This window comes from Serinus canaria, chromosome 4 (genome assembly GCF_022539315.1).
Source record: "Serinus canaria isolate serCan28SL12 chromosome 4, serCan2020, whole genome shotgun sequence".
Lineage (NCBI taxonomy): Eukaryota > Metazoa > Chordata > Aves > Passeriformes > Fringillidae > Serinus > Serinus canaria.
In genome coordinates, this window is record NC_066317.1 from 61,778,721 (window position 1) to 61,912,227 (window position 133,507).

Here is a 133,507-nt window from a genome sequence, read left to right on the forward strand (position 1 = left end):
TTCAAATGACAGACAAGATAGAACCACATATTCCAAAATGACTCAGGAATACATACATACACTGTAATAATGAGACAAAAAGAAGCTTAAAATCCTAAAATTTATGTGCAGAGCTGCACAAGATTTGGGGAAGGCTGACGGACTTCTTTCTGCATCATCAGTTTCCTGCATTCCAAAGCCCGCTTCAACTGCTCTTCAATGCAATGTATAGTGCAATGCTTTTGGCCACTTCTGCAATTCAGTCTTATAGCAACAGCTTCTAAGTTAGTAATACTGAAAATCTCTAACTTAGGAAAAATGTGAAAGAGAAAACACAAGACTTTTATATTACTTACAAGGCAAAAATTACAGTCCAGTAAAAATCCTCCACAGCACACTGTTTTCACAAATCTCATTATAATTTAGGCAATCCATTGGTTCTTATAAGTACACCAAAGCTGGATTAAATACTGTGCATTTTCATAGCATCACGGAGTTTTTTTCCTTAATACAGCTTGACTTAATCCCCTCCCAAAACTGCCTGTTGACCACTGCACCCTTTGGCTGCCTCCCTGGGAGGACACACTGAGGAAGGAGGTTGGCACCATCAGGACCAAGAGCTGCACTCTGAGCACACACCACCGAGCTCAGAGCCATTCCCACACTTCACCACGGAGAACAACCTGTGAAAAACGCCAATCACTTCTTTTTAAATTTTTAAAAGTTTAATAGTAAAAAATTGGTTTTAATAATAGTAATATAATTAGAGCAATAAAAATTTGAACAATTGAGATTAGGACAATATGAGACAATAAGAACAAATTTGGTACCTTTTCTACCTGCTTTTAAGGATAAACCCTTAAAAGCAGTCGCCTGTTGCATATTCATACACCTCACACATGATGCATAAAGTCCATTCAAACACAGGATTCTGTCTGGTCAGTGTCAGCTTCTTCCTCTTAATCCTAACAGCGTCTTCAGAAATGAGCGAGGCAGGAAGAAGTTCGTTTCTTCTGATAATGGGGCAATAAATTCTTTTTCTCTGAAAGATTTAGGTGTCCTGTGACTGCTATCTCGCTGCGAGTCCTTTCTTTAAAAAAGTATTTTACATAGCATAGTTTCTATTTTAACATTATAACCTAAAACTATATTTAACATGCTACTTAAGAAAATTAATACAGCATAACTTTCTGACATAACACATATAATATTCATTTTAATATTTGCGGAAAGCAGTGTTGGGGGGGGGAAACTACTAATAAAACGTGCCATACTCAGCATATTTTGTGAAGCAAGCACTGAGGACAATGACACGAAGAGAAACAGCTCAAAGCCAGCTGCCCTCAGGCTCCCCAGACCCAAAGCACACTCTGGATTTCCGGCCTTGCCCCCGCTCTGCCAGCCCCGACCGCCCGTTCCCAGCCGGGGGCGGGACGCTCCTCCCGCACGGCATCTCGGGAGTTGTAGTTCTCCGCGCGGCGCGACATGGCGGCTGTGCGGGCGCTGCCGGCCCTCGCCGCCGCGCTGCTCCTGGCTGCCGCCGGCCAGGCCAGCAAGTACTCGCGGGAGGCCAACGAGGGGCTGGCGGCCGCCGACGGCAAGCGGCGGGAGTCCGCGGAGTTCCGGGTGGTGAGGCTGAACCAGATCTGGGAGAAGGCGCAGCGGGTGAGTGGGGCGGCGCGGGGCGATGGCGGTGCTCGGAGGGGGCTCCGAGGTCGGGCCCGGCCGCTTCAGCCACTCATTCCCCGTCAGGGAGATGGGGAGGAGCGGGCACCTGTGTGTGAGGAGAGGCCGAGGCTGTCTGGCCCCGGCTCGGGGCTGCGGTGTTTTTGTTCTGTTCTCGGGCACGGCTGTCCCCGACCGTCAAGCAGCGAGCGCTGCGCTCTGCCCCGCGGCGGGCGGCTGTGCCGGCGGCGGGCAGCGGCCTTGTCCCGGGATAGGGGATGTGTGTCCGAGCCCTGGGAGGTGTTCGCCTGCCCGTGGTTAATGCAGCAGCTAAACCGCATGCCCAGGCAGTGGGAGAGGGAGGGAAGCCCCCGTGGTGCCGGGTATGATGTGCGCTTGGTTCCAGAGCTCGCTGGTTGAAAGAGCCGTGCTGTTCAGGACTGTGATGCTCTCAGCTGTCCAAAGGGGTGGCCTCGGTTCCTGCCCGGCTCAGGGCAGAAGTTCACTGCAGGAGAAGAGGAAACCTCCACCCTGGTGGTTGTGTCGCCTGCATTCATGTCAAGTGATGTAGACAAATGCAAGAGGACCAGCAAATGGGTTTCACCATTCCCACATGAGAGCCTTAATTTTGACAGTGAGTCAAAACAGTACTTGAGTTTCTCTCACAGTGGACTACAAAAAATGTTTAATTAAAGTGAAAACACAGTCAAATTATTTCATTACAGTGGAAGTATTTACTTAGAACTAAAAAGAACAGCTAGAGTGGGAGAAGAATGCACTGCCGATATCCCTTGAATATTGTGGAATATTCACTGGAATTAGGGTGATGACTGGCAAAGGTTCAGTTCTTTCTGGCAACAAAATATAGTTAACATTAATTTTGGATCTTCTATATTCTAAATAGCCTGAGCTATTGAATTGGAGGTGGGCATCCTCAGATTCAGCCAAAAACTACAACCCTGCCATAGTGCTGCCTCCCAGTGTGCTAAAGGAAGGTATCAAAATTACTCCTTTCCTCAATGGGAGAAGGATAGAGTGGGGCATAAGAAAGTGTGTTAATGAAACTTCAGCTGTTGAATTGACAGCTGAAAAAGAAACAACACTGAGACTAGAAGTAATCTGTAATGTCAGTTACCTCTCACCTTTCCAATTACAGTCTTTTCTCATGTTTATACCTGGCTCTTCTGGAATTAAAATTTGAGGTGCTTAACATCATCTATATTAAGATGTTAAAATATAAAATGGATTAACTCTGTCAGTAAGGAACTAAGGCTTAGTAAATTCTATATGTGTGAGCTGGATTTTAGAGATGCAAAACCTACTTGAACTAAATTTGCCACCATCTGAATTTCACTTTTGAGTACAACTGTCACCCAGCATGTGTTTTATAAAGTGATTTTTCAGTATGTCTGGGCAATATATGAAATAAGAGGAAAACTATGCCTGTGTGGTACATTTGCTTTGAAATACTTCTATGTGTCATTGCAAAACTCTTCATTCCTTTATTTTGGTAGTGATAGAGAAACTACTGAAAACAGGGAACTTCTTTGTTTTGACATAAAGTCAGATACTGCAATTTAGCATTGCAACACACAGCTGGAGGAGCAGTCCTTAAAAAAGCCCTAAAATGTTACTTAGTAGGACCAGGAGCTGGCAAGCCAGACTTTCTTCTTGTTTCCCCGAGGGTGAGGGGCAGGATCTTTCTCCAGAATCTCTTTTCATAAATAGTAAATTTGTAGTAAAGAGCTCTTTCCTCTTGGAGACAAGAGTGTAGGTAAGGATGTTGCAGCCAGCCCAAGAGCAAATGATGTAATTGTTGCAATGTTCAAGTTTCCAGCACTCATTCCCAGAATTGCCAGGTACCTGTCTTGGATGTTAATGTCCAGGCAGCATAAGGAATGAGGAATAAGGAATGAGTTTAAGGAGCTTGTTGCTCGGTTGTTTAATCATTAAACTTAACTTTTCACCTCTGCTTCTAGTTAATTATTCCAGCATGTGAGTGATGTTAGTAAGTGATGAGGAGTCTTACCACTAACATTTTTTACCTGGTGTACTCAGGGTCCAACAGGGTATAACCTTAAAGGAAGTAGTTCTTGAACTGAATACTTTAAATTAACTTAAGTATTCACTCTGTGTTACATTAATGGGACAGGCAAGGGACTTCCAAAAGGTTTCAAAGGATTTATAATGCTTACAAGGACAGTTACTTTAGTTTCCTACTAAATTATAATGAGAATCAGAAAAATATTGCTCTAATTGGGAGAAATTTGAATAGAATCCTGTTTTCTCTTAAGAAATAGTGGGCTTAATGTAGTTCCTTAGTATTTATTAAGACTTTACCATGTTTGATTGATGATGTCTCCAGACTTTATGTTTAGAAGTTCTGATATTCTTATCTATAACTTCTAGGAAGCTGTACATGTTTATGGGATTGCACTGACTGCAGAGGGGCTCTAACATAAACTGCACTGTGTAATCTTTTATACAGTAGTGTGTTTCTGATGACAAGGTCAGATATGAAAGATTTTATTTTATTATATTTGCAGTACTTAGGAGCTAAATTTCTTCTTATCTAATTATGCATGGCTATTTATTCCTGTATTTCCTCAGCCCAACTACATATGATGTCCATGCTACCTGAATGCTGACTGATATTAGAGTAACTAAATAACTACCAAGATGTTTGGCCATTCCCTTCACAATTTTTAGCAAACCTTTCACTCAGTCTTGGAGCTTCAGGACACAATTCTTGCTGAGGAAAATGATTCTTGGTGCCACTGCAGCAGTGACATTTGGGCTGTCCAGGTCATCCTGCACCAGAAAAGTAAAGAAGTACATGATTAAGGTTTTTCTTTTACTCAGCACATACTCAGAACCATAAATAAAGTGGTTCCTTCTAAGTGCTTTGTTTCTGTAAAGCAGTTCACCAAAAGCAGATGGTTAAGAAGACACCAGGGACACTCCTTTGCTTTAGTATTAGAGGGATCAGAAGTTTTAATGTGTTTTATAAGTATTATATTTACCTGTGATTCTAACTACTCTAGATTTTAGTAATTTCAGTAAGCCAAGTGCAAAATGCAGAGAAAAAAAATAGTTTAAAAATCAAAATAATTGTATGCAGTGGCACAAGATTAATTAATAGGATGGCCTATGATGGAAACATAAACAATAATGTGGATAGTTTCCTGAATTCTTGTCAATAGGAAGTGCATTAGCTTAAAGTAATTACACTTTTCCTTGTTACTCTAAAATAACCTACTGACATACAAAGGCACGGCTGAATCTTTTCAGTATCGTTCAGATGTTTAAAAGCAATACTGAGTTCTGAGTCTGTGTTTATTAAACATACTCCTTTCTCACTGAAATTATGAGAATTTTTATAATCTGTAAGTGGGTTTAATGATAAAATAGATAAACTTGTGCTAGGACTGACGAGCCCAGGTGGTTTCCAGCTGGATCTGAGCTCCCAGGAGCTGGGCACGCAGTAGTTGGAGGGGTTTTATCTCCTCTCTTCTCTGGGCTTCTCCTCACCTCACCATCTGAGAGGTAGACAGGTTGACCACGTAGACACAAAAAAAAAAGTGGTTCTGAAGTATTAAGATGGTTTGCTACATTTATTTGTTTTAAATTGAATAACTAAGGTGGCTAAAATCTGGGAGTTCAGGATCAACTCACAGCAGTGCTGCTTAGCCAACCGCATATTGGTAACTGTTCCTATTTTCTCTGTAGCTCACAAAATTTCAAGCTAACCTAGCATTCATTTAAACCAATTTTTTTTTCTATCTACAGCCTTAGTGTTTAACCTCTTTTTTTTCTACTATGTTAGACAGGAATACCTCTAGGTTTTGTATGTTTTAATGCACATAAACTATGTTCAGAAATTATCCGAGAAATATTTTTTCATTTTAATCATAGTAAAATTTGCTGATGAAGTGGCTCTTTGACCTGCAAGGCCATCCTCAGTGACCTGGAAGACTGAAAAATTGTACTAACCAATAAAGTTTTTCAACTCACTATAACTGTATGGTTGGAAGATGATCCACAAGAAAGCATGTGTTGCTTGAGAAGAACTGCTGTACCGTACTGGTTATTATGTATCTGTACTACCTGAGGTAGCTCTGAAGTAAAAGGGGACTCCACATAACTAAAAACAAACCTTTCTGTGTTCTCGTTAGCTCCATCTTTCTGCTGTGAAACTGGCAGAGTTGCATAGTGATCTAAAACTACAAGAAAAGGATGAGCTGAGCTGGAAAAAACTGAAGGCTGAAGGGCTGGATGAAGATGGAGAAAAGGAAGCCAAGCTCAGACGCAACTTAAATGGTAAGGGCTGTCTTGGAAAGGAGGAGTTTTAAACTTTGCATCACACACACACATGGTTAGACACTTGTGTTTAAACTATTAAATAACAGATTGTCTTTCTGGACACTGAGCACACAAGTGGGGAGTGTTAGGCTCCTGCAGTGGGGAGCTGCAGGAGCCTAACAGAGTCCTTTGCTCCCAATAATTTCAGAAGACGTCATTGAACCTGGGACCACTGTGTCTTGAGTTGTTAGTTTTTCCTCCATGAGCTGCAAAGTCCAGCTCTGCAAGTCACAGATGTAGCCCATCTCTCACCTTCCATACATCCAGAGTTGGTTCTCATGTTTCTGTATCTTCTATTTCTTTGCAGTCATTATGACTAAATATGGAATGAATGGAAAGAAGGACTCTCAGCTAGTTGATACCAACTATATTAAAGATGGCACAGAAAGTGACACACTAGATGATCCAAGACTGGAAAAGTTATGGAGCAAGGTGAGTAAAATTTCTAGGAACTGGAGTGTAGGAAATCAGTATTTCTTCACTGAACTCTTAGCTGTGTCTTCTGAGAGCACTCAGACTTGGAAATTAATGGCTTTACTACTCTTTTGTTAAGTACTGACCAAGCTGCCTTGCTCTCTAGCTCCATCTTTGTGCCCTGAGAGAAGCCCACCTGCATCCAGACCATCCAGCTGTGGCAGGTTGTCTTTGGCAAATAAAACACCCACATTAATCTGAAGGGTGGAGCCTGGGTTCCCTGAGGTCAGACAGAGTATTTCCTCACATTTCCCTGAACTCATGGCTTCCTATAGTGTGGCTGTCACACTGTGTATAGTATATCTATGGGGTTTTTTTCCAGTTTCTTCCTGTTGTTTGTGGATGTTTTTAAAAAGATGCATTTAAAATAGAACCATTTTGTAGACTGTCTAAAATGAAATCTAAAGAATTCTCCCATGAGTCTAGTGCAGTGATAGTAAAGCAGAAAAAAAGATTTGCTGGGTTACTGTAGCTAGGTACAGCTTTGGCAAGGAACATGTTGTCCTGTGCTTTGGGGAACAATAAAGTGCAATAGGAGAAATATTCCCTAAGCAAAAAAAAATTGGGTCTGGATAGGTTTCAAAACCATTCACTTTTGATTAGGCATTGCAGCAAGTATCCCACCAGATTTGTGGGTAGTGCCCCAAGTGTGTGAGCAGTACTTCTTTAATGGTTAGAGGGCAAGTGCACAGCAGTGATAAAATCTTCACATGCCAGTAGAGTAAGATGCAGTAAAGACTGTGTTTAATATCAGGCTGCATCCCTCATGCAAATGGTTCCTTTACAGTTGTCTGTGGAGCTCCATGGCCCTTATTTCTGTATTAAATTCTTTCCCATGGAATAGAAATGCCAGACACTTTTCCCTGGGTAATCCATAGCAAGTCCAGCTTTATAAGTCTAAAGCAAACTTCTTTTGACATGATTAAAGGCATCTTATCCATCAACATCTAAATCCTGACCACATACGAATATTAAGAGAATTAAAACAAAAGGTCTAAAGAAAAGCTGCACTTAATAATTTTCTACATGTGGTGAGAAGTGGGAAGACATTTTGGCAGTTGAGGGCACTTAGAGCACTTGGCATGGAAAGCGTAATGAGCTCATGTTTCTTTCAGGCCAAGACCTCTGGGAAGTTCTCTGATGAGGAGCTGGATAAGCTTTGGCGAGAATTTAAGCATCACAAAGAAAAGATTCGTGAATACAATATTCTGCTGGAGACTGTGAGCAGAACAGAAGGTGCCTGAACATTTATTTCTCCGACGTTTCAAGATCAGTACATCTCTTTTCTCTGCCCATTGTTTCCATCACTTCCAAATTTCTTTGAAACTCCTCACATTTCTGTCAGAACCACTTGCAGATGCTGGTATTTTCAGATACTTCCTGGGTTTAGTTCTTCATTAGCTGCCAAAATTCTTGCCAACTAATGAAACTGTTGCCATTTCAGTTTTCTGATTCTGCCTTCATTTCATGCAGGGAAAATGTCATCAGATTAGCAATGATGGCCATTGTAGCTTACAGGAAATTACACAGCAAGCATAAATCCACTGCTGCAAAATGCAGTTCAAAAGTCTGCAGAAAATACATGTTTTATCTCACCAGCTTTATTTGCACTCAGCTTAAATCCTAAGAACTTAGCATTTTTTATTCACCTCAGATTTGGAGGATTACTGGAGTTTTTGAGCTATCAAGCCTTGGCCCACAATCAATAATACTTACTGTTCTTCAGCAGATATCCACAAGAATGTTATCAATCCATCTGAGGAGAACCTGGTGAAAGAGGAAATCTTGCACAACAAACACAGAGAGCTCAAGGAGAAGTTAAGGAGCATCAATCAGGGGTTTGAACGTTTGCGTAAAGTCAGTCACCAGGGATATGACACAACCAGTGGTATGATACAGCAGGGTTTGTGCTTCTTTGGGATTCATTTCATTTTTAAAAAGTTAAAATCAGTGAGCAAGTCTCAGTGTCACAGTGCATCATGTACCACAGTTGGCTGAAGAGATAGAGCCAGCCAGTCCTGTTTAGAACCAAACACTGGAAGCCTAATGAAAGGATACAGTCAGTGTGTTAAGAGGATAATTCTGTCTTCTATGCCCCCATGAGAAGGGATATTGCCCCAGGAGGGCAAGTAAATGAGACAACATGCAGGACAAGCAATGCCTTTATCCAGTTCCTCAGATTTGGGTTTTTTTGCTTTTGAAAACCTACTTGTTTTACCTAGTACTAGTATCTAGTTTTATCCAGTACTTGGATACTTCTCCCTTTTCATCTGAATAGATCTATTAGAAATGCAGTGCTTAATAACTATATGTATGTAAGAAAGCAAATCTTCATCTTTTATAGAAGTTGGGCAGTAAAAGCATTGCATCCAGATTTTCATTTCATTATGTGTGTTTGTTTAGAATTTGAAGAACCAAGAGTGATTGATTTGTGGGACATGGCCAAATCAGCTAATTTCACTGAGAAAGAACTTGAATCTTTTCGAGTAAGTAGAATTCCTGTGACCTCTCTTGCAAAAAGATATTTTGCCACATAAAGAAATCACCTTTCCAGACACCATAAAAAAGTCAGGCTGCCTTTTTAATACTTCAAATTTATAGTCATGTGTGTAACTAATCATATGCTGGTTCTGTTACAATCAGCAGAATGAAAATTCTGAATCCTCTCAAAACAACTGTTGCATATTTTGAATCTTTGAAAGATCAGGTCCTTCTTCTTTGTTGCCAAGGCACCAGATTTACCCCCCTTACCCAATGTGTTAATTATGTCCTTGGGAAGCACTAATCTGTATACCCAGCAATTTCTCTCTCATGCCCATCTCTTGTACTGTTAACTTCACATGTTGGAGCTGTGTTGAGCTGAGATAAAACTATTGTGATAAAGACTGCTTTTCAATGAAATAATATAGAAATTCATTCCTGGGCAGTTCATACCACTTTTATTCAATTCAAGTTGTATAAAGAAAAGATTATTTTTTTAATCTGACTCTGCCTGTTTATCAGATTTTAAAAACTGACTTTTCTAAAAATTTGTCTCTCTCCCCTCTTTCTGCTGTTCCTCTGCCTAAATTTTTGCTTGGTGCTCACTGCTCTCATCTTTTAGCACCTCACAGCCACCCACGGTCTCCTTTTGAGGACTCTGCAGTGGGTCGTTTTCAGCACTGCTTTAAAAATCAGCAGTCTGGTGGTGATGATAATGGATTGTCCAGACATTTTTAAGAAGCAGGGAACTGAAAAAGCTTTCTATGCCTGACTTAGTAAAGTATCATTAGGAGTGTCTTGGCAAGAGAAAGGAAGGCTTGGAAAGAAACTCCTCTGAAGCTGTGTGTTTGTTATCTTAGGAGGAGCTGAAACATTTCGAAGCAAAAATTGAAAAGCACCATCATTACCAGAAACAATTAGAGATTTCACACCAGAAACTGAAGCATGTAGAGGAAACTGGAGACAAGGATCATCTGAACAGAAACAAAGAGAAATATGCCATGCTGCAAGAAAAGACAAAAGAGCTAGGATATAAGGTCTGTATAAATCCAGTGTTACATACAGGTTGAAAGTTTAACTCAGTAGCAGAGGGGAAGTAGATCATCCAGTGCAGATTTTCCTGCAAGCTGAATGACTTCCAGAAGGGGAGTTCAAGACACATCTGTTCTCCATGTTCAGTACAGCAGACACATTATTGTTCTTATAGACCTAAAAAGGCCTGAAATCTTCCTGCTCTCTGCTCTTTCTGTTGTTAGAAATACTCCATGCAAAATATGAATATGTTACTATATTGATAATTTATTGTCTTCCTGAAATTTGTTTTGTGTGTTTTGTTTTCTTGATAGGTAAAGAAGCACTTGCAAGACTTATCTAGCAGAATCTCTCAAGGTCTTCAACACAATGAACTATAAGAATTTGTTCTATTTCATGGGATCAGTCTGTTAACACAAAGCAGTTAATGTGGTTTTTTGAACAGGGCTTACCAAGGAGTTCTCCTGAAATAGTAAGGATTGAACAGATGTGTCCTGTAAGAATTTTTTTTTGTCTACTTAATTACAAATTTTGTATTTGCACTGTGAAATTAAATGATTAAGTATTTAGGTTGCCATCTTGGATCATAAAAATCTTATTTCTGAATCAAGTAGCAGCCTTTGAAATAATCAGTTGTCAAAAGGAAAAAATATGCAAACTCTCAAAGGATTCCTGCTAGTAAAAAAATACTAATCTTATAGTCAGGTAAGATATTCTGGTCAATGAAAGCAAACACTGAGGTACAGGAAGGTTAAACAGAGGCCAGAAAAGTCTTCATTTCAATCCTTGGCCTATTATATTTCCTGCTTAAGGTTACAAAAATATTTTTACAGACTTTGAGCAGTGGCTCAGAGCTGCACTGCTGCACTGTATATGAGTCTTTCATGTGAGAGGGGGAGGAAGAGTAACGAGGGAACAAGTACTGAGGTCAATTTGCACAGTTTAGTTATTGACTAACATGTGTGTGTACAATTATCTTGTTCACGGTTGCTTTGGTTTTGCTACACTTCGTCATTAAAAAATCAAAACAAGATACTGTTGTTTTTTTTTTTTTTTCACCTTCCCTTTCATATAGTGAGAAGTAACCAGAACTGTTTTTTGAGCATGTTGCTAATTCCTGTAATGTTCATTCACACATTGGTTTTAAGAGAGGAGGGGTAGTTTTTCACCACAAGGATGTGTTTCTATGTTCTGAATTGGCAGAAAGATTTCTAAAGCAGCTTATCTCTGAGTGTATATTCCAGTGCAATCTCCAGTAAAGATTACTATCACTTCTCCTTTCAAGACCTGATTTTTCTGGGTAGAACTTTGGTACACATCAGGCACCTGGGTTGAAATTGTCTATAATAACAATGCTGACCCTTTATTTCAAATGAAAGTTTCAAATGGAACTGTTCCAGGAACAAGGCCAAGGTGCAGTGTGGGTGAATCATTACAGCTGCTGGGTTGAGGAGCTCTGTCCCTCACAGATGGCAGTGCTGAGGTGTGCTGGATCAGGCAGCTGTCCTCAAGCCTTGTCCTCAAGCCTTGCTCTCCCTGCCTGTTCCATGAGAAATACTGAAGAGACCCATTCAGTCAGAATAGGCCACTCATCCTGGGTCATCATGGCTTAAAAGTACCATGGCTCTTTACTTAAAAACTGTATCTTCCTGTGAACCAAAACTGGTAGCAGTCTTACTTTGAGATTTTCTTTGAAGATAGAATCTTTTTCTTTTTTTGCTTTTTTAATTTAAGCTAAGAGTTATTTATCTTGCAGAGAATCGTTGTCCATCACAATAAGAAGCCACCACTAATATTAGCAGTCTCCTTAGATACAGCTCTGTTCATGTAGTTTGTGGTATACCTTTGGTTGGTAAGCTAAATAAAGTAAATCCAGAAATAGCTACAAGCCATTTATGAGAAAAATGCTTTGTTTTTTTTTTTCAAATGCTTCACACTTATTTTTTTTCCCAGACTATGGCTTTAAGGGTTGTTCAGCTTCTGTATCAGAGCAGTAGCTGTATTATCTTACATGTTTGTCTACATCAATTCCCTGTGAGAGCAGAACAGAAATGCAATATATATTATGTTTGAAAGCAGAGACGTCACTGTGTCCTTCAATTTCCCCTTTGTTAGGGTGAGAACTAAACCTGTGAGCTGCAGGTGAGTTTGGTGGCTGTAGCCTGGGTGTGGGGGTCCCACAGCAAGGCCCCTGGGTGAAGAATTTGGACACATGCAGTAAATGCACATGCAGAGGAGAGGAGCTACACAAAGCACTGAGGCACTGCTGCTGGGCAGTCCTGGCAGGGTGGAGGGGAATGGAGCAGCTTTCACAGAGCACAGAGTTCAGATCCTGCTGCTGAGGGAGGTGTGCTGCCCACGGGAAAGCAGCATATCCCAGCCTGCACTGAAGGCAGGCACAGCAGCTCTGTGCTCCACACAGGAGGGCACAGCACAAAGCTGGGTTTCATTCCAGTGTCTACCTGAAGTAGAATATGCTTATCCAAGAATTTCTGAGGAAGTCTGGAGCAGCAGAAGATGCTGTATTCATGGAATGAATAACCAGGGTCTGATCAGTTACTGAACAAGTGCAGAGGTGCTGCAGCAGAGGCTTTAAAGAGGCAATGGCTGAAGCAGGAATGGCTCTGCTGTGTCTTTATCTACCACACCATGACAGTAATTGGGCTCAAAGGCCAGGTGGGCTCAAGCAGAGAGAATGCTCGGCCAATGCTGCAAAGTACAAGAGGCTGACAAAATACTTACATGTCACAGTAATATAAAACTGGGAACAAGTCTCAGCTCATCAGAGGCAAAGGTTGGAGAGTGGGGTCAGCAGAGTCACCTCACTTCAGTTGCAAAGCAGAGCTGTTAATGAGTCATCAGGCCCAAAGACTGGGCACACAAACCTGGACGAGAGCAAAATAAAAAGGCTGTTGCTGCCCTTGCACCCAGCTTCCCCCTGTGGCTGAGTTAGAGTACAACAGCGTAAGGGAAAGCATGAGCAATAGTCTGTTCCTGTCAAGGCTCCTCAGGGCTTTCCCTGCCTTTTAAGATTTGGGACAGGCGAGGGGGGTGTAAAGTCTGATTCCACTCTAGTTTCTGTGGTGTGCACCTCACACACATCAATGTATTGTATTTGCAGGAACCCCCGAGGCAGGGAGAAATGATGAATCTGACTCCATGTTCTCAGAAGGCTAATTTATTACTTTATAGTACTACATTATATTAAAGAATACTATACTAAAGAGTACAGAAAGGATATTTACTGAATGCTGAAAAGATAATAATGAAAATTCGTGACTCTTTCCAGAGTCCTGGCACAGTTTGGCACTGATTGGCCAAAGAGTGAAAACAACTCACACCAGAATGCAATGGAACAATCACCTGTGGGTAAACAATCTCCAAACACATTCCACATGAGAAAAACACAGGGGAAGCAAATTAGATAAGAATTGTTTTCTTTTTCCCTGAGGTCTTTCACCTTCCCAGGAGAAAAATCCTGGGCAAAAGGATTTTTTCCGAGAATGTGAATGCTACAATGTATCTACAATTCAGTTCATTGTTGCTGTTTTAATCCTCCAAAGACTGTTCATATGGTCAAAATAACAAGTGTGGGTAGTGTTTGAGATATTAAAGATTAAAAAATAACTTGAGTCATCACTCCTGTTTCTGTGAATAGCAGCAAAAATTCAGAGCCAAGAAAAAGGGTATAAATGAGATATACCTACAGTCCTGTACCCTGTAAGAGGTGAATAATGGAGTTCACAGGTCACATGGAATAGGCATCTGAAAACCAAAGAACGAGCACTTTTATACATTGGTTGAATCTTCTGGTCCTTAATAGATTCTGCTCTGAAAAGAACCTCAATTTAAGTAAACATGTCAGTGACTTCATGTAGGACAGATTTTATTTGTTAAAAAGGGGGTGGAAAGGTGAGGGAAATAAATACATAAGGCATTAAATGCAACAAAAATAACCAAGCCTTTCTTTAAAAAAAGCACATCCTACATGTTGATAGAGCAGCTAAGATGGCATCATTCTACCAAGACAAATAAGGAACAGCACTGTAGCAGATTTATTGCTGCAATAATTTCCCCTCTCCCCTCCCATGGGATCCTGACGAATGATAGATCTGGCAATAGCAGGAATATTTAAATTCACCAAGTAGAGATCATTTACATTTTGTCAGGTGAAGTGGCATCTCCTTTTCAGATCCTGTTTCTGCAGGTGGGGATCCCTGTGCTCAGGAGCTGGTAGGAGCAGGATCCTTGCCTGGGCTCTCCTGCTTGCTGTGTGTCCAGCTCTCCCTGTGGGGTTCCCTCAAGCCAGACTTAATGCAGAATAAGGTAAAAAGCAAGAGACAGAGGAACCACCTTAGCTTCCAGAAGTGCTGCCTCAACAGCTGATCTTGGCTGAGCATTTACCAGTAAGTACTACACAGGAAGTTCTAAAATATATCTTAAATATTTTTTTTCATTCCATAGCATTTAATGAGAATAGAATAAAGTAATTTAAGTCAATAAATAGAATAAATTGTTGCTTTTAATACAAACAGACCTACCTTTGTAACTGGGAGCTGGGTGCTGCATTTTCTGGATTCATTATGTTCTTTAACAAAGTGCTGCTAAATCCCAGAACCAACATTTCCAAATAGGTCAAACACTTAACATGTATTTCATTCTATTCACCTAGCACCTATTGGGAAGCAGGATATTCATATACAAAAAAAAGATTGCATGGAATTCTTTCACTAGTATCTACAGGCATTAAATGGAAGTATTCATAAAATCTGTCCAGTAGAGCCAAAATAAATTCATAAGCTTTCCTCCACAGTAAATTTTTCAGGTTGAGCCATATTTGGTACAGCAACAATTGCAACCCAAGTGCTTTTACCTATTGCCTTTAAAGCACTTTCATATCCAAATGTTCAAGTGTTATCCCACCACTCAACAAAAGAGCACTCTCCTAAATCAGAAGCAGTACACAGATATTAATGCTTAATATGTGAACTTTGTTCCTTCACTGATGCATTAATTTATCACAAAAGCTGTCCATTTTAATAAAAATAACCAATTCAGTCTCCAAGTTTGCCTCTCAATAACAGATCTATTGTAATTTAAAACTGCCAGTTTCTATAGGCAAAGTGAGTGTTGAATCACTTTGAAATAAACCTCCTACTAACATAAAATGCTGTTTAATGTTCTACAGTTGTAATTTTCCAAGTACTTTAAAGAGAGAAGGGAACTACACTATTTTAAGAATAAGCACACTGAGAACTGGAAACTCCCATATGAAAACCAATAATTTACAATACCTGGCATTGGGTCCTTTAGTCCAACTTCAAAATTCAAATTTCAGTTTCTAATTCAAGAAGACATCAGAACCAAAACCATTAATTAAATGGTCCTTCAGTGGGGAAAGAGTCCATTTTCCAACCATTTCAGATCCAAGTTCTGGGTCTCACGTTTATGTCTGGGATGGATATGTCTTAAACAATGTTTGCATTAGCCTCAGTTTGCTGGTGTCACTTAAAGCCTTGCCACCAATCAGGCCTTGCACAAATTGACCCTCATTCTTTACAGAACTGCAAAACAAAGTTTTTATTCATGATTATTAATTCAGGATGAGAACATGATTTTCCAGAGATGTTCTTAGCAATTGTTTTTCTTCTCATTTTGATGCCACATGTACAAACAGCTGTACTAGAACTTTTGAAAGACCAAAATAGCCAATGTAACCAAATAGGACAGTCAGAATTCCAGATCAAAGTGCTGCCACAGTATGTGTCTGGGATTCAGAAGGAACAGGAGTGACCCTGTTCAGCCACAATCATACCATGAAAAAAACATTAATTTTCATCAGCTCCTGTCAACCTAGGATCAGAGCAACTCACCTGTTCAGCTTTGACCACTTAGAGCAGAGACAGAGCAGGGTGCAGTTAGTTTGGCATCTTCACATGGGCACTGTTGCTGCTTGGCCATCAGGTTTCTGTTATCCAGTTCTGTCTCTCCCTGCAGTGCTCAGGGCAAGCTCTATGCTGACAGACAGAGGGACAGGGCTCCCATCACAGGCCATGCTGCAGATGTGGCCAGCTGCAGGCTGCAACTGGTACTTTGACAATTCCCCACACAGCACCAGCAATGAGAGGCTCTAAGCTTGTTAAATGTTCCCAGGTATTTGCTGTCTGCAGAGCTCCAAAGCAGCACACCCAGGGCTGTCACTGCAGGAGAGGCATTCCACAGCTCTCACTTTGGTCACTTCTGATCACTTGTGGTCATACTGTCATAGTTCTGTGATTCACCATAGAAAGCACAGAGACACCAAATCCAAGATCAGGTCCTGGGCTTTCAGCAGACCTGATCCATCTCTACCAAACACCCCAGCCACTGTAAATGACACAGTGCAGCTGAACTCAGAGTTAGGGGCACCCTCCTTTCAGGTTACAGTGCTCTCTGTTTCACAGCACTTGGCTCTTCACACACACACATCTTGTGCTGCCCTCCTGCCAGTGCTGGCAAAGGACAGCTGCTGCTTTCTGGTTCTCTGCTGACACCTACCTACTTCATCAAGTTCCCAGGAAGATACTTTCCCGTGCTTCCCAACTGGTGTCCAGTACTGCTGGCTGTTGGCAATAAAAGGAGCAGCCAAAGGCAGGCCATGGGGTACATCCTCCAAATGTGGCGGAGACACAGGGGAAGATGGATCTGAGTGATTCATTACATAATAAAACTCCAGTATCCAAAGAGCAGGCTCCTTTCTGAACATCTAATCAGCTCTTTTTTTCTGTATATGGGCTATCCATAAATTGCCAGCTCAGCCCACAGATGAGTAAAATTTAACTTATACAATAGCAAATGCTAGGGGTTTTTTATTTATTTATTTTTCTTTTTAAGGATTTCACAACCATATAATGTAGAGAAAAATTACTGTCATGCTAAATCTGCTTTCTGATCCCACCCCCCCCTACTGCATATTCCTCAAATAAGTTGACACGTATTATTTCAGTAAAATGGTGATGTTACATACGCCTCTGTGTACACAGTGGGATAATAAATTTGAATTATTTCTAGATGCCCTGATGCAGGCGAGCATTTGAAAGTATATAAGTTTTAAAGTTCACTCACCCTCAAGTTTTACTAAATTCAAAGTTCACATGTCAGCTGCGCTTTCCTAAACCTGTTCACAGGCTTACAAAGCTATTTCTTGTATCAGAATCCAGGTCAAGATTACATGTACTTTCCTGTCATTTATATCCCAGCCTTTCAGAGAAAATTGATAGCTGATTTCTCAATAACCAACTGATATCACTCAGAGTGAGGCTACTCTGAAGCCTGTCATCTTTGGGATGGGATGGGAGGGGACGGGATAGAATAGAATAGAATAGAATAGAATAGAATAGAATAGAATAGAATAGAATAGAATAGAATAGAATAGAATAGAATAGAATAGAATAGAATAGAATAGAATAGAATATTTTAATTGGGAAGACACAGTGTCAACTAACTAATCCCCCAGCCTGACCAGTTCAGGGCTGACCAAAAGTTAAAGCCTGTTATTAAGGGTATTTTCCAAATGCCTCTTAAGAACCACCAGGCCTAGGAAAAGAATCACCTCTCTGGGAAGCCTGTTGCAATGTTTGACCAGCCTCTTGGTAAATAAATGATTCCCAAAGTCCAATCTAAACCTTCTGTGGTGCAGTTTTGAACCATTCCTGCCCTTCCTATCACTGGATAACCAGCAAGAAGAGCTCAGCACCTTCTCTGCTTCCCCTTAGGAAGCTGCAGAGAGCAATGAGGTCACCCCTCAGCCTCTTTGCTCCAAACAACACAAACCCAGAGCCCTCAGCCTCCCCTCAGAGCACTCCCATCCCTTTCACCAGCTTTTTTGTTCTCTGGACACATTCAGGGACCTCCCCTTGCTTCTTAAATTGAGAGGCCAAGCACTGCACACATCACTCAAGATAAGGCTGTACCAAAGCTGAACACACATTCACCTTTTTTACCCAGCTGTCTGAGCTGTGTTTGGTGCAGATCTGCTCCTTAGAAAAATTCCTGTTAATTACTTTTAACTCTCCCAGGCTTACTCTGCTTTGCTTGTTCCAATTGCTGTATGAGATTAACATTTCCTTTCAACTTGGATTGTAGAACATTGTTTGTATGACTGGTCAAATGAGAGCTGAGGATTTGCCCAAAGAAAAGGTGAAATAAAAATGTAACAGCATTGTCATCTTAAAAAAAATCCCCATAATTCAGTAACTCATAAAATACTGTGTCTTCTTCTTGTGGTTATTGTACCAAGTATGTGTCCCATTCCAGACAAACTAGAAGAGAAACTTACCAAGGGCTTCGTGTTTCAACATCTCACAAAAAATGCAATCACTCATAATTCAAATTCAAATACAGTTTTCCAAGCTACACTAATTAAAACTGTTTGATTTACAGCAGAGAGGAAAAATGAGGATTTTTTCCAAGCTGTTTGCTGAAAACAACACTCAGGACAGATTTTCACAAACATGCCTAAAGACACCTACTGGCATTTTCCACAACTAGGTGCCAGAGTGCTATTAAAGCCCAGACAATTTCCCAACAAGGTTGGGAAATTAAATCCCTCCAAACTCCAGCCCTCCATCTTGCAGCCCGTTACCTTGGAGAAAATTCCATCACCCAAATATTTGCACGTAAAACTGTTCCACAGCAGCTTATGAACCATGCCATAGCCCCACTGAAGCAGCAGGTACATTTGGCAGTAGGTCTGTCAGGCAGAAAGAGGTACACACACAGCACATCAATGCTTATGCCCAAACCTGCACTTGATGAGAGCATTTTCTTATCACCAAGAGCACTTCTGCCACATTAAAGTCCTACAAGAACACCTTTCAGAAGTACAGCCACATCACATGGTCTTGTTCTTCTGGTAATTAATACGTTGTATTCCTGGTAAAAACAGGAGGAGATCTGACTCTGAAAGAATGCTAAATTAAAAATGAGCAAATCCTTCTTTTTATCATCAGAAGTTACAAGTTGCATTTATTTCCAAAAGCATGAGGGAGTCAGTTTTTTGTTGGTTTTTTTTTTGGGGGGGGGTTGGCTTTTTTTGGCAGATTGTTGTTGTTTTGGGTTTTTTGCAAAGAGCTCTGTATCTGGACTCATCCCATAGAAATCACAAATTGTATTTTAGATCATGCACATGTTTTTTATGCAAGGTGTGTGAACAAGCACAAGCCTGCTAATAGGACTATGGTCTGATTTCCATTGCCCTGGTTCACTAATGGAAATTGAAAGCACATGATTTTATTTATTTAGGAAAAAAGGTTTCCATTTCTGTGAGCTCCTGTTGTTCCAATGAGAAAGCTCTAGTTCCTTCAACAAAAATATCATGCCTGTAACTTGACAGGGAGGTACAACCTGCAGGTACTACTGAAACAAAAACCAATCATTTTTTAACAGATGCAACTGTATGGCTTGGCCTCCTGCTTCAGCTCCTAATACAATTCAGTGCATGACAATATAAAGTGAATTTAAAAAGTAAGTGAAAGTCATCTATTTGTCCCATTCTAGTGAAGTAAAAATAATTTAAAAGAAACAGAAATTACTATGACATACACAAACACATGCGCACAGAAAACCATGTGCAGGCACAGATTCACAGCCCTGCTCAACCTGAAAAAAAACATTTTTTAAAACTGTGATTCCTTTATGAGGCCAGCAGCAATCTCATGACCTTTACTATTGTGTCAAATCCTTACCCATGCTACAAGTCCCAGATTTAATGCAAGTAACATTCAGAAAGGCAGCCTTTGTAGAGACCTTAGGTAATATATTTTCTTGGTAAACTGATTTTTGCAATAAAAATGTTGTAGTTTCATTACATATTGTCATGGAAGACACTACATTTAAATGCATCAGTCAAGGTGTGCTCATCCTAAATATGAAGAGATTTAACCTTGCAAGTCCTCCAGTGGAGGATCCTTGACTGAAGAAGTCAGATAAACCTGGCCCCAAGAAGCCCGGGCTATTCCAGTTGTACTGAAATTTAAAAAGCAGATCACCACTGTACACTTGTCAAAGAAGAATCTTTTAAACTTAGAATCTCATAAGAAAGATCTCTTTTCCCTTCAGAAATATGCTAGGTGGATCAACAGAAAAAATACATCTGAACACAGGGCAGATAAGAATGGAAATTGTCAACTCTCAAACAATGGGGGTTTTTTATTTGAGAGATTTCTGGTATTTTACATTACTATTGAGGCTACATTCAAATAAATTTGTAGGTTAAATTCTGCCTCAGAAACAAAACCCCACCTCTCATTTTAAGTCACTTAGTAAAACCCTCACTGGCACAAAACTTCCACCCACCAATATCAATTATAATCATACATAGAAAACAGAATTTGGCTGTAACATTGGATCTTAAGAGGACACAAATGAAAAATCATAATACCCAAGATGTCACTCCTGGCAACTTCTGGAAGCCAAAGCTGATATTTTATCAGAAAAAAAAATTTCTTTCCTTCTTAAGTACATTTCTTTGTTAGTCTAACATCACTGCTATACATTTTATATAACATTTTATTTAAATAACATTTTATGTGAGGACAAATAAAAATATTTACATAGACAACATGGGAAATTAAGTTTTGAATCATAAAATCTCACTGTACAAAAGCAAGATATGGCAGCTTCATGGGTAAACCTATTTTACAAGATAACATCCTGTTGTGCCTCAAGGCTGTAGCATCTCTGGAGATATCATCCTCTTACACAGAGCTGGTTTTATGCTACTTAGGGACAGCAGAAAATTGTTTAATAAAGTTTTAGACTTAAGGTGGATGCTGGTTTTACATTAGGCATAGTTTTTATGACATTAAAGACTCAATTTTGAAAAGCAACTCTTTCTTTTGAATACCTTGGTTTTAAAATATGCTGTGGAAGAAAACTGAGACCTGATTTTCAAAGTGATACATATGTTCAGCTCCAGGAAAATTGCTAAGAATTACAGGTACTCAGCAACTACAAAATCAAACTCATGGTTTGACATAGGCTTTTTTAAGAACAGAAACACCCAAATTCCCCTTCACATTACTGTGGTTCATAGACAAAATTAAATTGGTTGTGGGCTCTTGTCTGTTTGCAGGCACATGTGCATCCCTGACACTCCAGCTTTTACATCTGAGCAACTTTAGCCAAAGCTGCAGGACTTGGTGAGGTATAAAACTGAATTATCCATAGGTATAGTTGAGCATGTCCATGAATAAGCACATGAATTGAACAAAACTGTACCTGCAAAAAGAGCAGGCACTGAATTTTCTTGCTTTTGTAAGAGTCCATTAATATATTAATAGAGGTTTTACATATTTTATACACTCAGATATATACATATATTTTATCAGTAATGTGTGCTTACATACAGACATATGCAAACATATGTGTACACTTACCACACACACTCACATTCCCTTATCTACACACATTCAAGTTCTTTATTTTCAAAGAAAATGCCACCTTTTAATAAACACTGAAATTGGTTCCAGGTTCTCCATCATTTTAGAATTATAGAAAAAGGTAACTTACATCTGTCATTGCATATGACAAAAAATCTGGACTTTACAACCAAATTAAAATAAAAGGAAAGACCAAACACACCCCTCGTGCTACCAGCTTTCCAATCAGGAATCAAGATATTGGAATGAATCTGGTATAACTGCAAGGAGCAATGGCAGCCATTTGTGTGAGTGCTTTTTTACAACAAACGTGAATCTTTTGGAAGATGAATTAGTATGGATTTGTGGTGAGCACAAAGCTCTTTCCTGGACAGGTCACTGCTGAGCTCCCTTCTTCTTCTGCTCCAGCTCCTGCAGGCGCTCCTGGCGGCCCTGCGCGTGCTGCGTCCCCACCTTGTGCGCCGTCTCGGTGGCTGCAATGTCAATCTGGGCATACCGGGACGATCCGCTCCCTGAAACACCACATGGAACCCTGTAAAAGGCTGCATCCCTCACACATTCCTGAGCAAAAAAGCTGCTGTGACACTTCCTCCATAGATTTCCTGGATTGTCTTTGTCCAGTCTCAGAGAAAGCTGTGTAAAGGGAGTAAGGTGATAACCACCACTAAAAGAAAACACCTTGAAAGCTTTGTTATCTACATATTCCAGTGGTCTGGTTTTCCTCAAATAAGGAAATGAACCACTTGCATTTCTGCCCCAGGTGTGAACCTCCAGCTCTATTACTCCCAGTCAATGACAAAAATTAACTTGGCCTTCCCACTTTTGGGAGGCTTCCTCACCAAGCTACCAATCAGGAAATCAACCCTTGCTATTTGAACAGAAAACTCTTGTGGCAGCTGGCACTGTTCTTTGTCTGGATTAGGCACCCTGTGGATGCTTACCAGAGCAACCACCTTCAGCCTCACACAGAATGACACTTCAGCTCATTTTTTTTGGCAATAGTGGAGACAAATTAGGTAAAGTAAAATACTTAAGTATTAAGTATTAAGAGTTAAGCAGTAAAATACTTCTATAAGGCTAAAGGCTGGGAAAATTTTAATATGAAAAAAAATATTTATGATTATTACAGGCACTTTTAAAGTTACACAATTTGAGATTGGGAGGGTAGTTGACATTTAGGAAAATTTATAGCATTTAACTCTTCATTTTAATGCCTTGGTTCATTGTCTTTAAGAGAAAATATTGCTTTTACATTTCAACACAATGCTGTAGAGAGAACTACATGAAGGTCTGGGAGAAGCTTAGAATTACATAATGAAAAACCTAAAAACATTTTTAAAAAGCAAAAAGCATGGGAGAAGTGCTAGCATTTCAAAGTTAATAAAATTGCTGAAATTAGAAGTATAAAAATTAAAGTCTTCATAGCTGAGAAGTATAGAAGGAAAACCTATCAATATTAAATGCAAGGAATTAAATGCCAGATTCTGATGAAAGTCTTGCTGTAGCAAGGACTGCATCTCTAAATGACAACACATGGCAGATCTATTGCATGTTTATGTGCTAAATGCCCTAGTTTAGCATTAGAAGTAAAATATCCAATCAAAACAAAATAATTAGGAAAAAAAAACAAAACAAAAACATAAAAAATGAAATCCTTTGCATTCTCTCAGTAGCACTTTCACATGCCCACATGGAGAGCAGATAGAAGAACATTGTGTTCTGTTCTGAATCATTTGGTGCATGGCTCCAGAGCCAGTGTCTTCAGGAGCAAGCCCTGTACACCCACAGCCCTGTTTCTGAAGCCAAGAATGAAAAATGAGGTAAGTGTAGTCCTAATATGCAATGAAAATCTTGAGAACACAAGCAAATTACTGTCTTTCAAACTCCAGAGTTTGAAATGTTCACTTTAGAAGGAGTGCATATACAATCACCTGTCAAAGGGATGCAACATCTTATAGAACTTCATTACTCAAAAAATCTTTTCCAAGAAGAGATGCCAATTAAAAAAACTGCCTCAGAAACATAAAAGGGTTCAACTCCTCAGCTAGCAGGAGCCTGTGGGTAGATCATGGAATCAGTAAAGTTGGAAAAGACCTCCAAACCATTGAGTCCAAGCTTTAACAGAGCACCACTATCAACTAAGCCACAGCACTGAGTGCCACATCAAGCTGTTTCTTGAACAGTTGCAGGAATGATGACTCCATCACTTGGATGGGAAGCGTGTTCCAATGCTTGATCATCCTGCCAGTGAAAAAAATTCTTCCTAGTGTCCAACCTGAATCTCCCCTTCGGCAGCTTGAGGCTGTGTCCTGTCCTGTCACTGTTTCCTGAGAGAAGAGGCCAACCCCCACTTGACTACAGCCTCCTTTCAGGTAGTTGTAGGAGGATTAAGGTCCCCCTGAGCCTCCTTTTCTGTAGGCTGAACACCCCCAGCTCCCCCATCTGCTCTCTATATGAAAGCATGGTTCCACATACCCCAGACATTCTGCATATTCTTTGCTGTTTAAAAGTACCAAGACTTCCTTACCTCTTATGCTTGTGCTAGATTCTTGAAGCTCCAGCTCCATGTAGTGAAGCTGTTTTTTGGAAGTAGGGCTGACAGGAATATTAACATAGGTGGCTGTCTCACTGTGGGGTCGATCTGGTGTAGGGACATCAGCTGAATAACCTACAGCCCCTTCTGAAATAAATAACAAGTCACAACAGGCACTGTGTGCAATGACCAATGTTCATACAGACACAAACATTGGGCAGCAATAACTCTGCTGGCCAAACAGGACATTCCTCAGTGGTAGATGGGACATGAGAATACTGCAGCTTCTACTTTAAATATCCTGAGACACTGATCAAGTCAGGATCTATGCAGGAGGCCACAGACCACAGACAGACCACAGACCCACAGGGTCTTGCTGTGTTGAGGCAGAAGGCAAACTCTGCAGATATTTCTAACAGCAGCACTACCTTAGCTTAGTAGAGGTTTGTATGGAGTAATTTGTTCTAGGAAGATGTGAACTACTATATCATCTGCAAGACAGAAAGCAAAATCAGTAGAGGTTCTTAAAGCCTGTCCCAAAAACAGGGACTGAAGAACTTTCAAGCAAAGGGAGGGCAATCTTGAGGAGACAACCTTGACAGCTTCCCCCTGCAGAATTGAAAAAGATAGGAATGATGCCAAGTGAGGAAAACAAAGTATTAAAGGGCTTTCACTGCAGGAAAAAATAGTGTGAAAACCCTTCTAAACAGTAAAAATCACAAGAACTTGAGAGGAAATCCCAGAGTTTTCTAGAACTTTCTAAAAAAGACACAGACCAAGACCTACTAAGAAACAGTTCCTATGAAACAATTTTGACTTAAAACCGTTTTTTGCCTACTAGTTTAATTCTCAATACCTCATCTAGCCCTGCTTTCACTTATTTTAATCTTGTCTGCCTGTTCAGTCCAGTTGGAGTCCTTAGCCTTAAAGACCTTCTACTCCTAAATCTGTTTGAGACAGAGGAGTGCAGAGGGAAAACAGTATCACTTTGAGGTTCTCCTTTTTCATGAAGTTCTCCTTTTAAGCCCTTCCTTGTCCCCACTAAGAACTCATATCAAATCTTTCTTGTCCAAACTGCTACTTTTCCTTTTTGCCCATTTAGACCCTATTGAGATTTGAATAGAGAGGCAGTAGGGTATCAAGGCATTTTAGAGCATAGGGAAAAATGACTTCTTATATCCAGAAAACAGCAGCAGTAGTTAACATTGAGGGAAGCTTTTTCATCTTTTTGGAAGTATTATGAGTAGCAGAAATAGCTTATACAATGTTAGGCAACAGTATGGATATGTTCCAGTGAAATGGAATCTCCCCAGGCTTAAGCTGTTTAAATCAGTCTACTGTACAGTCCAAATACTGGAAAGACTGGAAATTTGGCCAATTTTCTCACAGATTTTCATTAAAAAACATAGGAAAATTCAAAAAGTATACAAGTATTTCTCTGTCAGTCAGACTTCAAGTTGTGTTGCAAAGCAAGATGTTAAGAACAAAATGACAAAATCAATGCAGAACCGAATGCAAAAGGAATTTTTATATTTTCATCAAATATCATTCTCAGAAATTATTTTCAATTATTGAATCCAAAGTATTGCAAAGGAATTTGGCCTGATTGAGCAAGAAGGAACTCAGAAAAATCGTAAAAAAAACCTGCATCACAAAATGTTAGAAGTTGCAAGTGACAATCTTAAGTACAGTCACGAACAGTCCTGAAGGAAAAGAACATTTTTGAAGTCTTTCTGTATGCTGTTAAAGTGTTGTAACAGAAGTGTTAAGTGAAGCATCCTCAAAGTTAGTAGCATGAAAACTAGCAAGATCCCCTATAGAACTGAGCAGTTAACAGGTTTAAGGAAGCTAAACTTTATATCTGATGCAAACAAGCCAAGGGATTTTCCTGAGAGCTAAAAAACTACACACGGAGAATTGGCAGGGCTTTGTAAAAGAAAAACAAAAGAAACACACAGAAAAAAAAATTGGCAATAGTCAAATATTCTTCTCAAAGAAGGAAGGAGAAAGAAAAAACAAAACAAAACAAACAAAAAACCACACAAAACCCCCCAAAACAAACAAACAAAAAAACCACAAACAGTTGAGCAAACTGAAATGGAAGGAAAGGAAAAGCCTTCTGTAGTTTAGGCAGTGCTGTCTCATTTGTAAATATAGGAATACTTGGTTTTCATTTTTCCTTAAAAAACCCAACCAAACCAAAAAAAAAACCTTATTAGGCACTGAAAACCGGCTTTTATTTGTTTGAAGAGAAGAGTTTAGTTAAAAAGCACTGTGAAATGTTCCAACTAAAGAAAGCATGGTGCACAGAGCGAGCCATGGACTGTGCTTGCAGCAGTCCCTTCTGGGTGGACAGGAGATGTTTCCAAGAGGGGGCAGAGGGCCAGTATTTGAGAACATTGTGAAAGGAGGATTTGAGAGAAGAACAGACCACAATGCATGGTTAAAAATTCTGAAAGAATTGCTAGAATATCATGATTGCTTGAAGAGAAAGGAGGAAACTGTAGGAATCAGAAAAGATAGTCAAGCAAGTAACAGGAGAAGACTAAAAGTGAAAATTTAGTGGCCCTCAACTGAGGGGAAAAGGAGGCAAAAGACTATAATTGGGGAGGAAAGGAAAAAGTTATATTTGAAACTGGTGTCACTGTCTTTCAGCAAGTGTTAGTTATTCATATTTTCTCCATATAAGCACTATTCTCATAAATTAACAACAAATTACACAGAAAGAAAACCAGCACTATAACTCCATCCCAAAGATAAGTGTGTGTGTGAGTATGCATGTGAAGCTGACATGTTCAAAGGGCAACACTTTAAAAATTACACTTAGAAGAGATCTCAACAATAAAAATAATTAAAAAAAAAAAAAAAGAACAAGAAAAAGAAACAAGAGGTGTTAGTGACCTCTGACACAAAAATCTGTACTCACCAAGTTCCTCAGAACTAGTTGGAGTTCCAGGTTCTGAAGTAAGTGTTAGCATCTCATACCCACCTTTAGGACCTAGAATACAGGAACATTATTAATGGCTTTGGATTTAGGAATTTGTGCAATATAATCAAAGCTTATGGTTTTCTGGTTTTGACCTGCAACCTTTTAAACTAAATCTCACAGAATAACCTCAGAAAGCATAAACAGTGGCTAGAGCTGACTTTTCTGTGATGGTGATGTCAGCATTTCCTTATGAGTGTAACACCAAGGAAATAAAATTTAGGACACTTTTACAACTATTCACACTGAGGGCCACTGAAGTCAACAGCAGTGCACTTTGCTGTACAGCAGTGTGGGAGCAGAGCTGTCTTGCATGCATGAATCAGGGAGCAATGCGTGGGTGATCTTGGGAGCATCTGGAAGACTCTTGTTAAAATTCCACCTCCAGCATGATGGATAACTTCTTGAATTCTGAAAAACCATCAAAAATGCTTAAGCTAGCCCTTACAAAGACAGCATTGCTTTCCAAGTGCAAATCACCATCTTTACAAAGAAGCCAGGCTGCACAACATCATCAGTGTTTCCTGAGCATGAAGCTGAAAAGTGATGCCCATGTTTCTTCACAATCTCAGACTCCACCCCAGTTAAAACCAGGCAAGCAAAAATGCTGTGTCCATAGAATGAACATATTGCAATTAATTTTGAATGACAAACACACATAATCTATCTGCTGGCAGTGTTTTTATTCTCCATTATCATAAAGAAGTATATTTAAATGTGGTGGGTGGTTTTTGCCAGCATATCATTGTTAGAGTACGGGACTTCTCATGACCTAAGGTGAATTTTTTTGGTGGTTGCCTTTGTTAAAGTGATGGCAGCATTTCACTGCTGTGAATAAGATTACTGCTTATACTCTGTCAGTTATCTCATCTGTCACTGCCTCATCTAAACTTATCCCATCTGTCAATGCCTTTCTGACAAAAACTCCTCAAAGCAAAAAACCCAAAGAAATACGTAAGCCTTAAAATAGGGAATCAAATCATGCATTACCTTTAATATTTTCTGGAGTTCAAAATAATCTAAGTTTAAATTAGTTTCAATTTACATGCACACAAACCTCATAGTTACTTTTACTTACCAGCTTGGAGACTGTGCCCTCTATGCAATTTCAAAGACCCAGAAGCTGCCATGACAGAAGCACCACCTGTTTTCAAAGATAGAGTTTAACATTAAATCTAAATACCTGTTTCATTTTAGTAAATGTTTCTGAAACATCTAGAAAAAAATAAACCACACAGAATTGCAAGTCATTGTTCTTCGTTTAGCCAATTTTAAAAAAATTTTACTAAATTCTTTATCCTGAGTTTGTGGCATTAAAATCTAATTTTGTTGTTTTCTTTCTTTAGAAAGAAAGGATGCTTTCTATAAAACCTAAGGATGCTGTGCCTCCCTCTTTGTGGTGAGTACTACCTTCCTCACTGGGAAAGCTGTCTTGAGCTAAGTAAAATGGCAATGAGAACTGAGTTGGGAGATGCCTTTGCAGTCCATAAAGTAGCTTTAGCAACAACAAAGCTTAAAGTGCTCATTAAAATCTGGTCAGAGTGGATCCAAAACCTAAGTGCACTGTGACCTCTGGCTGGGTTTCGGGGTATCCCCAGCTGACTGTGGCTGCTCCGGACAGCGCAGCCTTTGTTCAGCACTGCCTGCCCGGGCTTCCAGGCAGCTCCCTGACACAGGCTGCCTTAGCAAGCTCAGCTCTTTGTGGCTATCAGCTCATCTTGTGATTTCAGCTCCTGAGCCTGCTAAATGCCTTGGGCAGACACAGGGAGAGAGAGGAGCAGGCTGTGTGAGGTTCCACAGGATTGGCTTTATTGGTCTTCAGCGAAGGTTCTCAGGGACAGCGTCTTCTGCCGAGCTGGGCAAAAGTAACTCTTTATATAGGGTACTTTATATAGGGTATATAGGGTGCAGGAGTTTTAGGAATTGTCCAATAGTAAGGGTCAAAAGGGAAGTCACCTGTAGTCTTACAGAGAGATAAGCAAGGGTCTGGAGGCGGGAGAGGGACTTCTTAGGCGCAGCCATCATGACTCGGCCTTTCCTGTCTAAGGGCGCTGAGCGCCAGGGAGGCCTTGCAGGCCTTGCAGGCCCTGTGCCTGCTACATGAGGGAATGAGAAAACTGCCCCGCTTCAGCGCTCCACCAGCCGTGTTTAGACACGGGTACAGCAGGCCAGAGGCAAGGGAACACAAGGGATCTGGTCCATGGGGATTGAATCCAGGTTCTTGTGAAACACCCTCCCAGTGTTCCAGCCACGGCCACCCCAGATGGCACAGCCAGCCTCCCTTTCCCGGCCCGAGTCTGGCCGGCAGGAAGGGGAAATCTGAGGAAACAAAAGCCATCGACTCAGAAAGCTGCAGGGTGGTCGCCCTGCAGGGTGGCTTGGCTGCACACACAAATCCTTCTTTAAGCAGCAAGCTCATCCCCACTGCTGGCTGTGGGATTCCCTCACCCCATCCACCCTGAGCCTCTGCTCTCTGCTGTGTCACTGTGGCCACCGAGCAGAGCTGAGTGGCATTTCCCTCCTGGCAGGAGCCATTGTGGGGGAATTGCCTGTGCAGGAGACGGAGCTGAGCAGGGAGCGGGTGGGAGGCGGTGGGGATGAGTAACCCTGCCCTGCTGCCATGTGCTGCAGCCTGCTGGGGCTCACATTTAAAATTAACACTTTTCTAAGCTGATGAATAGTCTCTGAGCAGGTGAGACACTGCTCTGCGAATTGTTTTTAAAATAGCGTCCAAAAATTACCTCGGCTCTTATGCAACATGAAGAAATTCTGTAAGGTAAATATTCTGAAATAACTAACAAAGCTGCACAGGCTGGGAATCTAAAGAAAATGGCAATTTCTTTTTTTTTTCCTCCTGTATAAAGTATACATACAATTTCAATTCTCAATCTAAACTTGTAAAATTAATCCTAGTTTTATAAAATAAATCTAAAAAGCCACTCATTATTTCACTTACTAAGGACAATGGATTAAAACAATAGTAAAAACCTATTTCAAAAGGGCATAACTAAAGTAAAGCTTTTAGTTGTTGTCTTTATGTACATGAAAGAATATATAGGGTAATCCAAGGCTACAAAATTCAATTTTAAAGTATACCATACTTAAAATTTGATTTTGTATTTTAAAAATGAGGTCAGATAGTAGAACCTTTACATATTATAGAACTCTGATGAGAACTTAACAACTAAAAATGTTATTTGGAATTTTGTTTTTACCAAGACTGCTGATAAAAATAAATGCAAAAATAGGACAGCCCTAGGCTAGTTGATTTACTCATATTTCCACTTTAACTCATCTTCCTTTTTCTCATATCAGTGCATCCTCTCTCTGCATTGAAAACGTCAGAACATGTTTTATGAAGCCAAAAGCCTCCCCTTACTTTGAAGAGAGATTAGAGCCTTATGCTAATTTCAGCATCCTCACAAAACAAGTGTGGGGTTGGGTTTTTTATTCCCTCAAAAACTTAATGCAACTAAGCAGAAATTATTCCAGAGGCATTGTGGATTCTTAAGCAACATTTTTAGGATCTGTGAAGAACACCCAGGACAGGAAAGGAGATTTAAAACAATAAAATATTCCAATCCATTTATGGTCAAGTTTAAATTTTCCCATTCAGAGCTTATTTGAAAGAACCATGTTAATGTTTCAGGATTTGACCTGTTACATTTTCCTCATTTTCAAATCTGGCAACTAACAAATATTTACATAGTCAAATCTCTCAGGGAATTTTTTTGATGCTTTGAACTTCCTCATATAAACACATGTCAACAGAGATCAACGTAGATATTTTCTCCCTTCTTCTTTTCAGCTACTGAATAAACTGGTTTGTTTCTTATTCATGAATTCTAGGCTAACAGTTGCAGGAATGGAAAAAGCAAGTTAGCAAGATAAATTTCTTAGCAAAAAAGTGTTCAGCAGGAGACAGATGCTCCCTTCCGTTATTCTCATTTTACAAGGGATTGTTAAGAATATTTTTTTAAAGTTTCCCTGCCTTCTAGGTCTGTGTGGCTGACTCGCTCAAATCTTTCTCAGAACTGAATATCTCATCCAGAGAGTTACTTCTGTTCTACTTTCCTCCTTTTGTTCTACTTTCCTTCCTCTGTTAGAGGAAGAAGGTATTCAAAATGTGACAAAATTAAAATAATTTGCAGGATATTTTGAATTCTGACATTTGATTAGACTCAAAAGTTTAACATACCTCAGTGAAGACAACAACTGTTTGAAATATTTTTCTAGCTTTATAGTTAATAATTCATGCTCATTCTTCAAAAATAAGGACAGTTTACAGCACATGTGCTACTAGAAAGAGTCATGAAAAAAATAACGAGGGAAGATGGAATATAAACTATAAACTGAGCCCAGACAGTTTACACTTTCAAATCTTCTGGCCTATCATTGCATGACCAATGAGGAGACACACACAGCCCTGCACTGCCTTTACCAAGTGATCACTTCTCACTGCCCAGCCTCTTCGAGGGGTAGGACACCAACTCTTCAGGTCTGGGCTTTTAAATTTCCTGACAAGGATTCAGAGCAGAAGAAAACACCACATTCTGTGATAAAACCCTGCTTCCTGTTGAATTAAAACTAGCTTTATTACAAAGAACTTTGACCCACTCACCCAAGCAACATTCCCATCTCCTCCTCTGAAAACAGATCCCTTGCTTAAAAGAGCATCCAAAGGCTAAAGCAACTGATTGGCAGGAGGAGCCCTGCAGGAGCACCAGGAGGTTGTTTCATGTAAATGTAACAGGAGACTTCCTGCTCCTGTGTATTTGCCCTATAAAACCTCCCTGTTCGTTCTCTTCGATTTTCAGAGTAATTTCATATATTTTCTGCTATACAAATGGCATTACCTGCAAGACATAAAAGCTGATGGGGATATTTAAAAATGCTTACTTGCTCTATAGATTTCTTCATTACAGAAATGCCTCTTGTCTCTCTGACAACTTTAAAAGTGGTAGAATCTCTCAAAATTAGAAATGCATTCAAGCAATTCAAATATTGCTCCACAAAGATGTCTATTTAGTCTGTGCAAAAAATAACAGAGGATCTAACTACCTCTAAGCAATTATTCATCTTTCCATGCTGTGGGCCATTCCAGCCCAGCCACCTATCCTTAAAAATGCAAAAGTGTTAAGCTAGAATTATTACCATTTTCCTGTGCCTGGAAATTCAGTTTCTGGGGTTTTTTTGAAAAATATACCTTCAAAGATGTTTTACATACATTTAGTTCAAAAATCTTGATACACGTGAGGCTCAGGATCTCCTGGCCAGGGATGAAGGTCAGACACAAAATCAAAAAATTTCTTTTACATTTGAAATAATCACTATATGTGCAAACAAGGTCCTCACCTTTGTGGTCTTTAAGGCTGGGATATGTAATTTCCCCAGATTTCAGTGTTAGAGAAGGTGTGGGGAAGCAAATCACAAATAAATAAAGGACAGGACTAGAGGGTTACTGAGGCATGGACTCAAGACCTTCTGTGAGCCCCAGTACAGAGAACAGGATCTGCTGGATCTGCTCAGCCCAGAGGATGAAGCAGCAGCATTGGGATCATTCTCTGACATGGTTTCCCCATAGTTTTCTTTTCCCCCTGGAAATTCTCTTAATTCAGTCACCAAGGCAAATGTTTAGTTTGTAAATGCAATATGTATTTTAGTAAGCTTGCTTTTTCTGAGCTCCTGTATTTCTTCCTCTGCAGAATTATTTTGAGTGGACTTGTAGAATAAAGCAGGACCAAGAAAGAGCATGCCACATTATGGCAGGGTTTCATTAATCAGTTTCTCATTAGAATGATGTTTGTCTATTACAGTGCTTAGCCCTATAAAGAATGACATGACATATCTAAGGTGGACACTGTTCAACACACAGCCCTTCCCTGGCTCAATAAAAATATCAGAGTGTATGGTCTGATATTTTTATATGGCCTTCATACATCTCGGAGCTGACAGCACAAATCCTTAAAAAAAGTGAGAATTGTAAATTGTTTTCAATCTCAGCAATAATAACTACCACAGTATGGCCCAGATTCTTCTTTCTCATTGCTCTGAATTAATTCCTTAAAAGCTGACTCCTAAGCTTGGAATAAAAGTATCATGCTGCATAAATGTGCAAGAAAAATATTTTAAAATGCACAAAAAAGCACCTAATTTTCCATCAGAAAAGATAAGCTGTCAGACAGCTGACTTTGTTTTCAGCACCTGTTATATACTTAATTTCATTCTTTCTTCTTGTCTGCCTGCCTTGAGTCCCTATCTACCTAAGAAACAATTAATAGAGATACAGTGCTCATAGTCAGCATTCAGGTGATATTTTAGCTGAATTCCAATCCACAGCATTGTTTAATGTTTATTCCCTAATTCATCCCCTCAGAACATTTCCCATCAAGCATAGTGTAGGTTTGGTATTGCAAGTAAAGAGGCTGTCAGAGAGCAAGAGTGTCTGCTGCAATGACAGTGAACTTGCTCCTGTGGAATAAGGGGGGAAATGGAAAAGAAGAGAGATAATTTACAAGTCAAAAAGCAAAACTGAAAGTGCACTGCTTCCCTGGGAGCAGATTTGTTACTTGTCCATTCAACTACTGGCTTTTGCACAGCCAGAGCCCCTGGCACAGGGGTGCAGGGGGATCAGACCTCCCTCTAGGGAAGTTTAATTTGAGTGTTGAAATACTCAGGGCTGGGCCAGGCCCATGGGAATGCCCAGGCAAGCAGCTCCCCTGTGGGAATTGGGAAAGGATCAAAGTTTCTGAAATATAGTGCATAGAGCTGGCATGAAATGCCTTCTCCAGGGACTGCAGTGTCCCTAAGCACTTCTGCAAGCTATTCCAGCTCCCAGCCTCCCTTCTCTAAATAGGAGTCTTGGGATTCAGTCTGCTCAGCTCATTTGGAAGGGGTTGGCAGCTAAGGACAGAAATAGTGGCATTTCCCTAAGGACAAAAATAGTGACATTTCCCCTCCACACTAAACAGCCTCATGGTTTAAACATCATTCATAATAGAAGATTGCTGTGACAGACTTCTACTCAACTGAGAAAATACAAATATTTTGAAGGAAATAATTCACCCCTATGAGTAAGAGCTGGGGAGGTTCTTATCTAAGGTGTTGCAATGGAATAGAAAGGAGAACAAGAATAAAAGAGGCCTAAATTTCAATGAGAAATAGCAGAACTGCTAGGAAATACATTGTAAATGTATTCTCACTGCAGAACTAAACAAACATCTGTCAGACATACACAGAAGAACATCCAAACCTCAGGGCAGAGACTCTAACAAGACAACTGCTTCAGTCCTATTTTTCCTACAGTGCTTTGGTTTATAGTACCAGAAAGATAGTGAAGATGATGGCAAGCTCTTCAGCTCACCATTCTGTGAAGGAATGAATGTGCAGTCTCTTGTTTTACCTCCCAACACTGAATGTGGATCTTATTCACAACCCCTTAACTCAAAGCACATAAACAGCTCCTGAGTAAAAGCCCTACATAAATATCTCTGAAATTGCAACCACCAGATCAAGCTGCAGGATTTCTTTAGCAGTGATGAGAGTCTCTGCACAGGTCCCATGAGAACTGCTCACACAAAATGTACCAAACTGAGGTGTCTCCAGAATCCAGCAGTCCCAGGAAATCTGAGTCATATTTTTGAACCTCTATCCTGTCATGGTATTTTGAGGTCCATCATAACTATAAATGCAGTCTATTGTACTCAAGAGCACACATTCACACATCATACAACTCCAAAGAATCCCTTACCTTTATCTGTAGTACAAAGCTATGATAACAGTGGGAACATTTTCCTCCTACAAACTCAAGTAATCTAATTCAGTCTCTCTTTCTAATCAATATTTACAAAGTTATTTATAACAAAGGCAACCAAATTATTTAAACCTGAATTAAATGATTCACCCCAACTTGTTTTTTTCCATCTAATAATGCAACTTAGAATTGTTGCCATATTTAGAACACTTTTCTCTTTGCCATTAGAATGAAACACAATTCCCTGAAGTTGCTGAGTCTGTTGCTCAGCATATCTAACTGAAAGGAGAAAGAGAATACCCACATTCCCTACCAATAAATTGAAAAATACACAAACAATTGATTTGTGACTGTTTAATTCCATGTCTTGATACAGGACCAAGACATTCAAGAGCAAAAATATTGCATTGAAGATGTGGGCACCTGTAGCTCAGGAAGGAATGGGTTTGCATTCTACAGTGTATTTAAATGAAAATATGATTAAAAAAAAATATATTTGTGAGTAAGCAAACTGCTACACTAGGAAATGTTATATCTGGGCATTGGTCATTGCCATCCATGCTAGCAGAGGTATCTTACCATGTATATGCACAAGACAGGTTTTAAAAGTAGCTACCTCAAATTAGTGTGACTATTTAATTCTCAACAATGGATAATAATCTCTCATAATAGAGAACCACAGACAAGTTCTAATGCAGTTCCTTTAGTGCAACAGAACAGTGTGAATGACTGCTCAGCAACTTCTGAGCAGTCATTCAAACTTTAATCTAATACATTAGATTAAATATTCAAATGCTACAGAATTATTTTGAAAGCTTTGCAATGCTGAGTTTAATTATACTTAAAATTTCACACATATAAAAGATAAAGCTTTGATACAAAATAATATTAAGAATAAGAATAATATAATGAAATATATAAGGATAATAAAAATGCAATGAGACACAGAAAACTGCAGCTCCTTTGGTATTCTGAAAAATAGTTTTAGCATTGAAAAATAAAATTGTGCTGGTATATTAGGATATTTGAGAGGTGAAACCCCATAAACAAAATTTCACTCACTGGCTTTAGATGCTGCATTTGTCTTAAACATTTATATTTTTCCTGCAAGAGTTATTTTCATAAACTATTTTTTTCCAGTGTACCAGACAATAAAATGCACCTGCTCAAACCTTTTCAGTTTTGTATCTTCTTTTTCTGTCGATATAAAAATCTGTCCTGTATTTCTGCAGTTCCAATTTGCTTCATGATAGGTTTTATCAAAACTGCTAACTCCCTCACATGCATGAGTAGTCTGAGATTAAGATTTTTGTCAGATGTTGTTTGCATCCAAAATTACCTTGATGCTGAAATTAATACAGAAATAACATTCTGCCCACCACATGCAGCAGAAGTTTCCCTGTATTTACACATACTTGAATCATAAGTGTTCTGGTTTCCTAGCTTTGAGTGGAGGATTAGAAACTTGAGTACCAGAGGGAAAGATAAAATTAATGATCCAATTTGGGCTTCTACTTACACCTCTATAAATCAAGAGTAATTCCACTGACTTGAGTGGAATAACTAGCAACAAGATCTGCTAAATGCTTCTGGATTTTCTCCTGCTAAGCCAGACAAAGGAAGGAGTTACTTTTAACCTTCTCCAGAGACTCTTTCTGATCCCGAGTATCTCACTGGATTTGTTCACACAAAAATCCATCAGTCACACTGCTTTATGTATTGGCCAAGGTTTTTTAATGTAGTAAAGAAACCCAAGCACAAAGAGCTGTTCCATGTCTATTGGAGGTGGGAATCCTATGAAATTTAATGGATCTGAGGAATTATCAGGTAAACTATTTAAGGAATGGAAAGACATTTAAGATACTAACCAAATTCTTTGCACAGATCTCTCCAAGGTCTAAGAAGGAGAGAGACCACACAAAACTAAATGCTTATGAAATGTTTTCTTTGAAGTAAAATGATAATTCAGAGGTGCCAATAATGATAATTCAGACCAGTTTGGCTGCATTAGTCAGGGAACTCAGGTGACCAACACATTCTGCTGATAGAGAGGTTTACACTGAAAGGATGGTCAGTGCCTCTGCATAAATATTCCAGGCCAGACACTCACTGTCCTCTCATTAGTGATTTTGTTGGTCGATCAATAGTTTCACTGACATGAGAGAAGCATCTCCCAGTTGCTTCTAGTGAAGATTCATTCCTGTGATTTGGTGTTATTTAGGAAACTGGCTGTACACACTGAACATATAAATCATGTTTGCCTTTGGTGCTAATATAGCCTAAAAAGAAATAATTCTTGTTGTTGTTTGAACATGTAAGTAGAAAAGGCACTAAACAGCTTTCCTTAAGACTTTAACTTTGAACCTCTTCAGATTAACAAAAGAAAGGGGGAAACAAATATATAAATCTTTTCAACCAAGGTTATTACAGATTACAATGTATTTCATAACTGCAAGTCATGGATTACAGCAGAAAAAACAGCCACAAAGAGGATGCCTCTCAATATAGTATTTAGTTCTGCTTCCGTATGTCTTTTGTTTCTCTTATCACAATTTGAGACAAAAACAACATTGTTAAATAAAGTAAATAAGTAAATGGCTCCTACCTGATATAGCTGGTAAGACTCCAGACTGTAATACTGCTGTTCCCTAAAGAAAACAGAAAATTTTAGAATGAAAAATCTGTACAAGTAGAAACTTGATAAAATATAGAAGGTATATAGAAGGAAGCAAGGAAATCAGAAATGTGGCCAAGATTTCATTTGTGAAAGACAAAAAAACATCTTACAGCATTTCAGAAAATTTTAGATTATACTTGACAAAGACGCAAAAATGCCAACAGGAGTTTGATGTGTGAAATTACAACAGATATGGGACACAGTTAAAGTATCATTAAAGTTATAAGAAAGACACCAAATAACTACAAGAATCAGCTTTGATTAGCTAAAGAAATGAGCCTGAGATAGCCTTTGAATATTTAATTGCGATAAGAAATAAAATAAAAGCAGTGTTTTGTTATTAAGTGATTTTTTCAGTCTCTAAGAATGTCTTCATTTCCTTTTTCAGTGCATCATATTCTATTATTTCTGCAACTCTGAGGCCTCCTGCTGCAATCCTCTGTAAGGCAGAGGCTTCACTAACAGTGGCAACAGCAAAGGCAACTCAGCAGAAAGAACAATAGAGAGATGTAAAAGCTACCTTTTATAATTCTGCAAAACACAGCAAAACATGCTTTTGCCTGTAGGAGAACCTTTTAAAATTACTATGGCATCATGTACAAATGTAAGTGCTTGGTTTTCAAATGCAGAACATAATGCAGGTCTGAGCCCAGGCTGTGATTACATCAAAGGAGAAAAGGGGTAAGTGACCTCACTCAAATCATATGCTTTTGTCACACCTGCTATGATACCCAGACAAAAACATGATTACCATGCCTTATAGTATTACTCATAAATATAAGTTAAATATCCTCATGTAAACATATAATCTTTGTCTGTGGCCCAGGAGCTGAGTGCTGGGGTGGCTGATGCCTGGCTCCAGCCACCCCAGCAGCACAGCAGCCTCAGTAAGCAGATATGCACAGTCTGTGTGTCACACACCAGAGGCTGCATGGCCAGGGCTATTTTAGCTCTGGTACTGATCTAGCTGCTGTCAGATGACATTCATTTTTTATGTTCTGCTTCCAAATATCTTGGGTAGAGTTCAATGACTGATGTTAGGAGAACCCAGTGGTTTGATATGCTGGGTCATTATTCATAGATTAGCTTGATTTCCCTAAAGAGCTGAATAGAACTTAAGCCTGGCATTTCTTTCTGTGGGTACAAATAACCACCATGGCACTTAATCCCTTTCACAATCAAAATGGGATTTTCTTTTCCCCCTTCTGTGTATATTTGGAATATCTTTGCCTTTCTCTCATCATTTTTTTTCAAGTTTCATTTTATTATATTCAAACTTTCACTCACTTTAAATTTCATTAAATATGTGATTGATCACACCAGTTCTCTTGAAAAAAAAAAAAAAATCAGCAGTTAAAAGTACTGTCCCATAGGAAGAGGAGCAGGCCTTCCCATCTCTATACAACTTTTCAGTGATTACATACCTCATCCTGCTCTGGTGCTGCTTATGGGAGTTTTAGTCTTTGGATCCAAGACCAGCCCAAAAATTCCAGATCATCTAATATAACCTCCACAACATGGAACAAAGATATGTACTGCACAGTTTCCTGGCCATAGAAGAAGTTTTGCCAGAGTCATACTGACAAAAAGTACCAGAACAGCTTTGCAAGCTCTGTGGCATAAAAAGGAGCCAGAAGCTTGCAAGTTAAAGCAAAATAAGGACAAAAAAAACCAAACAAGAAAAACAAAACAAACAAAAAATTGTCTTAAAACTAATTCTTCCCATTATTGGCTATGATGGACAGCCAATCAATATTAACCAAGCATTTTCACAGAGCCAAAATATTTTTTGTTTCCTATTTTGCCTCCTAAAAAGGAGTAACCTACACTTCCAAGAAAAAGCTCTTTAGGTTTGACCGCTGAGCAGGGCTCCATCATCATCACTGGCAAGAGGAATGAAATGCCAGTCACCTGATAACTGTGCCAACATTTCAGACACACCTCATCAGCCACAGCTTATGTAATTCCCTCTGTGTATCTTTAGAAATAAAGCTTTTCTTTCAGCTCATCTAAGTTTGGCAGCTTTTTATAGCTCCATTATTCTGCGCCTACTGAGAGTCAGAGTTCTCAGCACAGGGAAGATGAACCTCTGGGAGCAGGTCCAGAGCATGGACAGAAAATGATGGGAGGGCTGGAGCACCTCTCCTTTCAGGAAAGGCTAAGAAAGTTGGGCTTGTCCAGCCTGGAAAAGAGAAGGCTCCAGGGAGACCTTGGAGCAGCCCTTCAGTACTTACAGTATAAGAAAGATAGGGACAGACTTTTTAGCAGACTGTGTTGTGATAGGAAAAAGGGTTTTAAAATAAAAGAGGATAGATTTAGACTGGGTGGTGAAACACTTGCACAGGTCACCCAGAGAAGTGAATTGTCCCATCCCTGAAAACATTAAAGATTAGGCTGGATGGGGCTCTGAGGAACCTGACCTAGTGGAAAGTGCTCCTACTCACTGCAGAGGGGTTAAACTAGGTGACCTTTGAAGGCCCCTTCCAGCACAAAATAGTCTGTGCTTTTTAGGTCTCTCTCGCTTTAGTCTAAGCACGTGTATGAAGTTTTGCCCCAATCTGAGTCCTCAAACTTGAAGAAGAAAGGCTCAACATAAATGAGAGGCTCTCAGATTTGTCTTGTTATGAAAAAGGACTTTGTACTTGACAGTAATAGAAGCAAGTATTTGTTTTGTGAGATTTTTATTCTGCACATTCCAGAAATGCACTCATAAACAAAGGCTTGATTGCAACATTGGTCAAATGTTTCATTTCTGCAGAGGAGATGATCTAGATTGTTTTTTTTCCTCTCTCTCCCTTTATGTTAAAGCTATTATGTGTTAACAAGGCTATGCAAAATATTCAGTTTTCCAAGAGGAAACCATGAAAATCATGACTCAAAATCCCTGAGTCCCTGAACACTGTGAGCAGACTTCTCCAACAATGAACAAACACTCTCCTGCTTGCTGTGTAGCTGGTGGCACATCATCACAACCCTCTGACTGCTTCACATTGTTTGTGTGCAGAGGGAGGCAGCAGATTACAGTCACATAATATGGTTTATTACAATAAACCTGAACCATCAGGAACTTCACAAAGGAGCAAAGGGTTCAATGAGAGATCCTGAATGAAGATTTTGAAATCAGTGTCACAAAGAAAACTTTAAAGTGCTTTTAGAGAATGGAAGAGAAAAAGTATGGTAAAGTTCTGCAAAGCTCAGATATTTCAGCAAAAAGGAACCAGTCCCTAATGAAACTGACAGTTATAGTACTTTTCTTGTAAGGATTAAAGACTGTGATTTATTCTATTATTCTAAATCAGAATAAAGTTTAAAGCCTGAATGCTTAGGCTGCCATGAGAAAAACAAAGTTCCCAGGAAAGGTCAATAAATACAGGCACACGGAGCAACCTTTAAAGGTCATCTGCCTTGATGGGCTGCTTCACCACTTCACCCAGCAGCTTATCAGGTTTAGAACAAAAGATAAAAAATTTTTAAACTCTATGATCCTTCCTAACAACTCCAAATCAAACAAACTCCAGCCCATGGCATGTTTCATTGGTTCAGGGCTCCAATTTCAGCCACAAACTCCTGATTACTCAGCTTCATCTGTCACAGGCCCACTGCCAACTACAGAAAGATTGCTGAAGTCAGTTTAGAAACATCTCCACTTGCTCAGCCAAGCCCAAACATCAGCTATTTTATGAGGCATGAAGCTGGGAATTTCAGTACCACTGGCAAGCTGTGGGCTGTGTCACATTAAAATATACCCCTGTATAAAATATACCCCTGTTAAAACATACCCCTGCATATTTTATATATAATATACATATATTATTACATATATAATATATCTATTATATATGTATGAGCTCTGCTCATCTACAAGGTACAGACCTTGTTTAAAAAACAGGAGGTGAGAAACAACCAAAAGTATTGTTTAATTCTAGTCCAGATTTGTGTCTATCTTCTCATGTTTTTTAAAGAGGCCTCTGCAGTTGTGATTTTTTATGCTTCTGTTGAGAGATGTCTCCTACTCCCTGCTCTGGGCTTCCCAGCTGCCTGCAGCCAGCAGCCTCTTGTCACACAACCCAGACCACAACCATTAAGATCAGAACGTGATCATTACCTCCAAAAATGGCACAACTTGCCTAGAGCATACTCTGAAGCTGTCCACTCATGGGAGAGAAAGAGAAGCTGGGCTGAGTTCCCTACCACAAAAGCCAGTAGCTGGATCCCTCTGCCAGGCAGCAGAAATTCACATGGCAGAGTCTCAGTTGCAACACTGAAGGGTCAAATTTCAAACTCAGCTACTGATAATATATGAGCCCACAGGGAAACTGACACAGCAACGAGGCACATGATTTGCTCTTGTCTTTTGCTTTTCAAAACCAGACCTAGAATTACTGCACACTGGACAGTCACACTTGGAGTGTGCTGAACAACTGCACTGTAATGCAATTACATGGTCACATATCAGTTTTTCCATGGGACATCTGTTTCCTTCACTGCATGAGAGAGACACACGTGTGGCTACAATCAAGATGGCATGAGCAACAGTAAATCTGTCAATTCCTCAACACTGAGGAGCTTAACTTTCCAACCTAAACAACATCCTTTTAACATCACACACATATCTCTTTATGCACAGAAGTATTCTAGAGGAAGCAGCTATGCAATACCATCCAAGGCATATAAAATACCTGGTGTAAACACATCAGTGATGTTTGTGTCTGTCTCCAGGCATTGCTACAAGCCAAGCTTGCATATTTGCTAGACAAAAATATAAGTCAGGAGAATGTACAGCTGGCCCAAAGCAGTAGCACTCACCCCAGGTCGATAGTAAAGTCTGAAGGCACACAATAGCAAACCCTCCTAAACCATCCTAACAGCAATATCAGCTATCTTGTGATTACAGAGACATGTCCAAAACTCCAAGTTATAACACATAAATAAAATAAAGACACTCTGCCACCTCTGTCAAACTGAGGGTTTGGGTTTGACTTACCATTTCTAACTAATTTCATAAGGTTTGAGTTGCTCGTGGTTTCTCAAAGATTGGTATGATGGCTCCAGGTCAAACAAAATTATTTAATACTTCTGTGAATTTGAGGGTCTCTCCTCTTTAACCACAGGTAAAATTCAGAAGCACTGTTTCTACAGGTAGAAGCACTTCATTATTTCATAGAGATTTTGCAGGGATAAATATAGAGACAATCTGCAGAGAGAGAGGCTGCAGTAGCAAACCCTCTAGGGAGAGCTGTATAAGAAACTCAAATGGAAAGATGGACACTAATGATTATGAATATTGCTGAAGGGATGAGCTCATCTAAGATTCTGAAGAGACCTCACAGGACAAGGACAATGAAGTACAGTCAGAGAACACTTCACCCCTGGTTCATGATACAGGAGGACTTTTCACAGCAGGAGCCAGGACTAGGCTGAAGAATTCCACCAGCCAGAGGAAATGACTACACCAGACATAGCAAATTGCCTCTGAAACCAGTTTTAATCCAATGTATTTGATAAACACAGGCAGAATGTTGGAGGAGTTAGAAGACTGGAACTAAAAACAATTATTCATGAAAAAGAAAAACACCAAATATAAATGTCACAGGATATATTCTTCAAACTTAGCAGTGGGGTCACAGCATCTCCTGATTTCAGAGCACAGAACCCTGAACAAATACACCTGTGAATTGATGCTAGGTACATAATGCAGTGCATGAACCTCAGCCTTCACTGCCTCATCTTTCACCAGGTATCCCATAATAACCATTCAGGGCATGAATGACTCCTTACACAGTAGCCATTAAAATAAACCACACTCAGCTCTGAAGTAATAAATCCTTTCTCGTCAACTATGAGATCGAAGAACAAAGCAAATACCCCAATATAATTTGAAGTTCAGTATTCCATATATTCTTAGGGCCAAAATAAAGACAACCATTTCTTCCAGGTAATTAGAATCATCTACACTGTTCCCCCCAACTCCTCAAGTGAGCTGTCCTGATATATAGTAGCAGATGATGTTCTGCAGTTTTATGAAAAAGAACAATTTTTAATTTAAGCATTAAGACACACAGCAGATTTTCCAATTCAAAATAGAGTTGTCAGCTTTTTAGAGATGTTTTCATAGAAACATTACATTCCCTTTTCTCTTTCCCAGAGCATTGCTCAGCTCAGCTCTTCTGAGGCAGAGAAGAAACTCCTGCTGCAATGCCAATGCACAAGAGACCAAACAGCCTTTTCCAGACTGTTCCATGTCCAGCAGGGCACCCACAGCACTGCTTTAGCCAGCCCCATTTCCACAGGGTCACAGCAAACATTCTATCTTTGGCCATGCAATGAGAGAGGATGCATTTCTCTTTTAGAAGTTGCAAGGAAGAGATGCTTGGGAACAATAAAAAATCAACATTAATAGGTTATACATTTTTATTGTTATAGAAAGACAGTAAAATGACAGGCATTTGTGCCTGCAGCTGTATTTCACCATGAAAGAATATTTTAAATTTAATTCAGTGGCAACTGAAGGAAAAAAAAAAACTTTCCTATTTATGTTTAAAAAATACAATTTTTTTAGAGACAGTGGTACTTCTAAAGTCTTGTCAAGTGCAATGGAAACAAAGTAACGTACACAAAGTCAGAGGCTTCAATTCCATGTATTCTGGTTTATGTTTTATATATCCTGAATTCCAACAGGGGGTAGTATTACACTTCTGCAAGAACATTTGTTATTTAGAATACACTCAGTTTCCCCACATCAGATAATTTGAGCTTCCTTGTACAACAGATCTGTTAATTTCCACTCTTTCTGCACCCAAGGAAACCACAGAAGGTAGAGACTCCAGCAAAACTCCCCTAACACAGAAAGTGAGGCTCAGATGGGCCCAAGCAGGTATGAAAACCAGATCTGACTCTACAAATAATCAGTGTGTGCCTCTCAGCTCATTCTTCTTGCTCAGCACATATCACAAGCAGGAGAGGCAAGGGACTCACAGATGGGATGCAACCCCTCACATGATCCACTCCCTTTGCATTTTGAAGTTCACAAGACTGACTGTGCCCCCACTGAGCACCTCAGTTCTGCAGAAACACCTGTGACCCCCTGGCCAGTGGGAAGTACTGCTGTACATTTTCTCAAAACAGCACAGCTCAATAGAAACCACACAGCTCTGAGTCAGAGCTTTAACCCATTTCAAGACAGTCAAAGTCAGTACAAAAGTACTGTGGAGCAGGAGGCTTGGAGAGGTTGAAAATAAACAAGGAAGACATCACTAACATATGGACCTGTGGACACACATGCTCACAAAGGGATTCAGGTGGCCTTGCTCTTGTGGTCAGCAAATCAGCAATTCAGGAAAATTTGCATACAAAAGTGCATGAAGTTTAGCTTTACCCGAGTTTTCTGCTTACAACAAGATTTAAAATCCAAGTCAGCTACTAATGAAGAAAAGGGATCCCTTTTTGCAAATAAAGAGTTCAACTACTACTCTACAGCTGCAGTGACAGCAAGTAGAGAAGGACTCAAAGGAAAACATTTCAAAAGTTGGCAAAGTGAAATCTCAGATCTTAGAGACAAATTAAACCTGCCCCTGTGGGCTCTTAGAGATGGAGAAAGTTTATATTAAGCTTTAATTACCATTTTGAAACTTTCACCTGGGGAAAGCCCTAAGAAAAGTCTTTTTTTTCCTCTATTTCCCCAAAGACTGTTGTTCCAGTGTGAGCTTATCTTCTGCTGGCACTAAAAATACACTTGTGCCTGTCTTGTAGCTGATGGAGCTATGCCAATTTACATTAGACTAGTTACTTGATTCCTTCCTTCCAGCCCATTCCACAGAAAGACACAGAGAAAAGAATCCTTGTTATAACCTGTGCATCCTGTTCCACAAAGAGAGAACTAGAGTGGGCTTAATTATGGGCCTATGAAGAACAAAAATGAAAGCCTTGCAATATGAACTTCACATTCATTTTCCTCCTTTTTCAACCTCACATTTAGAGCTATAGTTAGTCAACTTCTTCCAGAAAAAAATATTAACAAGATAATCAGTGATCATCAGTACAAAGAAATGGATGGAAGGAGAAGGACAAATAAGGGAGGAAAAGCTCAAAATAGTAAAATTAAGACAAGTGTTTTTCTTTCTCCCCAGCCCATCACTAAAATTATGGTTTGTCAAAAGTAATGAAACTATAATTAAGCTGCACAGCTTCAAAGGATACAGATACTTAACCATCCATGGGGGCTGCTCCCAGGCTTCTTCTACATCAGAGAGCAGTGCAATAAATAATTAGGCACAATTATATCTGTAGTTTTTTCCAAAGTTTCCTATAGTAGTTATCCCTATAGCACGTGTGTTCTGCTTGACTTTGTGTCTCCAGGAATGAGATGAATCAGCAAACTTCATCTGGAAATGTTTTCCTTGTGTTACAGGGGATTCAAGTATACATTTACCAGCCCTGATATAGCCCACTTAGCACTTCTCTGTCCTTCTAATAAACCAGATCTGGAAAAGGTTTATATTTCCTTAATATTTTCCAGGCTCAAATTTCTAGTACATCCAGAATTGCTTCCAATCAGCATTGAATTAGCAGAGGATTCCACAGAATCCAGACTACTGCAGAGGATGTGGCTAGGGGAGAGGGAACACAGCCAGAGTTCATGTCCCACTGATTCCCAGCTGTTGAAACAGTCATTTTAGTTGATTGACAGCTGGCTGCTGCATTTTATCCTGCAAATAACCCTTTATCCTCATGTGACAAGACTTAGGAGCACAAAGTCAACTTTAGAGCCCCTTTTCCATCTACACTTTGCACTCGAGTGGGATTGAACTTGTACAATGAAAATCCCCAGGTCTGTTTTCTTTCATCTGCCCTGTTTTTGGAAGAAAAACCATGGAAAGGCATGGAAGATAACTCCAAGGAGGAAACACAAGCAGAGCTTGCATGCAGAAGCCCTATATAGGACTAGTATTCACTCACACATCCTGGCTTTCATTTATCATATTAATCACATTTATTTTGACCTTAACATCTTCGTCCTACCCGAGGAAGTTCATCTAACTTTGACACACATACACAAATTTTTCATTGTTATATTGATGCATCAAATTTCCCTGGAGCTGAACCAAAGAGGACAGAAAAATAACAGTAGCTCCACATTACATTTTCCCCTACACTCCTGTCCTGCACTCACAGGTTGAATTACTGGCTGAAGTAAGAGAGTTTTTCAAGGCACAAAATGTTGTTACACTAGCAGGGATGGCCAGAATGCAAGGAAGCACTTCCCTCTGCAGTGTCATTTAGGAGTGGAACTGAAAAGCTTGTGTGCAACTGGTAAAAGTAGGTTTTTTCACACTTTAAAAAAGATTTACTCAGTTGGTCAGGTGAAGTAACTGAGGTTTCACTGTGTTCACCTTGGTTCTTACCCAAAGTTCCTACCTTTCAAAGTTAAGTTTAGCCAGAACCATGGGAACTCAGTTTGGTTAATTGGCTACCAAAAACACTGCTCTAGAAGTTCCCTGCAGTCATCTGCTCTCACACCTCCTACTGGGAAAGAGCTCAGTTTTCCCTAATCCCTGTTTGTGCAAAATAGCTTTTGATCTAATAGAGAAATTGGGGGGAAAAAAGTCATTGCATCCAAAGAAATTTGCAAAATTACATTTTGTGCAACATGCCACTCCATAAGGATTTTTTAAAAGAATACATTGAGAAAACATAATACCAGTATAGTTTTTCCCTCCCTCTGTTGTTGCAACTTGGCTTGAAGTTCAGGCATATCCTCAAGCATGTTCTTAATACCTTGCAACTTTCTGAATGTTAAAAAATTGCTCAGCCCTCAGGCTAATCCCTTTCTTAGAAAGAACTGATCTTCAACTGCCATGTCCTCAGTCTCAGATTTTCTAAATCAATTGAGTCTAAGACTCCCATATTCATAACTTTTTTCTGGTCACTGCAGTTCTTGAAAGACACCATTCTTCAAGTTCAATTTCACACACAAAAACAATCTCGAAATAACTTATGCAGTGTCACTGCTTTGTGGTCTTTCATTAAATAGAAAATGGCTTTCAACTGTTTGATGAAGTTACAAAAATTATTGATAGACTTGCCACATTTAAAACAAAAATTGTGGAGCAGCTGCTTCATCCTGGCAAGTTGGTTTTTTCCTTTAGTGACTCTTATTAATGACTTCCTTTTCTGTCCAGAGTTCTCTAAAAAGGCAAACAAATTTTATCTCTCTCTCACTGCCACGTGGACAACATTGCATTTAATATAATCTTTAGCACTTGGACAGAATTTTCAAGATCCCAATTCCTGTAGAAATACCATCCCATCAGACAACAGCCCTGGGAAAGAAATACAGATATCACAGACAGAGTGAGGTAAGCTGGTCACAAGAACACCCTACAGAAAATCCCTGCATCACTCCAAATCTCAAGCTGCTTACCTCTCTTTATAAAGTGAGGCAGTGCCCAAAACACAACTCTGCCATCACAAACTCCTGCCAGCAGTCTGTCTGTTACAGACAAGCAGCTTTATACCATGGTGGGCAGGTTTGTCAGATGCACTCAACACTAAGCCAAGCAGAGCAAGAACGCCAGATTGCAGTATGGATTCTTTCTGTATTCCCTTAGGTCCAGAGCAGTCAATTCCACTCTTCTACTGTGGGACAGGGTTTGAAATCTGCCTGTTTTAAATATCAAAAGTTCATCTTATTTAACTCATATGCAGCCTCAATCTTTAATGAAGTAAATATTTTAGCTACACTGATTTCAGTGGTCTTGCTTCTAGAGTGTCAAAGGAAAGGAGCTGAAGTCTGCACAAGACTTCTGCTCTACTCAGAGGAACATTTTGGTCAGAACTGTACAATTACATGAGGGGTAAATTTGACAGTATTATCTTCCTTATGGGCTTCTAAAGAATTCCCTCTCCTTTCTCCTCTAGATAAGTTCCCTGGCATTTCAGCAGAAGCATTCAGAACTCTGCATAATAAAGCAATAAATAAAATCTCATGGAACTTTAAAAACAGCCCAGCCTGAAAACTAGTAGACATTTTTGTACCAGAATAGCTTATGCACATTTACTATCTTCTTTGCCTATGGGAAGCATTCATTCAGTTCTGAACATATATATTTCAGTGATTCATTTCTCAAATTGGTTTCAGTATAATGAAACATGGAGCAGGTTCAATGGAGTAGGTAATAAACTATTTTCTATTCAGCAGATTTGTTGCCACATATTTTCCAAAAATTGCATTACCCATAGGAAAATGTTGTTACCATATTATTACATTTCACAAACATAATAGCTGGAAAAATTATTTGTTCTTTATGACTAAAGTAATGTAACTTGGAACAGGGTTGAATATGACAAACAGTAAGGATTTGCCTACACCACAACACAACCAACACCTTCAGATATAATCTGATTACAAGTAATTACAACTCACTGTAACTCTGCTGACATGTTATCAGCCAGACTGAAAGTACTCCCAAGGATATCTTGAATAAGTATATTGGGAATCTTGAATTACCAAAACTAATTCCACTCCTATGTTTTGTCCTCGGTCGTGGACAAGCTTAAGCACAATTTGTATGATGATGCTGGAACACATTTCACCCTTCTAATTTACATACTTCCAGTTTTAAGTGGCTCTGTCAAAAAAGGTTGGTTGGAAAGGTCACACCCCTACTGAGCATCTATTTTCAGTTCTCTCATCTACTCACAGGGAGCTGCTGTCAGCCCTCCAGACATCCCATTTAAGTGATTGCTATCCTACTGACACTCGCCAGTTCCTTCTGAGCCATGCAATTACTTTGATATCACTGACTGTTAATTAAAACAAAATATTTCCTGCATAGTCTTTTTAATGCACAACCTTAAAAACAGAATGTTGGCAGACATTACAAACATTTTTCAGAAATGCAAGTCAAGGAATTGAGGTTTTTTTGAAAGTAACTTTGTTTATGATCTTCCAGAAGGAGATAAACCATATGGAAATCAAACTTGGGAATGTTAATCCAGGGCTGCTACTGGAGTTATTCACTTCCCTGAGTTCAGCTCCATGTAATCTATGCCTTCCTTACAACTATGCTATTCCTCTCTTTCCTTCCCCTGCAGGTGAATTTTACTTTCTCCCTTTTATAAAATGAAGATAGAAAGTGTCTGCTAACACTTTGTAAGATTCTGCTGAATTTTTCCAGAAATAATGGATTTGTATTTTTTGGGGGGGGCAGAAGATAGATTTTAAAAAGCCTTCCATTTCTTCGTTTTTCCCACATTCCAAGCAATCTGAAGAGTCTCCTTTACACCTGGATCAAAAAGAAACCTCACAAACCCTATATTCCAAATGGATTTTTTTTCCAGCTTTTACCGTCTGACTCCTCCTTCAAAATATTTCTTTCTCTCTTCAGAAAAGCTGCTGCTCCCAACAGAGGATGAAGTAGCCATTGGTATTAGTAATAATAAAAGCTATTATCCAGCTTGATTTTATTTAGGGGAGGAAGCCAATTTTCCCATTTGTTCATTGTGAAGGGGATAGAAGGTCAATAATGTGGTTTATCAAGATCTCCAAGGCTCTCTGACAGAAAAGCAATCCAGCAACACTTGTGTTTGGTACAGAAGAATGAATTCTGCTGAGTTACATTGCCTGCATTCCCTCATGTAAGGAAAGATGCTCTCTTCTCTTGATATTGTTATCATTTCACTCACCAGTGCTTCTGTGGCAGGCACTCCTTTTCCCATTACAGACCACAGGCTGTCTGTTCCCCTTAGTGCCAGATCCCAAGATGTGCCAACTCCTATTATTCCAAATTTAGATTAAAACCCTTATTCTTTGCACAAAAGTTGTGAGGATTCTTTCATGATAGGTGGAGAGTACCTTGAGTACAGTTTTTTAGATAAAAGATAAGGTAACCCCCTACAGGGCAGAAAGCAAGTCAGATCTGCACTGCCCTGGTAGGGTTGGCATGTCTCATGTGTTCCTGTGACATCTCAAATCCAAATTCTTACCCCTTGACCTCCTCCATGCACACCTTTGGAAGAGCTGGGCCACTTATGTGAGCTCTTACCAGCAACAGCAATGGAAAAGGAAGCTGGGTCTCTCCTTGATTACTTGGGAATGAAGCCTGAAAGCTGCCAAGAAGCATTAAATACTGGACAAGTTAACTGGGGAACTGGGAAGAAAAAAAATCTTCCTTTCCCTCAAGCTGACATTAAGCAATATCTCTACACAGTACATAAGCACACCTGGATGGGAGATGAGATCAAGAGGATAGAGATCATCTCTACAGTAGACTTGGGCTACTGGCCAAAGCTACAAAAAGGAAAACAAAGCAAATGTAGCTTTAAGCCTGACACTAAACCCTCCTGGTTTTATGCCCCTTTTGTCTGTCAGCTTCAACTGGAGAACACACTTATGCTCATCTTTGATCTGCACAGCACTGGGTGCTTTTGTCAGCGTAACCAGCTTCAAAAATGACTGCATTTCATTGTCAAGAGCAGGAATGATCATGGGTTTCTTCTATTTCAGAAAGATGCTGTGGGAAAATTGGTGGGCTATAAGATGCTTTTGAATCTTTGAAAAGTCTGAAGAAAAACTCTACTTTATTGTAAAAATTTCAGAGCCTTTAGAGCCTTTTACAATAACAGTATTGTAAGTAAAATGACAGATGGCCAAATCATTGTCCAGTGCAGGCACCTCATTTAGTGGTGACACGTGCTGGGAGATGCACTTCACTGCTGGTTCATGTATCACAGTCAGGACTCATAAACAACTGGAATTAAATCTTGAAAGAAAAGAGCACAAAAGCAAGTTTTCTAATTCATGCAAAAAGCCAGCAAGACCCAGCTACAGAAACCTCACAAAGATATCATTCAGGTCAATAATGACAACTGACTTCCAGGTTCCTCTGAGGTGCAAATTGTTCCTGTTATAGTTCTGACAGTTTCCCAACTGCCCAGAGCTCTGAGATTAGAGCAGAAATACAAGAAGCAACAACGCTGTAGAAGATGACAAATGCATCCTTCTCAGCTGAGAATTTAGACAGCTTGTAGCTTTTTTAAAGGTGGGAGGAAACATAAAATGTTACAGCACCACACATCAATACTGTAAAAAAAGAGATGTAAAAGATGTGCAATTACAAATAATCATGTTCCTACACTGTCAGAGAAAGCATGGAAATAAACACAGTACAAGATAAACACATAAGGTTTTCAGTCTCCTGGGGAAAGAGGTAATGACTCCCAACAGAAAAAAAATAGCTACATTAAGGTTGTAGGTAACAGTACATTGTGATTTCTTTAGTATCTGTTTTAGTACTACATTAGAAAAGTACTTGATTAAAAGCCAAAAAAAATTAAAACATTCTCAGTTACACGGATACGGCCATGTAGCCATGCAGCTGCCATTTCTCAGATTTCACTAAGAAAGTTAACACCTTACAGGCCTTCTCTTTCACCACTTTCAAAAGCAGCATCTACAATGACAGGAGAAACACCAGCTAACTCTAGGATTAAGGTTTTTGTACAGGATTTGAAGATTAAGGCTATATTCCCAACCCAGTGACAGGCAGCACCCTGGTGACCCTGGTGAAAACAGTACCAGGTAAGTCAGTGTGGGATGCTCTAGAGTTCAAGCCCCTTCTCTGCCTGAAGTCACATCAGCTGTGCCTCTCCCCAGGCTTAGTCTCTCCCTCGTCTACAATGCACAAGGGACACACAGATATTCACAGTTTCTCTAGAACACAGAGATTCTGCACTCACCCAAGGCTGCAGGTGATTAACCAGCTCTGAAAGGGGGACATGGGGCTGCACCATCAAGCACAGCAGTAAAGAGCCTGCTCAAGGCATGCACATGCCATCCCCTGGAGTTGTAATGCAAAACAAAGCAGTTTCTCCAGGACAGACTGAAAGAGTTAAATATCCTAGCACCTAGCCAAACCAACTCCTCACTTAACCTGAGATCCACGTGCTCCCAAGGCAGGTGCCACTCATCCCTGGATTGTGTAGGGAAGGGTTCTCAGCTCAGGTCTGTGGATCCTGCTGCCTGACAAAACCCCTTTTATCCATCAAGACCACCAAATTTCTCTATTTTCACTTACTACAGATATGCTGGGAGTTCAAAGTTTGAGGCACCACTGTAGTAGCAGGAATTATACAAGTACCTCACAGAGAATTTGGGTAGATTAGCACCTAATTTGGGACCATATTGTCCTCAAGGAGGCCTTGGTATTTTAAAATCTTCAACTCAAATTGGTGGCTGAATACCAAAAGAGACCGATGACAACAGCACAAACTGACAACTTCTCTTCCCCTCTATCATAGCAAGTTAACTACCAAAGCAGTACTCATGGCTATATTTCTACATAAATACGAACTCCCACTGACATAAATATGAGTTTAGCATGAGCTAGACATACATAAATGTAATTCCTACTAATAGGCACATTTGGAGCTGTCAACAGTTATTTGAGTATAACACTAAGTAGCATGAAGAGACAGCCATAAACACTCCATATTAATTCAACTTGCAAGAAGGTCAGGGAACAAAAAGCAAAGCAAAACGAAACCCAGAACTTGTCAGATGGAAAAGGACAAAACCAGTTGGAAAATAATTTTATTTTTCAGACTTCTAAGAAAATTTACAAACAATGGTGGTGTAAAAAAAACCTATAAAAAAGTTGACATTTCTCAAACTATAGCATCAAAGGAAGTTACAGAGCAACAAGCATACAATGAAATTCTATTCATCAAATTAGTATTAGTTAAGTAGTTAAAAACATAATAAGTCTAATAATAAATCTCTACAGCTTACTCAGAAATTGTAACAATCAATTCTGAGCTTAAATTATACTTACAATAGACAATTAATTCACCTCTGCAATCATCTACAGCACTGAAATCATCTAGGTCAAATTACACAGCAAAAGCACACCTTGGAAATCTGTAAAAGACATCTTGAGCACAGCACAATTACATACAACAGAAAGCAGATCACCCTGCATGCTTGCTTCTCAGTCCCCAATGTCTAATATGAAATACAATAGACAAGTAATAGAAGCAATATTTAGTAACTCTTTTCATGCTGGTTCTATTTTTCATGCAGGGTAACAGAAAGGTTTCCTTGCCCTGTTTTCTGTCTGAGCCTTGGCACTTTCCCAGGTCTGTTCTCCCTGTTTTCATCATTATCCTTGCCACTAGAGGAGCAGGTGGTTGTTAACAAGTCAATCCCATCAGGACCCCACCTTGCCCTCCACATACGCCCATCCTCACCCTGCAACCTCTCTCCAACTCTTCACATGCTGAACTCCAACACGCACAGAGACATGGCCAAACCTAACCTCCATGGGCCTTTTGTGCCAAAGGGGACAAAACAAACAAATGCTTATAGCCTTAATTACTGCTGCAGACTTTCCTCTACTCGGGTCACTTTAAACAGTGGGCATTTAAAAGCCATTAACACAATTTAATTAACAGCTTAACTCCAAATTGCAAAGGAACTCCAAACACCGGCACATTAAACCTTTTTGAACACGGATTAGAATAAACATGAAAACCTGGTGTTTTCATCAACCCATAAATCAACTCTTCCTGGCCCTAACTTAAATATATTCTGTTCAAAGTACAAGGAATAGTAATTATTTTTTAGTTACAGCCTATGGATTTGTGCTTTCACTGAACTCATCAGGAGAAATGTCGAAGACAGCGTCCATTAAATACTGCTAAAGTAACTCATTCATGACAGTTCAAGAGAGTGCATCAAAGGGTTATTTTTTTCTTTCAAAAGTCAAAACAAACCCATGAATCATTCCATTTAATGAGACTTCTTTCGTGACTGCTTCTAAATGGATTCTTCAAGAAAAAAGCAGATGTGCATATCTCATGCTAAAACAAAAGTTAGAAAGAAGGTTGCACCAGTGTTTATCACTAAATTTCTTTAGGTATAGACAATATCTGAAATTCTTGCCAACTTATTAGGGCAGTAGAAACACCATTAAACCTGGCAACACTTTGTAATAAAAGATGTGGGTATTTCTTGGGGGTCAACAGGCAGTTGTAGTGACATAATTTAGCTTTCAATGATTTTGAAGATATCCAATGGAACACCCACTTTCAACTTCCCATCTTCCACAGATAGCTAGGGTAAGACCTGACAAATTCACGTTTAGCCAACAATTCTGATCACTCAGAAACATTTAGATCATGTGAGCTAATTGGACCTGAATTACTTCTTTCCTCCCTGCCTATAACAAAGCCACTCTAAAGCTTTCCAACTCCAAAGCAGAGCCCTTCCAGAAATCAGTCTTGGTTATTTTTCCCAAATTCTCCCTGGCTACAGGGAGCAGCCACAGGAAGCCAACAGCAGATGTTGGCTGTGCACCCCACTGCCTGCAGCCACACTTCCAGAACTGGGCTGGAGGCCTTTGAGGGCTTGTGGTGCAGGCGGTTGGCAAGGATGGTCTTGGAAGATCACTGATCCTACTGACCACAGCCTTAGAAAACTTGTCCTACAAGTGCCTCCCTACCTGCCAAGTGCTGCAGGCACATGGCACAGTAACATCCAAGGTGCTGTGATGAGGCTGTGCAAGTGGCCCAGGCAGACAGAGCTTTCCAGTTTGCAAACATGTGAAGGCACTCAATGCAAATGCATGAAACACCCCATGAGAAGAAAACAATCCCTCAAATTTATAACCTTTTAATTTTTCTTTCATCACCTACTATGCATTCAAGCCCTTTCCATAGCAGTGGTTTATGTAATCTCATATTTAATTAAATGCACACACTTCAATGGCAGTGTTTAATTCTTCATGCAGAAGTCTCTCTCGCTGAATCCTTGCTTCACACATTCCCTAAATTAGGCACTCCCTCTAACCTTCCCAGCCTTTCAACAGCTCACTAATACAAGCAGCTTCACCTTCTTCAAGTTTAGCAAACACATTCACAGAAAAAAAAAATCTTCTCTAGCATGGAAAAAACAGATACATTTTCATACAATGTATAATTTATGTATAAAGTTTACTGCCATAAAAAGATAAGAACATGGCAGGTCCAAAAAGAATTTATAAGAATATCGAAGTCCTGGATACTGGCAAATGTGTTTGGAAAGGCAAGTGAACCTCCAGAGTTTAGGTATTAAGTCTCTACATGACTGGTGATAAAATATATTTTTTTCTGCAAATAAACTGTTCTGTTTGTAGCACTGTTCTGCTAGTGAAATTTTGTGTACCTGCTCTAAAGTACCTGTCATTGGCCAGTCACAGAACCAGATTGCTACACTGACTTGACTATCTTGTATTTCCCCAGTGAGAAACAGGTCTAACCTGGCTTCTTGTGCAAGTCATGTTCAAACTACAGTGACAAAGAAAAGGAAAACATCAATAAAATAAAATTATGTACTCACATCTCCTTAAGAGCAGCACATATTATTTGACCTCCCTTATTTCCTCGTAAATACTCACAGCAGGACAGGTCTGTGTCTTTCATGCTTGCTTGCCATTATATGACAAATCCAGTGCCTGAAAAACTTTTCTCCTTCACTTACATGTATCCAAAGCCAAAACTGGCCTATTCAAAAGTAATGGTTGGGGTCTATATTGTTCAGTGTTTCCTTGACTAGGCACAGATTTTGAGGAAACCATGTGCTAAGCCTCTCCAGCATAAACAACAAAGTTATTACCTGTTCAGAGTATAAAGGAAACAAGATTACTTATCACCTACAACTTAGGTAGCTTTAAATTAATCATGCTCTATTAACTAAGGCTCGTTAGCATCCGCTCAGCGTTAGGTATTTACCTTTAGTCCACCACAGATTGGACAAGATGAAAAAAGAGCTCTTGTCATCCCAAGGTGGGGGCTACATGTGTCACAGGGGTCAGCTGAGGCCCCACCAGGTGGTGACAGCTCACTACTTTTGGAGTCTGACACCTGTCCTTGTGGTTTTGTGTCTGACCACCTTGAAACAAAATCCACATATGTCTCATCACTTGAGTCCTTGCTGCTTTCTGTGAGTAAGGATGAAGGCCTCCCTCTGTGCTGGCTGTGCTCAGCTCCCCTCCGTGCTTCCAAGTGTGGTAGTAGCAGTCTTGGGTCACTGGCACCTTGAGCTGGCAGGGCCTGGTCCTTGGGTAGCGTGGAATCTGCACTCTTCAGCTGCACTTCTTTAGAAGCTGCCTGTAACACACTCCTGGGTATATCATAAACGTGTCTGAGAGAGCTGGGAACCTGATACTCTGATCCCACACCTCTCTGGGACTCACTGTGAGGGCAAGTACATAGACTCTGATCTGAAGGAAAGTTCAATGGCAAGCTTAGCAATGATCCGAACTCATCACCATGGCAAATGTCTAAGCTCCCAGCATAAGAAGAGAAGCTCCCAGAGTAGGAAGAGTGACTACCAGTAGCTATTCCACTGTCAGAAGAGCTCTGACGACCTATTTCCTGCAGCTGTCTGGAGCGGAGGGGCTTCGGAGGAGGTTTAGTGGTGCCACGTGCCCCTTCTGGAAGGGTCTTCTCTTCTCCCAGGTGAATGCCCTTTGCAGCTGCCAGCCCATGGCTCTCCTGAGAGGTGCTGGCTGAAGATTGCTCAGGCCACACTGTCAGTCTGCTCCCAACACTGACATCTGAGTGACTGGTATCCGAAGACGAGCTCGAAATACTCCTATCATCTCCTGGAAAAGAAGGAAACACATCAACCCACGTTTAAAACACAATCAACAGACTCAAGCATGGCAAGTATGTACAAACAGGAAGGGCCCAGAGATTCCATCTGCTTTTTGTAAGTGGAACTGCCGTCAGAAAGCCAGAATTCCTGCAATAACTCACAGCCCCACAGGAAAAATTAAATGCAATGGTAGGTTACCTTGCCAGAACCCTACCACACTGTGGAACATCATGCATTCGAGGCTAAATTTTTAAAGTTTATGCACCAAGCTCAACCCTTTACAAACATATTTTACTTTCATACAGTTAATTGGGTTGCTGTACCAAAATACAGTCATAGATCACTGTACAAATAAAAATAGGAATAATATTGTTATAAAAATGTTTACATATCTATATACAAAAATATCTCCTGTGATTCATTTATGTGTATATTGCAAGACAGTTTTCTTCAATAATAGTTGCAAGGAAGGCATTTTAACAGGTAATTACTGCCATCAAAGACAGAATAGGAGTGAAAAAAATTAAACATTGGCATGAAAGAGAACAAGGACAAAAGACAAACATCACAAACAAACAAATACAAAACCAAACAAATATAAAACCACTTTCCTGTAGCACAAAGAAACTGTACATGAAGTTGGGTCATGATTTCTGACCAGAAGGACTGAATTAAAAAAAAAAAAAAAAAAACAGGAATGCTTATCTATCCAGTCTCTTTTTTTTTTTTTTTTTTTTAATCCATTCAGTTAAGTCTAGTAGTTATGTGCTAATTAAGAAAAACCTCAGGAAGTCTCACTGTAATTCAGTCACAAACCCCATTACCCAGCAGTGTCTAGGCCAAAGCAGCCATGGATATGTATATAGGCACATAATTAAGCTCCTGAGGATCTTCACAGGGACAATCTTTATGCTTGTAGGCTTTTGAGTCAAGAGCAAAGCAGAGGTTTGGATGATCTAACTTTGGCTATTAAACAGTTCAAATGGCAGTTCAGGGCACAGGCTCTTTTACAAATCCAGTGCTAGACACCAATTCTACTTTGATGCACTAACAACTCCAGAAAAGGCATGTATAGATAGCAGAGGAAAGCCCAGGAGTCCTATGTGTTACTGCAAAAATCTGCTGTAAGCCTGATATGTGAACCATACAAGTGAGTCCATCTCACAGGCTGCACTGACTAAGGTACTTGAGCAAATATCAGATTTATGCAGACAGTTCTTTTTAAGTTTTACATGCAAAACTTCAGTAGGACTCAGCATCCTAGATGGTCTTCCTGGGTTAATAGTGTTTGATTCAAAATTCAGTCTGCTGAGTTGAAAACCTCCAATCTACATCATAGGACTTCAGACAACACTGTTAGAGAACTGCCTCACAAGAAACATAACAAATCAAATGTCTTGACCATTTCCCTAGCATTTTTCTTCTAAGCTCTTATAACACAGGCCATTCAACTTTTAGAGCCTGGGCAGGAAGGAACATAACATAGTGTTTTTATTTAATTAAAGATATTTCTTACCTCCACTACCTTGACGACTTGTATGGGACAGCAAGCTCAAACGCTTTTCTAATTGCAAAGCTTCATGAGCCAATCTTTCTTCTGAATAGGCTGGGTTTGTACTTGGATCTTTAAAAAGAAACAGAAAATAAATAAATAAATAAATAAATAAAGTCATGTGGAAAATAAATAAAAATAAGGAAAGAGAAAAAGACTTTCTTATGCTTGAAATGCTAATTGGAAAAATGTATGGGACAATCCGACTTCAAGCACATCCTGGACATGTACTACACAGTAACTTAAAAAATATTTTCAGAGATTAGACTCACTGTCTGTAATGGTTACCACCCGGGACAGAACACTGAAGAGCACAGCACCAAAGTCAATAGCTACAGAAATAATTAGCATCCAGCGGGTCTAGAGGACTTGAAATCTAATTTGATCCATGCAAAATCTGTCCTGAATTCACTGGATTCACTGGGAACTTTAACATTCAGAATGACCAAAATTTTCATCCTAGAAATTTACAAATCTACATCATAAAGTCAGAACTAGAGGGATTCAACTGACATCTTCCAATCCAGATCATCTATTTACAAAGACCTGGCATTCAAGTTGGATGTTCAGACGGTCATTAAGTTCAGATGTCAGAGATAAAATAAGCAACCTGGTGGTTCTCTGTCTTCATGTTTAATACAAGATAAGTTAAGATGATACATACACCTTCTAAAATGTACTGTTATGAATTTTTCCCCATAAATTTTAGTGAGCTTGCCATTCCAACTGAGATTATTTCACTGAAGGCAGCTCATTATATTCCAAAAAAAAAGCAGAAAGACCAAAAAAAGGCAGAATGTGGCAGTCTCATCAGTAAAACAGGCCATTTTCCTCTAAATAATTTTATTTCCAGAAGGCATAACAATAAAACCAGATGTTGGAAGTAATCATAACCATTATCCCAAGAGAAACCTTAGAGATTCCTTCAAATAGCACTGATGAGTGTGTCATGTTCAGCAGTTGCAGAGGATAAGGTCTGCTAACTTGTTCACCATCAGAAACTTCAGTAATTCTTATTAACACACAGGGAAAGTAATTAATTACAGCAAACACAGATTAGCTTCCTCACAACTGCTGCTCTTGTATATCTGATCAACTGGGCAGTAGAAACACACTACAAGAACACTGAATCATTTAATGAGAGGAAAAGAGGACAGAAAAGGCTATCCATTGCTGTGACTGAGTTAGCAAAACAAAAACCAGCTGGAAAGATGAAAGAAAAGTTTCATTTTCACCCTAGGTCCTTTAGTTTTAAAAGACTTGGTTTTGATATTGTCAACACAGCCAGTCAAAGCAAGCTCATAATCAGGGGGAGGAGCACTTACAGCTCAGCTGAAGCTCCCTGGGAGCTCCCTACATTAACAACTGCTCTGAGAAACAAACTGCCACATCTCCCCTCCCTAACCATATTCCCTTTCTGACCTGTCCTAGATAGGAACAGAAATGACAATGCTGAACTTTCTAACTTTTCTTTCCCATGTTGAGGAGGCTTCCACCTTTGGCAGTCTGCAATCTGGGTAAGAGGATCAGAAAAACCAAGATATACACAATCCATCTATAACTACACACATTGGAACCCAAGGGTGTTCTAACAGGGACAAGGCAACAATGCCCATGACAAACAGGGTCTGTGACCTCTGTGTGTCACAGCTCAGACAGAAAATAGGAATGTTTGATGTGGATTATTTAGTTAGGTGTCCATTCCTACTTACACTGCAAGACAGCTCATATTAGGCATTGACTACCTCAAACCTGTGTGACTGCTTACTCAAATGAAACCCCCAGTGCTTCCATATGGACCTCTGCCAAAGGAACACACAACATTTGGCCACCAGCACCTATGGGGCAACCCAGACATGTCCATGCAAAGATCTGCTCAGTAGCACACAGTGTTACAAGCTGCTGCCTATTTTTTAATGTCCTCTACTCCAGTTACTTCACTGTATCTAGTTAAATGCCTTATGTCCAGAAAAGGTCCAAGAAAGATGTTCTACAAGCACTCTCAGTATAAAGTTATCATAACAGATCAGCAAATTGGTCAAACAAAGATGGAAACAGACACTAACCCTTCCCACACCAAAATACTGTCAGTAGTAAAGATCCTTTCACTTTCCTCAGAATATGACCACTTAACAAATACAGATGTTCAGGACATAACTAGGGCACCTACACAACAACTTGTTTTTGAAGAAAATTATGTCCCTCTTACAGACAGCAAAAGATGTAATTAAAAAAAAAAAAAAAACTGGTCAAACAACTGATCTTTTAAAATTGGCTTATAATAAAATAAGAGATAAGGTAAGAGGAAAGTTGGAGTCAGAAAGTTTGCACTTCACATGTTCAATTGCTTCCAGAAGTCAAATTCCCTATCAGCTACACAGCTACAGAACACACCAGGTTTCATCCAACAACATGAAACCTCTAGGCATACTGTCTGTCCAACAGAACTGAAATTTTTTTGTTAAACTTCCCCTTAAAGATTGCCTATGGATAAAACATTTGTATAAAATTGTGTTCATGGTTATGTGCTGCTTTCATCACTCAGTTTTGTGGAAGATTAAGAAGAACCTTCCTCAGCAAGTTCTAGGAAATGCCAAGAGAAATAACTTCAAAACCTGACAAACATACAGTATCTAAGTTTAAGGTAATTAAGGTAATTACCCAAGTCTTTGTTTCACCTTTAATCTTCTCTGCTAATAAGCCAGACTTCTATGGAAAACACACACAACATTATTTCCCAGAAGTAACAGATTCTTGTACCAGTGTCTTTGGTTAAAGATGACCAAGCTCTAATCAGGACATTTTCCTACAGGATCTGACTATGGACTGGCAGGCACTTGTTAGGGACCAGTCCTCACTGGAGTGCATAACCTATGACCTCCCATGAGTGCTCTTGTGATAACCCTTTTTCTAATACCTTCTTTAGGCCATAATGCTACCAAGTTGGGTCTGTTGGCATCATCCTCTACCTTTTGCATGCCCAATACACACCCTCTAAATAACTGGGTGGCAATTTGCCACGTGAGTAACTCAGGAGGACAGAAGCAGCATGACCGGTACTGAGACAGCTGTCCAAGGAAGTTCCAACAGCTTCTGCCCACACAACATCCGAGAGCAGCTCCAAGAACAATCAGAACCTTCCTTTTCCAAACTGTTAACAAATGGATCCTGTCCTGTGATTCATTCAGGTCCTTCAGTTTATACATTTTTTATCATTTTCCAATCAAACATGGATCCCTTGCTATGAAGAAAATAATCTTCTGTGTGAGGCAGTCATCAAAATCTTCTTAAACACTGCTTTGGGGCAAAGGGGAAGGATTACATCAAATTTAGCTGGACTAAAAATGCCTCTGCTGGAGATTTTATTTTTACATTACGTTGGTGGGTATTCATTAAAGCCACATCAGCTGCTCATCGTGGGAGATTTAGAATATTTTGGTAACATAAGAATAAAGTGTCATAGTAATTCAAAGCTCCGGGGATGTTCAATAAGCACCTGTCAGGAAAAAATGTATCCAGTTCAGTCAGCAGCTCCCTAATTGATTATATGCACCTTTAAAATGCAACATTAATTAATTACTTTGTTAAACAAAATTAAATAAGTTAGGCTGAAAATCTCTCTTTCCTTTCTTCCTGTGTAGGCACATTTGTAAATCAGGCCTGGACCCTCACCTTCTTGCTAACATCTCCACACTTTGTAAGATGTCTGGAGGAATGAAAAGATGTCCTAAAAGTTTGAGGAGGTACACTTGGTACAAATACTGCAGAAGACAGCCACAGAGCTGTCTTGCAATGGCCAAAGATGTATCAAGCTTCAACAAAAAGAAAGAGCATCAGATGGATCCTCAGCAAGCAGCAACTGTATACTCTCCAGTCACAAAGCAGCCTGAAAAAGCTTCCAGAATTAAAAGAGAGCATCCAGACTAACAACATTACACCTGGGGTCTTTCCAGACTGCAGGACTAGACTGTCACATAATCAGATATAGAGAGTACCGGTCTGCTCACTGATAAAAGATATCCCTGATGGGCTTTTGGGCCTTTGTGCGCTCAGGTTTGGCATTCAACATGAATCTTGCTAGTGAAAAAAAGGAGTACAACACACACCTGATAAACAAACATCTCTCAAATAATAAGCATGCAATTCAGTATAGATTACAAACCATGCAATCAGAGAGTCATTATTAAGTCCATATCTGGACTTCTGTCAAGACAGAATGTAAATTCCCTGGACTGTTTTCTAAATATCTCTTCAAGGAAAAAAAGAGATCATGCTAGTAGCCAGTTACAGCAGTTCTCTTCCAACTAACAGCTGGGGAAAACAAGTCATCCATAGCCATCAGCCATTTGAGTCCTTTATTTTAAATATTACACTTCCTAAAAATATCTACAGATACCTATACCTACATAACCTTCACATCTTCTGTGTCTTTGGGGGGTTTTATGAGACCTGATTGCACCGCTTATAACAAATGTAAACTTCCAATCTGATATCTCCAATCTAATGGAGAACTCAATAGGACTATTGTGGCAATTTTGAAAAATTAATGGACTCCCAAAATATGTACGACAAGTAATAAACCATAAAACAACTAATTTTCTTTTCCATTTCCAATTTATTTTGGGTGTACACATAATAGAATTATTTTTTTCTTGTGAGAATAGTAATTTAATTCATTTCCAAAACACCACAGAATAATTCAGGTTGGAGGGGATCTCAGGAGTTCTCTAGTCTGACTGCCTGCTCAAAGCTGGTCTGCTGAGAGATTAGACTAGATTGTGATACCTTGTATGGGTAAGTCAAGTTTATAAATTCCATTGCACTGGATTTTCATTGCATATTTTATAGAGGACATCATAAAATAGGTACAGCAGTCATATATCCATGATATATATGATAAGAACATCATGCTTTTAAGGAAATAAGGTATCGCTTTTAAAACTACAATCCTGAAAAGAAGATGTGAATGCTGTCCTTGAGCAAACACCCCTTGCACACCCAGTTTATAAATTCCATTTGGATACTGGCTATTTTACATTTGTTTAAAAATCACTATGGCAAGTAAGAAAACTGGTCATTTTTCAGTCCTCTTCAAACCCCTACCCTCTCGTATTAATTGATGCCAACACATAAATATTTCAGCACCCCTTTAATCATATTGTTTCAGCTGTTTGTACATGAAGCAACTGGCTTCATTCATTTATCCTTCCTACAAAGACAAGGACAGACTACACTGATTGCATAACATCCATAGACTATATCTGTGCTGTGGGAGTTGGTGTCCAACACTGTCACTGTGACTGTTTTTACCATATTACATTTTTTCTCTGTACATCTGCCCTTTGTGTGTTTTCCTTGCTTGAAAATACCACAGTGCTTCAAGCATATCTCATGTTTAAGTTGGAAAGGCACAGGCAAAGGCAAGATGCCAAATTCAAGTAGCAAACTGTGAAGAGAAGGTTCCTCTAAAAGCTTTTAAATTGCACAGAAGGAGAATATTGCATACATAAAGTACAGTTGAAGCTGTGAAGCATTCTGCACTGCAGTAAAGATGAATTACATAGACAAGAGGTTTCATGATAGAATCCCCAATTTGGAAGATTTGATCTAGTTGCCTGAAGTGTACAGATAATTAATCTGTTTACAAGCTGATGCTTTCAAAGGTTGAGTGAATTTCAATACCTGACACATGGTATGCATCTGGTACTCTCAACCTTTTCAAGCAATAGAGTACATTCTGTGTAACAACATACTTGACAAGGAAAATTAGTTTATGGATGAATCACCAGAACTGTACATCTGCGTGTGCCTTCAACAGATCTGTACAAGCTTCTGCATGGGATAATAAATAAATTTTAAAAATATATTTTTTCCAAGGAACATGTGCATAGGAAGAAACAACAAACTGGAAGAGAAAAGGGTAAAATACACAGGAATGAAAGTTAGAGGGCTCAAGGTAGGTTGGATAAATAAAGGCAAGGGATTCTGCAAGTACATGAGCACAATTCTTGACAAAACACTTCTCCCGTCCAGGGAAATGAGATGAAATCAAGTGGACGAGATTTTAATGGCAAGTACATCAAGTACAGAAGAGAAATGGAAAGACCTCAGGAAAAAGATCTTCTCTTACAAAAAACACCAAATACTCCCCAGGACATTCCACATCCACTTCATGCACCTCAGTGAGGTCAGAGTTCCTGAAGGAGGGAAGAAATTGTGGTTTGTGCCACAACAACCCACAAACCCCAGAAGTGATAACTAACATGTGAAAGCAGATTTACTCCTACATTCTCAAAAATGAATCTTCAAAGACTCTGCTAAAATTAAAATTCAAAATCACAATTAAAAAAACAAAAAAAACAAACAAACAAACAAACAAAAACAAACTAACAAACAAACAAAAACCCAGCAGAATAGTTGTTTGTAGGCTTAATTTTTCCAGACAGAAATTACTGTTTGACAAAAATTTGCTTGACAAGACTCAGGGGTTGTATATATATATTTACATACACACATGGCTTTAGATATGCAGAAAAATGTGTTCAATAGCAAAGCTTTAAGCATAAACACTATTTTTTGTGTTTCTGTTGTTGGGTTTTTTCTGTTTGCTTCTTTTTTTTAAACACTCCATTTAATTGAATGCAAACATATCACACAAGAATGACTTTTGTCTGCTATTCTGCTTGATTATTTAACTTACTTCTGCCTTACAACCATGAGAAAGACAACATGAACTCAGCCTTGTGTTTACTGCATTTACTAATTTTTAACTAATAACTATTTTTTCCATAATTTCTTTTCACTAGCTTCAGATCATCTAATGATCTAATAAGCTAAAATTCTAATCTTTTCCATCACATTTCCTTCCTGCAATTATCTTAACCTTATAACAGCAATAAAACTCTGTTGAACACTCTTACACAAACTCCAAGTATTCCACAAATCCCAGCTCATCCTTCACCATTCTTGTAACCTATTCCTACTGTATGCCACCATCAAATCACTGACAATTTTCTGCAATTTCATTTCTACACTTTTGTCCTGTTTGACAGTCATTCTGACTCAATAATGTACTTCATCTGCTGAAATCCAAAGGAAATAGGCTTTATTATGATGCCATCCAAATTCCTCTTTCAACACTGCAGCACATGCAGCACTTACCACGAAATAGGAAAAGGAATTTAATCTTCAGACATCAGGAAAAAAGCTCAAGTTGAAAAACTTAAATGTGATATGGAGGCTTGACAAGGTTTTCTAAGGCTGACAAGACTTAGAACTTCATTTTGGATAAACTCAAAATGCTCCAGAAGTTAGTTTTCCATTAAACTATCAAAATAGCAATGCAGACATGGATCCAAGTTAAACATGTAAGTTTAAAACTAAAATTTAGGGTTCCATTCAATTCAAATTGCCATCTTTTAGTACTGTCGAATAAGAGAGGGCTGGAGTTAGCAATATAACCAGAAACATGGCTGAACCAGAGCAGCACGGGGAAACTGGGTACATCCAGCTTATAAATCTGTACGGTGACATTTCGGAATGAAAACCACTTTGCACCCTGCACACCCTCAGTGTCTGCAAGCTGCTCTCACACCAGCAGCAGTGGGTGTGAGACATGACAAATTCCTACTGCACTGGGTTACTCTGGCCTTCCTCTATTAACCTGGGAGCACTGGGCGCAGACCAAAGGGGCCTTTGGTCGGGGAGATGCCACGGACGATGCAGTCGAACAGAAAGCTGATCTGCTCCCCTTCAGCACAAGAGAGGAAAAAAACACCAGCCCCTGCAAGAAAGCACAACATAAATATGAACAGGTTTCACCCAGAAACATTAGAAATATATTTAGCTGAAGCTATTTATAATGTAGCAATCAAAAGAGTTTTAAGTGCAAGCCGTAAAAAGAAGTCAACAAGGTATTCTCCTGGGAAAAGAAATACAAAATTCAAGTCAGCATACACACACTATATCACAAACAAACATATAAACTCAACAGCTGTCTAATAATTTATGTTAATTTCATGACATTCAGGCAGTTAAAGTAGTGTCCTAGAATCACAGAATGGCTTGGGTTGAAAGGGACCTTAAGGATCATCTAGTTCAAATCCCCCCTGAATGTCAAAACAGACATCTTACTCTCAACAGCTGTCTGGGTCTTTTGTTCTTATTTACCCCTAAAATTTTGTAGGTCAAACTTAACTATGCAGGAAATGTCAGGAATACCTAAAGTGTTTTCAAAAGAATGGACCGAGTTAATTCTACTTTTAACCACCTTTAAGCAAGAGGAGCTTTTTATATGCCAATAAATTAGAATTTGGTTATATTGCTGGATTATAGTATAAATTTTCCTAGACTAAGTCCTATGTGTCTATTATTAACAGAATGTAACACAACTCCATAGGTTGTCATCAGATCTTTACCCTTTGCTCTATTCTGATATTTGCTTTCCATTCATTAAGAATAGCCCCAAGCAAAATTAGAATGAGATTCACTAAATAAACAAACAAGTTATGAGCTCCATGACACATGGCTGCATGAACAACACAAAAGACTAGAAGGGCTAAAGAGAACATTTTATAAATTGTCAGTCCAAATATAAATCACATCAGGGAAAAAAACTTATTATCTTAAAGTATCAGATAAAAGACCACCCCAATAACCAGCAATTTCAGGGAAATAAAACTTCAATAACAGACAAAAAAGGAAATTAAATTAGTATATAGGCATTGAAGAATTGCTGCCACTTCACCAGCGCCAAGCATACTAGAAAACTTCAGTATAAAATCTTAGACATGCAGTAGGGTTTTGCACATCACTTTCCTTGTGACTCAGGCCCTAATTTTGACATATGTTTGACTTCTGCATGTCTCTAGCCAATTCTGAGTTGCATATGAATTTTTTTTAAATTTTACTCAAAGAAACAGAGCTGATCTTGACTAGAATGACTGCATCCCCATCACTTTCCAAACATATGCCCTGTCATATCCAACAGGATACTCACATTTCACTTAAGAAATTTATACACTTTTGACAGCTTGACAAAGGGCTGTGTGATTCAAACAAAAAGGATAATATAAAGTGGATCACAAACCACAACACCTACTTGAGTAAATTAGGTATAACCAGCAAGCTGTAAACTAATCTCTCTAGGAAAAACACATTCTGGCCCACACTCTTTTGTCATTCTCAATTTATGTCATATCTAAGTCTCTCCCAGTTCTGCTTAAATCTATTCAAGACAACATTGTTAGAGGCATCTTCATAACTTGATTTGTCACTCCACCACATTTGCATCTCTTCGGATCTTACCTATCAAGAATTCTTCAGCCCAAGAAACATGAACACACCCTGGCTTCAAGATCAGAGGCCATCTAGGAGATTACAACACTAATCACACAACCTGACAGATATGAAGGCTTCTGCTGGTGACTCACTTGCAGTCTTGCCCCATCTGCCCTTCCCAGGAGATGCCAAAGTCAGAGAACATTGTATTAGGATAAAAAAATTCTGAGTGCAATGTATTCAGGAATTATCTGAAATTCAGCTTTTTCTTTGAGCTGACTTCTCCTCCCTGAACAGTAGAGAGAGTCTACAGGAACAGGATCTTTGCATTCCATGCAGCATAAGCAAGCAGGACATAGACACAGCCTAGCAGAGGACATTCAGGTCTCAAGCACAGTGATCAAGCACTATGTGGCTTGATAATTCAGCAGAATCCTCCCTGTTGCCACTCAGGGCAAAAAAAAAAAAAAAGATTCTTCAAATATTTCTGGACATAAGGAGTACATCTGGACCATTTTGTTCTTTTATCACCTTTGTCAAGAGTTACTTAAACTCCTAGGAGGCTCTACAAGCCTTTGACTTCAATGGAAACAAAGAAAGTAAAATGTGTGCATGTGAGCTGGCTGCTTAACTCGAAGGATTTTTTCTGCAAATAACTATCAGTCATCTGGAAATCCTAAAACCAAATGTGATGACCTTTATATAACCAGTGCAAAGAGTGCCCATGTGCATGTGGATACAAATCCAACAGAAAAACACAATAACCTCTTTGCAGATTCTGTTATTCATATGAGCCCCTTAATTGCTGACTGACTCTCACAAGAAACATTTTCTTTCTAGTTTTGGTAGGTAGAACTAGATTGCAAGGGAAGGAAGAAGTCTGAGGGCTCTTGCAAAAAACATCAAGTGAGATGAATGAGTAGGTAGGGCTTAACTAAGCATACATAAAAGCAAGTGATTACATTTCTTTTCTCCTTTCTTGAGAAAACTGAGAAATTCACTACTGGAAATTACATATCTCAGTCATGTGTTGGAACTGGTTTGGTGCACAGGCATTTAGAAGCCAAGGAATGTGTGGTATGCACAGTGTAATACCATGCAGCTGTCCACCAGACTGAAGGGCTCACTCAGCTCTCTCCACGGGCTGTGAGACTTGGTGAAAAGCAGCCTCCAACCACTTGCACAAGACTGAAACACTCAGCCAGTCCTCTGTGCAGCCAGCAGTAAAGCATTGTACAGTCCCTCAGACTTTCAGAACAAGTTGCCAATTCCATAAAACTTCCAAGTACTACTTAATCTTGCCAATGTTGATTTTAACTCATCATATTAAAAAAGCAAACCCATGGGCAAACACACTTTAAAAATGGACAATAGCCAAAAAATTACTTCAATCTCTGTAGTGTGTGTGAAAGTAGGGAGGAAGAGTCAGTTCTTTCCCATTAATTACTACTCCTAACAGGCAATACTAGAGCCTGAAGCCTTTTAGCTGCAGGACAGGCAGGAACCATGGCAGCGCATTCCAGGGCAATCAGCATGTACATCCCAACCCTTGAGCAGCCCCTTTCAGTGGGGATCTCACACTGCTCTTCTCTGTGGGGAAAATGACAGAGTATTCCTATTATTGCCCACTAAGATATGGGCATGACAACCAAAAAAAGATAAATAGAGAGTTGGTTGCCTGCAGTAGGCCTAAGTAGGAGACAGCACAGAATATCTGCATATAAACAGAAGTTTCAATCTATGCAACCCAGGATTTTTCAAAAAATTCCAGATCTTGCCCCAGTTTAACCACCCCTACAACTTCTCAATTTCAAATACATGCAGAAGGGAAAACAAGAAAGTACCAAATATTATCAAAGCACCAAAAGGATCACAGAAATATTCTTGCTTATCCCACAATTAGCATTTGTTCTTTCAAAGGGCACTAAGGGTCCCACAAGTTCCCTTCTTCAAGGAGATGCTGTCAGAAAATATGGAGCAGCTTTAAACCAGGCTCTGGCAGCTAATCCTGAAGCACTTGAACATTGGAGAGCCTGAATTCTCATGGTGTTAATGTGCCCTTTTATTACCCTACTTGAATTTTTTCACACTGACCTCCAAGTGAAGACTCTCCTGGTCATTTAAACTGGTGCATACTAATTGAGCTTGGAACTTGGGAAAGTGAGAGGCTCCTTTATTCCAGCCTGTTCCTCCATGAAAACCTCTCCATTGACTGCTAGGCCAAGACACCAGCGTTTTTGCAAACGGTGTGTGACTAAGCTTCAGCTACAGAGAGAACAAAATTTTGGCCCAGAAAATAACTTATTTGCAGCTTTCAGAAGCAAAGAAAATTATTTTTTAAATCTCTGGCAGTACAATTGTGATGTTAAGAGTAAGAGGAGTCCAGAATGTAAATGCTCTTCTTCCTATTTGTGAATAAGCTTGTGTGAACCATCTTGAAAAAGCACCTAGATTTAATATTTAAAATCTCAGCATTATCTCAGATGGTTTCCCTCTTCCTGGATTGAGTACCAAAGCCTTTGGAGTTGAATTAAACCTGTACTAAGCAACTGAATATAAAGTGTTTTATATTTATAAAAACTTTTGTGAGGAAGCAAGAAACAGAAAGCTAAAACAAATTCATATCCTCTTAGTCCTCAGTTCTACCACAGATATATCCAAAAAAAGTTCTGCTTCAGTTTGTGGCTTCATGTCTTTTATTATGGAGGGGCAATCAAACCACAAGATTATTGGTTCCTTTTAATTAGGTATTTATTACAGTGATATTTAAACCTTAAATTCACTAATCCTCTGCATTCAGAGCTCCACAGGATGAATGTGAGCAAAGATATAACCTGTAGGAAAGTAACATTACTAATAGAGTCTGCATAATATTATATTACACTTACATGACAGGTTAATGGAGAGTGCTTTTGTTTAGGAATTCAAACAACTTCTGTAATAACATATCAATTTTTTTTCCTGAACACTACTTGTTTGCCTCAAGAATTCCAGAGGACTGAGGTAAAAGCTATCTGAAGAAAGATGGTCTTTCTCTTTACCAACACACTTTTGTCAAGAATAACCAGAGTTATATTTTTCTTTAGGTTCTATTTTCAAAAAGCCTTTTCTTATAGTGGCAATAATAAATCAAGTGTTTAGACTAAACACATATTTAAACGTTGTTATGCCTGCGGATATGTTTGACTGCTTAGTTAAGGGCAACAACTCCTTTAACAAGATCAGCTTGAACTTGTAAAGAGTTTCCAACTGTGGCAGGCTATTTTGTACCAAACTGACTATGCTGTTCTTCTCTCTGAATGCACACATGCAGGGGAAAGACAAATAACCTTTCATGGCAAATGAAAGGTCTCAGCTACCAATACACACATTTCTTAAGAATGATCCACAAGGTTGTGGGACCTTTTCCAAAGCACTTTTCTAATTATGTTCACTTGTAACCTTAAAAAAATATAATTCCATATTTTTAAAAGCATGCACACAGGAGAGCTACTGATGACCTCTTGTTTCTCACCAGAAACTAGCCTAAGTTTAAGGGAGGGAATAAAAAGAAAAAACACCATGGATAATTCAGGTTACAGCTCTTCATTTCACAGAATCATTGAGGCTGGAAGAGATCTTGACATAATCAAGTCCAGCCTTTGACTGGACAGCACCATGTCAACTAAGTGCCATGTCCAGTCACTTCTTAAACACCTTCAGGGATGCTGATTTCACCACCTCTCCAGGCATCTCATATCAATACTTGACAACCCTTCCTGAGCAGAAATTCCTCTCAAAGCCCAACCTAAACCTCCTCTGGCACAGCCTGAGGCCACTTCCTCTCATTATGTCCCCTGTTGTCTGGGAGAAGAGACCAATCCCCACTGGGCCACACCCTCCATCAGGTCAGAAAGAGGTCAGGAATTTGGGTTTCCACTCCATAGAAGTAGAGTAAGCAGAATTTACATGCAGAGCAACAGTATGCAAGTCCCAGGAAGAATATATTTGGATTTGGATCAACTCTGAAATCTTCTAATTTTTCAGTTTGTTTATCGAAAGTATGCAAGTCAAACAACTTCACATCCAAATTGGCAATCTGCATATCCATCTGTGCTCACAGGCCATCAATTCAGCATGGCTCCAAACTCTGCTTATGAAATTAAAACCTCATTAATAAAAACCTAATTATATGTTATTATACCTTTGCATTTATTAACTATCCTTGTCAGATCTCTTATATATTTTATCTGAAGTGAGGATTTGAGAAGTCCTAAAGAGAGAGATTTATCTCCATATAAAGGTGTATCTTAGCTACTAGGCTATGGAAACTAGCTTCAGCCTGCTTGCTTTCATTTTGACCCCAAATATTACATGGCTCCACCCCATAGTTACAAAGCTGCTAATAGAGAAGGGACCAGAGAGCTGTTCTAACTTTAAGGAGCAAAAAGTCCTCTATGGGATTTAGAAATTACTATCTACAAAATGAAAACATTTATGCTACCTGGAATATCAAAGCTCCATATCACTTTCCCCTCAGCAAACAACAAAATAATTAATCATAATTTAATAATCTGAACATTAGGCCATTTTACCTTATCTCTTGCATAACACAGGCCATAAAATTTCATCACCTTATTTTTGCTCTGTATTCAATAGCAGTTTTTGACTAAAAATCTTCTGGAGAGCCACAGGGCAATTTCTAGCCAGTACTGCACACAGTCACATTTCTCCTGAACAGCAGGGTTGAAGCCTGCAGAAATCTACTCAGAACAGACCCTCTGATAAGAGGCTGCCTGTTTGACAAAGTAGCACAGCTGGTTCTGCAGTCTCCACTTGGAATGAGAGTGCATTTACATTTCTGCAAAAGGCATTGAGCAACATTTGGAGGACAGGTTCCATTTGTACTTACAGAAGCCGCACCTGGTGCCCCCTTCAAAGATGAATCCGTTGGGGACAGCCCCGTAGCGCCGCAGATCCGAGAGCTTCCACTGCCCCATGACACTGGGAGGAAGGTCTTTCACCAGGACAAGGATGTCATTGCAGAAATGCAGGGTAGCAGGCCCACTCTCTAGTTTTGTGCCAGGAGCTACAAAGACTTGAAATCTATGAACTATCAAATAAGGAAAAAATATATTACTACAGAAAATACAAGTGTTATGTAAGTCATTCTGCTCAGCTGTGGTACTTGGACCAAACCCTGCCCACACCACGAGACTGGCATAAAAATCTACCTGGAGCCCAGACAGCCACATGTAAGTAGCTGTAAGGCCATTACTCTCTATTATGCCACTTTAGGATTAGAAAAAACCACCATAGCTTGGCCTAATGCTACAAATTATTAAAGTTGCAATGCTACATTAATTTATCCTAAATCTTCCAGGCTAATCCCTATCTCAGATTAGTCAATCATCCAGGCCAGACTTCACTTACCTCTTCAATCCTTGCATCATTACATGGGTTGCTCTCTCCTCCTCTAACCTGTGTCTCTCCTTTCCTGCATGCATGCAATAAAAATAAAATGGTGCTCAAGGAGCCCAAAAGCCAAGGCTCAAAGAACTAAACAAATCTCTGTATCACTGACTCATCTGCAACCTTTAATAAACCGCTTCACTTCCTCCCCAGCAGTAAAATGAGGGAAATTACATTTTTCCACCTTTCATGAGTTGGTAATGGTAGATGCCAAGACATTTTAAATTACTAGGAAACTAAGTGATTTGTAATTAACAAACATTTTTAGATGTCAGTTAATTTTTTCGTATTTCACTCCCTGAATTTTAAAAGAGTGGAGAAAGAAAAAGAAACATCTATCTCATTCAAGTTTACAAAATCCAGGTTCAAATCCCAATTCCAGTATCATCTGTATTGCAGTATCCTTACCTAAAGTAGTTATTCTAGGCTGGTCTCCCATTTTCTCTTCCAGGGCTATTGCATTCTGAATAATAAGTTATTGGGATCACTTCAAGGGCTCAAATCTCAGTGTTTCAAAGGGAACAATTTAAGTGAGCAAGCATATAATTCTCAAACAATTGTTTTGACCTCCACTACTGCTCTAGTTTCTTTTATATTGTGATTAGACACAAAAAAACCCAACCAACAAACAAAATAACAACAAAAAACCCACAACAAATTTAAAAAAAACAAACAACATCTGTCTTGGTAGAGAGAAGCATCAAGACTCTTATATTTCCAGAAGGACGTTTCTGGTGGTGTTTATCAAGAAGCAACATAGATTTACTTTTTGGTTATGCATCAAAGATCACACAAACAGCTCCCCACCTATGAAATCTACTGGGTAACTTCCAGGTACTCTCAGTTCTTGCATCAACTCTTCCCTGTTTCTTGCCCAGGCCTCTTCAAGCATCACAAATTTCATCTGGGTCTGAGTCTTGCTTCTCATCTAACTGCTTGCTGTATTCTTAGTCACGATCTCAGCTGTAAGCCAACTCCTCATCTATGACATGCATTTGCAAAGTTCCCTGAGGCTCCAGCAGAATTAGCCACAAAGTCATTCGAGTGAAATGTGCAAGGAGACAGAGATAGATCTAACTAACCACAGCTCTGCTTACAGCTCTGCCAGCAGCACTGCTAGGGAGCAAATCAATAGCCACACCATGTCCCCTTTTGGGCACGCAGTTGTTACGCAACCTGCTTAAACATCAGCTATCAAAAAGACGGCAAAACCATTGTGATCAATAATGCTCAGAAATCAGTCTTTAATGCCATTTGTACTCCTCTGCCTGGAATTTTTCTGGTAATTAAACCATGGGAGAAGCAGCATCAGGACTCGTTCTGCTCCATAATTGAGGAATGAAGCCCACTCTTCACAGGATCAGTTGCAAGTTACAACAGCTGCTGAAAACAAAGAGCTCCAGCCCAAGTTCTAGACCACTGTCAAAATACAGCATACCCAACTCTGAACAAAGCCAAAGTAAAAGGAAAAGCATATTTGAAAATAAACCTTTTTCCATACACTGCTCTCTTGGTAAATTGGAATTTTTTTCAAAATTCTTCCCAGCCTCTGACTTCTCTTACTCTATAAAAAAAAAATTGTGAAGACACAGAGCTGAGTATATCCCTGAACAAAAGGTACTACTGAAATCCATCACTTCCTTCAGCCCATCTTTTCCTTTTCAAGCTATGCACTGACCTGCAGTACGCTAACTTCACAAAATGAGTTGTGAGCACAAGCACATTCCAGGAATCACATCCACCTCATCTGCTAAAAACTGAGAGAAAACACTGGGAACTCCAGTGTGAACGCCTCCATTCTGTCGTCTTCATTCAAGAACAGCGTCAGCTCCTTTCACTTTTTTTTTTGCTTCCCAGACTCTGAGGTCATCTCTCCCTAGCCTATTTTTATCATCCAGCCACTTTTTTTTCAAGGCACACAAAGGCACCCTTACTACACTTTAAGAAAAAATACCAGTCACCATCTTCTCTTCATCTACATCTTCTCTCTTTTCTATTCCTCTGTACTCAAACTAGACTCCCTTTGAGTGCATTCTCCTAATTGAGCATAAACTAAAAGACAAAATTCCGTAAAAATTTTCAATGTTTTGGTTTAATCCCCTGCCCCTAAGATTTTTTGCAATAAACTTTATACAAATTATTGCCAGTTCAACCAATTACACTTGTTTTATTTCTGCATTTCTTCACTTCCACATACACAATCTCCCCCACTTCACAGGACTTGATGGCTGCACATGTCATAATCCAGAAGGCTCTATTCCTACCTCATTCACAGCTTTCCTTGAGAAAACCTGCTTTTCCATGTCCTCCAATCCCAACCATAACCCTCACACCCAGACTGAGATTACTCCAGCACTATATCAGTGCAAGATCATAAAAAACAGACCTAGTCTGTTTTATTCAAATACTCCTTCAGCTTTTAGGACAAGCCTATGCTATATATAGATCCCAAACCTAGTTCAAACAAACAAACAAACAAAAAAACAGCACTGGAAGACTGCAGAGCTGTATCATCAAAGTGCACCAACCACTCCAGCTACTCATGCTTGTATTGTTCAGCAACCCCTCTAACCTTTCCTGTTATGCAAGGCTTCATATTTGATAGCCCTGAGAGGTACATCCACACATCTCACTTCTTATAGTTCTACATATTTTTACTGTAAAATTCCCAGGCCATCTTTCTACATATGTACTGCAAAGGAACGAGCCCACAAACCCAACAGATGGCAGAGCATATGTAACAAATGATAAAGATTGCTAATGTGTGTCTCCCACACACCTACCCTCCTTCCCTAGTTATGACTAAACAAACATAAGACAGATACTATGGATTACCAACATTATCACTCTTTGTTCACCACAGTTCATTTTAGAGCTGCTAACCAAGAAAATAAAATAGGAGCAAAGAGAAAGGTGAAGTTAGCTGGAAAGAATGTGTCTGATGACACTCCTTAGGGCAAAAAGTCTCTTTCTGAAATGGCACACTAGCAGCAATAAGAATTATCAATGTAACATCCAGCAGGCAGCTCAGCAAACTGGGCATGAACTGGCAAAGTTACACTCAGGACTTGGCATCTCTTAATTCAGGCTCCTCCTGATTCCTTTTGCCAGAATCCCTGAGTCAACTGTAGGACCAGAAGCAGAAGTTTGATCACTTTGTTTCAAAGCTACACACCATTAGTTTAAAAATCAAAAACCCAAGTAAAGAGGTGTCATAATTATCCATCAGTACTGGGTGGTACTGTAGTCAAAACCTATTGAAAGGGATACCTGCTTTAACATTTAAGGGGGAAAAGAGTTTGTCCACTCTCAAATGAGTGGCAATCTTGTCCTGAACTGTACTGCTTTATTTGCATTTTAGCTTCACGTTTCTTTGGCTTTTCATCCAGAGGGGGGGAAAAAACAAACCAGTGTGAGAAGACAAAGGTTACCTTCCCCCAGACTGTAGCGTATTCGCACATCCCAGGCGTACATGGTTTCCTTGTTCTCAAATCCCAGCATCACAACCTGGGACAGACAGATGATGGCGAGCGTGTGATTCAGGCCCTCATAGGAGAGCCCAGGATCCAGGCCACAGATGTCTTCTAAGGTCATGCTGCTCCTCTCCTTATGCCCTTTTGCTCGTTCAGATTTATCCTTGTACACCAGCATGAGCAAACAGTCTAAAAGGAGCAAAACTGTCAGAGATGATGATGCAGAGCACAGACCATAACAAATTTCTCAGCACTCTGCTGCAATACAAAGGAGCTTTAGACAACTGCAGGATCAGCTTGATCAAGTCAATGTAAAACTCTGACTTCTTTTCACAGCCCACCCCCAGGTAGTTTATAGTCCTCATTTTCAGGAAGCAAACACTGAAGGTGTGTTTTAAGGGTTAAACTGCAGGCTCAAAAATAAGGAGGTCAGTAATAAATCTTCCCCATTTTATTCAAAGTCCAGTGGCATTTCAGATCCTCTCCTGAGGCTGGTGGGGACTGATTCATTAATTCAAAGTATTAGGAGCTATGTTAGGATAGCTGTTCGCATTACAGACTCTAAAGACCGAGAGGCTATTGTTGTCTGTATTATCATTAGAACATTCTGAACCACAAATGAAATTCTTACAGTAGCTCACAGATTACCCAACCACCAAATGGCAAGCAGACTGCACTGCGAGATTGCTCCTGTCAGCTCAGGTTTCCCAGTTAAATGCTACACAGCAGCCATTGCTAAAAATCATTATGTGCCACACCTTCTTTTATTTATTTATTTTTTAGTGTTTGCTTGTGTCACCAGTTGTTATTGACCCCTTGCCAGAGGTGTTTATTACACAGTAACCATGCAATGGAAGAAACCAGTTCAAGTGCCGTGGCCCCATGGGGAAAGCAAGCATTTCACAAGCAAGCCCAAAAGGAAAGGGGAGTCACCTCTCCCACCTTTTGCATTTATGACAAAAGCAGCCCTCCTTCCCCCACATTCATTTCCTACCACACAGCACTCAGATGTAGATGAAACTAATGGTCAATATCAAAGCTGCAATGGTCAATATCAAAGCTGCAACATCCACAGCTTAAGCCGAGCTACAAACCACAAAAGACAAAGACCCCCATGCACCATTTTATAAATACTGGGGCTGGTGCTCCCAGCCCCACTAAGGCGCCCTGCAGCTCTCAGCTGAGCAAGGGACTGGCAAAATCTCCATCCACATAGATGAAAAATGACTGAAAGACTGAACTGTCTGCTAACTAATGCAGAGCTTTGCATGGATTCCCAATTGTCTTTGTGCACCTGTTGGCAAAAACAGCTGCAACCGTGGTATTTAAACATTCTGCAATACAGTTGTGTGTTTGAAGAACAGCTATGGTTTACATACCAAGAAAAGCAAATCACCAGGGGCTTTTTTAGTGAACCTGGCTAATTTTGCTAGAATAAAAATAGCATTTTTGAGGAATAAGCTACATTATCAGTCAGGCTCCACCATCTACAGCCTTCAAAGCTGGCTTACTCATAATAAAAACTCGGGCCCATGTTCACAGGTCTATGTACTAGCTCTACGATCAACAGATGCCCTTTCACACAGGGAGGTTTCACAGATTTAGATGAGATACAGGTATTTAAAACACTAAAATACTACTGTAACAACTCGGGTAACAAGGAATTACTAAGAAGCCTTCAGTCTTTCTAGCAAGCCTCAAGAAAGGCTGCCATAATCCACTCTGCAGCATTGCAGATTCACGGTTTCCAAGAGTGGGCAACATTTAACCCTGGAAAGATATACTTTTGGGCCCAAATGTTTTCTCTCTTGGGAACAGATGGGGAAACCTGAAGCCTACTTTTCCCTCTGCTGCAGTAAAACATCAGCTCTGTGTAACGTTTTCAGTTTCCCCTTCAGAAGCATGGAAACGATCTTCTTTTTTTCTCTTCCTTAATTCAAAATGTCATTTTATTTTTAAATCGAAGTGATATTTTCTGTCAAAACACTGATCAAAAATAACTACCGAGCTTACAATGTCAGGGTGTCAGAGTTTTTTTTTTTTTTTTTACAGCCAGCAATCACCCTGAAGAAATAAGTTCACCCCCAGAAAATTAAAAAAAAAAAAAAAAAAAAGTGCATTTTGAACCGGCACCAAATCCAATGGCTGTGCCTTGGGAAGTGACTTTTCCCGTTGTTTTTAGAGAGCGCAGGAGCTCGCCCGCAGGCCGGACGCGGCTGCCGGGCAGCGCAGCTCTGGGACGGCCCTGCCCGGGCTCTGCGGGCACTCGCCCCGGGGAGCCGGGCAAGCTGCGGGGCCCTGAGCCCCGTCCCCACCGCCGGGCCCCTCTTACCTGCCACCGGGGAGGGCTTGCGCAGCACCAGCCACCTGCTCTTCCACTGCAACGAGAGGCAAAGGGACAGGGTTAGCCGGGGCCGCGCAGGGGAGAGCGGGCTCTCTCCCCTCAGGGCAAGGGGCGGCGGTCGGGGACCCCCGCGGGCCGAAGGGGCGCAGGGAGCGGGGACCTTTTTTCCGTCTCTCAACTTGACGTGACCCTCCACCACCACGGAATCCGTCATCTTCAGTCATGATTCCGGACAGCTGCGCCGGCTCGCTGCGCCCGCCCCGCGCTCCGGCCGCCCGAGGGGTCACTTCCAAAATAGCTTTATTAGGGCCCCGCGCGGGCGGGCGGCCAGTGCGGCCCGGCCCGGCCCCCGACCTGCCGCCTGGGGAGAGGGGTCTGCGGACCGTCCCAATGACTCTTTGTTCACGTGTTTTACTTCGGGCTTGCGGGGGGATCTTGGATTTTTTTTAATATTATTTTTTTCCCTAGGGTTTCTAAGCGCGAGGCGCGGCCCGCCGCCCCCGGAGCGCCGCGGATCCGCTCCGGGCGCGACCCCCGCCCAGATCCGGCTCCGGACTTTGCCGCTGTCCGCAGGGGCTGCCCCGCGCCCGGCCGGCCGCAAAGCCCGCACCGGATTCTCTCTGTGGAGCGGGGCCCGCCTCTGGCCGGCCAAAACGCCCCCTTCCCGCACCTTCCTTACAATGCCCAATTCTCACTTTTCAAAAGTATAATTACAGCTCTCCTTGGCTCTCAGAAGACTCTGCCAACTACCCCAGATAAAAATACTCTTCTCACTTTTTTTTTCCCCTCTTTGCAATGCAACTGTCATGAGATAACAACCCGCTTATACCAAACCAATAACAGCTACAATTAATAGAATAAGATGTGTTAATGATGTCCTCAGATTTATTTTCCACGAGCAATGGACTAATTAGAGTCCATTATTCCAAAAATACTCCTGCTGCATCTTATTTGATGGTAATTATTTCTTCAGCTTTTTTAAAACAGCACTACAGCACATTTTTCTTTCAGTAGCATAATAGAAGGGGTTTTTTTAGATGTTTGCATTTATTTCCTCCTTTTAAATCGGTCAGTTTGCATGGAATAACATACAATTTAATAAAACCATCTTTTAAGTGTGTTTCATAATGAATTAGGGAAGTGTTTGTTCAACTGCCTTTGCATTCTAATTCAATTTCAATATAGAGTTAGGAAAAATATCAGATAAAATTTCACTAGTACATTTGAGTTTGGTTTTGATTTTAAGCAAGGCAATAATCACTTAAAGGGCGTGAAAAATGTGGAGAATTAGTTTCCCTGGGGTAATACTCAAGAGAAAGGCAGGAGGCAGATGCTGGAGTGCCCCATAGGAGTGTGACTGATGTCAGGGTGTGAGAGGTCAGGACGTCCCATAACCTGGACATCTCCTTGCCACCCCTACTCTGTGCTTGTAATACTGTGCTAGTCACCTCACAGCTGAGGCTCAAATGATTTTCATTTAGTTCCACCAAGCCAATTTGAAAGCCACAAATTAATTTTAATGTAAAATTAGTATCAGCTGGAGATCTGTCATTTATGACCTTTGAGGGCAGAAACCAGACCATTCGGTTGTTTTTTTTAAGTGTGTTATTATTTGTGCTGGTGTTGCTGTGTACTCATACAAGCAGCATAGATTTTGAAAACAGGACAGCTAAAAAAAACTGTACACCAATTGTCAGAAACACCTTTCCTATCAAACAGCCACCTTCTTTACTGCAAGAGAAGACCAAGGGAGCATATACAACATGAAACTGCACAATCAAAACTGTGCACAATGTGGATAGATATTCATTTCAAAGTGACACTGAAGTCACAGAACAGACACAGACATTCAGGATGGCTTCATCTTTGAGTGGAAACCTGTTCCTGATGAATCCCTTCTGAAGAAGAGCAAACAGCTCCTTCCTGCTGATGCAGTACTTGTCTCAGCAGCAGGTACAGTTAGCCCTGCCACATGGTCATATTCATTTTAGGGCATTGAGCAAGCCAGACTCAGAGTGCAAATGGCCACACAATGAGAGTCTTCAGCTTGGTTTGGAATCGAGATCCCAGAGTGGACAGTGTTATTTCAGGCTAGTGTTTAGTGCCTCAGAAAAACCAACTAAAGGCTTTAATCCTGGGAGTCACAGTATCAATAGCTGAAAAACATACCCAGGTGCTTACATCTGCCTCCTGGAAATGTGTGTGACACTTGCATTAAACTGGGAGCACCACCAGCTGAAATTGACCCTTACGGAGAAATGTTCTGATGCCTTCCAGCACAAAGTGTTATTTCATCTTTCCACCTGCTCTCAAGCTCTAGAACAGCCTACAGAGGGATTCAAAGATCTTACTCTAACTTTATACATAACAGACTAAGTTCAAGAAACAGAGGGTAAATGTTTTTATTAAACAGTATACATTGTTTATCTAGATTAGCATTGTTGTATACTTTTACTTACACAGATGCAGGTTTTGGTTATTTTTCCCTATAGAATCTCTTTTAACTGCAGATAACATTCACCACTACTAAGAAACCCGTAAGGACACTGCAAACAAAAACCACATCTGAATATGTAGGCACTGCTTTAAAATTCTATTACTTTAAAAAACAACTTTGCTTGAAAAACTGAAGAGAGTTCATCAATGTTCACTGCCAGGGGAGAAATGCATTTCACATCAAAACCTAAATGTACACATCTGACATGGCTAAAGGAAAAAAAAAAAAAAAATTCCATTCTTTGTCAGACTTTTTCTGTTCAATTATTTTCTGCCTGTTTTTGCTAATACAGCTGAGTCCACTGCCTCTAATCAGCTGTATATTGATATAATTGCTTTGGTTGGACCCATAACAATTCCATAGACCATGACAGTAAAGCCTGTGATGATGTCACATGGTTTATGATATCACCAAATGCCTAAGGAAAATGTCAAGCTGCACCCCAGCCATCCAGTTGAAAAATCTGTTACAAGAAACCTCCTTTCTGAATTATCTAAATAGTTGAACACCTTGTTAGTACAAAACCTAAGACATCTTCAAAACACTGTCAAATTAAAGAAACGTTTAGGGATTTATCAGCAAGGTGAAGTATTTCCATTGCTATCCTCAGGGCAAGGAGCAGATCACAGTCTGCAGAAGGTCCTGGCTGTATCAACCTAAATCAGCTGCTCCAGATAACAACATTTTTCAGGAAGGCTTTGAGCTCTCAGAAGGTGCTGCATTTACCTTGCTGGAAAATTGCACACCAGATTCAGCAGAGCTCTGAGGCACCTTCCTGATTTTACGTCAGTGGAACACAGAAATATGTTTATATCAAAAATGCTTACGTGTTTGGTTGAAACAAAACCCAAACCTTCTGGTTTCTTTCCCCAGACTTGTTGTTGCAGTTAGCTGAGGAGCATCTTTACCTACGTTGTTCTTTTGCTGTCTCTGGCCCTGAGCTTCAAGAGATCATTTCTCAGGGAGAGGGAATTTCATTTTTGATTCTCCTGTTTATTTTTTCATTTCAACTGAGACTACAAGGACAATACATTGTTGCAGGTTGGTTTGGGGGATGATAGCTCCACCAGAAACTGCAAAACACATCAAATCCCTTTTTAGGTAATCCACCAAGCAGAAAGAGAGTTGCAGATTTTTGTGCACTGTCTCAATATGTTTGAGATTTTTTTAAAGACAAATAAAAGCAGTCATGTGTGTTGAGCAATCCACAGTTCTTGAGTGCTAGATCAAGGCTGCTGACATCAGATGGAGCAGGGCTGCTTTTGGTGGTCTGGCTTGGAACTGCTAAGAATTACCATGAGAGTTTTCATACCAGCTTATAATAAAATATATATGCCATTTTAATAAAACCAAAAGACTCCTGAACCCTGCTTCAAATGTTAATGTATTTAACTATTCAGCTAGTTTTTCGGGGGCCTATTTTCTCATTAATCCACTTGACATAGTTTGTCACTCTTGTGTACACTCCAGGTTTGTTGACTCTGCCGCAGCCATCTCCCCAGCTGATAATTCCATAGAGGTAAGAGATGTCATTTTCCTCACAAGCCAGAGGTCCACCAGAATCTCCCTGCATCAAAAGTGAGGAAAGGTTATCTAATTTGATAGAAAGCAGTCAGAAGATCAGTTAGGGAAAGTCCTAAAATGGTAATTTTTGCACATGAGATTTAAACTAAAAAAAAAAAAAAAAAAATAGCAGTTTACTGAAGTTTCATTATAGAAAGCATTTTTAGTCACATTCAAATGAAATGGTGGGTTTTTAAAATTACACAATAACAAAGGTATCAAAATATCAGATTTTGTTTTAAAATATGAAATTTTTAGATTCAGACACCTACTGAAAGCATGGTTGATGTTGATGTAGATAATTTTCAATAGAAGTGAACAAGCCTTTGGGGCTTGGCACTGTGTTGTAATATCAGCACTGCATGGAGGCGCTACATGGGTGCATTTGAAGATTTTCTCAACACAGTTTATCGCAACTTTCAGAGAACATGAGAGTTTTCAAAGAAAGGTGTTCCATACAGCCCCACTTTGGGAGTGTGGAATACTGTAATTTTATGTGGCATATGGGATTTTGTGTGTGTTTGAATTTGCTACTGAGTATTTATCTTGTCATTAAACTATAAACCAAAAAAGCAGCCCAAACTACACTACAGAAAGGGTTAATTTTGAACATTTCTACTTATATTAAACCTTGAAAACATTCAGGACAGAAGTTTTTATTATTTTGTTACTCTTAGATTGATTTTCTAGAGAAATTAAATTAATAAATTAAAAATGTGACTTAGTAAATGGTACTGGTGAAAGCAGCCATCACTCTAATTATTTGAGACCAAGGAGAAACATATTTTTCCTATCTCAAAAGCAAATTCTTTGAGACCAAAATACATAGGAAAATTGTGTTGCCTTTATACTGAAGATTTCTGTGATGAGTGACTGTCATCACATGAAGTTCTGCTTGTCTGCATATTTTTCACAATTAGTCTAATTGATTGCAATTTTGGCATCAGTGCACTGATTAAATGAAAAAAATTTTCCAAGAAAATCTTTTAAAAAGGAGAACACATAGTCTGTTTGAAGTTTCTTGGTCTGGGAATATTTTTATACATAGCAGATGGTTTACAGGTTAATATCCTATGTGTAAGAAAACCCAGAGGTCATCTACTTCTGTTACATTAAGAGGTCTACATGGTTTCTCCTCAGACCCCACTACAAGTCTGATAATAGGGAAAAATTAATTATTGATTCACTAGTAATGATTTCATGTCATGAGCACTGTTCTTCAGCAACATCTGTTGATTCAAAACCGCTGTTCTCAGACCTTGCAATTCTCTCCAGACCACTTGTCTTTGTGGAATTCCTTTATCTTTCCCTCCACTTTCTTTCCTCCTTCCCAATTTCTGTTTTCCAGAGCAGGGAGAGAGAATCAGCTGTAATGCTGTCTCTTGTGTTTGCACTTCCTGGGAAAGGCAAGGGGAGCTGGGCAGGCAGGGTCATTTCCATCTCTCTGGCTTGTGTGAGCCCTTGCAGCCTCAGTCTCAGCCCTGGCCTTGAGCCACTGCTGGCTGCTGCCATTTCACTCTTGCCACCTTTCTTTGAATATGTTTATGACCTCTGTGGGGCTTCCAGCACACAGTATACATGACATTCTTTCCTGCACTTACACTGCCAGCTATTAGCTATGTGCTGCCTTTGCACGAATTTATGGTAATAGAGCAAAACCCTCCTCCTTCAAAATGAGCTGTAGATGAAATCTGAAGTTTTATGTAAGGAATAATCTGATCCTTCATTTTAAGAAGTCTCATCTATCACCACAACAATTCTGCATCCTTATTCAGAGCCGAGGTGTGACATAGCTGAAAGTAGTAAGAGCATGAGGTCATTCCATGAAAGACTGAGGTTACATAACACAGTTTCCTATTGACTGACATTCTACACCATTCAGTCACATCCACTAGAGAAACCTCAGCTCCTTCCTCCAAGCCTCACCACTGCTCCTCACCTCCTACCCAGGTGTCCTTATTTTCCCTCAGTCAAGAGGCAGCAGCTCTGGGATTTGTCCCCAGTCAGGATCATGCTGGTTTTCCTGCTGGCTCATCCCTGCTAACTGGGCAGAAATCCATTGCCACCACCTGCAGGCTCAGCCAGGACTAGAGCAACACACCCTCCAGTGCACAGCCACTGCCTTATGTGAAGGTGGGAGGAATGTAATACCCTGGAGCCCTTCTGTAGAGCTTAATTGACATTGAACATGAAAAAAAATGAAGGTGGAAGCAGTCCTATAAGGTTCTTTTCTTTAGGAACATTTCTTTTGTTTAGGAACACTACAAAATCAAAAGAATTGTAACTGCAACATTTATGACCCAAATTAATTTCTATCACTTGCCTAGAGATGACCCAGCATTACCTGACAAGCATCAGATTTGCTATCAAAGTAGCCAGCACAGAACATATTTTCTGTGAGTTCTGTTCCATAAATTTCAGGACTTCTGCACTTCTCCTCTGGAATGAGTGGAACCAGTGTTTCTTGCAGGACATCTGAATAACCAGATATATCTTTAAAAAATTTCCCAGAAAGGAAAAGAAAGTCATTTTTATAGAACGTCAAGAGCATAACAGGAAAACACAAGGCACAACACATTTAACACAGAATAAACACATTTAACACCTCTCAGTAGTATTCATGTTATGGACATCTTTAAAATAAAATAATTTTTGTAGTGGTCACTTTCTGATCCTCCAGTCAGACTCCATGAAATAACTGTATTGCAATGTCCAGTCACTGATACATTTTGGTTTCTCTCATTTTCTAGAGGCTCAGCAACAATACCCCAGCACTCCCATTCTCACCTGCTTCCAGATGTAATAATAAATCATCCATTTTTCAAAGGCTCTGGTAATTCTTTTTATTTTTAGACTACACATTTAGACTGGGATATTTGCCTATACTTTATCTGTCACCAAAGTCTGGCAGTTAGCTCTTCAGTCCTTCTCATCTACCTACATAAGTCTTTGTTATCTCAACACCGAAACAGCATGGTCCAGCCTCATAATCCTGAAATTTCCTCCTCTGAAAGGATGGGATGATTTTTTCCACCTTTCTCAATCAGGGTATAAACACTTCTTAGCCCAAAGTCTACCTGGCCTTCTCCTATCAACGTTTTCAAAGTTTCTTGATGGTGAAGTAAAAAATCTCTATCTGGACAAATCAGAGGAAAGATACACTTGACTAAAATTCCAGGTTTTGGCACTCCAATGAGCTACTTTCTCCCCTCCCAGTCCAGTGAGATCTACCTAGCTCATAGCTCCTTCCATCCTGAAATTGGTGCAAGCATTTGGTCAAAGGAAACACGCTCCAAATTCCAAGGCCCATAAAGGAAGTTCAGGATGACTATTTCAGATGTAAATGTTGTAAACTCCAAAGGTAGGGAAAAAGAATCCCACCAGAATTCCCTTGCAAAACATTCTACCAAACTCTCAGTTGTATAACACATATCTCAGCATTATGTTTTTATTATCATAATTTTTTTTTCTACAAGTATCAGCTTTTGTTTTACTCACTCTCATGCTTGTGTCCCCATCCAGAAATCTGACATTTCAACTGGTCAGGGAAAAGAGTGTTACTTTCTGGCAGGCAGATGGGCTGAACAAACTGGGACTTGACAGCACAACGTTGGCCGTTCTTCTTCAGCTTAATCAAAGCTGCAGAACAGAAAATGCAGGAGGAAGAAAGTGACTGTTCCCTTTCTTTAATGGGATTGGCAGTAATGGGTCTCAGATATAAATTTAATTATCCCCTAAGCCTCTCTTAATTAAGATATTTCAATCAAAGACAGACAGACTCATCTCAACAGCACCTGATTTCACAGCAAATTGAAGGCTGAAACATTCAGCTACTCCCCTTGTGGGAATATTTATTTTATGCTATGCTCACTGAGCAGATTTTGCTTCACTGCCTCTGTAGAGAAGGGGGAAGATAGAAAATAGATGTGTCTCCTCCCACCTTATAGTTAAATAACAGTGACATATCCCCAACTTTCAGCTGAAATAAGTGGGATGTGCAAATACTCACTGCTTCTGAAACCCTGGCCACTGGCCTGATTCCAATTCCATTTAAAAAATTAATTACTCCAAGAGCTGGTGTATTTTGTGTCCTGTTATCAGTAAGTTCAGCAAAATTCAAGATCTTTAAAATTAAGGAATAAAACCTTGGGACATTACAAAACCAAGCTTCTTGAAGCTACGAAATATTGCATAACCTACCCAATCTTTACTAACTAGTCATGGGGTTAAAAACAGTGTAAATACATAGCTATGCAGTGTCATGAGATTGACACTGAAATATTTCAAAAATTGGTTCCCCTGTAGAAAATCTCTTTCAGTTGGCTATAAAGCAGCAAAGGGGGCTTTGCACTGGGTGGAACAAGGGCAACACGTAGGTTTGGCCACACCACTCAAAGAGAACAGAGCTGAGGTAATGTGGATACACCTTTAAACCTTCTCATCAGGCCTTCAGGAAGCTCAAAGTTTGTGAGCACAGCTGTGTGGAAAGCAAGTGACCTCAATGGTCTTATTTCTCTACCAGCTACAGTTTTTGGCCTTAGTGGAACATAGAAGCAGAATCTCACAGCCTGAGAAACCCACACTTCCTCACCTTGCTCCTCTTCCCCACTAGCTCTGTCTGCTTCTGAATCCCTCAAATTTCCTAGCAAACACTCATGTGGTTGTTGTTTCCTTTAGAAAAGTATTTTCAGCAGAACAAAACTGTTCTGTTGCATCAGTACAAATCACTGACTGGACAGAACAAGCACCTGCATCTTCCCCACACAGTTTCTGCTTTCTCATTTATTTTTGCAATTGAGCTTGTCTTAGGCACTCCATGTTCAGCTCTCCCTAGATTTGCTCATAGCACACTGGTGAGGCATGCACACCTAATTTCAGAGTAATTAAAAAAGCTATGAGATCTCAAAGCATCATGTGTGGTTGTCATCAGGAGATTTCAGAGCAGAGTCATGTCTCCAATCCAGTTTGTCTCCTTGTACACTGTGACAGAGCTCCCACCAACACAGAACTTGAATGCTTTTCGCTATAGAGTAGAAAATACTCACCATCTGTGAGCCAAAAAAAAGCCAGTACATGCCTGACCTAAAATATTCCCAATGTCAGCCTATTAAATAATCTCACATAGTGCTCACACAGCTTGATGTCCTGGGGTGACGTGACAACTTTCACAAGAGCACAGCAGAAAATAAGAAATAAGAAATAAGTTGCTGCTCCATTGTCATTCTGACTACTATTATAAGGTCAATCAGAAGGGCATTTAACTTCTGACTGATAAGACAGCTGATTTTTAAATCTATCTCAGTGTAAAAAATGATTCTTAGTACCACAGGTTTTCAGAGCAGATGGGGTTATTACATTCATCTAGTCAGATCCTTTATACAATACAGACAATAGAATTTTACCAAGTAATTCCTGCATCAAGCCTACAGCTTCTGGTTCAGTTGAAAAAATGCCTAATCTCACAAAGACTTGAAGTGATGATGAATCTGCCACACATCTAGGGAAATTGCTCCAAAGGCTAATTATCATAATTATTTAAAATTTGCAATTTATTTTTCATCTGAATTTGTCTAGCCTTCAGATGCTGTTATAACTCTGGCAGAACCAAGAACCCTCTGCATTCAAAAGCCTCTCCTAGTATCTATGATTTTTCCACTCTAAAGGCAGTTTCTAACAGACCATCTGAACTTGAAACTAGATCAAGTAAATGGAAAATAAAACTGTCTGAAGAAAAATACTCACCAATGTCATGTTCAGTAGGATTGAACACGGAATACTGAGGATGCAAGATGTATTTCTCTATTTCAAATGTCTGTGTTACATCAGTTGTTTTATTAAATATTTGTTGACCCAGAACTACTCGAATGGTGGATTTTAGTGGACTGTAATGCAAAAAAGAGACAAGCAGTTCCATGATTAGCAGGACAAATGCAGCTGATTTTCCAGTGGCTGGGTATCCTATGAACCAATATAACCTCAGCCTCCCACCATGTCCATTGTTTACCCTCTCATAATGCCTTTACCTGTTTCCCAGGCTTCATGCCTACAGAGGCCAAGAAAAAAGATGTTACAGTGAGACCCAGGCTTTGTGGGTCCTGATTAGCCTAATTAAAGGCTGCTGCTTCTTGAAAGAAGGAAAAGGCCAGCACAGGCACTGCTGCCCAGCTGCTGCTTGGCTAACAAGCATCTTTGGGGGGCGTAAACACCTCTTCTAGAAACTTAACTGAGTCAACTTAAACTCGGCTTTGCCAGTGATTACAAAAACCACTCAGAAAGAGAGGAGGGATCAAAAGATGAGTCAGTGGTGGATACCTCATTTCTCCAGGAAAACAGTCTCCTGAAAAAAATTACAGGGATGGGCCAAGATTTAAGGGTGCTGGCACATTGACAATTCAGGAACATCTGGGAAGCTTCCACTGAAAAGATACCACCAGTTCTGAGATTTGCTTATCTATGTTAAATCTGTTGTCCAGAATCAAAAGCTGGTGAAGTCCCAAAAGCACATGGATTTAATGGGAAACTTCACAGCTAGAGGAGCACACAGTGTTTGCAATTCACACAGTCTTTTCCAACTATCAGTTTTTTACTTTAAGACCACAGTCCTCTGATATCCAGTGTCCCAGAAAACTAATAAAAACAAGTACAGCAACTGGGAAGTAAGTGACATTTGAGAATCATCAGGAAGTGTTTAGAAAAGGCAATGTAGTCTCTAGCTTTGAAGGCAACAGAATTCACATTTCACTCTTGTTCTAAAACCAACTCAAACTGCATAAGTCTATAATGAGTTTAGTCAGCAAGTTTCTTCAACATTGGAGCACTCCTGTGTTTTGTTACCCAGCACAGGAGAGGAAAATATCCGGTGTCACACGTCATGCACAGACACAGAGTGGTTTGCATCATTGCAGTTTCCCTGGTTGCATTTCTGTGCCCAACAGGTACAAAAGCACCACAGAACCTCCCCCAGTACTGAGTGCACAGCAAGGACCAGTAGCCATGGACTCAGAGAAAAGAGATTCTGGGCAATTGCAATGCAGAGAGACAGCAGCAACCCTGCTACAAGAACTGTGCTTAGGGTTAACAAAGGAAAAGGGAAAAGTGTATTCTGTATTACTGAGATACAAGAAGACAATAAAATGTTCTTCAGTCAAGATGTAAGGCCATGATTTTCTCAGTATTTTTGCACTAGTAAATCAACCTCCTTGAAAATCAAATTTTGGGCCTGTAAATCAGGGGAAGTTCACTTTCTAGAACAGTATTTAGAATAATTTTAGAAGCACTGAATGGTTCTACTAGGACTTACAGATGGTTCATTCAGGAAAAGAAATAAAATGGGAGGGGTTACAGAAAAGAAAAAAGAAATAATTGAGCTGCACAGGTATCTATTGTCGCCTAGTGGAAAACAGTTGGAATTGTGACTACCAGAGGTACTAAACAAACAGAAGAGCACAGATTACAATGCAGTAATTATGGAAAATCTGTACATACCAAACGACCAGCTGGAAGTGGGTGGAAATGTCCTGAACAGCTGCCAAAGTTAGTAGCTATTTCACAACATTTGAAAAACAAATGCATTGTGGCTTGAGCTCCAAATGCTTCAGTACAGCATTCACAGTGGTATTATTAGCTCTAAAAGCTATCAGTGTCTATATTCTGGCAAAAGGTTTTCTGTTTCTCTTGGCTTCTTTACTATGCAAAGGAACAATGGGTATCAAATGATGTAATATTTTTCCCCTTAATGTGATCGAACTGAAATCAGGGAAAGTGTTGAACATTTATAGAAAATTAAGTATTTAGAATAAAGTAAGAGCATCCTATGATCAGTATTTTCTCCAGTGTCCCACAGGAGAAAACAAAATTCTCTCAAGGAAATCAGCTTCAGAAGTTTGACAGTTTAGCTCTTCCATGTGGCTTTTTGCAAAGCTCAGCCCACTCTATTTGTGTCAACCAACGGTAATTCATCATCTCCAATAAATCATTGCTTGGCTGTCTCAGCCTTTCTGAACAAAACACAGCAGTGAGCATAGTCATCTCTGGTATATCTCAAAACAGGCATAAACATTCAGAAAGGTAACCAAGAAGAAGAGGAATACTTCTGTTCCCCTGCAGGTTCTTGCACATGCAGTGTCCCATTTATGTGCTGCTTCACCCTACCTTATTCCTTTAGTCAGGGTGTTTAGATTCTTTGGGACTCCTTAAGGAACAAGACAAGGGCTTATGAGATTATAGTAGTCCAAGCCATTTTTTAGATCATGAAGAGTATTAAAATTGCCAGAAATTCCTTTTGACACATTGGTCTTTAATAATCTCATGTTCTTTCTTGTTCCAGTTCCAGTTTGTTGTGAGGACCCACTGTCACACTAAGGGGTGAGTTTACCTGTTGGCAAAGCAGTGTGCTGCTGACACAACCCAGCAGGTCTGAACCAGGCTTCCACCACAGAAACTCTCTCCAATATATATAGCTGCTGTCCAGGGGTGAGATCCAGGCAGAGATGAAGATCCCCCAACAATCCTAGGTCTCACAAAACTTCTTTTTTTATGTCTTCTTCCACATGGTCTTTTGGTGCTTGCAGAACTATCTACTTTGTCTGGAACTGGTGGCCTCCTTTCCCTGCTTGCTGAGATAAAAAGGGATATGGCTTCAGACTACCAGAATCTTTATGTTTTGGAATTAAACACCATGTCTCATACATCTTCAGGATGTAGACCTCTCATTGCTCACACAGGTCCACTCCCTTTTCTTGGCCTTTAATTCCCAAAAAATCAGTCATTTCTGGCACCTTGCATGTTCTAGCAGAAAATTTGGGGATGTTGGGATGGTTGTGACACTGCTGCTATTTCAGGACAAGAATCACAAACTGTGTCACAACTCCAAAAATGCAAAAAAAGCCTGTTGTTTACTGGAAACAGTAAAATATTCAACACTTGTGGGAGCAGTAGAACATTCAAAATTACACAGTGAAACCTTGTTGTAGTATCAATAAATCTTCATTCATTCATAACATGGATTTTAAGAAAGCCTTTACATACCACAAGTTGGAATGTCACAGTACTCCCAAGACAAACTGTTGTCCTTCATGATGTAACACCAGGGCTTATCATCATCATCTGGATTTCTGGTGAATTCAGGGAAAGAGGGAATTACAAGCATTAACCACAGTGTTGTTCCAAGCTTCCCAAATGTTTTCTTTTTTCTCTTGCACCATGCAAAGCACTGACAGGGCTCTCAGATTTTGAGCCATCTGACAAAGCACTCACCTACAAGGGCAAGCAGCCTTTCAATATAATTCTTCACCTTAAAACTAACCAAGACTAAGGTTCTCTAGGACATGAAATACTGACATGCCTGAACACCTGTAAAATTGCCTACAAGTATTTGGATGCATGAGCACGTTCACAGCATTTAACTACAGCCCACACTGAAGTGCTTTCACAGGTATCAGCTCAGCTATTTTCAGAATTAAATCCCATGGGAGAGATTCCTGTTTTAGGTTATTTTTTAGGCGAGGAGATTCCAGCACAGGTAGAATCATAGAAAATCCATAACAAGAATAGCTAGCAAAAATGAATTTGCAAATCTCAGGTTCACATTTCCCTAGAGAGTCTGAGTAAATGAAAGACTATTTCAAGAAAATATTGTATTCCTCAGAAAGGTTGGGAAAAGAAAAAGGAGTAATGGAAACCATTTTGCCCTTTATTACCTTGGTGTTAAACAGATTTTGGTTTGATTCCATTAGGATTTCTCTATGGTGCAGCCTGTCTTTATCAGTGCATTATAAGTAACCAGAAATCTGCCCAGTTTACACCTCCAGGAATATAGGGAGACTTTATTAGACCAAGAAGAATAGACAAGGTAGTTCAGAGCTCCAGATAAGCAGTAATTCTAATTTCAGTTGGATTTATCACAAGCATTATCTTTGATTGTTTTTTTCTTTTTCAATCTGACTGCTCTTCAGAAAAAGATAAGAGCACTTTCAAATTCTCAGAAGTGAAGAAGCAACACAGGTTGAGTCATCTTCCGCCAACAATGTTTCTAAATTAGACTATTTGAAGAAGAAGATATCTGCAGGATTATATAGTACAGCAGAGATATCCCCAGAAATTGTAACAAGCTGACAAAAAAGTGAAAAGCTTTTTTCTCAGCTCTACAGAACATGAACACATCAGCTCCTACACCATTTTGTTCTCTTCATTTCAAATCTGAAAGTGAATATTGGGCATAAATGATGTAAATCAAAGGGCTCAAGTTTCATCAAAGCACAAAATATGTGCCAGGTAAATTGCCACACTGTGCTGGGACACCATAAATCAAATACTGAAGTGTTTGCATGAGGAGCAAGCCCTGGAAATCAAGGTGGGAGGGTGTAAAGGATGCGGTAGGAATCGTTTAGAATCGTTAGTTTGTGTTAGATAGAGAAAGGCTACTTTCAGCATGCATGCATGTTTTTTATCACCAAACAAATTAGGAAGTGCACTAGATTCTGATTTTCCTGAACTACTGGTCTAAGTTCCATTTAAAAAAAAAAAACCACACACACACATAAGAATAAGCAATCAAGCGAGCAAACAAAATCTTCAATCAAGCAATCAAGCAAACAAACAAAAGGCATCAACCAGTAATTTATGGAGAATCATCTAGAGTTTGGCAGGTTTAGCATTTGCTCATCTCCAGGATGAGAAATGTTCTCTCTAAATAAAAACATTTCTTTTGTTGGTGGATATCCATTGAGCTCATGGATGCCTCAGAAACAGGGGGAACATAAGGTGACTGAGGAGAAGGCACAAACTTACATAGCACAAGCTATTTTCATTATAACTTAACAGAAAACTTCAGCAGAAATGTAGTTTATCACTATGTGGTGCATCAAAATTGGAACACTGGGACTTCTTCTTTGGCAATAGTTTTTCTTTGTAAGAAATCCAAAAAAATAAATTTGACATCCCATTTCAACCTTATTTAAATATAGTGCTTTGAGTTTTCATTTTCAAATAGCTTTTCTCTTTTGCAAATATTTCTTTATGGTATGTCTTTCACAAGCAAAGAATAAAAAGTTAAATTTAGCCATTTCAATTTAGCTACTGCATTGATTTCTCTTTTTGGATAAGCATTAATGAACGATGTCAAAAGTTTTGCATTACGGTGTCATTTGGGAAAAAACCTCATTACCCAGGGGAAAAGAAAAGGACCTGGAATTTCCAACATTATTTTGTGTCTGAGCTTCTCTCAGCAGACCCAGGTATTGATTGAGCCTATCTACTAGATCTTGTCTTCTGTGCAATCACTCTTGTCAGGCTGACAGATTACTGAAGTCAGTCTGGCTTTCCTCAGACAGAGGAAACCCCTACTTTGAGATCCCTGGCCCTTCTCATTTCCACAACCCATCCATCTCTGGATGTACAAATGCAGGACAAACAAGAACTTTCCTCACCTGCAGTAAGGGAAGGGCCCCAGGCCAAGCTCCACTGCTTTCCTAATGCTGTCAACATGAAGCTCTTGGTAGAAGAGGTCAGAATTCCAAGGCAAGCAGCTGTGTCCAGAAATGGTTGTCTTGGCTGTCCCCCTGTAATCTGTGCCATTGCCGATGTAGCACCGTTGGCTCGGGACTGGCAGAGGAAGAGACTGGTCAGGAATCAATGCTGACTGCATGCTAAATACTCACTTCACAGCTGAGGTTTGAAATGAGAGCCCAACTCTGTAGTGCCCTTCACCTTGCACAGGACCTGAATGCACCAAACAAGATTTTTTTTTAATAAAGAAAAAAGGAACCCAAGAAGTTAAAACCTCTGCTTAAAATTAGTAGCAAGTTCACCTCATTTAGCAAGTAAGTAATCAGGAGACAGAATAGCAGAAAATTAGACCTAAAATTTGTACTGTGTATGGAAGATTTCAGTCAGCAATCTGCAGCAAAGTCAGCAATATGGCTGGGATTCCTCTGGTCTAATTTTAGACACAACTGAGCTCATATCTGGAGGCTCCCTTTTTAGTTAATTAAGAGAAACAGAGATTTCTAGTGCCAAACTGTTGCAGCCTGTTTGAGGTAACTTTTTTATGATGAGGTAGACCCCATAAACTCCTGTCCACATTGAATGAATCTCCATTGAAAATATAGGGTGCTTAAGGCAACCAGCTCAGAGACATAGTACTGAAAATGATCCTGCTCTGCAAGTGCTTCAAGGGCCTGATTTTTGAAAATATTTTGAAAATATTTAATGGCCTCATATGTACCCATATATGTATATATACAGACACACTATACTTAGGTATATTACAAATATGTAGCTACATGTTGCAGATACATCAATTTTGCAAAATTCTAACTAATAAGTTGAATTTCCTTATTCAAAACCCACGTCTTTGTCACCTGCATAAGGGCTATTTCTTCAGCTAGGTCTGACACATCCATATTCTATGACCTGTATACTCAGCTGCCAAGATCTATCAACAGCACATACCAGCATTATGGCTCAAAAACATATGGGGATGCATTTGTGTACAAATAGCTGCACTGAGCAGAAAGCCTACACCTCAAAACACAGCTAAGAGTATCCCAAAGGAAACACAAAACCATCTAATGCACAAAAAGGATTAATTGTGAACGAGCCTCAGAGGGTTTCTTGTCCCAGCCATGTCAGTGTGATATGACCTTGACATGTCACAAGACTGGTGGAATCTTCTTCTAAACTTATAGGCATACTTAAAGATAGAACATCATTGACCAGCTGTTGAAAAACACCCTCTGAGGATGATCCATCAAACCACACAGTGCAGACAGCTATTGCCAAAGACCTGTTTATTTTGACAGAAGAAGGTGACACATGAACCAGGGCACATAACCAGGACTGAAATAATGAACCAAGTCATCAGTGTAGTGACAGACCTCAAAACCACAAGCAAGCATGTGGCATAGATTTGGGAGGTGAAGGTCAAGAAGTTAGGTGGAAGAACATAAGTTAGTATACAAACACTTAGCTAAATCCACTTCCTAGCTTGGCCTGGCAGGCATTTCTGACATGCTGAGATCACATTTTCTCCCACTTGCAATCTGAATCAAATTTCCTTTATTCAATGACTATAAAAATAACATTAAATCAAACTCATTTTTTAAAAACCATAATCTAGGACCTCACAGAAAATAACTTGACTATCATTTGTATTGCAAGCAAGAGTAACCATGTCTTGGCAAACCTGCCATTTAATTTTTGAGCAAGTTGCAAGTTACCCTGCTTTGTTTGCCTGAAACAGTGTTGAGAAAATACCACAATCATGCTGAATGCTAAGTTTTTTCATTTATGCAGGGAAGTGCCAGGTGCTGTGTTTACTTGTACTGTATTTATTGCATTCAGAAACAATTCAGAGTGACTTCTTTTATGAGAATGAAACAAGGGATTGTATTTCAGTACAGACCCAGGGCCATACTCTGCAATACCTGTGGTTTGGATGTCTTGCAGATGGTGTTTACAATTTGTGCTTACCATTGTCAGGCTTAAAATCCAACATATCTCTCTTTCATCAGGTCTGCCAGTCGTTGCTAAAGCTGCCAGCATATTTTAACTGGAAGAATTTGGCCTCTTTCTATATCATCCCTCATGTTCTCCTTTACTAGCTAAGAAGTTTAGATTACATCTTGCACTTGCTGAGGGGAAGAGTAATATCTCTCAAGAAGTTTTTTGTTTCTTTTTTGTTTTATGAGGAGTATTTTGGAAACAGGCATAACTTGAGTTAATTTGCTATCCTGTGGAAAGGCTTCTGAGGTGAAACACTAACATTCTTTAGTAGCTTTCCATTGGTCTGTGCTCCACTCCAGAAACTTTTACCTGACTGCTTGGCAGCAGCACCATGGTACCCACTGAGGCCATGAGAAGTATCTGCAATGCTTTATACATTTTATCACCTATCATTCAGGAAAAACAGTTTTAAAAAACCTCTCTGCAATTATTGCAGTCATATAGACCTTTTGTCTCTAATTCTCTTTTTCACTGAAAAACTCTCTTTTTCCCTCTTTGTCAGAAATAGTGTGTAGGTGGTCTGCTTCCAGCAGTTCTTAATGGATTGCTCTGACTGGGAACTGTTCAGTCCCAGAACCACACGGCTTCCACAATGTCTCACAACTCTGAAACACTTTTATTTTCTTATGTGGAAGAAATTAATGGAGGATGTAATGTGTGTTTTCTTGTTCATTCACTTCCCTGTACTACCACAAATCACTGCTAAGAATAGAAATGGCCTAAATTTTCAGATTATGAAAGTTTTGATGCAAATGCAGATTCAACTTACTTTGCAGCCTTATGCCACTGTCACCCCTGTTAGATTATTTTCAGAAAAAATAGTATTAATATTTTAAATTATAAATATTTTCTTGTTGTGTTTTATTTCTTTCAATTCAAGGTATTTCAATAGCTCATGTAAAAAATTGAGATTTTGTATTTTATAAGTAAGTCACCGCAAATCTCTGCCTTTTTCAATAAAACAGTTTTGGGTCCGAAAATTAACAGCAACCTAAAATAGCAGTTGTCCAACCAGTTCTAATTGCTAACTTTCTGAAAGCATTTCACAAGCCTTTTTGTCTCCAGATCTTGTTTCAAGGTCTGTAGTTACATACCTGAACATTTTCAGGAGTTTGTTTTGAAACTCTCTGCAGAAAACAATGAATCTTTCACATTTTATTTTCCCCAAAACACCTCACCATCAATTTTCCTGATGTTTTTGAGCTTGAAATGTATTTTTTTCCATATACATAAACTGTTTCATTCTGTTTATAAAAAAATGCCTTTCCACCAATGGTTCTGATTCTGGGACAGGATGGCTTAAAGTAATAACCCTTTCATTCAGCAGTGCTGTGATTTATCCCTGACCAACAGGTAATGCTTTTATGAAGTGCAATGTTAGATTAATTTTTTGTGTTGCTCAATAGAAGCTGATGGCAGGAACAGAGAGGGGGGAAGAGGAAAAGGACATATCCAACCTAAACCTCCCCAGCTCAGCTTGATGCTGTTTCCTCGAGATGAACAGCACTGAACAATGATGTTCTACACCTCTGCATTAATTTGCTGCTTACACAACCTCAGAATTACAGGATGTGCTGCCCTTCAAGCCACCCTCTACCAGGGTATAAGGCAAATTTCCTTTCTGCAGGAGTTCAGACTCATGGGCTGCCTGCAGAAGGGTTTGTCCTTTCTTCATTCAGCCAGAAGTTCCCTGATCTCCCTTCCTGGGTAGCTGTGAGATGCCCTCAGAGATGAAAGGTGTGAAAGCCTTTGATTTCAGGGAGCTGCACTTCCCCTGCTGCACAGGCAGACCATGGCAGCTCTGGGCTGGCAGTAAATGTGTGAGAGAAGTGGTGGAGATTGCTCTTACAGGCATCTCATTCCATCAAATTGTGCACTGAAACACAGCACACACAGACACACACACCCTGCCAGGTGTTCTGAGAGCAACAAGGCAAATATTTCTGTGCTAAATGAAACAAACACCATGAAGAGAGCTTTGAAGGACATCCACCTAGCACTGCTTCCAAAGGAAGATCTGACTTATCTTCCAGAGTGTCCCTATGCCACAGAAAATCTCTGTAAATATCTAGGGGGCAAACTGCACCGAAGAAACCAGGTGCCATTTTTTCACTCCTTAATGATGAGAATGTGAAGTCTGGTGACATGAGGCACAGGATTGCATGGCAGCAGCACCAGGACTGGATTGTTCCTGGCTTGAAGCAAATTGCTTCACATTTTCCTGCCTGTCTGTGAATGTGAGCAGTAATAGCACCCACTGTGGCTTTCAGAGCTTAGAAATTAATGAACACACACCACAAGTGAAATATAGGGGGACCTATGTATCTGTATTTCAATATAATTCAATCATGCTGTTACAATATTTACCTATATTTCAATATTTCTGTTTGGGGTCATGAACAGCAGATTGCACATATATAACAAATAACTGATTCAAATAATTGTGTCACTTTCTACTTTGCTGAATAGCAGCAAAACCTCTGGACTGACAGCACCTAACACTGGAATGAATGCCTGCTGAAACTGCAGCCTGATTATGACACAACCAATCTCTCTGAGCTAAAAGCTAGGCAGAAAGGTGGAAAAAATGGCATCCTTTTGTAATCAATAAATCTAGCAGAAAATTAATGTGTAAAACAAGATGGATTTAAGACTGTGGGGAAAAAAAAAGTGATTTACATGCACAAAACCTCTTAAAGTTGTGCCCTGACATGAGGATGGCACATTACATTTACTGAAACTAGACTTATTTTTAATATTTTCCTTCTTTAAAGTGTCTGTACCTTCATATTTGCTTAGATCATCTGAGGTAAAATCGAAGAGATTTATATCTGTTATAAAAGCTAATGTACAAAGCTACCTTCTGAATAAGTTGAATTCTTTAATATAAAAGTTTAAATCCAGAAATTTATAAACTCTGCCAGTACTTTCTTATAGCTTAGAAAAGTAATATCCTAGATAAGAGGAAGGAGTGGCTCTTTTTCTGTTTCATTTTTCTATTTATTATCTTCAACAGTTATGATTTAAGGAGTAGCTCTTTTTCCATTTGATTTTTCTATTTATTATCTTCAACAGTTATGATTTACAGAGTCATAAATGCAATCCAATAGGTAGGTGTATAAAGCTAATAGGAGCAATATATTTAGGAAAAAGGCTGTCATGAGCTAGGGGAAAGAAATTCTGGCAACAACAAGCCAATACCACTGCTCTATTACTTTGGCAGCTACACAGACTGCCATACAGGATTTTCAAGAATATCTGAGTGCCTAATTCATAGTGAAAGCTTTCCTTCTTTTGAATATACCTGTAGGTCCTGATGTGCTTAGGGTATGAGCCAAAATAACTCTCTGGGCAGGAAAAGGAACAGACTGTGCAGCAGTGAATGATGGTCAGCAGAGGAGCAGCTGCTCTGGAGAAAGACTGTAATGAGAGGTGGGGGTCTCTTGAGCCCCCAAAGCATCCAGAGTGGGCTGAGAGGAGAAAGCAGGAGATGGGAGAAACAAACAATGCAGTAATCCAAGGATGAGCTGCATCTTCCACATCTTCCCTTCAACCACCTTCCTGACAATTACACAGGACAACAGATTGCATGGATTAAGAGATGTCAGTTCCCTTGCACTGCAAGAGAAGGTGTGCCCTCTCTAACATGATGAACTGAAACCACTGTCACATCCCAAGTAAATCCCAAATAGGATTAAAAACACCCTAATTAGCACCCAGTAACACTGCTGCCAAGTCAGGCACTCTCACAAGACTAAGGACTAAGCAGCTGCTTCATATTAGAGGCTGCTAATATCAATCATATTAGTTTATACCAGGATTATAATAAAGACTTGTCATCTTAAGGCAACACTGTAGGAATAGAGAGCAAAACAGAAAGCTTAGTTCCCACCAGCATCTGGAAAATGCACATCTATGTAAAAATAAAGAAGTCCTCTGTGGATCTTGAACCTACTCCTCTCTCTGACCAGAGAAATTTTTTCCTCTTCTCTGTTATCTGCTTTACCTTCCAATCCTTACAGAGGTATTCCTTGCTGTGTGCCATGCTGCTACCAGCACAGCTCATTAGCTCTCCTCTCTAGTCCACATTTGCCAAGGTGTCAAACATAAATTACTAATCCATGACCTCCATGCAAACACTACCTCCTTCTTCATTTTTGTTTTTCTCTATATTAGCCAAAAGTTTTATTATGGTCCTAAAATGATAAAGAAGTCTGGGAGATAAGAAGAGCCTGTCTATCATTGCTCACATCTGCCACCTCCATAAATGACATGGAATGGTTGTTTGCAAAGCCACAGCTGTCTCTGGTCTCCTGTTCACCATCCCCTAGAGTGGCACTGTCTCAGTGCAATGAATCACAGGTGGGCACTTAGTAGACATTGCAGTGCTCACCCATTTCTTCCTCCTCCAGTGCCTCCTTTCACTGATCATTGCAGGCAGCAGTCTACTGGCCTTAGTTTTTATCCATGTAACTCCAGCACTGTAGAAGTTTCTTTTAATAATTCAAAATCTGATAAAAATCTGACCCACTATTACTATTTCTGCAGTGGTGCTCCAGGCTTTCCTCTTCATTGTCCTTGCATTATTAACCCATGCCTTCCCCTCATTCCAATTCCATAGTGACCTATAACACTTGTCCTGTGTTATAGGTCACCATGGAATTGGAATTAAATACCATAATCATCTCTCCAAGCCATATTAATACAGAATGTTGCTTTTTCTATCTGCTGTTCATCTATTTTTCCACAACTATGGAGAAAGAATGACTTTATTCTTTTCCAGCCTAGTTTCATTACTAAGCTCAGTGCTTCATACAAGCAACCATCTAAGCCTCACTTAGAAACCTTTTTCAAGTCTTACTTACAGTCCTACTTGTCAAGTTCAGTGGGGGACTGACTGACCAGTTAAATGCCCATTTATCATTGTCAGCCAAGTGACTTTGTTATTATACTTCACCCTCTTTCCCCCTGCATTTCTAAAAAGTAAAAAATTAACACTAATCCAAAAGCATTCTAGTACAAGGTCAATATAAACCAGAAAGTGAAAATTCATTATCATATGTCTTCTTCAGAAAACAAAATATATTTAAAACTTTCCTTCCAGCCTCCAGAGACGAATTTCCTTTACTAAAGTGGCTTTTTTAGTAGAAAACTGCCAACACACTATTTCAGTAAATGAGCCACTAAAAAGGTGGGTTTGCTGTCATTTTTTGCTAATTCTATTACCTCCAACTCCTCCAGTTTAACCTCTAAAGATGTGGCCAAGCAGGGTTTTTTTTCCTGTATGTCATTACATATTCAGCTATTCTTTCATCTTCCTTTTCTGAAAATCCTCAGCCTACTTCTGACATACACCACATCTCCTTACATAACCAGAAGCCTTCCACAATTAGCATTCCAACCCATGTTTTCTTTAAAGATATGGCACCCCTCTAATATCCATAGCCTAATGAGGAAAATACCCCCAACACTACAAAGCAGAGTTTTCAAAAATACCTTCACCAACTTCACATTTCCTCATGACCAAAATATTACCAAAACCATCATGGCTACCTAAGCCTTAATCCAAAGAAAACTCAAAATGTTTAATCCTCTGTGCAGTGCTGCCAGTGCACTCAAACCCAGTGCAACCCACAACCACAGTGAGCAAATGCTTCAGGAAAAGGCTTGGTGACTAAGTAACAAAATAAATACACCCCACTAACATATCAGAATATAAATAAATAAGAATACATCAAGAATAAATTTAAAATACAAATAAGTACCCTAAATTTACTAAGAACATCCAACCAACAGTAACAAAGCTGTGGTAAGAGAAAGGAAGTGCTTTCACATGGAAATCTGGCAAAATATATATTCATTTCCATTCAACTAAAGCAAAAACTGTGAGTGCAATGTTGGGGTTTCAACCACAGAAACCTAAGGGCAAGGGCACTAACCCCCTGAAAAAAAATATCTGTATCTCCTTCCTTTACCCTTTAATCCCCTTTAACTTCTCCATGAATGCATATTACAATGAATTATCTGCCCTCTGGCCAGACAACTCCTCCTCTGTCTTTAGCTGTGTGTCCAACATCTCCACCATGGTTCCTATCTGTTCAAAGAAACACAAAATTGTCAAATTAATTTTACAATTACAAATTTATAACTGTTTGCCATCAATTATCACCTCCAGTGAAGCTAAATATTTACCAAGTTAATTATCTACCAAATAAATTTGCTCTCCATTCCAAATGCCAACCTGGGCTAGGGATAAAATATTCCACTGTCACCTTTCTCAGGTTTCCCTTCTTGCCCACATTTCCCACTGCTAAAGTGGTTGGATTTGGGCCCTTTTGATAAATTTCTGTGTTCAATGAGACAACCATTGCTACTCATGATTGGACAATTGATTCTGAATCTTCACCTAGAGCCTGGATTCAGAGCTGTCCCAGCAAGAGCTGTTTCCAAAGAGAGTGCAGCTACTCTTTTGGCACAAAAGCTTTATTTCTGAAAATAGGTTATATTCAAGGGAAATTATTATTAAACATGGCTCCTTGAACAATTTTAAACAGCAGCTCTTTGGAGAGAGATTTGTTGGTATGCATCTAATTTCCTTCAAAATCCAACTTCACTGAAATCCTATGCATATAAACTGTCTCAGAACACTTTTTTAAAATGGCAGTTCTTTCTTTAGCACTGCAAGTTTCTTCTTTAAGAAGAAAATAATGTATTACCACAAAGAATAGAAATCTATATTAAAAACTGTCTTTTGTATATCAATCTCCTTTGTGAAGGATATCTCCTCTGTTACTTTTATAATCTCTTTTTTTCTAAGTCAGCTCATAATTTTGCAGTAGCTATGTGGTCATTTATGATAATGGCCTAGAAATACATATACACACACACACATATATACACACACATACATATGTGATGATTGTTTGCAAGAGAATTTTAAGATCAAAGATGAGCTTTGAGCACTGGCAGGGACACTGTAGTCCAAAAAGAAATGGACAGATAAATAGACATCTTTAAAATCAAAAAAGTTATGATTATTCTGTTACTCACTGTTCAAAGGGGAAGAATAAAATTACCAGGCAGTAGGATTTTTTGTTAACAATAGAAAATAGTTCTTTTCATCACATCTATTTATATTCTGGGACTTCTTGACATGGAATGCTGTGAAAGGGAAAAGCATAAAGGAGTACTAAAGAATTTAGACAAATTCATGGAAAACAGGTAAAGGTCTGACAGATATGATGGCCCAAGCATCTGCTAAGTAAATCCTCAAGCAGGATAAGTGTTTTCAGTACTTTTCTCCTGGTTTTGCTCCTCAGTCTACTGTACCAATGTTTGAGGCACAGCAGTACTTAGGCTTGTGATCTGATGGATGAAGGATGGTACTTCATTTATTAATATTTTTGAGTATAATGTTAAGATAAATTTCCTGGTTTTTCATTAGACACAGATGAAGTCTGGTTATTGTGGAAGTCAAGGGCAGAGGATACCTCAAACACATCACACGTCAATAACAGTCTGGGAGACTTCCTGTTTATTGAATTGATTGATTTCTGCTTAAAAAAAAAAACTAAGACATTTTTACATCACACCTTGGCTTTAAGGTTGCCTCTTTAAGTGATAATTCAGAATAAAGTACACTTTAGAGAGGAAATACTGTGACACTTTCTCTGAATCAAGCATTAGAGCCACCAGCTATTCCAGCTAAAGGGTAACCTCACAGGTACATCCTGTTAGACAAGGGAAACTATACAAGACAGTAAAAAGGAAAAAAAAAAAAGCCATTTCTGTTCACTGCATCAAATCGAAGGGTCAAAGAAAAAATTGATCCAACAAATATTTAAAAATCATTTTTGAGTGCTCAGAGCATACAAGGCTGTAGCACTTTCACCAGAATGCCATTGCCCTGCTGTGTTGACAGTACCAGGTCTATAGACCTGAAGACTCATTTATTTGCATCAATTTAGAATGACTGCATCTTGACAAGGAGTTTTTTTTCTTTTTTAAGACTTTTTGCAAGGCCCTGACACACAAACACAAGGCTTGAGTTCCCATTCTGTGCAGGGGTGTTAGGCAGCTGAACACAGATGGATTGTAAGCATCCAAAGCCACTTGTTTAGCAAACCAAATGTTTGCTTTATTATTTTCAAGTAACCAAAGAGCACCTGCTTATTTCATGTTCTAAGCTAGTCAGGAACCTGTATGACAGCTGTAACACTGCCCTCCTGGTATTTATGATCCAGGCCCTGCTGGGTGGATGTCTCTGTGCACCACTGCTGCTGGGGCAGGGGAAGCTGATAATAAAGCAGGACTTGGAAAAGCAGTTTAATGTGAAAATGAGCAGAGTGCAGCCCTGGCTCCAGCTCCAGGTCACACGTGTGCTGTGCAGCCCCTCACCCAGATCCCTGCAGCAGCATTCCCAAAGCATTCCCAAGGCCTGGGACACTCTCCCCAGGGTAGCTAAAGGACAGAACTGAGCTAAAATAGTGCTGCTTATGAAGGACTTCAAAGAGTCACAAACCCATTTCTCATGATTCATCAGGTACCTGGTGAGTGAATGTTCAGGATCAGCTCATGCACTGTCCAATTTACCCACTCACTCCTGCAGTTTGCTATTCCAGCTGTACTGCTGGGCTCCCATAAGGAATTTTTTTCCCCCAGCTAGAATAGATGGCTACACCATTTGTTAACTACCAGAGTAACAAAAAGAATGCCAGATATAAGTTGCAGTGTTCATTAACAGGTTTTTTTACCCCACCATCCATTCAGATTAAGAAAGTGCCCACCAGAGCTACTGGGAGTCATGTCCTCAGTTTTGATGAGCCATGGGATTTATGCACCCAGACAGACACAGCCAGTGAATTGATGGGGTCACAGGATGGTGTGGCTGAAGGTCTATTAAAATTTATGCCTAAAATGCTCATTTATTTAAAAAGTAGCCACTGGCATAACTTGCAGATACAGCACACAAGCAAGATTTAACCCTGCTGGGGTAAATGGAAGTCTTCTGGAGGAAAGTTTTGTCAAAACTATGTAGCATCTAAAATGCAAAACAGGACTTACACATAGATACCAAAAAAGCAGATTTCTGTGCCCTGAGCCACCTGAGAAAGGAAGGGGTTTTGTATAACCTGTACTGGGCTAAATGTGCTATTAAATTAAAATGTCCAGTAACCCAAAGGGTGAGCATTTTCTCTGTCCCACGGTCATTTAATGCTACCAAAGAATGGCTGCTAGATTTTGTCAGATGTAAATGCCTGCTTTATAAGGGGATGTGTGGATCTGTAGGGAGGCAGTAGCTCTAGAGTACAACTCTGTGACTGATTCTGCAAAATGGAAGCATGCACTTATTTTATAGGCATGTGTAATTGGATTAAAATTTCTGTTTGATTTTTTATAAAGAGCGTGAAAAAATATTTTTAGAACCAGAGTGTCAGTGGTGAAGTCTGTGTTATGTTTTACACTGGAGAAATACATTAAACCCTTGTTCTGTGTGACTCTTCAGTACAAGAAATGTCTCAAATGCAGAATACAACAGAGCCAAACCCACCAGCCTTACACCCAGATCAAAACTCCTAATTCTGTCTGCCTGTAGGTTGTTATACTTACCAATATTGCAATACTTCCCTGCATAATTTTCTTTGCAATCACAGACTGTTTTCCCAGTGGAGACAACCATCTTGCACTCTCCACCATTCATGCAAGGATCATGAACACAGCCTACAAGAAAACACAACCAATTATCAAACCAAAGGTTCAAATTATTCAAGAGAACCAGTCCATTTTAACTTACTCTAGTGCATCTCCTCTGTGCATATGTATTTGGGGGACGTTTTTCCTCTTTGTTTATGTCAGACCTGCACTTGTGATAAATTAAAGAAAAGGAAACTCGACTGATTTCTGCCCACTAAGGTTTGTCTATTGTTCTCACTGCTATTGGATAATGTCAGCTATTGAAAGATATTATCAGTGAACAATAGGTAAAATTGGGGGTGGTGATTATTATTACTAGTGGAGATGGTATTAACATCTCTTCCTCTACAGAGGGTTCTGCCAATTCCTGACTTGTCACTGAGCTCTATTAGAATTTATAACAACATATCTAGTAGGGAGCTCAGTTAAATATTTAAGATCTGTGATTGGGAAGTATTAAGTCCTACCAAATTTCCCAAATCTCACATGGACTCTCAATGTCCTACAAAGCCACTGGCTCTCCATACTTTGGTTTCCAGTTACATAAGGTGGGAATAAAAGCACCTACCTATTTCAAAGGGCTTTTATGAAACTAATTTGTACTGTGACTTATTGGTGAGTCTGGGCAGGGTAAAAGTTAGCCAGCCTGAGTAACAGAATAGCCATTTCAGAGAACATGTGTAGGTGAGGCACATGGTTTGCTTCCCAACATCTCTCCTCCAAATGAAAGGTGCTGTTCTGACTTCTTCAGATGGGTGACAACCCACAGTGAACATCCTGTGCTGGCTGGCCAGGGTGTTGGGCTCCTGGCAGCCCCTTAAAAAAGGAGGAGGCTTCATAATGTAAGCATCACCCCTGCCAGGAATGGGCCAGAAATCGTGGGGACTCTGGAGCCGATGGAGGCCTTATGGGATCTTGGAGGCAAGTAAAATTTACATGGTGGTAATTCAAGAGTTAGATGGGCTTAGCAAGAAACACAGAGGCAAAACAGCAATATGAAGTGATTGTTGGTGTGCAGGGTGTGCCTCTCAGGCAGGTTATAGTTTTGGAGAAAGAATTTTAACACTTCTACTATTGCCACTTCTACTATATAACCTGTTGTATATTCTTACATGCTGAAGATCAGGGTTTCATCCCTCTCGAAGAAAACACTGAGGTGTGTCCCCAAAATTCATCATATGCCCAGAGTTCCTTCCTCAGATAAGGATGGACACATTGAAGGGATTTTCTGGGTCAGTATAACCACTCACTCTTGGAAAGGAAAGCTAAAATACTGTTTTTAGAGAGGGTACATGAGCTGCAAGGGCAGCATTAGGGTTTGTAACATCCCTCAGGCTTTGATCCCCTCACTGTCCTTTATGCCCACTCCATGCAGAGCTACAGCTGAGGTACAAAGCAGTGCCTTACTTTTGTGCTGCACACGCCCACACTCCATCTGGCCATGCACACAGGTGCACTGCTCCACTGCTCCTTGTTGGACTCTTGACCAGCTCACACCCACATCAAAGAACTCGTAGAGGCTGTTGTCAAAACATTTCTCTGAAATGAAGTTTTACAAACACAAGCTTTCAGATGTTATTCCATGCAAGAAACGGCACCACCATCTCTATTATCATTCCCTGCTCATCCCTTCTTTCCTGTTGAGCAGATCCATGTTTGTTGACAGTTCTTCTCAAGCTAGCCAGCCTCCCTAGTGTGGAGGCACTGAGCCAGTAGAGCAGCACCTCCAGGAACCTCAGGACAGAGGTGGCTTTCTCCTAAAGCCCTGTGAGCAGGACAGCATCACTGTACCCAACATGTACATAAGGAACAAGGCATCACCTGAAATTGTGCTGCTTTTTCACATCTCTGTGCATTGCCTAACAGATATTAGTAATTTCCAAGCATGGAAGGGACATTTAAATCTTAAAAACAGCAAAGGAAGGGGAGGAGGCTTTTTGTGTTTCCCATGATCTGAGCATACTTGGATTTATAATTGCACAGTCAAGCTATTATCAGCTGTCCTGTCAGGAATGGATTGTCTGTCACAACCATTTGGAAATCCACCTACACAAACATTTATGCTGCAGTGGTCTCTCCCATCACAACAGCACTACCTTTTCATTAAGCAAACATTAATGAGCTCTATTTAACTATTCATATTTCATTTTGTAACACTCGTGGTAGAAGATACTTACTCAGCTGACAGTCCTCGCCTGTGAATTCCTCAGGACAGGTACAGTGGTACATCCTGTGGCTGTGAGTGAGAGAGCAGGTCCCTCCGTTTTGGCAGGGGTTGTCTGCACAGTGATCTGGAGAGGCCACTAAGAAGTTGTTGTTAATAAGAATGGTGTAAATCATGCCTTGTCCTTTTGGCTCCATGAGCCATTTTGGTTCCATGCTCAGTGGGTTTAATACCATCTATTAACATAAAACTAAGTTTGTCCAAACAATTGACAGTGGGTTTGTTGCCAGCTGTAAAACAGCTGGAAACATATTTATCCAGCTTTTAAAAACCATGTGGTAGATCTGAGCTGAACCTTCACCCCCCAAGACTAAGTTGTCTGAAGGGGGTGGGTGCAGGCACACCTGGAGTCCCCAGAGCTGGGGCTGTGGTGAGGAAGAAGAGGGGACAGGTGCCCACAAGATGGAGCTGTGCCTTTACACTGGGCAGGGAGGAAGGCTGCAGGGAGGAAGGCTGCAGGGAGGAGGGCTGCAGGAGGAGGGCTGCAGGAGGAAGGCTGCAGGAGGAAGGCTGCAGGGAGGAGGGCTGCAGGAGGAGGGCTGCAGGGAGGAGGGCTGCAGGAGGAAGGCTGCAGGAGAAGGCTGCGGAGGGCTCAGGAGGAGGCTGCAGGGAGGAAGGCTGCAGGAGGAAGGCTGCAGGAGGAGGGCTGCAGGAGGAAGGCTGCAGGAGGAGGGCTGCAGGAGGAAGGCTGCAGGGAGGAAGGCTGCAGGGAGGAAGGCTGCAGCGCTGCCCGCCTTTGCCCTGCAGCCCTCGCATTGCGACATCCACCACCGGGATCGGGCATCGCTTTCAAACTGCTCCAAGGACAGCCCTCGACAGAAGGACTTGCCATGGGATTTTGGATTGTGTCTAAAACGAATGGACAGCTGGAACCGAGGGAAAAATCATACAGCAAACCACAAAGCACATTGTCCTGGGCTGACATGATGATGCTTGTATCCTCATTTACACATCCAAGTAAATCACACCAAGAAAGATGAAAACTGGACCAGCCTAGCATATCTCCATTTACTAGGGAATTTTCTGAATGATGGGAAAATATGGTGGGAGAGGAGGTAGGTGCCAGGACAACTCCTTCAATAAAGGTTTACTTGGCAATGTGCAATGTAAAAGTAGTAAGAGTCTTGCTGGTCAGGCAGTGTTTCTGATTTCAGGCAGTGCCAAGGGATGTATCTCCCCTGAAGTTAACCAACAGCATGTTTACACCTGCTCCAGAGTTGGCCCAACAGCTTGTCTGCATTCAAACCTTCCTTTTTCATGCGAGTCAAACTCTGCTATACCATCTCCAGGGTTCCTCAATCCAGGTGCTCCTTCAGCTAGACAGTGTGTCCTGAGCATGAGGAGCAGCTCGTAGAGGCACAGGCACACATGAGCAGGGCTGAGGTGAAGCACAAAGGCTGCATCCTGAAGTTTGCTACAGCAGGGATCAAAATATTTACTTCAGAAGGGAGTGATGTAATTCCTATCAGATAGCAGGTCTGGGTGTATTCACTGGTAGTTTCAATCCAGGATAACATCAAGGGAAAGCAAGTGAAGTCAGTGGCATTCCTACTCTTCCTGCTGTTGGTAGTTATGAAACTTCTAGTGCTGTAATGTTTCCTCAAAGGAAAATCCTGTATTTCCTATTCCCACTACATCCAAACCACGACCTGATCTCCAAGCCATCTTCTGCTGTAACAAATGTTCAAGGAATTTTTTGTACCCTTGTTAAATCTGCAAAAAGCACTTCCAGTCATCTATTTCTTTCTCAATCTGTTCCTCACTACATCCCACCCACCACTCCAGTCTGACCTTCCAGGCATGTTCTGTGTTGCTCCACATCTTTCCTGGAGTCCAGGAACAACTTCTGTTCATAAGCAGATGGACACATCTGAGTTCCCAGTGGGGAATCCTGCCCACTAATAACTATCCATTTACTGGGGAGTGCCAAGTCCAACTTTCTCAGCACTGTCTAAAGCATCCTCATGGATACTCTTTCCCTGAAATTCAATTTTTTCTTGTTTTTCAAGAAAAAACACCCAAAGATTTAATACTTTCTTGGAATTTTTTTTAAAAAGTATTATTTTATACATTTTAAAGATCAGCAGTGTTCAGTTTGACTGCTTATTTCTTCCACAGCAGGCAAACTTTCCTTCTTTTGCTTGAAATTCCCTTCATCCATTATGTTGCTTTTCCTTTCAACCTCATCATAGACCTGTTCACTTTAAGCTATGGTTAATGATCCCTTAAACATTTACCAAATCCAAAAACTATGCTTGCTGCTTAAAAAAATACTTAAGTAGACTTATGTTTATTAAAAAAATAACAGCCAAAGACCTTTTATTTACTTTTTCAAATTCTGAATGCTTCCAGAAATAAAGGGGTTGTCTTTTATTTTGCAACAGCCAGCTGTGATCTCTTCCAGCTACCCCATCCTTTCTTCTCTTTCCTTTCCTTTCTCACACAAATAACTCCTTTTTTTTTATTTTAAGCTCTGGGAAGCCATTGATGAATAACTAAGTGCACCCCTCATAACCTGCCTCCTGTAAGCATGAACTGCCCATAAAGTCTATGTTCATGTCTGGCACACTTGCATTACAAAGTTGTATACATTGCTGCTTGCTTTGGGGCTAGGTCACTGGCCTCTGATCTACTGTTAATCTGTTTTAAAGCCAGGCTGGAAAATAATTTAAAGTAGTTATGTTTATAAAGGTGATTCTGTGCACTGCCTAATTTTAGACTGTCAGCGTGATTCAGCTAATTTGGCTTTTCAAGTGCTCTGGTAGATTGCAATCAGCTTGGCAATGAGACTCCTGACACTGTGGAGAACTCCCTGAAAGGGGTTGGTGGAAAAAGCCCTTCATTTGAAAGTGGGAAGTGAATATCTAAGGCTATTGGTCACATCCTGCAGACTGAATGTGTCTTATTTGAAAATAATGAGATGGCAAAAAGAGGAACATGAACAGAATTAGACACAGATCCAAAGAAAAGCCTCAGGGGCATCAAGTTCGACCAGCTCAACACCTGATTTTTCAAGCTGGACTGTGTGAAATGAGAATTTATATATATATATATATAAAATATATATGTATATGTACACATACACATACACACACATACACATATACATATATTCTTTATAAAATGGGATTCCCCAGCATCATGGAGCCAGGGATACAGAGATAAGCAAAGGCCAGTCACTGGGAGACTGCTGAGGACAGGAATGCATATTCCCAGGTGAACTTTCACCCAATGTGTCAATTAAAGTGGCTTTTATGTATAAAGGTGACTTTGCCACAGACCTTGACTTCCCCTTTTAGGCAGACTTTCGCAATGAGGTAATTGTAGCACTGGAGTGCGGTGACCACATGAAGCCACAGAGCTGTTCAGCCAAGTAATCCTTTCATTATCCCTCAGGACTCCTGCAATGATCATGTCTGGCCTTTTGTCTTCTCTGACACAGCCCAAAGCTCAAGGAAGTCTGGGTTTGAGATCTGCTCTTTCCCATGAGAGCTCAAGAAAGGAAAGCTGGAAGTGATGGCTGTGTGTTGTACAGGGTGTCAAATGTTTCTGTGCCTTCTAAAAAAATTAACTGGTCAAACAGACAGAAAATGCAGCTGTGCAAATTAAGGGAAAGCTAAAAGCACATCCAAGCCATGAGGGAGGAGATGATCACCTTTGTGTTTGGCTCCAGCAGGAGTTTAGATTTCCATGCTGGCATTACCATAATTTCTCTCCAAGGCTTTGAGTTAGTCAACAGAGAGTGAATTAAAGACTGTGTGATATTCACAGTCTAATGCTGTGGCTGTGCAGCGTCACAAAGAGATTATGGAAACAGCTGATGTCAAGGCTTGCTTCAAAATAAATGCACAAATAAGAGTTGCACTGAAGGCACCGTCCCTCCTTCCTGCAGGTGGGAACCCTACTGAATTAAAGCACTGAATAAAAAAAGATAAAGGTACCTGGAGCACCTCAGCCCTGGCCTTACCTGAGTGGTCTCTGGGCAGCAAATCACAGTGTCCCCACCTCCTGTCCCGGTCAAAGTTATGTGTTGTTGAACACCTGGAAAGAATCAAAGGTGCAGCTTAGTGCATCTTTAAACAACCTGGATGTCTGCACTGAAACTACAGGGCCTTCACACTCTGGTGACCTGGAAATTCATGCTTGGTTTTTTCTAATTAGCATCAGTTTCATTCAAATGGTCTCAAGAGCAGAGGAAAAAAATATGCTTTCTTTTGTTGAAGTTGCTCTGCTCCACTTGTCTCACATTAAAAACATATTAAAAATAAGATGTAAATGCAGGATCTGGGATTTTCAATGAATCCTTCAGAAAAACCCAACATTCTTCCTGTTTTGGGGATTAGAAAATTAAAGACAGAAATAAAATACAAAACCAAAGCAAATAAATTATGTCTTCTTTACTTATTACAAAACAAGCAAAACAGACCCAGCCCATTTTTGATGCCTGACAGTTACTGTCATAATCTGTGGAGGCAGGAGACTATCCACAAAGGGACTTTTCCCTGACTTTCAGTGAGAAGCAGATTTCACCCTTTTCAGACTCAGTTCCTTTAAAGCATTCTTGTTTTGGAACTTGCAAGATGAAATGAGGAAATAACTGACACGGTGGTGATTTCCAAAGGCACAGATAAAACCTCTCTTTTTTTGAGAGCAGGGGACAGAGTCCTGCCCACCCTCCCTGGTGGTGTGTTATCTCAGGCTCAGAGCACTCCAAGGAGCACAGAGCTGCTATTCCTCTTTTGCAGGAGTAGATTTGGAGACTTCCCTGAGGACACACAGGGAGCACTGAACTGAGGCTGAGCTGAGGCTGCACCTTGGAGGTCCATGTCCTGTCCCAGTGCACCATCCACCACAACATCCTCCCCAGCCAGTTCTAATGCAGAATAATGGAGATCAGCTACATGACATTAGAAGACACTGAAGTTTATTTAATGTGCCTGATGGTCTATGTCCATTATGCCTGGTTTTATTGTTCTTTGAGCAGTTGTGTGATCAAAATTTTCACCCTAGGATGTCACAAGTTAGATTGAAATTTTATTGTAGCACATGTCTACATTTTACCTGCCCTGTTTTCCTTCTTAATTAGATGCCATGTGGTATTTAAAATGCATCATTCCTATGGAGCATCTGAATAGGCCATGGATATTAAGTTGGGTGACCTCAATGCTATAAGGTGCCCTGAAAGAGGTGCTTGTTGGTCTGGTGCAGATTAAGGTGGCACCTGCTTAAAGAGGTTGTTCTCTCACAGGAATTAAGGCTGATGCAACTGCTGGGAGCTGATGGAAACTCCTCAAAGATCCTTCTGTGGGAACTGGATTGTGCTTTCTTTAAAGGGTGGTCGGTCTAGTATGCACAAGAATGAAGATGAGAAGTGAGTTAAAAGTGTCCTCAGCACTGCTTGTGTCACTGTGCAGCAGCAGCCAAGTTCTAAGCAAAGAGGAATCTCAAATTTTTCCATTTTAAAAAGTTTTTGTTGTCAGAGACTCTGACAGAGACTTCTTCTACCAGCTCTCCACAAACCAAAGCACTTTCTGCTCTCCCCAGCCAGTCCTTCCCTCTTGCCTTGCAGTGACTACAGGAGGTTGGTCCTCCCTTGTGATGCCAAGCTGCCTCCTCAGTGCCAACCTTCTTGCACAGTGACACAACCCTTTTATATTTTCCACCACAGATCTCACTCTCTGTGAGAATCTCAGCTCATCCTCAAAGCTATTTCACTTGTCTCCCTCCTTTTCTTTTAAAAATATTTTGTCTGATTGGAGGCTTACCAAAAATGACATGGTGACATTTCAGCCTTCTGGAATGTTACCTCCAGCAGCCAAACCAACCCAGTGGCCTTATTATATCTTTATGCTGTTTGCAAATGCACCCACACTCAAAATTTATGGGATAGCAAATATCTTTACATCAGCTTGTCATATAAAATTGCTAATATGAAAGTGAAAACATAAGGACAGAGATACTGAATTAATTCCATCAGAAAAGTCCATACAAGAGATTGATTTAAATAATATTTACAATCCATAGATGGTAAACAGCGTGGGGATGGACAGACAAAAGATGAGGCCTGACTGGCAGGCAGGATCAATGGAAAGTAGGCTGTTTGTCCCTCCAGGAGCACAGGGATGTTTTGGAGAACAAGCAAAGCCCCAGGCCTGAAGCAGACAGGTGTAAGGAAAGAGCTTTGCCATCACACCTGGTGTTGTCACTACGTTTGAGACTTGGAGGGTGCCTGAGACTTTTTTAGGTGTTGTCCTGACCATGAGACATGGCTTGACAGAATTTGTCTGACAATACCAGACCAACCACTACCAGCTCCAGGAAAATTCAGCACCTGATGCTTGACATTTCCCAGCTCAGCCCACAGGCACTTCTCCTTTCCAGGACTGTCATAAACTCCCCATCCTGTCATCCAGCTGGCCAAAAAGCTGTCCTCTGCACTGTTTTCAGTCTGTGGCCAACATATCAAAAGTTATCTTCTTGTTTCCAAGGAAGATGATAAGATCATGTCCTTCCTACACAGACCTAAGCTCACCCTTGCACAAGGGCCCTGCCCCTCCAGAACTCAAGCACAGGATAAGGCTTCTGCAGGGCATGAGTCAACACCTTCCCATTTATAGCCAAAATCTCAGGCAAGGTCTGCTCCTGCCATTCCCCTAGGGCAGAATCTGAGGAACCCATCCCACTCTGGGACACAGGGACAGGGGGCTGGCAGCTTCCCTGCAGCCACAGCTGGGGCCAGTTCAGACCACCCCCCCTTTTGCTCTCACCAGTGCACCCCCATTCTGTCTGTCCCCACACTGCTTTGTCTTTCTGGAGGTACCAATGAAACTCAGAAGCAATTCCAACTTTTTTTTTTCTCCTCAGCACAAGAGGAAAATTTACACCATATCTTTAGCAAGATATCATGTAAGACTTAGTAATAGGCCCCTAAATGGAAATTTATCTGTGGAAACAGATCATAATTAAAGGGAAAAGCAATACAGAATGCTGTTAAAGGAAGTCTGTTATTTAAATAGTGCAATTATTTTGCCTTCTTTCCTGTATTTTCAATAAATATTTATAAAGATACAACTTGTTTGCTGCTCTCAAAGCAGGGAGAGCTTTCTGTGGTCAGGAGCAGATTTATGTAGAAACACAGTATCTGTGTCATGTGCAGCATGAGAAAACACAAATCTAAAGCCAACTTGAGTGGGGTTTAGCCTGCACTGTAAAGTCCCACCTGTAGTCCTGACCCAAAGTATGACTTGAGGACTGAGGACATGGATTTAAACACTTAAGTCAGGGCTCTCCTGGTCAGGTTTTCTGGAATTCAGAACTCAGAAGCAGTTTGGACCCAGCCTCCCATCATCCCTTCCTGGCAGCTTGCAGGAGGCAGGAGCAGGAAGGGGACGAGCCTTGCCCTCACCTGGAGCCTTCCAGGTCCCCTGGGATCAGTTGTTCAGGGTAAGTCCAGCCTGGGTTAGTGCCAAGTCACACAAGAAGGGCACAGAGCAGGTTTCCCAACTGCTATTCAGGGCTCTTTTCCTGGATCTCTGTGCCTGAAGTCACACATTAAGTTGCTTTTAGCTTATGAGTGATGAGCAAACACTGGTCAGAAGGTCACCCACAGGGTGAAATGATCTGTCAAATCCAAATAACTCCAGCTGTCCTCCTTGTCTCCCTGCTTGTAAATGGCTTTTAAAAAGTCAGAAGCATAACAGCAAGTTGTTCAAGGCCAGCTCTAAAGTGTGCTCTAACCTTGGACCCCATCCATTGACAAGTTTTTCCATTTCTGTGCCCTAACTGGCTAAAAACTAATACAGTGTCATGTATTAACAGGATCCCTCTTAAGCATTGCATGAAATTAAGTGGGTACTAAGGTCAAACCCTTTGTGGCTAAAGTTCATCCAAGAAAGGATTCAAACTGGTCAATTATTCCAGTTGCCTTTCTTCAGTTAAGATAGTCTCAAATTCTTGTTTCCTGGAGGCTTTTTTTGGCTGGGTTGTATCAGTGGATATTGGGGAAATTCTGAAGAGGTTTCCTAGCCTGAAGCTCAGTGTCTATTTGTGCAAACAGGTTTGTTTTGTGTTGTTTACATTACACTAGCACTTACACTTGAAACACATGTGTCATCAGAAAGACAACAACAGATCATGAAAAAATGAGACAGTCCAGTATAAAAAATGAGAGTTCTGCCCTGCCTGGGCAAGTAAAATCAACTCTAAAATGTTATCTCTGCCCTGAAAACAGGCAAGTGTTTGCCTTTCACATGGCTCATCTGGGCATAATTTTCACATTACTGGTACCCACATCTTCTCTGCTTTGTTGCCTTTGATTTCAGTTAATATGTGCCTACCATATGAGTGTGTCTGCAAAGTTTATCTTTTTTTATTCAGTGCTTTAATTCAGTAGGGTTCCCACCTGACTGCTCCTACCCCAAATATGGATCATGAACACTTCTAACAGTGTCTGCAAAAGTAAAAGAGTAACCTTTGCCCAAAAGAAGGCAAAATGGCCTTAAACACACTGGTAGAATAAATCATTAACCAACAAACAGGAGTAATACCTCACTTCTCAGTACTGCACTGTCCAAAGGGGTTCTGGTGCCAATCTGGGTAGAAATTAGAGAGATGGGGGTGGGGAACAAACAGCTTTCCTCAAAAATCACATGGTCTCTGCTGCAGTACAAGTACAGCCTGCACAAATCAAACAGTCCCTTAACCAAGTTCCTCTCCTGCAGGTGTCTGTGTCCCTCCTTTCTCCCTCAGCAGTCTCTCCCAGGGTCACTCTATCAGTCCTGCTTTTTCTGTACAAGCTCTTGTCTCCCATGTGAATTGCAGATCCAATAGGCAGGGCAGCAAGGAAACATCTCTGCAGTTCCTGAGCCTCCTGTGGCTGTGGAAACCCAGAGCCAGGGCTCCCTTCCCCCGAGCACGTCCTGACCCGAGGGCCACCAGCAGCAGAACTGCGCCTTGGGCACAACATCCAGCTCATGCTAATCACTCCAAAAGCAAGATTAAAGCACTGAAAGGATGACATTTCATTTGAATGCTGTTTTCATTTATGAGCAATGTCAACTCACCATTTCTTTCTGGAAAATAAATTTGATAAACACGTGTGATAAAACCTTCCGCCAAACCGGAAAGGAAATTTGCATAAATGTCCATCCTCTGTAAACACTGAAATACAAATATAAAAAACTCATCATGCAGCTGAAAACCAACCCACACATTATATTATATACTATTATATGAAATTATGAAGATAGATATCTGCAAGTTTTTCAGCTGTACTCTGGACTCTGTGTCTCTGCAATGTCTAGTGCATAAGAAGAAGCCTAAAATCTTACATAATGACTGAACAAAGATTAATGGACTCTGCAGTGGAACAAAGATCTCAGATCATTTCAGTTGAAAATATACTGCCATTTCTGGTACAGCAAATGCCAATTATGTTCATTAATTGCAATTATAATTTCTAATTATGCAGTATTGTAAATGCATATTAAAATAATTTCTGAAGTTGTTTCCTTTCAGGCTCCATATCACATTGTAATATCTGTTTAAAATAATTAAGGAACCAGACAGTACAAACTGAAATAGAAACAGTCAGGAGGAAGAAGGTTTTAGAGGCTGGAAGTAGAGAGAGAATTTTGATCATAACACCTTCCATTTGGGATAAGCAGATTCCTTACAAGTGGGGAGAAACTGATGGGACCAGTGTCTAAAAAGGGCAGGTTTTATATTTGCCACATCAGTGATGGCAATCTAAGGAAGAGTGGTGGGAGTTTAAGGAAGGCTAGTGGGAGTCTATCAGGAAAAAATCCTTCAAGATGAGTCTTGATAATGAGAGAGACTGAAGACAAAAAAGACAATGAAAAACTGTCAGAGCTTATTTAACCATTAAACTAAAAGTAATCTGTTTTGAAATCCCAAAGTCTGAATGGGAAGCCAACCACTGCCGTAAGAGAGAAACGGGGCATTCAACCAAAGTGGCAGCACAGCACATTTCCATTTCCCAGAGACAATGTGTGACTGCTCCTTGTCCTGAGCTTACCCCTCCCATGATGTCTGGGGCTCCTGCACTCTCTTACAATATCTGTTAACTCCCATGAGCCCAGACATCTCAAAGAGATGCTGAGCTCAGTTATTGGCATTACAGAAAAACTAACTTATCCCTGTGGTCCAATTCCTTCTTAATCAGCTGGGATTATGGTCACTGCCTCCTTCTCTATCAATGTGAAACAGCCACTGCCATCCCCTCTGCCATCCCCTTGTCAACCCCAGTTCTCATTCTCTGAACTAATTAAGCAAATGTTGCAAACAGCAGCTTTCTCTGTCTGATCCCTCCCAGTACAAGCAGGCAGGAGAGTTGTGAACATACATCCCCATTCAGAACATTTATTGCATCCCAAAGCCACTGTTATAACCTATAAACCCCAATGGCCCAAGGCATGTAATCTTTAACAACAAAAGCACAGGAAAATAAAAGCTTTAAAAATGGAAACTGGAGCACTCTCCCATGGCCAGGATGTCTGATCATTGGGGTGCCACTAGAGCAAATGCAGTCCAGAAAGCTGCATGCAACTCAAACCCTTCTCCCACAGAGAGATCAAGGGCCAGGGTAGAAACTGAACCTGTACATACAAAGAGTTAATGTGCTTGAAAGTTACAGGGCAGCTGCAGCTCTGATTAAAGGTTGTTGCACATCTTCAGCCACACCACCTTGTGAAATAATGTAAAGCCATGCCAGCTCAGACAACTCAAATCCCATCAGCACCTTCCCATTAATCTGCACCTGAAGGAAAATTACCTGAGATTCCTGAGCTAATCTCAAATTCCCCTTTAAACAGAAATTAATATTGGCATAACCATTCTATAATCCTTATTCATGTTGAAACAAAGACAGGCTTCCTACCAGCTTGCACAGCACGGATACAGACAGGCAGACCATTGTTACTGCCATGAAACCTACTGGGTTTGACTTGGTACCTTGTGGGCGAGGGAACCCATGCCTTGAGCCTCTTCCTGCCCCAGATTTGTAGTGCTACAAAGAGAAAAAGAGAATGTGGATTGGAGACACAAATTCACTCTGGGAACCATACTGCTGGTAAAAACCTACTTTCCAGGGTGCCCTGAACTTGTGTTTCTCCCAATGCTTCTGAGAAAATCTTATTATTTGCTTTTGATTTTTGGTGGGGCGCAGTCTGGTGAAAGAGGGTAGATACACATTGGCCCTTGAAAGTGCCAGCTACACCAGGAAAACCCAGCACAACACAACAAAGGCCAAAGCTCTGCTCCATTTTATCTTTCTATTGCCAAGGGACACATCTCCTGTTTCTCTCAGCAGGAAGAATACATGCATTCTGGGGCCAGTTACAAATAATATCCCAACATTTGCCTTTTCCTGCTATTTAACTGTATCCCCCCAGGGCATTAGCTACAAAAGCAACTTCTAACTGTATTTGGGGTTGCCAATCAGCAAGCAAAGAGCACTAGTCTGAGCTGATTTTAAGCCACAGGAAATAATAAAAAGAATAATACACATAAAGTGCTGCTGCCACCAAAGTGGTGCTGGCAATTGAACTAGAGAAAAAAAAAATCACAAAAGCAGTCAAAGAAGCACACATGAATATAGAACTGGACAGGAGACATAAAAAGTGAGGATTAAGAAAAAGCTGTCTCTAAGATATATAGAGAAGGCTTGAACAGTTCTGAGGAAATAACAATTTTTGCACTCTACACAGACTCTGCCACCACCAAGCAAGGGCTCCAGCCAGGGATGATCTTTACTTTGAACATGAGCATTCCTCTCTGCTCCCTCATGCAATATCTGAGGACATGCTTTTGTAATTTGCTGAGGTAGGATTATAGCACCATCTAAGTCTATCTGAGCTGGCTTAACCCAGCTAGAGAAATAAGGCTGATCTTCAGGCCACAGGGCTGACCATAAGGCAGCAGTGAACTAACTACCCTGCTGGCCCATGGTAGATGCCAGGCTGTGGTGGGGTTTAAACAAACTAGCAGACTCAGACCATCACAGCCTGCTCAGCAGTGCTTCATGTGCTTGGCAGACATTCCCCAAAAAAGACACAAGGTACAGAATGCAAACCACCAAGGGTTTTGGCATGGAAGCAAGTCTGAAAAGAAGAAGGCAGCCACCTAAACTGGCCCATTCAGTTACAGACAGCAGTAGTGTCTGACAGTGGAGCACTCTCCCTCCATGCTACTGCAGGTACCTGCTTGTGTCAACACATGGCTGAGATAGATTTTTAAAGGATTTCCATTTTGTGGTCCTTCCTCACTTCCCATTCCTCCTCCACAGCAAGGCAGGGATGTAAGTAAGCAAATGCTTTAAACAAAGGTGTAGGACCAGCTATCCCACAGTCCCCCCCCACAAGTGAGCACTGCTGCCAGCCTCCATCTGGCTAATCCCTGTTGGGGTCACTTTGAATCTCCCTTTCTCTGGGTCTGTTCCATGGCTTCACTCATCCATCCTAAGATAACCTGGCCCTGCCAGGTATCCCAGAGCTGATCCATTCCTCAGAAAGAGAAGAATCACTTACCATCCTTGCACAGTCACTGCTCAGACTCAGAGCCAAGACAACAGTGAGAGGAGCACAGACTTTCATCCTTGCTCTCCTCTCATGAAGGTTTTGCCCGGCAGAGGAAAACTTCCAGGGCTGGGCTGAAGCAGGAGGGTGAATCAGGAACAAGCTTTCACAAGGGACTGTGATTTCCTTGATTTTAAGGTATTTTAGCTTTCTAAGTAAGCAGAGCTGTTATCACTGTTAATCATTAATGTCTTTGGGAGTAGAAGGGAATGCCCCATAGGGAGAGACTCTCCCTAAACCACCAGGAGTGAAGAGTTTACAAAGTGCCTGACCCTTGGAGATGGTGCCTGGTGTAATCAGCAAGCACTGAAGGGCAACTCCAGAGAAGCTGATCCAATGTTGTAACTAGAGCTGATTTGTCATCTGGATGTTTCCCTTCTTTCTCTTCAGGAGCTGATTCAAAGCAGGGTATAGCAACAGCAAGGAGCTCCAAGCAAGCCCACTCAGGAGATGGCATCACATTGCAAAATATGGACCAGATCAATGCCAGCACCAAGGATTACTCATTAACAGATTAACCTGCCCAGCTGTGACTTGTAACAGCAGCCATCCAGCAACAGACTGGGAAAGCTAAAAAGAAAGAAAATGCACATTACTCTGATAACACATTTTGTGTACCAAAAAGCTCCCTTCTGCCACCCCCTGAGCAAAGCCATCTCTGTTCTGTAAGTGCCTGTCTGAGATAGCTGCACTGCAGAATCACTCCTTCTACAGATGCAGAGGGTATTGCTAAAACTGAGATTTCACCAGAGCAATCTATTTCAGCCCCACCTTGTCCCAGAACCAAAATCCACAGGTTTGGCTGGTACAACAATGTCTGTGCTCGAGGCTTTTGCCATGTCCTGTCAATCAGGGACCACACCTCCTCACACCCAAAATCCCCAGAGCCACAACAACAGAAAGAATCCCATAGTACTTGCTTAAGTTGTGTGCTGCCCTTTGAAGTTTCACCAGCACAGCTATGGAAGGAATATGATTCTTTTTCATTTTTTTGACCCAACAAAGCCATGGCAGTAGGGCCCAGTGGTGAAGCAGAGTTATCCCTGCACAGTTTGGACGTGATGGTTTGTCATGGTGCAGGGAATTGACACACTGGTGCAGGGAATTTCACCACAGTAATAACTCCTAGGCCTACACTGGTATATGGAATAAACTTTGCTACTGTGAGCAAGGCTTGGAACAGCAGGAAGCAGGCAAAGTTGGAATTTCCACCCCAAAATTTAGCAAACAGGCAGAAGAAAAATCTTTGCCTCTATGCATTACTTGTTACCAGAAGACTTGAAGTAAATAAAGCTTCAGAATAGATCTGTCTTATTTTCACTCATTTCAAACCTGGAAATAGGATGTACAGACAGTCTGATCTGCCCAAACACCTAGTAAAGCTGAAACATAGATTTCCACTTCCTCTCCTCATTCTTCAGTCTGGCCATCAGGTTTCAAATCAATCATGCCTATTCAATGGCTTGTAGACATTTGTTTACCATCCAGGTTACTGAAATTTTGCAAAGAAAAGGGGGGGGGAAAGAGCCATTACCTGCTATTGCATTCAAGAGTTCCCAAAAGTTTTGTAGAAAGGGAGGAGCAGGGGAGTGAGGAGAGAAGGAAGATACTTCTGTAAGGCTGTGGAAATGCCCTCTTCCACCCATTTCCAGAAGAAAAATCATCCACTTCCAGGACCAGAAACACTGTGTTTCTGGGGTGACCAATGTGTGTTGAAGGGAAGCATTTCTCCATGCCTAAAAGTAAGAAATAAGAAAAGCAAGAATGCAATCTATTGTTGGTGTTGTCTACTCCCAGTTGTTGCAGTTCATGTTCTAGATCTCCACCAAGAGCTGCAGTGTGTCCTTCTGGGGACTCTCAACTCCAAGCTTTTAGCTCAAACCTATTCCTTAACATGAAAAAAGGAATAAACACCATCAGGAGCCACTTCAGCTGATAGGATGGGGCTGGCACAAAGTAAAAGGAAAAGTCCTCAAAGCCAGGAGTTGCAACAGCTGCCAGAGAAGCCCCACCATAAAATGGGAATTATCCCTGAGTAAGGTCTGAGCAGTGATTCCAGGGCTCAGATGGATCTGAATCACTGAAATCCCCAAGTGCTCCATGGACTGCCTGCCTTTGTTCAGCACAGAGGTGTCTGAACAGGTCCTACAGCCACAGCAAAAAGGCAGGATTTGAGGTGTGGTTTTTTGGTAAATTATGTTAAATGGCCAGTGAATCTTTCAGCTGTTTATAAACAGAAGAAACTCTGTCTGCCTCTTTCAAGCATTTTGTAGAATTGTTAAAATGTTTCGGGTTTTTTTTGAGAATCATTTTATCTTATTGGCAGGAAACTAGTCAGAAAACTAGACCCAGTTTTGATACTGAATTCTTATAAATGTCCCAGGGCTTTGGGCATTTGGGAGCTCATAGGTGCAAAGAGTATCTTCTGTGCCAAAAGCATCCTCCCATGGGTCAGGCTGCTGAGCCTGCAGAGCTGCTCTCCACCACCTTCTCAGGTCTGTTCATCTGTGACTCACTATTTCCAGCCCAGTGATGGAAACTTTGTACACAGGGAAATAGGAATCAGGTGTCTATGGAGCTAATAACCTAACAACAATGAGAAAAATAACAAAGCTATTGAAAAAATCCATGTGGAATTCAAGATAAATTCCCTGACATTAGGTTTTAGACTTCATCTAGTCCCCATTTCAAATGAGGCTCTGTAAAATACTAAATGGATATAAATACATGTGTGTGTACATAGACATAAACATAAATAAGAGAGAGAAAATCTGTACAAATGAGCTAGAGGAAAACCTGGCTTTGGAGTGATAGAATATTTGGCAACTGTAAGGCTGGAGCATTGCAACCCATCCCACCAGTGAAATTCCAGCTAGAGTCTGGCTCTTGTTTTCAAAGAAAATTCCAGTTTCCTTTTAAGAAAGGCACATTCTGATTCTTAATTTTGCTGCACATAATTTTGAACATTTCCTGCAGAACACAGAACCCAAATGTATTTGAAGCCCTATTCTGCTACTACTAAAGACAATGAAGAGTTTCAAAATAAGACTAGGAATTCTTTTTCATGTTTGCAGACTGTAATCCCTCTGTATCAAAGGCTGAAATCCATTCATTTCAGCAGTCATTTTCCTCTTTATACTGACATCATGGCAAAAAGAAAAGGCAAATAAACACACATTAAATGAGGAGAAAGAGACAGAACTCTTGCTGTGGCTGTGTAACAGATACTGATAATGCTGCCTCATACATTTGCCTTTTCCTCATTTCCCACACTGCAATGATTTTATTACTTTAAATTTTAAAATAATTAATAAAACTCAGACTGAGCCCAGCCTTTGAACTACTTAATAATAATGAAACAATATTAACAACTACCCTAAATCATTAAATACCTGCAAAACATAAATTAACTGAGTAAGCCATCAATATGAAATAATAAAATTGCAGAGGGTTTTTAATCAATTACTTGACTAGACATAAGTGGAAAAGACAAGCCTAGACACACACACACACATGCATTTGCATTCATTCCTCTGTACCAGCTACCAAGGTGGTGAGAGGGCTGTTTGGTGACTGCTCATTCATCTCTTCTCCATTTTTACATCATCTTCTGACCATTGTAAATGTTTCTGAGAAAATTTCCACTCAGCTACTGCAAAGCTGAAAAAAATCTACAAACTTTTCTCATGACTAATTCCCCCTGTATTTTTGCAAACTTCTAAGATTTTCATGGTGAAAAGCATCCCCAGCTAATGGGGTAGTGCTGTCCCCTGAGCTGATCTGATTTCCTGGCCTTGGCTGACATTATTGCTACAAAGCCCAGACCCAGCTGCCCAGGTAAGGAGAGAGCTGCAGGAGCACTGCTGGCACCAGGAGCTGGGGCAGGATCTAAAGCCTCTGCAGGTGTGCTCTGTCCAAGACTTTTGTCCAACCTGATGAGTACATGTGAACAGGAAGTGATTAGAACTATTTCTGGCATTAAAAAGACAACTTTTGATTCATCTTTCAGGAATGTGTAGGATGCAAGCAATCACATGTGGTTCTGTTCCTGGTGTACTAACAAGGGACTCAATGCTAACATGAGACTGATGTGCAATCCCCACCAGCTCCCTTCTTTTTTCCTCTGGGAGACCTGCAAACCACACTAGAGACCTTGTTGTCCCTCTCAGAAGGGATTTCCTTCATCTCTGCTGCTTGATATCATTCCCATCATCCTGGGAGCCATTACCAAAACTCATAATAATTGAGTTTGAGTCTCTGATAATTAGTGAATATTCAAATCACCAGAAGTGAGGTCATCCCTCATGGGCTAAAAGCATAGTGACTTTTTTTAATAAATAAGGCAACAGAGCAGCACTGTGAGTGCCTGAGGAACCCTTCCTCTTCTCTCCTTCAAACTCCTCAGCTGTCCCAGCACAGCAGGGCACAGCTCACACCTGTCTCAGCAAATGGGGCAACCTCAATCCTGTCACTCACACCCAAAACCAGCATCTTCACCCCTGAGTGACAAGTGAGCCTCCACCTTCTCTTATGGCTTCTGGAAAAGCCACTGTGCTTCTTTTGCTAAAACAAAGGCAGAAAGCTGAAATCAATTTGCTTGTTTCCTTATTTCAGCAAGGAAAAAGAAATCAAACTAGACAGCTGAATTATTTTTATGGGCTTTAAACAGGGTAAATCCAGCTACATTGTGACCATGAACATCTCTGGGTGCCACCCCTCTTGTTTCCCTGGTAGCTTCAGAAACCCAAGGGGAAAAAAATGGCATGGTTTTGACTCTCAGGAAGAGCTGGAGTCCCAGTCTGTCCTCTCCTGCACCAGAATTTGCTGTCCCCAAGCTGGGGATTATCTCTGCCAAACAAACTCTTTTACAAATGCCCTCCCCACTCCTGGAGGCAGCAAGGCTGTGAAAAGCACAGCTGCCAGAGTGCTGGCTGCTGAGCAGCTGGGATCCAGCAAGCATGGATTGGGTGCTGCAGCACTTAGCAGATAATCCTGGGACTGAAAGATTTGCCTTCAGCCAAATGTTTACTCCTCCTCACTCCTCTCACCTCCCACGCTCCCCCAGAATCTCTAGCAGCTCTCCTGGCTTCCCTCACCCACAAGCTCACAGCTCTGGGGTTTTCTGCACTGATTTCCTTTCTCTTCTCTCCAGGGACTGCAGCAGTGCTCAGATCCATCCTGTTGTTTCTTTCATCTCTCTCACTCCTCACTCTGCTCCCCTCTGACACCTTGGCTGTGATGTCCCATCCTGGCCCACAGCATCCTTTGCCAGCAGCCTCCAACTCCTCAGGGAGCACAGCAGCAGAGGGAATGCCATCCCTCTGTGCCTGGGATGGGCTCAGGGTGTTATTGGGTATTCCTCTGCCACTGCCTTCTGCAGGGCTTGGCATCTCCCCTGGCAGCTCTGCTGGCCTTCACCTTCCCATCACATCTCCACAGGGAGACGGATCTGCTCCTGGATGTCCTCCACGTGGTTCCTCCAGCTGGCCTTGGCATGTTTCTGTTTAAACCCCACACCCTGGTGTTTATCCGACACTGCTGCCCTCTTACCTCGTTGCTGCCATGACCTCTTTGATCTTGCTCTGCACCAGCACCTTCCCTCCCCACCCCCCTGCACTCAGAGCTGTGCCACCCCTCTGCTAAAAGGAGCAGACCCTGAGTCTCTCTCCAGCCCTCTCCAGAGGGGTTTATTCACCTCCTCCCCAGCCCAGTCTGCACAGCCTCCATGTCCCCATTGCCTTCAGCACCCTCCCAGCCCACACCCTGGGCCATTTTTGGGTACTTCTCTGTGGAATCTCAGGTTTGGCCAGATACAGCCACTGCAGGGGCATCTCTATATTGCAGGTGCATATTTTCAATGCCTTTACCTGCAGCTGTGCTCATGGATGGTTTTTAAATGCATCCAAAAACACACTTTAGTTCTGCCATGAAGAAACAAACCCTATCAATACAGCAATGGAAGAGCTGGGCTTCAGCTGCAGAAACAAAACCAAGCTGTGCTTTTACCCTCCTAATCACACAGATCTGTGAGTGATTTACAGCTCTGCCACGATCCACAACATGCAGAACCTTAATTTATACATGCCAAACCCAGATCTAAACAAGCTTTTAGAGGTCCATTTCAGGATAACTGAGTTCTGTTCCACCCAGATGCCATGATTTATCTAAAACACCATGTCTGCAGCAGCCTAGGGTGCGTTTGCATGAGGAGACTCTTCCTCCTGCTGTGTGAACAGGAGTGGAAAGCAGGTAACTGCATTTCTCAAGGACTTTGGTACAAACCTTTGCTGATAACCCTGGCTGAAGCTGTAGGCCCATATACAGAGGCGTGTGGGGTTTTTTTTAGCTGTGTACTCACTGCAAACTGACAAGAAGAGGTGTGGAGGCACCCACCTTCCACCGATGCCAACACTTTTAGGTAACTTGAGCACAGGCTGATTTGCAATTGTTAGGCACTTACATTTTTAGCTGTGCTCAAATTCCTGCAATTCCACCCACTTTCTTCATTAGCATATTAGACGCCCCCATGGCTTACTTTAAAATGGTCTAAAGTCAGGCATGTGTGAGGGAAGTGGCTCCACTTGTGCAGCTGAAGGCAGCTGAAGTCTTCCCTTTGGAAGGGGAAAGAGCACTAACAAGGAAGGGACAGCCTCCTGGGAAGGATGCCAGCCCCACAGCCTGCCTTGACTTTGGGGTGATCTCCTATGGTAGGATGGAGAGCAGAGTTCACAAATAATGCTCCAATTATTCTGATTGTAGGCCTAATAGTATCCTGTGTGGAAACCTGTACACATATCTATGTGCATAGATATATCTACATCATTTTCTGTATGCTTTTGATGTGTGTATTTGTATAAATATATATATATATATATATATATATATATTTATCTGCATGTGTGTTTGTGTGTGCATAAACCAGATGTTTTTTCTGCTCTGCAAGCAGTTCCTGTGCTAAGGGCTGAAGAGGCAGCTGACAGCAGCTCATCAGCCTTTTGGCCAAGGTGACCAGGGGAAGCCAAATAAAGAGGTGCCCTCTGCTAAACCTGTGCCCTGTGCTGGAAGTGCTCCCATCCCTCAGGGTCACTGAGCCAGCTGCCCAGGGCCAGCAGCTGCTTGGACCCTGCATTTTCAATATCCTTGTAAGGATACTCATCCTAGATTTGCTGATTTAGCAAATTTAGTGTTTGCCTCGGCTTTCCCTTGGGTTTTGCATCCCAAACCTAGGGGCAAACCTGTAAGGGACTCTTCAACTTCTCCCTTCAGTGTCCCTGATGCCAAGGTCTTGTTCCTATGCAGGAAAAGGACCCTTGGATCTCAGTCCCATGCCCTGGGGTATATTTGGGAGAGCTGGTGATGCATCAGGTGGGCAGAGAGATAAGGCTGCCTCCTGGAAGGAGGGACACAGTGTTCCTTAGCAGGGCTGCCCTCTCGCTGCATGCAAAAACCCCACTGCTGATGCCTCTGTTATCTCCCTCTGCTCTTGCCAGTCCATGGTCTCATCCTGCTGGGGACTGATGCATGCTTTTTTTCACCAAATCAATAGGAATTCTGTCCCTGGCAAAACTCCAGGGCCATTTTCCCTGCACTCCTAAAGGTAAGGCAGGCAGAGGTGCCCCAGGAAGAGCCTGGGTTCCCTTCTGGTGAGCAGCCCTCTCCCCACTGCACAAATCCTGACTTCAGAAGTGACTGTGTACAGCTCACAACCTCGAGAACAGGCTCAGGCTAAAGATTTCACAACATGGTCAATATCCCTGCTGTATTTCCTTCTCTCTCTTTTTCCCCCCTCATTTTCCTGTACTTCCAGTGCCACTCCTTGTAATTGCTGCAGAAATGTAATTGCTGCTCTGTGTAATTGCTGCTGAAACAATCTGAGCTGTCACTGACTTACATTGTTCAGAGATCAGGAGGAACTGGCAGATGAGAGTCACCCCACCTAGCTTCAGGGGCCTCCTGCATATGCATTTACATCTGAGGTAGCTATCAAGGATCACAGATTAGGCAGTGGAGACCTTGAAAATATAGAAGTGTTAAATTTAAGGTATGAGTCACCTGTGCAAAAGCATGTTTCAGCTCAAGGATGAAACAAATCATTCTTTATATACATGGAAGGTATTAAACAAACAATTCTTTATATCCCCAGACAGTATTAATTCCATCCCTAACAAATACACAAAGTAACACCTGTGTTTGGGATACAAAGGCAGCTTTGGAGCAGACACCTAAAGTTAGGCAAGTGGGTTTTCCTAAAAGAGAAATCATGTCTTTCATATCAGCTCTGCTAAGTGTACTTTGAACTAAACTGGACTTTCTTTTGCAAACAGGAGGCTGAATCTTGTTGACTCCAGAGTGTCAAGTAAGCAAAATTACCTCCTATGACATCAGAGAGTGGGTGTTTTAATGGTACAACATTCATTGCAGTGAATGGCAGCACAATCTCATACATCTGCATCAGACCTTTCTCACAAGAGCATAAAACAAACAGGCAAGATGCAATGGGAGAAGCAGCTTTTTCCAGGAGATGGAGGCTGTGCAAGACCAGCAGAGCTTCACCATCCAGACCTTCCCACAGGAGATCAACATCTGCCTCCCTTCACAACCTCACCAGGGAATGAAATTGCAGCATGTGTTGCTCTGGATTTTCCAACACAGAAATTTTAGTAACACTCCAATGAGCAAGGTCAAGATCAGAGATATGCTCCCACCAGCATGGATTATCTCCTGCTGGCAGACAAGTTTCAGCTAAGTGCTCTGCATACAGAGGGCTGATCCCAGCCAGGCATTGCTTCATCCTGCACACAGCACTGGCTCTGGATGTTTTTTAATCATGGAAGAGGTTGAGGTTATGTAGCTGTTGGTGGTGAGGGAGTGCATGCTCTTGGTCTGCTGGTAAATAGTGGCAAACATTTACCAGCAGACCACATTTGCTCATGCATCCTTTCTCCTGAAAAGGATGCATGAGCAAATCTATAAATGAGGGCGAACAGTAATTAAAGTACTAGTAATTCAATTTCTCCTCATCACACGGTTTCATCTTTCCAGAAAATACTCAAAGCATTAAGAAAGACCCCAGTTACCTCTTTCAGGAAAGGGGAGAAGCATTAATTTCATTTTTGAGCCCTGGCCTAAGAATGTGCCACTCCAGGCAGGATTTGCTTTATTCAGGTGAACTTCTAGCTGGCCTTTTTTTTGTTTATCAGCCTGCTCTGGAACTGAGGTGTGAATCTGCACAACAACTGATTTCTAGGCTATTTTGTGAGGAAATCTTTGCAAGCAAAGAATCTAAATGAGGAACAGGTTGGTGCTCCCTGGCAAGGCAGACACAAGGTATTTACGAATACATTTCCCAAACCTGGACTCCAGGACCTTCTCCAGGGGGGTGGGTGAGTGCCCTTACAGCACCCACCCTGACACTTGCTGCAGACTCTGGGCACCCATGGAAATGCTCCAGTGGCTTGGCAGCTCTGGGGACCTGCAGGGATGGGATTGTGGGATTCACATTTGCCACTGGAAAGTGTGATGAGATTATCACAAACAGCCATACAGTGTTAGCATGGACCTGGAAGAGAGGTTTCATCCCACTCCCATCAGTCACTATTTTCCACTATTGGTACCTAAACTTCTGTATTCCTCTTGCTCCAGCACAGATTGTTCCAAGCACAGAGAGGGATGTGGAGGAGAAAGGAACCACTTCTTATGTCACTGAGACAGCTTAGTTTACACAGGAAATGAACCCCTGTAACTTTCTTTTCTTTTCTTTCTTTTCTTTTCTTTTCTTTCTTTTCTTTTCTTTTCTTTTCTGTCTCTTCTCTGCTCGTGCTCGGCTCTGTCTCTTCTCTTCTCGTCTCTTCTCGTCTCTTCTCTTCTCTTCTCTGCGCTTCTCTTCTCTTCTCGTTCTCTTCCCCATCCATCTATCGATCTATCTAGCTATCTATCTATCTATCTATCTATCGATCTATCTATCTATCTATCTATCTATCTATCTATCTATCTATCTATCTACCTACCTACCTACCTACCTACCTACCTACCTACCTACCTACCTCCCTCCCTCTCTATCTCTCTGGCAGATAGAGCATCTGTCTATTTTAGCAGTGCTAGCAGCAAGGGCAGAGCAGTTCTGATGCACTGGTCCCCTCAGATCACCACACAAAACCAGACACTACCAAGACTGTGCAGACATGAAGCCAGAGCAGGATTACACTGTACCTGGAAAACATTTGGCTATTCAGGCTTGCAATCCCTTTGTGTTGCTAGAATAGAGCAAAAGGAAATAATTAAAGGCTAAAAACATACCCTGCTATTATTAAATTCCAGAGGATAAGCTATTTTTAAGGTATATAAATATTTGGCAAGAATTCTTAATGATCCTCTTTTAAAGGAATTTCTGTATGTAGGCTAGGGTTAAGAAGATATCTTTGCAGAATCTAATAAAAGGCATGTGAGTCTCATACTTCCATTTAAACTGAAATGTCTAAATGGCAGCAGGTCCCACAATAACTGAAAACATCCTTTTCACATCTTTTCCCTACATTGAAATTATATATCCATTAAATATTATCAGCTCTAGTGGTATAAATTATTTACTTACTACATACACAATTACCATTTTAATGAGTTTGACACACTTAAGATTCTATAAACATTATTGTGCAGTACAGGATTTCTTAATACTTTGGGGAGATAAGGGATGAGGAAGAAAACCAATGTGTGTTTTCATACTAGAAACTGATCATATAGATATTTAAATACAAAACCATAAATAAAACAAGGATAAAAATAAAATTCTGCACAGCAGCATTTTAGATTGTACAATATATTTATCAATTGGGACCAAAAATAAAAAAATATTTCTTATCTTTCATACAAACAGTTCAGAAAGTTGGTTCATGTGCAACATCTTGGATTTGCTAATATTTTGAGTAATGCAGGCAAGATTTGCAGATGTGATCATCCAGCACTTCTCAACAATTTTATTTTTCTGAAAAAATCAAGAGTAACCTGGCTAAAAGTGAGAGCTGGTCTACACAAAAGAAGTATTTTGGTAAGATCAATGAAATCTTTTCCTGTATTTTAACTGGCATTGGATTAGGGGTCACAAATCTCACAGTTCTCCATCACTCCACAATGCTAAACTTGGGATGCTATTGCAAGAGCACAGAGAGAAGCACCTGGATGTGCCACTTGTTTTGCTGCAGGGTGAACACCCACACTGGGTAAACACCCACACTGCCCCCAGAGCAGCTCTGTTGTCACACAGGTTTGCTAGAATCCCTCAAAGCTTGGAAATCTGCCTGTTCATGCAGAAAATAGGGTCATCTCTAAACAGCAGTCATGGAGCTGTGGCTGGGAGCTGGGAGGTGCCTCAGACCAGTTTTGGTTTCTCATACCCTGGAAAAGGACCTGCTGCTGTCTAACTGAGCCTTTGTCTACTGAGCCTGTGAAAACTTCTAAAATCTCTGAGAAATTGTGAAAAGATGCCTCCAGGTGTTTGCATCACACTGCCACACACACTCTCCCTGTCTCCCAGCTACCTGGTACCTTGGGGGAGACCATTTTAAATGACAGCATTTGCAGCATTTGCTGTTGAGTCTGTGCTGGAGAGGGCTGGGTGAGCAGCAGCACCACTGCTGAGACACAACTACTGGCAAGGATTGCAGTTCTGTGGTGAAAATCAAACTACTTCCAAAAAATAAAAATATGCTCATAAGTCCTGGTTATCTCTGCTACAATGAGACAAGGAGGCTGCCAGCTGAGCCACATCTTCTAGAAGTTTTCTGTTAAGAACATTAAATTGCAGCATCAGAACAGAAGCAGGAATAATGCAGCTCAGGCTACAGCAAAGGCACAAGGAAACCAAAACTTGCAGGCAGAGAAGTAGTGCCAGAAGGTCACAGCATCTTTGGAGGACATTAAGTAGTCCCAGAACACTTCCAGGGGCATGAGATAGGACAATAGAGCCAGGTATTGGCTCCTTCCCACGAGCAGTAAAGCTCTTGCAAAGTCTCTTTGCAAAGCCTGTTTATGTGTCTCCATAACCCTGCTTTGTCACACAGCTCCCCAGAGCCAAACTGTGCAGTGATTTATTTTGCATGTGTGCTATATCACAGACTTGTTGACAAGGCACAAAACTACAGTAATCCTATGGGGGAAGTCTCGTTGCAAGTTTGCCTAGATTTATATTTTCTATTCTTCACAAAGCCTTTAAAATTAAACCACAACAAAACTGTGACTTGTGGAACCAATGAGGCTGAAGCAGCTACAATTGAAAATCAGATACCATGACAACAAGTGAAATATAAGACAACTCCTCCATTAAATAAGATTTGGAATGCTGCAG

At 40.5% G+C, this 133,507-nt stretch overlaps 3 protein-coding genes across 9 annotated transcripts; 1 reads left to right on the forward strand and 2 right to left on the reverse strand.

The window, feature by feature from the left end:
• Positions 1–1,449: 1,449 nt before the first annotated feature.
• Positions 1,450–11,026, forward strand: LRPAP1 (LDL receptor related protein associated protein 1). Of its 4 annotated transcripts, none has more exons than XM_050973935.1 (8): positions 1,450–1,644; positions 5,820–5,964; positions 6,314–6,438; positions 7,596–7,716; positions 8,207–8,383; positions 8,884–8,966; positions 9,822–9,998; positions 10,308–11,026. In XM_050973935.1, the coding sequence occupies exons 1-8, from the start codon at positions 1,465–1,467 to the stop codon at positions 10,371–10,373; spliced, it is 1,074 nt and encodes a 357-aa protein (XP_050829892.1). In that variant the 5' UTR covers positions 1,450–1,464; the 3' UTR covers positions 10,374–11,026. The 4 variants fall into 4 exon arrangements, with proteins under 4 accessions (XP_050829892.1, XP_050829894.1, XP_050829893.1 ...); XM_050973937.1 differs by having other exon boundaries at positions 8,207–8,368; XM_050973936.1 differs by having other exon boundaries at positions 8,210–8,383.
• Positions 11,027–20,141: 9,115 nt separating this feature from the next.
• On the reverse strand, positions 20,142–79,409 carry DOK7 (docking protein 7). 2 transcript variants are annotated; one of them, XM_009099155.4, is made up of 12 exons: positions 79,255–79,409; positions 79,083–79,128; positions 76,709–76,939; positions 72,718–72,918; positions 66,211–66,330; positions 58,512–58,619; positions 56,128–57,002; positions 37,291–37,333; positions 28,011–28,076; positions 26,873–26,944; positions 23,941–24,093; positions 20,142–21,925 (listed from the first exon to the last, which is right to left on the reverse strand). In XM_009099155.4, exons 1-12 carry the CDS (start codon positions 79,306–79,308, stop codon positions 21,789–21,791), a joined length of 2,106 nt encoding a protein of 701 aa, XP_009097403.1. In that variant the 5' UTR covers positions 79,309–79,409; the 3' UTR covers positions 20,142–21,788. The 2 variants fall into 2 exon arrangements, with proteins under 2 accessions (XP_009097403.1, XP_030095122.1); XM_030239262.2 differs by having other exon boundaries at positions 79,083–79,409.
• Positions 79,410–81,471: 2,062 nt separating this feature from the next.
• HGFAC (HGF activator) lies at positions 81,472–121,593 on the reverse strand. Of its 3 annotated transcripts, none has more exons than XM_018924597.3 (14): positions 121,120–121,593; positions 119,546–119,600; positions 117,637–117,733; positions 112,542–112,615; positions 108,528–108,653; positions 107,758–107,889; positions 106,267–106,377; positions 94,581–94,755; positions 92,182–92,267; positions 91,529–91,769; positions 88,897–89,036; positions 86,653–86,793; positions 85,499–85,629; positions 81,472–83,158 (listed from the first exon to the last, which is right to left on the reverse strand). In XM_018924597.3, exons 1-14 carry the CDS (start codon positions 121,183–121,185, stop codon positions 82,988–82,990), a joined length of 1,746 nt encoding a protein of 581 aa, XP_018780142.1. In that variant the 5' UTR covers positions 121,186–121,593; the 3' UTR covers positions 81,472–82,987. The 3 variants fall into 3 exon arrangements, with proteins under 3 accessions (XP_018780142.1, XP_009097391.1, XP_018780131.1); XM_009099143.4 differs by having other exon boundaries at positions 85,499–85,647; positions 108,528–108,641; positions 121,120–121,592; XM_018924586.3 differs by having other exon boundaries at positions 85,499–85,647; positions 121,120–121,591.
• Positions 121,594–133,507: the final 11,914 nt, after the last annotated feature.

Bases quoted from the DNA above. Each gene is read 5' to 3' on its own strand.
- DOK7 (XM_030239262.2), bottom strand. From the start codon at position 79,308: ATGACGGATTCCGTGGTGGTGGAGGGTCACGTCAAGTTGAGAGACGGA. The intron at 66,331-72,717 runs GTAAGTACAAAT...GCTTTCTTGCAG, and splicing joins GGGCACCAGGTGCGGCTTCT to GGGCTGGTGTTTTTTTCCTC. The intron at 57,003-58,511 runs GTAAGAAATATC...CTTCTTTTCCAG, and splicing joins AAGTCGTCAAGGTAGTGGAG to GAGATGATAGGAGTATTTCG.
- HGFAC (XM_018924586.3), bottom strand. From the start codon at position 121,185: ATGAAAGTCTGTGCTCCTCTCACTGTTGTCTTGGCTCTGAGTCTGAGC. The intron at 108,654-112,541 runs GTAAGGCCAGGG...ACAACTTCTTAG, and splicing joins GCTGCCCAGAGACCACTCAG to TGGCCTCTCCAGATCACTGT. The intron at 89,037-91,528 runs GTAAACTCACCC...TTTGCATTACAG, and splicing joins GCACACTGCTTTGCCAACAG to TCCACTAAAATCCACCATTC.
- LRPAP1 (XM_050973935.1), top strand. From the start codon at position 1,465: ATGGCGGCTGTGCGGGCGCTGCCGGCCCTCGCCGCCGCGCTGCTCCTG. The intron at 6,439-7,595 runs GTGAGTAAAATT...TGTTTCTTTCAG, and splicing joins TGGAAAAGTTATGGAGCAAG to GCCAAGACCTCTGGGAAGTT. The intron at 8,384-8,883 runs GTTTGTGCTTCT...GTGTTTGTTTAG, and splicing joins CAGTGGTATGATACAGCAGG to AATTTGAAGAACCAAGAGTG.